The sequence below is a fragment of the Podarcis raffonei genome, chromosome 2 (assembly GCF_027172205.1).
Source record: "Podarcis raffonei isolate rPodRaf1 chromosome 2, rPodRaf1.pri, whole genome shotgun sequence".
Lineage (NCBI taxonomy): Eukaryota > Metazoa > Chordata > Lepidosauria > Squamata > Lacertidae > Podarcis > Podarcis raffonei.
In genome coordinates, this window is record NC_070603.1 from 62,587,278 (window position 1) to 62,704,772 (window position 117,495).

The 117,495-nt window shown below is 43.6% G+C and overlaps 2 protein-coding genes and 1 long non-coding RNA gene across 5 annotated transcripts; 2 read left to right on the forward strand and 1 right to left on the reverse strand.

The window, feature by feature from the left end:
• The first annotated feature begins 4,182 nt into the window (after window positions 1-4,182).
• LTC4S (leukotriene C4 synthase) lies at window positions 4,183-34,245 on the forward strand. 2 transcript variants are annotated; one of them, XM_053377007.1, is made up of 6 exons: window positions 4,183-6,172; window positions 11,699-11,798; window positions 15,533-15,603; window positions 17,054-17,135; window positions 18,098-18,242; window positions 33,646-34,245. In XM_053377007.1, exons 1-5 carry the CDS (start codon window positions 6,115-6,117, stop codon window positions 18,207-18,209), a joined length of 423 nt encoding a protein of 140 aa, XP_053232982.1. In that variant the 5' UTR covers window positions 4,183-6,114; the 3' UTR covers window positions 18,210-18,242; window positions 33,646-34,245. The 2 variants fall into 2 exon arrangements, with proteins under 2 accessions (XP_053232982.1, XP_053232981.1); XM_053377006.1 differs by lacking the exon at window positions 33,646-34,245 and having other exon boundaries at window positions 4,186-6,172; window positions 18,098-18,327.
• On the reverse strand, window positions 19,294-94,583 carry MGAT4B (alpha-1,3-mannosyl-glycoprotein 4-beta-N-acetylglucosaminyltransferase B). Of its 2 annotated transcripts, none has more exons than XM_053376979.1 (15): window positions 94,128-94,583; window positions 50,618-50,797; window positions 49,120-49,260; window positions 46,496-46,629; window positions 43,734-43,780; window positions 40,805-40,918; window positions 39,714-39,789; window positions 38,273-38,387; window positions 36,267-36,397; window positions 31,330-31,437; window positions 29,448-29,641; window positions 27,953-28,031; window positions 27,368-27,455; window positions 21,425-21,537; window positions 19,294-20,363 (listed from the first exon to the last, which is right to left on the reverse strand). In XM_053376979.1, exons 1-15 carry the CDS (start codon window positions 94,222-94,224, stop codon window positions 20,340-20,342), a joined length of 1,641 nt encoding a protein of 546 aa, XP_053232954.1. In that variant the 5' UTR covers window positions 94,225-94,583; the 3' UTR covers window positions 19,294-20,339. The 2 variants fall into 2 exon arrangements, with proteins under 2 accessions (XP_053232954.1, XP_053232953.1); XM_053376978.1 differs by lacking the exon at window positions 94,128-94,583 and adding an exon at window positions 71,049-71,286.
• Window positions 81,359-84,594, forward strand: LOC128407950 (uncharacterized). The gene is made up of 3 exons (XR_008328938.1): window positions 81,359-81,549; window positions 83,101-83,256; window positions 84,343-84,594. It is a non-coding gene; the product is annotated as an uncharacterized LOC128407950 (long non-coding RNA).
• Window positions 94,584-117,495: the final 22,912 nt, after the last annotated feature.

Here is a 117,495-nt window from a genome sequence, read left to right on the forward strand (position 1 = left end):
GCAGAGAGTCTTGTGGTCTGTGGAGAGGCTTTAAGGATCAGATAGGGAGCCTGGATTTTGACCCATAGGCATGAGGTTTCCCATCGCTTCTCTACTGTATCAATCATCTTTTGCATCAGTTTCTCAATTAGGGTCTTGCTAAATGATTTTCCAAACTTTGTTCAGCCATCTGTTGTATATTAAATTAGGAGGCCAGTAGAGATGCAACTTTTAGCTGTGTGTTTCTCTTATGGTTTTAAGCACTGCAGGGCAAGATGCTAAAAAGAGCCGCTTTTTCTGGTGGTGGAAGAGCGGTGCAACATACTGGCCACAAACTGACAGAGCTGGCAAGGATCTTAAGAAAGGTTGGGCTGCGATGCCTTAAGCAACCATCATGAGAATCACACCATGAAGTTGTGGAGTAGTAAGTTGTCCTTTGGCATTCAGAAGAGACTTTATAGCCCCATTTGCCATGGATCCACTTGCTAAAAAGCACACGTGCAGGTTTCTCTAGAGTTCATGGCTGTAGAGTTGGCTGCAGGGTGTTGTGCGGAGAGCCTGACTCTAGTCTGTTCTGCCATCTTAAATTATTGATCTATGAAAAATGGAATAATCCTCATAGGTGTCATGACTTTTAGAATTATTTTGGAATGTGTTTCAACAGAGGTTAAAAAAAATCTAAAGTAGATTTAAAATTCAGGAGGATACTGGGTCAGTTTTTCACACACACATTTTTGAATTCCTTTTGTATTTCCTAGGGAGAAAGCATTATAAACGCCTTGGAAAATCTTACCTTAGTTGCCACAGATTTTTGATAGTATTCTGATATCAGACCTGCACCCTAGATGGCCTAGGTGGTTCAGGGATGAGCAAGGAAGACATAAGTTCTTGTTTCACTTCCATCCCTCAGTGCACAGGGCTTGCAGAAAAATACTGTAGTCATTTGCGCACCTTGCTGAGCTGCATTATTGAATCCTGTGGGATTTCTAAGCAAATGTAATTTGAATACATCTGCAAATTCCATTTTTTATCAGCTCCTTTAGTGGGAAAAAATGAAACTGAGCAGGAGGATTTTAATAGGAAAATATATTTCAAATAAGTCTTGTGTTCTTCACTTGCCTCCAGTTAAACTACACAGTGGGTGACATCCGGTATTAGTCATACTTAGAGCAGACTTATTTAAATCAGTAGGTTTACTCTGATTTTGATATTGCCTCCTATTTCTATGAGATATCTAAAGGTTTGACATTGCTATAAGCTTCAAGAAGTGCTTTAAGAAAGTACATTAGACATTTAAAAAAAGAAAGATTTGTATTCAAGTATAATCTTCAATACAATTTTCTTTACTGCTGCAGATTTGCTATTTGAAAATCTATCCCTGCATCATCAATACCATCTGATGATTTGTTTTTACATTTCCTTCCTCCGCACATGCATGAGAGCACACAAACAAAGACCACTCTTGAAAAAGCCTTTTCAAATAAGAATTGTGATTTGCATTCCCTGGATTTTGTTTTAACGCTTGACTTGTGCTTGGCACTGATTTTGCCAATCTGTGTGCAGTATTTTCTTACTGTGATAATCTATCAAGGCATTCATAATACCTGAAAAATGCATTGTGAACAGCTTGCTTATGACATATTGATGTGTGGCCTGGGACAGCTGGTGGAAGTGAGGGGAAAATCTTGGCTGCTGGAGCTGATACAGAAAATGAGTTACTTGGAAGGATTGAGGGTGATCTGGGGTAGTGCAGAGAATAGCAAGAGTTGCACAAGTTTTATTTTAGAGGTCTAGGCATTTATGCCAGTGTGCAGCTCTTGGAGCCCAGAATCCAGGTAGGAATGTTTATTTTGGGGGAGCAGCAGCAGCAGCAGCAGCAAGGTGGACTCATTTAACCATGTATGCTGCTGTACTGATAGGTCAATGTCTTTAACTATCCAGAATATTTATGCATTGGTCAGTGGAGTCTGTGTGTGTAAGACACAGAATGGGAGAGAGAGAGAGATAGAAAGGAAATGATCCCCCCCCCCGACAGTGTGATAGGAGGCAGGGAGGAACAGCAGGAGGGCATAGCCTGGGATGGCAGGAAAAGGGTAGAGACCTTGTTGGCTGCTTGGACATATGAAAAAGTAAGTTATAGATGGCAGAGAAATGGAGATGTATGAACAGTCTTTATCTTCAGGGATCGACAGTAGTGATGCCCTCTATCCCTGCCCAACTCAGTCACACCATTAAGTTCCAGCATGTTCAATGGGAGTTATCCCAAATTTTCAAAAAGAACCACACATTATTTCCCAGGTAATTGCATCCAGTCCTTTTTGAAGTCATGGGTGGTGACATTTGCACTATGCCTCGGCCACCAAGATGACATGGTCAAGCCCAGCACTGCAGGAATCACAACAGAAGTGTGTTTATACTGAAAATATATCCATTAAACCTTTGGATCATTCATTGTCCTTTTCTGCTGACGCAGTGAAAATCTTAATGAAGCATATAAGGGCATCATTGGAGAAGTGCAGGTGCATTAAGAGTCTCCTCCCCTTCTACACTAGTGGTGTCCTCCTGAATAAGAAGACCACAGCAGCCATACTCCACTGGCATCAAGCACAGCATCTGAACCTGTGCAGTGTTCTGCAATAAAAGGAGGGCTATAAGGGCAGTAGATGAATGGTTGAAGCATTCTAATCAGTCTCCACTAAATTTGAGGTGAGGATCTAGAAGAGCCACTTGATGTGGATGTGGCGTCAGCCATGGTTGAAGTGTCCCTGATTGAGATAATGTCTGCTGCTATTCTACATCCAGTTATATCTAAAACTCAGAAAACAACAGAACAGTATCTTCTACAGCAGAAGAGTTTGGATTTGATATCCCGCTTTATCACTACCCGAAGGAGTCTCAAAGCGGCTAACATTCTCCTTTCCCTTCCTCCCCAACAAACACTCTGTGAGGTGAGTGGGGCTGAGAGACATCAGAGAAGTGTGACTAGCCCAAGGTCACCCAGCAGCTGCATGGGGAGGAGCGGAGATGTGAACCCGGTTCCCCAGATTACGGGTCTACCGCTCTTAACCACTACACCACACTGGCTCCAGCACCTTGTTCTGGAAAACAATTTCCTTCTGAAGCAGCCGCAAACCACCACTGCCACAACTATGAAGGCCACTTCCTTTTCTTCTGGCGATAATAAAGTAATGTCACATCCACCACTTCACATCAAGGTGGCACCTACAGCTGCGGCCACGCTAGATGCTGACAAATTAGGCAGCACAGCAAGCATGGCTGGCAAGTGTCCTCCTTTGTATGAGAGCCCAACTTAAATGACAATGGCAAATACCTTATCAACAGCAAGTACTGCAAAGTGATTGTGTGGCTGGGGAGAGCTGGAGGATGTTCAAAGGTTGCTACTACATTCCATGCAGTATCATCTGTCTGCACTACAGGGGACTGCTGCAAAATAAGAGAAGCAGAACGCATCAGCAGCATCTACACATTCTTTCAGGTTCCCCTCCCCAGGGCCATCTCCATGTCCATTGAGCAGGTGGGAGATGTGCAGTTGAGTTTGCATCAAGGTATTAACAATGGCTTACAAAGCCCTAAATAGCTTGGGACCCAAATACCTGCAGGAGAGTCTCTTCCATTACCAGCTAACTTGCTCCTTAAAATCAGGTGGCAGCAGTTCTTCTTGTAGTCCCCACTTAGAGGGGGGGGGGTTGTATATAGAAAGGCCTCCTTGGTGGGACTCAATCTTTGGAACTATCCTCCTACAAATGTATGCCATTATTATTGACCTAAAGATGTCAACTGAATACATTTCTATTTTTCCATAGTTTTGTAGATTGACGGTGGGACATTTAATCCTCAGCAAGAATATGTGAATTGGTGTTTTAATGAGTTGCTGCTATTTCTTTTTAGTATTGCGTTTTTTTGTTTGATGTACATTGCCCTGAATTCCTTTGGAGGAAGGATGGTTTATAAATATTTTAAATAAACAGAAGAACTGCTAGGAAGCAAACCTGACAGCCCAGTCACCCTACATGGTGGAAACAACATGCTTCACAAGGTGCAGTCCTGGGTGACGTTTGAGGAGTAGTTGAGGAAGGCCATACAGGAGAATGGGTACCTGCTTGTGTAACTACAAAACAGACATTTCGAGGCTGTGGAAGGTACCTGATCACCTGGATGGACCCACAGTTCCACGACACCTCTGGCAACTAGGTGTGGGGAGATGGTCCTCTGGAAATAAAATTGAGAGAGCATGTGACGGCCACCTGTTCTGCAAGAAAAAGGGTAAGAAGAAGCTTCCTCTTGAGTAGCAGCACTTTGTTTGCCTTTCTCCCAGGCGTACAAAGCTGTTTCTTATCATACTGATCTTGGGCTATAGGTTCCAGGAAGCTTACAGCTTTCAGATTTTTCCTCCCTCAAGCAAAGAGATGTGCCACATTTCACAGCCAATGCAATTCTACTGCCTTTACATTTGAGCCTCAGGGCAGATCAGGCTTCACTAGTTAACCCTATGTTCCTCAAATAAACAGACAGGAAAGATGCCCGTTTCTGGATAATTCACAACTCATAAAACAAGATCCATGTAAACAGTCCAGGACAGCAAAGTTCAAAGGAGCACAAGCACCTTTTTGGTGAAACTGTCAACATCAATCTGAATAAGTGCATTGAGGCTCTAGCCAATGAAGCGCTGATTGAAGTACCCCATGTGCAGTAGAAGGCCATATCTCCAATCTGGCTGGTTGGGACCACTGCTCACCGCCTTCCTCCTCCTGTCTAGCCTGGAAATCCACTCCTGCTGCTTCTGCCACCGCCCAAATAAGGATGCAGGAGGAACAGAGCAATGATAAGGAAGATGGCCCAAAGTGGCAGCGAGCAAACCTGCTGATCCACTCTTGTTTCCTCCACAAAGCAGGCAGCACCAACAGGGCTTCTGTTGATTGTAGGTCCTAAGATTGTTGATATTGATGGAGGGGCTTTTTTAAGCACTCTGGTTCCAAGCCAATTAGGACTTGATACACTGATGCTAACACCTTGAAGGGAACCCAGTAGTTCACTGGTGGGCAGAGCAGGCATGCTGGCTAGGGCAAATAGGAGTTGGAGTCCAAGAACATTTGGAGGGCCACAGGATTCTCAGTTGTGGGGCATTTATGATGGTGACTGCCTAATACTGCTCAGAGCAGTAGTTGGGGCACTGTTGCTTCTGCCTGTCATTGCCACCAGAAGGTCCTGCCCAAGCCCCATAAGACGTGAAATGGGCCCAGCAGCCAATGCTGCCTTTCAGACAAAGTGATCAGGAAGGGAAAAGAAACAGGCCCATGATGGCCTGGACCAGGAAATGTTTTCTTGACTTTTTAAGAAAAACCTTGCATACCTAAAAACCTTGCATATACAGGCACAGCCAGTATAATTGGAGAAGGAAGACCTAACCAACTTTGGGATGTGAGTCAATCCGAGATGACTGTCCAGAGGGCAAATTGGATTAAACTGTGTAAATGCACTAGTGCTCACAAGATGTCACTCATTCTCACCTGTTTGCAAGTCACTCATAGGAAGGAAGCAGTGTGACTATATCTGCTTAATCAAATGTGTATATGCTGTGTTTTTACTTTACTCCGAAAGCACACGGTTTCTAATTTTCATTGCTTTAGCTAGCAAGAAAACAAAGGTTGGTCATTGAAGTGGTCATCTGCTGTTACATTGGTTCAGTATTTCACTAGTGAGCAAGTAAATGTCCAAAAAGAAATCTTTGGCCTCAAAACTGAATGACATTTAAAAGAAAAGAAAATATCACTAATTCCTATCATACCATGGCTGAAGTGGTGCATATTGTGCTTATTGTAAAATGCTAGGTATTCAGCCATTGTGAAGTGCCCACATCTTAACAATAGACTATTGAATAGGTAAATGAAGCTCAGAGTGTTTCAATAGTATCACTGTTGACGGGATCCAGTCAAAACCATCCAGCAAGCAGTGAGTTAACTAACCAGCCCTTTGGAAGAGGAAATGGAGGATTGTGCTGTCTGATTATATTGACAGCCACTGTGGGCATATATTAAGGAGCAGAAAAGTCATAGCTTTAAAGTCTGTGTAGCTTTGTAGCTGCCTTGCTTTTGTCTCGCAGTTTCAAGATCCAGCATGCTGCATCAGATAGCCTTGCTGGCCACTGTTACTGTCCTGGGAGTCTTGGAACAAGGTAAGGAACATGCCACTACTATTAGAGACAAGTTTAATATCTCTTTTTAGGCAATATAAGCCAAATAAGATCTCTCAAGTTAAATAGGAAATATGTACCATTGATGTAGCTGTTGGGCGAAAAAGATGAACTTTAAAGTCTAAAAAGATAATTGACTTGCAACTTTTGCCTTATATTTTAGAGCAGCAGGGAATGGAAACTGGATTGTAAAGCCATACTTGCAATGTTGATAATGGTGTAAACAACTTTTTAAAACATTTGTTCATTAGAATGCCAACAATTGCCTGAAGAAACAAAATGGTAAGAAGGGTCAAGATTAACTGAACTAAATCAAAGGGATAATTTGCTAGGGAATTTAGGCTTCTCTCATGGGAAACCTTGAGTAGTAACAAGATGATTTAAATCTCTGTCTCCAGGAGTTAGAGCAAAATACTGCATAAAGTGAGGTACATGGAATGTAAAGTGTCCCTATTGCATCCTAGCAATTTCATATGCAACGGCAGATTAATACATAAAAAGGCACTCAAATCAACTTTATTCTTTTTGCATAATGAGCCGGGGAAAGAATAATGATCAAGGCCGTTCAAATCTGGCAACAATATAAAGAGACTTTAATGCGGACTTGATAGATAGCAGCCTGTTCCAAAAAAACAAAACAAAAAAAAAACCCCAACCCTTTAGTTGTGGTATAAACTGACAGTGAGATTTGTTTTTAATTCCTGAATTTACAGCTTGACCAATTAAAAATGTCAGCTAGAGTGGTGTGTTTATTGTGTGCTGATGTATAATATCTGAAAGTCTGTTCTGGTGATATGCTGGGAACTGTCTTACCCTTTTTTTTAAAAACACCTGTTCATACAAGTGGGGTCTTCATATGAAGGGATAACATGCAGAGCAAACTTGCATGAGTTTATGATTCCCCTTACAACAAAAGTATAACTGTAGGTTGTAGGGTTCCCGCCCCCCCAAAGAGGAGACTGTAATCTCACTGGAGCTGATGAGCCCCACATCATGCAGTTCATGTGAGTAAACTGCCTGTTTTTTGTTATTTTTTGTTTCAGTTGTCCTAGCATATTTTTAGGAACCAGGTCTGAGTATTAAAAATAGAGTTGTAGAAAATAATCGATTTGATGGAAATCTGATGGCAAATCAACAGTGTGTGTCATTTAAGACTGATCCTAATTGTAGCAAGTAGGACTTGTAACCAGGGCTGGCCCAAGATATTTTGGCACCTGAGGCAAACCACAAAGTGGTGCCCCACCTCCCAGCTAGGAAAGAAGGGGTGACTGAGTATGTACATCAGCAATAAGCAACATAGGGATCAGCTGCCCCTGTGGATCCTGCCACTTGAGGTGGTTGCCTCACCTTGCCTCATGGGTGGGCCAGCCCCGACTAACAGAATTTTGCCGTGTGGAGGCCCTGCCATTCCTTGTTCCAGTCCATCAGGCATGTCTCCCCTGTGCTACTCCATTCCCCTGCTCCCCTGGTTTTCCATTCCCCCCCCCAAAAAAAACAGTCGAGTCAGTACCTCACTGGGCTGCTCCTGGTTTTTCCCCCTCAATTTTTTCCCCTTTTGTGATATTTCTGCAAACTTTGGGGTTCCTCCGCATTTGCTGATGCCTCCAATTTATGCATGGCTATGGCTGTTTTGGCATCTTAAGGAACTGTACACATGTCTAAAAGATAAAGGTAAAGGGACCCCTGACCGTTAGGTCTAGTCGCGAACGACTCTGGGGTTGTGGCGCTCATCTCGCTTTATTGGCCGAGGGAGCTGACATTTGTCCGCAGACAGTTTTTCCAGGTCATGTGGCTAGCATGGCTAAGCTGCTTCTGGTGAATCAGAACAGCGCACGGAAACGCCGTTTACCTTCCCGCCAGAGCAGTACCTATTTATCTACTTGCACTTTGTGCTTTTGAACTGCTAGGTGAGCAGGAGCTGGGACTGAACAATGGGAGCGCACCCCGTCACGGGGATTTGAGCCACCGACCTTCTGCCAAGCCCTAGGCTCTGTGGTTTAGACCACAGCGCTCCCTCCCCACAAAAACAAAAATAATTAAGTGCTTGTGCAGGAAGCCAGAGCGATCTTATCTTTACCTTGGAAAGGCAGTGCCCAGGCTAATATGAGTCATATTTTCTATCTTTTGGCTTTCCCGTTAAAGCCTGACATCCTTAGTCAATTAATAAATCTCTCCCTTTCTTTTCTGGAATAAGTCAGTGGGGGTGGAGGCAGAGAAACATGAAAGTCAGCTGAGGGATGCAGGTCTTATAGAGTGCTTTCTGCAGCAGCTGAAGTATTCCTTAAAGGCACTCACAGTTAATAAATGTTGGTTTATTCAGTTCCTGAAACAGCTAGGCTACTTTCCTGGTAAGGTAATGGTCCTCTAAGCATGGGCCATTAAGGTGACAAAGGAAGTCATAGTTAGAAAGACAAAGGCCAGAGTTGAGAGTTGAATTATGTGAGCTAGAAGCTAGATGCTGGCAGGTGGTGCATCTGGGAGACATAGCCATGCCTGATTTCTGTTGGAATCCAAGGCTGTGGCTTTGAGGGAAGCAAGATCCTCTTGGGGTGATAATGCTGTGAACCCCTCCATCGTAGGCTCAGGTTGTATATATGTGTAAATAAGCCTTCTATCATAAAGACACCACAGTCTCCAGAGTCCTTCATTTCAAAGGAAACACAAAGGTAAGCACCTTTAACGCCTGGAATTTCACACCGCTTAGAGATCAGGGCGGCATGCCGCGATATGAATGAGACATGCAAGGTATGTGGAAAAATAAGAGAGCTGAGAGATCGAGGAGTCAAATTGGGAAAGGGGAGCTGAAAGACACAGTGGAGAAAAAGGAGTGAGAGTAGGCACGAAGTGAAGAAGTAATTTGTAAAGGATGTCTAGAGCATGCAGTAAGATAAAAAGACTGGAGCAGGCGCATGAATAAAAGTCACACTAAAAGCCTGAGGAGATGATGATGGAAGAGATGAAAGTGGACAGAGAAATGAGCTAAGCATTACCAAGAGATGTTTTGGAGAGGAAGACTGAATCTGAATATAAGAGGCAGAGTGCTGGAGTCAAAAAAGGACATAAAATTAATATAATCTAGGAGAAATGGATTCAGTGCCCACCCCGCTGTCAAGATGTTGTGCTGCAAGGGCACAGTTCCTAAGCACTTAAAAGAAAGCAGTCAGCACTGAGATGGAGGTCATGGAGAAGGGAGCAAAATCATTGGGGGATTTTGTTTAACAGAGGGGCTTGGTGGTTGTGAGATATAATCATGTGTATTAACTTTTGTATTTGTGATTCTCTGTGTTTTCGTAAGCTGCTTAGAGGTTCTGGTGCAGGCCATACACATACCCAATTAAATATTCAAATAAAAAAAGAAGACCTTCCAATTCAGAGTAGGGTGTGTGTCCGTCCGTCCGTGTCCCCTTTCCCTGGCCAGGGTTGAGCTATCGCATCTCTTTTTTCCAAAAGCGAAGTACCAGGGTGTATAGCAATTGCTGTTAAAGTTTTCACTATTAGATACATTCAGCCCTTTAGCCCCCTAGTTCTCCAGTCATTATATCTTGACTGCCCTCCATGGTTGTCACTTGACAGTGCAATGCGGACTGAGCATTCCCAGAGACCATACAATTCTTTGTCTATGTTGGTAGAGAAATGGAAAATGCAGGGAGTGGGTGGGCAGGAGATGGAATGGGTATCTTGGGAGAGCATGGCTAGTTGTCACTTCACAGTGCAGGACTCAGGTCTTGATTTTATTGGCCTTCTTGTGTTAAGATAAGCCACAATGCTAGGCTAAGGGCAGCTGGGAGCAAATCTCTGCAGTTGTGTTTCTAAGTAGCGATGGCCTCATTGGATTGATTCTCTGCTTAATTCAGTGGTCTTGAGGGGCTGCTGAATTATAATTTCACTCCTTACTAGAAACCAGGCATCCTCAACCTCGGCCCTCCAGATGCTTTTGCCCTACAACATCATGATCCGTAGCTAGCAGGACTAGTGGTCAGGGATGATGGGAATTGTAGTCTCAAAACATCTGGAGGGCTGAGGTTGAGGAAGCCTGCTAGAGACTGTCATTCAATAACTGATCTGATGACGGTGCCAGTTCCATTAATGAAGATATAAAGGGAGAGGGAGATGTTATACAGTCAACCATTTTTCTTAATAATCAAGTTTATATCACAGGTTTTCACCTCTTGATTAGGGTAGATGGAGTGGAATCAAAATGTTAATTTAAATGTTGTCATTTTTCTAGCTTTCACTGCTGGGAAAGAAAATGTACAAGCTGTTTCAATTAAATGTTTAAAAATGTGAAAATGGTTTGGGTATTAGGGACCAAAACAACAGAATTTTGTGGCCCCTTGAAGTCTAACAGATTAATTGTGGCACAAGCTCAGGATGGAGAAGCTGTGGCCCAAGATGTTCTTTCTTGGACTCCAGTTCCCATCATCTTCACTTGGCATGGCCAGTGGTCTGGAATGATGGGCGTTGTAGTTCAGCAGCATCTGGAGGGCCGCAAGTTCCCAATCCCTGGGATAACCCTTTTCTAGCCTAGAATCCACTTTGTCAGGTACATGAAGCATAATCTTCAGTTGGCAGGCTATCTTTTTGCATTTCACTGCCACTGAACTCCAACCTTTACCTGTTTTCCCCTTTTACAACTGCATGCATCTGAAGAAGTGGACCTCCCTGTTCAATAGAAATTTTACTTGTTTCTTTTCCTAGTTTTTTGTGGCACTGGTTAGCCTGTTTTTGAGCCTTGAGTCTGTTTTTGTTTTATAGTTCTGATTTTGTGGTTTTACTTTTGATAATGAGGTTGTTGTTATTTTACTGCTATCTTAATTGTGTCTTGTAATTATACTTTATTTTTTAATGCAACCCCGCTTTGCCATCACTTGTGATAAAAAGTGGTATACAAGTACATTAAAGAAAGGAGTCGTTTTTAGGTGCCACAAGGTGTCTGTCCCTCTTGTTTGTTTGCTGCCACAGGCTATAATGGTTCCTCCTCTGAGTTATGGGTCTTCATGCAGGATCTATACCCATTTCTGTTTTAGCGCCTTTACACTTATTCCCTTGATATCAAGTGTTTCAAAGCAACCCAAAGCAAAACTGTGAACCCAAAATGAAGTATGCACACCAATCAACAATATAAATCTGCTCAGATTGCACAGTTTAAGCCTCTTGCTGAGAATTGTGGGTTTTTGGCTGCACAATTTTAGAATTTTTCAGGCATCTTTATTGCTGTTGAGAGGAAAGCAAGACCAGGATAATGAGACTAAAGGTTAGTTTGCAAATGGATGATTCTGTAATGAATGAGACTTTCATTTATTACTCTTGCAAGTGAAATGTGAATGGTGCTTGCTAGTGCAGATGAGCAAACTATGGGCATACTGCTCATCCTCCATTGTGCAACTAGCTGCTATTGGTTGTTATTTAGTGTAATAAACATAATTTAAAAAACAATAGAGAACCCATTGTGCTTCATTGGGTGAAATAACTGGCTTCTCTTTCCTCCTTGTTTTACTTCCCATCCAGCCTATTTTGCCATGCAGGTGATCTACGTTCGGCGGAAGTGCAAAGTCTCTCCTCCTGTGACTTCAGGTCCACCAGAATTTGAAAGGATCTTCAGAGCTCAGTAAGTTAACCTGCTTCCCCCTTCCCTTCCTTTCCTTTCCATGCCACCCCTCTCTATAATTTAATTTTATCCCAGCTTCCCACCCCTGGAGATATGAATCTAGATTACTCCAAGTAGGCATATCTCCCAACGGCATACTTCCAGTCACGTGGTGACATTGGTTACCATACAGTCATCTACTTAGTTCCTAAACCATACTTAGAACCAACTTCTATTGGCAACAGCAGCTGTAATTCTGCGTACACATTTTATGTGATCAGGGTGTTAACCAACCACATATTTCCTCCGCCCCCATTTCAGTCTCTCCAACGGGCTGCATAGACTGGCAATGCATCATCTCCAAAGGTTGCGTTTGAAAAATTCTTAGAAGAGAGTTGCATCAACAGGAGATGCTGTGGTCTTGTTTGGGGGTTTCCCACAGGCATGTGGTTGGCCAATGTGAGAACAGGCAAAGACATTTTGATGAAACCTTTGACCAGTTTAAGAGACACTGACACAGATGAGGTGCAACCACATACACTTTGCTCTTCAGACTCTTCATATACTACTTCTTGCCGTAGTTGTGTAACAACTGTGTATTATACTCACTGGCTTCATGTCTGTGTGATGTGACTGAGTTTGAACACCAGACCTTCCATACATTGCAACATTTGTGGAACAAATAGTCTTGAGTTTTTGGCAGTTCAGTGAATGTTTAGCATTGAAGTGATTTCGTGGCCCTTGCGATTTTGTCCCTTGGGTAGCATTTTGGCCAGCGTGCAGCTGAATTCTGATGGCAGGGAAGAGCAAGCTGTGACTGAGAGGCTCTGCTTAGCAAAGAATTCCCACTCACCTCTGCACAGCTCACTTGACCACCTACTCTGGTTTCTAACTGACACTTTCAAAGGAGATGCTAAAATTGCTTTTAGAATTCCGGAAAGACATCGTGACAGTCTGCATTCAATGTATGAAAAAAGGGGGTTCCAATTAACACATTCATTTTAAAAGTAGTAAAGCTTGCCATAGACTTAACAGTGATGGTCATATACCCTTGGGTCCACATGGGAAGTCACAAAATATATGTGGGGGGGGACAGGTAAGTTCTATCAGAGAAGATGCTGATGTTTTTACACTGAAATGATAACTGCTTAAGAGCAATCTGTACTTCACACTGACAGCCCCGTATCTTCAAAGTTCAAGGTAGGAGGGAACAATTTGCTTTGAACAAAGGAGAGGGAGAAATGGAGGGCTTCACCTTTCCCTTATTGGATGTTTCCCTTTCCCTCTAAACCCTCCCCCCAGGTTCCAGACCCATTTTTGTGAAGTAAACATGTACCTGGAACACAGTTGTGGGCAAAACCTGCTACCCTCAATTTTCAGAGGAAAAGCAAAGTAGCTTTCACCTCTCCAATGCAAATTTTCTCTCCAGTGGGAGTTTTATGAGAGCAAAGAGGACCGTGGGCCTTTATTGTACACAGCTGCAGTATAATATGTAATTTGCCTATCAGCTGAATGTAGCCGCCTGCAGACTTTGCCATTCTAAAAATAAGCATCAGTCCACCCACATCTGTTCATAAACAGACACACATGTGTGTCATTTAAAATTAAATGGGCTCTACTGTGTCCAGCTGTATCCTATTCAGTCTTTTAATGATTGATGTGTGTACTGGTAATCACCAGATTGGACTACTGTAACATAACTTTACATCGGCCTGTCTTTCTGAAGACTGAATTGAAACTTCAGTCAGTTCAAAGTGTGCTAGTATGTCTCTCTGATGGATACAGTGCAGAGGAAGCAGATACTACCTGGGTCAAGATAAGTTCATTGGCACAATATCTTTTTTCTGGGCAATTTCAAACCTGAAATGACCTAAACTCTAGAATACATTGGGGAAACAAGTGCCCATTCCCACATGCCAACCTTATCCGAGATCTGGCTGACTGAAATAAGGGACAGGGCCTGCAGGGCCTTGTGAGTGGTGGCACCTATACTCTGAGATTTCTGCTCTGTAATGTACCTTAAGAGCACTGTTTAGAGATGGTGGCTAATCAGATTTTGTTTTATTGTCCTGCTGTTTTGAATGGTTTCTAATGGATTTTAATAGCTATTTCATTTTATTATATGTTCTATTTTATATATTTTTTGTTGGGACTGTCTCATATTTCTGCAGTGACTTGTCCCATGGGCTCCGTTGAGCCACAGTGTGAGATTTAAAATGATTAAATAAACCTCGTGTTGTTCTCCCATCGCAGTCCCCTTATTCTTTATTCAGCTCTCCAATGGCAAATATGTCCACCTCTGTTAATGCTGCAGTTCCGTGATACCACTGCTTATATCTCTTCCCTCTTGGCTTCCTGTCTGCTCTTACATCCAGCGTGACCTCTTCATCCCTTCTCTTGAAAACCTTCAAGCAGACCTTGCCCCCGCCTCTTTTCTTTCAGCCCATCACGCTAACCTTTCAGAGTTCCTTGAGAGTGGCAAGTATACAGGCAGAAGTGATCCAGTCAACACAGCATACATAAGACTTTCAAAAAGACTCCCCCATTCAGCTTAGCAGTCACAGAACAATAAGCAAGTTCCTCTTTTGGATCAGTAACTGGTTACAGAACAGAGAGCAGAGAGAGTATGCATCAGTACAAACTTCTGGGAATGGAGGAAGTAGAGCCCCGTCCCCCCCCCCCCAGGCATTGGGACCTATGCTTTTTCTTGGCTGCTCTGAAGTTCTCCGTTCACAACCTCCACTCTTCTTACCTCTGAAGCTCTTCTCCTCTCAAATGACTCTACCCTTTCCCCTTGCTGCCCTGTGTGTGCTTCAAACTGCCTCTTAGAACACTTGTAGGGTGCCAGCTGTTCCTTCAAATTTCACCTCTCCTTTTCCATGAACGCTTTGGCACAACCTCCTTTGACCAAACTGCATCTAAGCCTAAGTATGTGCATCACTGTATAGAGTTGCCTATGTGTCCCTTGTTATCTGTCTCCTTTGCTACCCCCACCCAGTTCCTCCCTTGTCTCCCGTTTGTTGAATTTTTGAATGCGAGCCCACTGATATTTTTTTCCCTTAATCGTAACACAAGGTGCTATGATGGCAGTATATAAGCATAGTGAATTACACAGCACAAAATTTCCCCTGTATTTTCAGTATCTCTCAGCAATAGAAGCAACTTCTTTGTTCCTTTTTAACGAAAATCTTAAGATTCTCTGCATTCAACAGGAGTTCCTTGCTGCCGTTCCTCACCCACCAAGTACCAGAGTAGTATGGCCACAATCAGATAGTACCTGGATTCTTCTCCCTTGTCATGTTCATGGCAGTGATTGAGCATGTCAGAGCCTTGCATTTGCCTCATGAAATGTCAAGGAAGCATTAAGATAAGCCTTTTAGATATTCCAAATGAACTGGTACCAACTTTCACCTTCTAGCTAGAGGTCAGGAGAGAAAGGTTCTATCCCAGCCTTCTCTCTGACACTCTCATCTCAGGGAAGAGTTTTCTTTGCAGGGACATTCAGTCATGTAAAATGTCTTAAAGTGGTACAGCCCAGACACGGGTCCATTCTCTGCAGTGTGAACTAGACCATAGTGTTGCGGGTTGGAGATAAGGATAGTGTGCCTAGTGTGGGGTGCTTCATGATAAATCCAGTCATTAAATAAGCTGGTTAGGTGGGATATTATCCAGGGTCTAAGCCTCTGTGATCGTTGTGTGTCATCTCCCCACCCCCAAACTACAGATGAATTAATTTTCTTCTTTGTTTTGTTTAGAGCAAATTGCACCGAATACTTCCCAATATTTCTTTCACTCTTGTGGGTGGCTGGAGTCTTTTCCCATCAAGGTAAAAAAGCAAACCTTAATTCATAAAACTCTTAATGTGAAAAGCATAAAACGTTTTTGTCAGCTAAGCTGCTGCCGCTGCGCTACTTACGCAGCTGCAAAATGATGTTTGTTGCTACATAAAGGGTGGCACTCAGCTGCCGTGTCATGTCAGTGCAAGAGTTCTGCTTGTGCAATGGGACTTCCCCCCACCCCTCTTCCCTGTCTGGTGTGGGAGTAGGAGAGAGGGAGAACTTTTTCTGGGCAAGTAGAAAACATTGTGCTGGTGGAACTGTTGTATTTCACCCTATGCTAACATTATTGCATATTTTGAGCAAAGGGTTCAAGTCTTCTGGTCTTTTAAATGAGGTGGCTTCATGCTTCAGGTTTGAAGTGGGCAACTTATTTTGCTTCTGAAGATCACATGTGATGGGTGGCCACTCAGGGGCCTCGTTCCACTGGGCTGATGTTGGCCGTTGCCTGCACATAGATGTTTTATGTCTCTTATGTGCACACACATGCGCTCTCTCACTCACTCACATGCACACTCTGTTGCTTGCACACATTCATGGTAAACATGATTGCTGCAAGTGTCTTTCACTGCAAAGTGTGACTAATATAACCTGTAAGTCATGGTCCAATCAGAGATACAGGCACACAGGGGGTTTAAGATGTCAGTATCCTGTCTGTACTTGACTTGCTTGCTGCAGGAAGCAGTGGTGAAACTACAGCAGTTGTTTCTGCCACATGTAATGTGTGAAGCCACTCTAACATGTTTTTACCCTCAGTTTTGCTTGCAAGTTTGTGAAAGGCTGAAAACAAATGCTCATTTGAGCCACTTCTTGAAAACGTTTTGTGTAGCATGTGACATAATGGCCCAATCCACATAGCAAGTCCTTTTCTCCCCAAATTCCCTTAGGTTGTGGTAGCATGGTAATTCCAGAGCCTAGCGGGGAAATGTTTAAAGTTCCAGGAAAGTCACTATGCTGTCAGGGGGAGGGCTAAGTAGAATCCTTCTCCTCTGACCGGGAGGTGCTATGACCTTCCAAGTTGGTGCTGATTGATTTGGAAGACCTCAAAGGCTTATTTTAATGCTTTAGTCACAGCAAAAATAAGAATCCTGTGGCAACTTAAAACATTGACAAATTTAATGTGGTACAATAGCACAGGATGCCTTCAAGTAGTGATGGTGTGGTAAATAGTTGTTTTCACTATTAAGGCAAGGCTAATGCAGGGGCTGCTGTGACCTCAGACTAAAGGCCTCCTGCTTGGCTTTGGTTCCCTTCTCCAAATAACTGAGGGATGTGGACTTCTGCAGAACTTTGTGTGCTTGGATGTATCTTGTGAGTTGCTGTAGCGTAGTGCTTAAGAGCAGGAACTGTAAGTGTAAGCTTTTGATGGGTTTTTTGTTTGAAAATAGGGTCAATCTTCCCGAGTCTTTCCATAAGTACTTTGATTGTCTCCTCCTATAGTTTTGGCTGCATGCTGTGGGGTTCTTTATCTGATTGCTCGCTACCAGTACTTTAGTGGATATGCACGGTGTGCTCAAGGAAGGTGAGTTGTTCTAAGCACAATGCTCTGTGTTTTTCAGTGTGCCAGTCAGCTTCTCTCTCAAATAGGCAAGTGCTGGTCTGCCATCTCTGGATATTAGCTGGCATCTGCAGTCTTGATGGCAGCCTAACCTTATATCCCTTCAGGCTACTGATGGGGGGCGGGCATACAGAGCCGAGTGCTCTTCCATACCAAACACATTCCTTACTTATAGAAAACTAAGTATCGGGGGGCATTACCGTTTTCCTGGCATCTAGATTTCTATGTGTAGGCATGTGTTGTAGTTTCTTGATGCAGAGGTGCATTTAAACCCGTGAGCTCCAACTGCAGCCTGAAATGATACACTCCACAAATAGACTCACCACTTTACTGAGAGCAATACCTTGCTCCAGCAACCACAGGTGGCTCACGTTCTTGATCTCCTTTTTACAAAACCTCTTTGGAAAACCCCCACAATCCTGCTGTTCCACAGGTGTATCATTGCATGTGACCTAGTACTGGCAGCCCTGCTTAAGGATGTCCCATGTCAGGAGATAACTGCCCTGCAATCATTATAGAGGGGTGGGGCTTGGACTTGACTGATGACTTTCTTAGGAAAGAAAACAGGAAGGGGGTCACTGGACAGGAGCTTCATAAGTCCTGTAAGTAACTGTATGATTACATCCCATACAGGTCCTCCTTGGTTCCCAGTTCCAACAGGATCCTGTGTTATATGGAAAACTTTCTATTTGTTGAAATTCTGTTTGGTGTTGTCATCAGAAATGTCCAAATAAATTAGAAAAAGATTTAAAACCAGATTTAACAAATGGTACACACGAGGTTGTGAGAGCTAAAACTTTTCAATACTTTCAATTTATCATATTACTATAGAAATCATTACCCAAGAGAAGCTTTTAATAAGTGTCCCAACTGACTACCCGATCCTAATAGCAACTAACATCTTGTGTTCTTGTTCCTCTCCGCAGACTCGCCCCCTTGTACCTCAGTGCTGGAGTTCTTTGCATTCTTATCGGCTTGTCTGTGACAGGGCTCCTTGTCTATTTTGTGCCACTCCCACGTTTTTTATTCCCGAAGTGAGCTTCTGAGTCAGAGTCTACTGCCCTTCTGCTGGTAAATTATCCTGCTTATGACACCATAGGTTTCAACTTTCCAACATTCATTTCATTTCTTTAAATTAAAATGATTGTACATTTTTCTTTCTTTTTTAAAAAGCAATTTTGTGACGGTACATTTTCTTAGCTGTGTTGTGGTTGCAACAGCTTTTACATTAAAAGTGACATTGGGTCAACTTCAACTGGTAGGAGAGAGTGAGCGAGGGATTTAGAGTAACAATTATTTGTATGAGCCAGCAAGTTTTGGGAGTCATCAGTGAGCTCTGAGGTGGCCAGCCCAGTTTGCCTTTCAGAAACTCTGCTCCAACATGATGGTTTCTAAACAGTAACTGTCATAACCAAGCTGTCAACTCATAGTGAATTCCTGTCTGAAGCAAGCACTTACTATATCTGGTAAGGGTGAGGGCTAGCCTGTGGTCTTTCGGATGTTGTTGAATTTCAGTTTGTTTTGGAGCTTCTCTTTCCCCCCTCCTTAAGGTTTTCTATCAACCTTTTCCTTTGCTTACATGTGGCTGCCTTACACAATACATTTAACTCAGTAATGTCTTCTGTGTGGCTGCAACTCTCCAACATCTCAGGCAAAGGACCTTCCTCCATGCAAAATGGCTGTACTTTGTGCTCCAGTTGGAAACCACAATGCTGCTTTTATTTATGCCTCAGTGGTGAGCTTCAGTGCCTGTGGGAAGGCAGCCTTTGATTTGGTCACAACTATTTTGCACCCTTTCGCTTGCATTTGTGCACAGCGCTATCCGTCAAAGGGAATCTACTACCATTGTGAGTTCACTAATAGATCACATGGAGAATACCTGTGATAAAGGAGGAGAGCATGCAAGTTTGACGACATTAAGGGCCAGTGTGTTAAATAGGTTACTGTGTTAGAGGAAGTATCTGTAGGTTTTAGTTTAAATAGAAATCCTCCCCATTGCAAAATCTGTCTTAGCTGTGTCTGTACAGAAAGCATGTCTTACTTTTAATAGCCTGATAAAATCACGCTTTGCCTTTGACTTTCCTAATTAATGAGCCAGTAAAATAAAACATGCAACTTTAAGTTGAATTAAAATTTTACAGTGCACATTTTAATATATATATTTTATATAGATATACTTAAAAATCAAATGTATCCAATAATAAAAAATACAGCACATTAAAGTAGTATAACGCATTCCAGTGTATAGCTAGAGACATTGGGGTTTTTTTTGTTTTAAATTACTCTAATCCCTACCATTTGAGAACTGGCCTACATGGTTTATTTTTCTCCAAAATTCACACCAACCAGTAAATAACAGATATGGATTTAAAAGGATGGACTTTAGCACTCATTCTCAAGGCATGAAGACACTGGAGACTTCGACAGGAACTCTTATTGTATGAAGGGCACATGTACAACCCTGGCAGGCACAGTGTGGTTTTTCATTTCCCTGCCATTCTGTTCCCTCCATACATCCCTTCCCTCCCACCCCAGACCAGTTACCCCTCATATTTAATCCTCAGCTTTAGTCTGGAGCAACTGCTTTTACTTACACACATGGGGCCGGAGGTGCAGTCTGCTTTGCTCCCAAGATGCATCAGTGCTTCGCTTGACAGTTGAGCTGCCCTCGCAGTTAGCCTTCATAGTCCTTAAACCCGTATTTCTAAATGCACCCTTTAGTGATACATTCAGGAATCAACACCCAAGGGGCCAGGGGTGGGGGTGGGGAGAGGAAGAGGCATGGGAATAGTGTGTGGTCCTTGCTCAAAGGAAGGGGGGAGAACAAATCTTTTACACGGAAAGTTAGTCTCCAAGGTCCTCTTTTTGTAGCTGCAGAAGCAGCTGGATCCAAGATAGGCCAGCACTAGTGCTTCATTTTTTAAATACAGTCCAGCACCTGTGCATGAAAAAATGCTTCTCTTCTCCCAGTAAATGTGGTCCAGAAACCCTTAAGGCCCAAGTTTCACCACCAACATTTTCTTCCTGTTCTGGGAGCAGCAGGTGCCCTTCAGCAGGCACCTTTGACTAGGCTGCTCCTATTCTGCTGTGTCTGCAGTTTCATAGACAAGAGGAAGAAGAGGGGAAGAGCTGACAGCCATGTTGTGCATTATCCCTGGGTCTTGAAGTTCAATCAGCTTTCTTCAGGAATATCTGGAAGTACATGGGATTAGCAAAACAACAGAAAAAGGTCAGAGCTGGGCAAATCTGTTTTTCTCCTCTAGAATATTGCCCTATTAATTAATGCCAAGTGCAAGTGAAAAGAGTTTTGTCTCTTCTGGACAACCATACCTGAAGCAAATCACAGCATGAAATCTCTGTCGGAAATGGGGAGGGATTTCACAGTTAAGACATAAAATCACAGCTGCAGGCGGATGCAACTGCTGTCTAGAGGATCTGACTAAAGGTAAAGGGACCCCTAACCATTAGGTCCAGTCGTGACCGACTCTGGGGTTGCAGCGCTCATCTCGCCATTTACCTTCCCGCCAGAGCGGTACCTATTTATCTACTTGCACTTTGACGTGCTTTCGAACTGCTAGGTGGGCAAGAGCAGGGACCGAGCAATGGGAGCTTACCCCGTCACGGGGATTCAAACCGCCGACCTTCTGATCAGCAAGCCCTAGGTTCTGTGGTTTAACCCACAGCGCCATTCGCGTCTCTAGAGGATCTGACTACCAAGCTTCTATTTCACCAACTCAGTTTGCATCACCTCACAAGCCCCATGCAACAACCAAATAAGCAAACCACTCCTGTTCACCTGAGCACCAAAGTGTGTTTTATCTTCTAAGCAACATACATTCTCCTTTCTGGCTTTGGGAGGTAGGTCTCTTGAGTTGTGGGGGGTGGGGGACAGCTCCTGCGAAGGTGGTTGTCAGGAAGCTATGCCTGTCTCTGTGGAGGACTGTGGTTAATTACTGTGGTTACTTACCGAATGCATGCCTGGGGAAAGACCCAGAGAATCCCCGGCAGGTTGCATTGCCAACTGGCATCTGTGCTCAGCCCCTGGCATTACAAGCCACAATTTTAAAATTCCCCACTGTGCCCCAGATAGAATTGTCTGGGGCATTGCAGGCAATGGCCCTAAACGGCACTGTACCTTTCAAGAACTTTCTGTCCCTGTCCTGCCTAGACAGATCAGTTGGCAGAAAGGTTAAGTGGGAGCTCCTGTAACTACCACCCTTATAAAGGGAGTTTTCCCCAGGAAAACATATTACCTCGCTCAAGATGATCCATACGGGAGAGTCAGTCTGGATGGTTAGCCGTATTGCTTCCAGAGGCCCAAAGGAAGGGTCCACTTCTCCTTCAGCAATGCCCTTTGAAAAAGAGCCTGCACAATGGACGAAGGAAAAAAAATACTTCAGGACAACTCTCAGTTCCTCTTAGTGGCAGAAACACCACTGCACGCTCAGCTCTCCATGGTGAAACGGGGTCATTTCTGCAGGCTGGCTCCAGCATATGCAGTCATGCCTAGAAATGTCATGGCATGCACTGGAGCCTCTGTGCTCAAACAAAGGGGCGCTGCTTGCAATGTGAGATGCAGTCAGTCATGGTAACTGCTGTGGCTCCTAAGCCACCACCTCCCTCTTTCAGAGATGTCAATGGAGCTACCTAAAACGGACTCCTCTTTTCAGTTTACGTGACTGGCTGTAGGGGAGCGTGCTCATGAGGAAACATTTCCTACCCACTGTTCTACAAGCTGACCCGGTTTATAAAAAACCACGCCTTGTGTGAAATCGCATGACTGGATTTTCAAGTGATGAGCATGTCACACAATATTATTGCCCTACTTGCTGTAGGGTTACTCTCTGTCACGGGCCACTTATCACCCAAATATGTACGGCAAGCCTGGCGTGGTCATGTTAACATTAAAATGCCACACGACACACATCTGAATATTTAGTGATGACCAAGTGATGAACCTCCTGCTAGCTCAGTGTAGATGTTTCAAATGCAGGCAGCCTCCTGGGTTTGGCTTCCCCTCCTGCCTAATTTTTACACACTGACCTCTTCCCTTTTTAACAGAGCTAACAAACATGTAGTATTAAGAATGACTTTGTGAATGAGTTATGCCCTGTAGACATACAAAGGTTTTTTTCTGAAAGAAAATATCATATTGCCCAAGAGGAAGGATGTGGCTATTGACATCTGTTTTAAAAAGAGTTCTTGAGAAATCTTATTCTTAATACATTACAAGATGAGAGGGTACAATGTTTGATCTCCATACTAGAAGTCCCCAAATTATAGCTTTCTGGAGGTAGAAGCAACATCCAAACATGACAGTTACAGACCACCAAACAATATCACTACACTAAGTTGTGGTGTGAATGGCTGCAAACGTCAAATCTTCCCTCCCCTGAAGAAACTTAAAAGACTACAGTAGTAGCTCGTTTTGCGACTGGGATCCGTTCCGGAGCCCCGGTCGCTGGCCAGAAAGGATGCTGGACAAAGTGCCGCATCTGCGCACGGAGCGGTTTGCACTTCTTCGCATGTGGCAAACCCGGAAGTAACCTGCTCTGGTACTTCTGGGTTTGCCGCGGACATTCGACGGAACAGGCGCTCGGTGAGGCGGATGCTAGACGAGATACCACTGTATTTAGTTCCATGTTTTTATGCTTTGCAAAGCTGCAGCTGTCCAGTAGGTGGTACTGCTTTATCGTATATTATAATCTCTCAGTCTCTCTCTCACACAAATAGTGAATTCATTCTCTGTGTACTGATCCTTATGTAATGAAAATGGCACTATCCGTAACATAAAGGGGGTGCCCCTACACACACATGCAACATCCCATCTAAGATGGCACATGGAGAGTGCCAGTTGTCAGTGCTATTTTTTCTAGAAAAAGAGGTGCCAGAACTGAGTTCTGGTGAGTTCCTGCTGAAAAAAGCATTGCTTGTTGTTGATGTAAATGGAAATCTGGAGGGAGGAGGAAAGGAAAGGAGTGTCCTCAAAGGCCATTAGGAATCCTAGGAAAATAAGAAGAGCCTGCAGGACCCAGGACCCATCTAGTCCAGCATCCTGTTCTCACAGGGGCCAATCACATACCTGTGTGAAACTTGCAAGCTGGACATGAGAGCAACACCACTCTGCCCGTCTGCATTACCCAGAAAGTGGTAATCAGAGGCACACTGCCTCCAACAGTGAAGGTAGAATATAACCATCATGTCTATTAGCCACTGATAGCCTTGCCCTCCATTAATTTGTCTAATCTTTTAAAGACATCCAAGTTGATGGCCATTACTGCCTCCTATGGCAGTGAGTTCCACAGTTCTCTAGGCACTGTGTGAACAAGGACTTTCTTTCATCTGTCCCAACTCTTCCAACATTCAGCTTCATCAAATGTCCATGAGTTCTGGTGTTAGGAAAGAGGGAGAAACACCTTTCTATATCAACTTTCTCCATGCCATGCATAATTTTACAAACTTCTACCATGTCCCCTTTCACTTGCACTTTCTAACACTTTGTGTTCTTTGTGTATACTCTCTTGCCATAAGCCTGCAAATCAGAGACAGTATTGTGTTATATGGCTGAGGCTGAGAGAAGAGCAGTTTGCCAAAATGACAGGTGGTATTTGATGGAGGGATTTCTCAGTTTGTAGCACAATCTCCTAGTTGCTATGCTTTATTTGCAGGGCTCTAATCCTTATAGTTAAAGCTATGGTTTTCCTTAAAGCTATGGTTTTCCCAGTAGTGATGTATGGAAGTAGTGATGTAAAGAAGGCTGATTGCCGAAGAATTGATGCTTTTGAATTATGGTGCTGGAGGAGACTCTTGAGAGTCCCATGGACTGCAAGAAGATCAAACCTATCCATTCTGAAGGAAATCAGACCTGAGTGCTCACTGGGAGGACAGATCCTGAAGCTGAGGCTCCAGTACTTTGGCCACCTCATGAGAAGAGAAGACTCCCTGGAAAAGACCCTGATGTTGGGAAAGATGGAGGGCACAAGGAGAAGGGGACGACAGAGAACGAGATGGTTGGATAGTGTTTTCGAGGTTACCAGCATGAGTTTGACCAAACTGCGGGAGGCAGTGGAAGACAGGAGTGCCTGGCGTGCTCTGGTCCATGGGGTCACGAAGAGTCGGACACGACTAAATGACTAAACAACAACAAATCCTCATAGACACTGCTACCTGCAGTTCATAATGTAAGAGCCACTTTATTCCTGGCATCTTGTACTTTGGCACAAAAACCAGAAAAAAACATACATGTGAATCTTCTGACACACACACAAAATCACAGGCCTTTTACCTGCTACCTGATCCCTGCTAACTGGTGATGCAAGGACTGAACCTGGTGCCTTTTACATGCAAGGCATAAGCTTGTATATACATACAACACAGTGCTTTGATTTACCCCAATGACAATTGTGAAGGACACAAACTTTCATGCAAACAATTTGTTAGTTTCATCTGAATGTTATTTTATTGCTTCCAGGCATTTTTGTAGTTGCATATGTTCCTGTAACTCTACAAAACTATTAAATAAACAAATTGTTCTTAGCACTGTGCATAGAAGTGGCATCTGGCAGCGGCGGAGCATATGGCTGCACTGCCCAGGGCAGGCGCACTCCTGAGGGGGGCGTGGCACGGAGGGTGCCTCCCCCAGGCGCAGGATAGCCACTCGGGTGCCCTGCAGCCAGTGGTGGAGCAAGCCACCCATGGCAGACATTCAGCGCGCCACCTGCCTGTGACTCCTAAGCCTCCCCCAAGCTGTCAAAATGAAGGGGGAAGGGGGAATGCCTCCAGCAAAGCAGCGCAGCTCCCCCCTTACACCGACGGCTCGGGGTAGAATTGGGAGTCACAGGTGGGTGGCATGCCAAATGTCACCCCCCTCAGTGAGGGCACCCAGGGCGGTCCGTCCTCATCGCCCCCCTCTTCCTACGTCCCTGGCATCTCTGGTAAAGGACTGTTCCCACTTCTGCACATTTGAAGGGGAAACAGCTATTGATCGACAGATTTGCCCTTGCTAACTGAAGATATGTGTGGATATGATGTACTCTTGAAATCTATGCCTGCATTAAATGAGCAGCCATCTTAAAAGCAGCAGGGAATAATCTTCTTGCCACTCTCTTTCTGCTGTCCCAGCCATTACCATGCATTGCCTCTTTTTCCTCTTCAACATCTCCCAAATCAATTATTTTCTCTCTGCTAAAATTATCATTTGCGACCAGTTCCTGTCTCTCCAAGTCTACTGTAACTTCTTGTCCTGATCAATATGCCTGCAGTCTTTCCTTTCTCGTGTCAACTAGAAACACCTTTGGTAAAATTTCTCCACCCACCTGTCACACCCTGTGCAATCCTGTCACCTCTCTCCTCAAGTCAACGCTGGTACCCTGCTGTTTTGCACTTCAAATCCAAGCTTCTAGCTCTGGCATGGAATGCAGACTCTCTTATTTGCCTCTGCTTCTCTCCTTCCTTTCCCTGTTTTGCACAAGGACATTGTGACATCACCCCACTTTGGCTGCCCTCTCCTGCTGCAGCTATCATGGAGTTTCCTAGGCCTAGCACTTCCTGTCTTATCCAGCTAGTCACCTCCTCTGCCTTCAAAAGTCCACCAAATTCTGCAAAGCCTTTCCTGCGCTGCTAGAGTCTCCATTTTTCCTGCCACCACTTAAACTCTTTCCACTCTCAACTTATTTCTCTTAACATTCTCCAAAGGCCACTTCGATGAGACTTTAAATTACAAGTGAGCAGTGGCCAGGAAAGGACTCAAGGGCATTTTAAAGAGACAGACAACTAAATATACATATGGACTTAGTTCACACTGAGCTGTATAGCACATGTATTTTGTGCTCATAAATCATATTCAAATTCCAAAACAGCCTGTTTTCAAGAGGACTGCAAACCCTCTGGGCTGGGCATATGCAGATCACAGCTTCATAAATGGGGTTTGAAGGCACAGCAAAACCAAACAGCTAATGCACTTTGGGTGAAGACATACCTCTGGTGTGCACAGAAATGTGCAAATATGACTTGGAGAAGTGGCAGGGAAGAATGACTTTGCTATATTTTAAGCCACTAATGTGTATGCAGCCTCAGACTTGGTGCTAAATGAGGCTTAAGCCATTCTGGCAACAAGAATGTGCAGATTGCTTACAAGGAGCAGCTAAGATACTTGCTCTATAGCTTGTGCCTCTCAACAATCAAGGAATTCTCTGATTCACACAAAGTAACTGCATAAGCTGAGGACCACTTCTGATGTTACAGCTCCTGCTCCCTTTTGCTTATTCCCTGGAGGTATTGAAACTTCAGATACAAAACATCCCTCTTCCATGTCCTCCTTCCCCCAAACCCAGACACACAGACGCCCAGTGAGATCTGAAAGTTACTGGGGCCAGAAGTACGTAATCTTAAGTCCAACCCCTAGCATGGTTTCCGACTTGTTAAAAAAGCAAAAACAACAGGTAACAAATCAACCATGACACAGCTACTGGCTGGCACATGTGGAAAGTGCTCAGAGTAGGGTTTCAGACCCACAAGATACCATTCCTACAGGCAGGAAGATGTAAACCTGTAACCATTTGCTCCCCTAGTTCCTGCAATTGTTTTCAGAAAGCAAGTAGGCAGAAGAGATGATGCTGGAAGCTGCCCAGAAAGAGCAGCAGGATGAGTAAATGGTTTCTGCCACTGAGTGCCAAAGCTCCAATCATAAAAAGACACCACATGAGAACAGGCTCCACTGATTCCACACATCAATGTGCTTAAGAAGAGAACTAAAGAGAAAACACTTTTCATTTCCTTTCTTTTTTTACTGCCCCAAAGAACAATTTGAGATTAACTGTATAATCAAGCTGTTCTTTCCGTCCTTCAGGTTTATCCGTACTTCTTGACCTCTGCAGTGTTGTCAACATTTGCATTTGCACAGTGTTAGCCGAGAAAATCCACCTCAGCAAAGTCTTTAAAATGAAGACATATGCAAATTCTAACCCTTGGGAAAATGACAAAAATGTCACGTGTGTTCTGAGTGAATGACTTTCACTCTAAATTCCAGGTCAAGGGTGGGGTGGGGGGTGCTAATTAATTCAAGATAAGCTTGTCTCCCACCCCTGAAACCTTCCATGCAATCACTTTCTGCGTAATTGTGTTATCTGAACAGCAACATACCACAGTGCATTATCCACAACCAGCAGGCTGATGTTTGCCTTGAACCAGCAATTTACCTATCTGTATGTAGCCGTCAGATGTCCTGTGGTACTTGAATGCTGTTGCTCTTCCCTCCTGCAGGGCTTCCTTATCTGACTGGAGACTCTGTGCAGGAAAAGAGACAATCTTTGCAAAAAGCCAGCAAGAAGGATTTAGGCAGCCTGCTGCGGGTACAGTTTAAACCACTATGGTCATAAAACATCAGGCAATGTTTACTTTTTCAGAGACACAGAATTACTCTAGCATACCGGGTTGCTGGAAGACCTTCTCTATGCTTTCAAGGACCCCCCTCCCCCCAAAAAAGTCTATTAAAATATACCTTGTAAGGACTACCTTTTTCCTGCCACAGGCAGTGTACTTTAAATAGAGAATGAATAAGCAGCCTTGCTCCTAGGTTTTGGAATAATGCCTCAGGAATTAGAATTTGAATTCAGATTAGGTGGCACAGGCTTCTCAGAAGCTTCCACTGCTAAGCCCATTGACCCCATACATATTCTTCTCATGGTATCCAACCACAAAGTAACAAAAATCTGGATTATAATCTCCTAAACCTTGGTCTCCCCCCCTCACCTGAACTCCTATGGTAAGCTCAGTAAACTTACGTCAAAAGGTAACACTTCCACAGTTGTGTTGAAGAGCTTGTCTTCAGGGTGTTCAATATTGCCACTGCGAAAGAAAAACCTGTGGGCAGGAACCAGCAATGAATGCACAGCTTCATGGGGGATGTAACACAGAAGGACCCCACCAGGCATAAGCTCACCCAAGAGGGGCCTCTCTTTCCACAGAAAGCCGCATTTGAGAGAAAGATGGCTCTAAGTGCACAAACAACTAATTATGGATTGATTGTTTGATTGCGCTTGCAAATTAAGCACTCCATCGCATATGAATGAATATCAGTAAGAAGTGCAATTATCTACTCCTGTGATGAGAACAGTTCACTATTCAGTGATACCAAGCTGGAAAAGTAAGAAGTGACTCCTTGTGCTTCCTGAACGGATTCTGGGAAGGATAAAGCCACACACACAAGACATTCCCATGTTAACAAATCAAGACGGAGAGGCAGAGAGAGAGGGAGAACACCCACCCACCCCGGACACTAAATGCTCAGGGAAATTTAACAGACAAACAAATGGACTTCTACATACCACATTCAATTCCCCCCATAATTCCTGCACATGATTTAAGTTGTAGACCAGGGGCCAGATTCAGTTCATGAGTTCTGCTAGTAGAAGCCAGTGCAAGAATCTTCTGCTAGCACAATAGGACTTTTTGTCCTCACCTCCCACCGCCTTCCTAAATTTGTCTGGAGTGTGTGTGTTAGGGGAACCCCTAGACCAGCACATGGGGGAAGGAGAAGGGAGATCATTCTGTCTGGCAAGCTGACGCAATAAACTCAGCACGACGTTGAATTCCTCCCCTGGAATGGCAACTTGTGGCCCTCCGGAGACTGCTGGACCACAAAAGCCCTGCTTGCTCTATCATTACGCTGTCAGAGGGGCCAGCCCAATGCCTATGGGAAGCTCACAAGCAAGACATGAGTGCAATAGAATTCTCCCACTCATGAGCCTCATATCAATGGCTGGGACTGATGGGATTTGGAGTCTAGTTACATCTGGAGAGCCACAGGTTCCTCATTCCTATTGTAGATGAGTATTTCTTAGTGGTATCAAAATGAGGCAAAACCTCAGTCATAGAGCCACTAAAGGGAGGAAACACACAGAGACAGGCTGAACTTTCGTGAAAGCGCTACACATGATTCACAATGGTATCGGAACCAAAAACTAACAAAACCTAATTAAGCATACCCTGTTAGAAAGCAGGATGGGGTCTAGGTGACTTGGGCACCACTGAGACTTGGGTAGAATTCCCTTTGTAACTGAAAAAGCCAATTAATTTCATCTGTGCTTTAGTTTACTATCTGTAAGGCTGTGCAGGCAGAACTGTAAGCTAAAAGGCCGTATGTGGGAGAAGCAGGGCGATGAGTGGCTGAGATGCAACCTGCCTTTCAGATGAACTCTGTTTCTACCACAGGGGAGAGGGGATGAGTGACTTTTAAATGTCAATCTAATCTTCCCCCACAAATCTCCATATACTCACCGTTCAATGCGTAGGGGCTTAAAGAAGCGAAAGCGTATGAAGTCACCCGCTGTGGGGGTAAATGCCCAAAAGAAATCTTCCCTCAGATACGCTTTCTCTAAGGAGAAGTGCTGGTAGGTTTTCAGACTGGTGCTAACTTCTGCAGGAGGGTTGACGTGTTCTTTTCGAAGCGCTTGCTTTCCAAAATCTTTGTCCTCAACATGCAAGATAAAAGCAAAACTATTTAAACTATATAAAACTGTGTTTCCTACTTCCATTGCACTTTTATGGAAATACTGCTGTTCTGATGGCAGTGGTGGGGCTGCTTTAATTAAGGTATCCCCTGAGCCGATGAACATCATCACCATCCAGGCTGCTGTTTGGGCTTCAAAAAACCTTCGCTTTATCTCTGTTCTCTCCCTCTGCTTTGCTCCCTCTGTATATTCAGTCCAACACCAAAGTCATGTCTCTTCTGCCTGCACATGGTGAAAATACACCCCAGCAAGAAACTCTGGTTCACAATCCAGTCATCTCCTGCTTTTGTATCTTTTCCTTGCTGGGCTTCTGTTGTCACTGCTCAGGCCCCTCATTTCTATCATTCACCTCTCTCATCACTCCAGTCTCTCAGACGATGTGATGCCTCTCTTTAAATATCAGCACTGGCCTCCTGTCCACCCTGGGATCCAGCACAAACCCCTCACTCTTATCTTCAAAAGCACGCCATGGCCTTGGCTCCCCTTTTCTTTCAATGCTTGTATGTCAATGTATCCCTGACTAAGACTGTTTATTATTATTTTTGTTTAGAAAAAATATATAATCCTCTTAATCAAAAATAAATAAATCTTTAAGGGGTATACATAAAGCAATGAGAAACAGACAAATAAGCAAATATTAGTTTGCATAACTGTTGCTCTTCAAACTCCCTCCCTCCCCATCCCAATTTCTGTCTGCCCTTTCTCTCACATTGCCCCACATGCCTGGAAATCCCTTCTAAGAACACATATGCAACACTGCCCTTCTCACTCTGTCTTCAAATCTATCCTCAAAAATCCCTATTTCTGTGATGCCTCTGGCAATACCCCGCTCTCCTGAGTCCTCTCCTTGGGAAAGGGAGGAAAAGAAAGAAAGAGAGAGAGAGAGAGAGAGAGAGAGAGAGAGAGAGAGAGAGAGAAGGAGGGAGAGAAAGGGTGTGGGGGGGAGTTAAGAGAACCAAAATCTGTATGAAGTAAAAGAGAGAGAGAGAAACTTAAGAATCCTAGAACTGGATCTTTAGATCAGTGTTTCCCAACCTTGGGTCTCCAGCTGCTTTTGGACTACAATTCCCATCATCCCTGACCACTGGTCTTGCTAGCTAAGGGTGGTGGGAGTTGTAGTCCAAAAGCAGCTGGAGACCCAAGGTTAGGAAACACTGCTTTAGATTATAGTTTTGGTATAGCTCACTGAAACTAGTACAACTCTCGAATGTGTCGTGATGCCCAAGTTTTACAGTCAAATGTTTGCATGGAGTTCCTGTCCTCTGCCCAGACTCACTTTCCAAAGAACACTGCCGATATGAGGCTTTTAAAGCTGCTGCAACACATAGCTACTGAACGCTGGCTAGCAGCTATTAATCAGAGTTGATACCTGCCATGCTCCAGTTCCCTTGGCTCCTGACCCCAATGCCTCGCCTTTGCTTCCAAGCCATTAACAATTTCTTTCATACTCTGTCAGTGAAGCATCCACTCCTTCTCTGCAGAAGAAGCACAACTGACCTCTCTTCCCTAGGGAAGGCACCTGCATTTGAAAGCACCTGCTTTCCCTGCCTAAACTGCTACACATATTTGAAAACTTATCACATTTTACATATAAATTTGCCCAACGCATAGGAATGCAGTTTCCCAGTGCTATGACGTTACATACTCACTTTCAGCTTCTGTATTTTACCAGCAAGGGAGGAGTGGGTTCCTACGTGCTGGAAGAGTGAGGGCTTGAAGCGTATCCTCAGGTTTGCCTTCTGTCTGTCACAATGTTTCTAAAATAATAATAATAATATATTAAAAAATCAAGATTTGTGCTTCCCGCTTAGGAGGAAGCACGAAGTAGGAAACAGGTTGGTTAACTGCTTTCAGTCAAGTTTGCCATTAGGGACACAATTACTTTTCAACTGTAAGTGTGAAAGAAGTGGCTTCAAAGAAGGCATGTCCAAACCACACTTAAGCTGCTATTACCTTCTTCACCCTAAGGCTGTGTACACACAATGGGTGGGATTCAACTAATGAGTCCCACTTGAGAAGGATAGGCAACCTAAGGCCCGGGGGCCAGATGCGGCCCAATCGCCTTCTAAATTCTGCCTGCGGATGGTCCGGGAATCAGCGTGTTTTTACATGAGTAGAATGTGTCCTTTTATTTAAAATGCATCTCTGGGTTATTTGTGGGGCATAGGAATTCATTCCTTCCCCCCCAAAAAAAAATATAGTCCGGCCCACTACGTGGTCTGAAGGATGGTGGACCGGCCCACGGCTGAAAAAGGTTGCTGACCCCTGCACTAGAAGAAGCCAGCACAAGCGCTCCTGCTAGCACAACAGGGCTTCTCTCCTGTAAACCTCCAGAAATGGGCTCTGGGGCGTGTTGAGACAACCCCAGAAGAGTGGAGCAGAGGAAGAGACAGAGTTTTGTTCCATGTGGCAAGCTGAAATGCTTGCGCTGACTACAAAACTGCCACTGCACTACAGTCGTACCTTGGTTTTCAAACAGCTTAGTTCTCAAATGTTTTGGCTCCTGAACACCACAAACCCGGAAGTGATTGTTCTGGTTTGCAAACTATTTTTGGAAGCCGAACGTCCGGCAGGGCTTCTGTGGCTTCAAATGGTTGCAGGAGCTTCCTGCAGCCAATCAGAAGCCGCAATTTGGTTTCCGAATGTTTTGGAAGTCGAATGGACTTCCGAAACAGATTCTGTTTGACTTCCAAGGTATGACTGTAATTTGAATCCTTCCTATTACATTTAAGGTAAAGGTAAAGGTACCCCTGCCCGTACGGGCCAGTCGTGTCCGACTCTGGGGTTGCGCGCCCAACTCGCTTAAGAGGCCGGGGGCCAGCGCTGTCTGGAGACACTTCTGGGTCACGTGGCCAGCGTGATGAAGCTGCTCTGGCGAGCCAGCACCAGTGCAGCACACGGAAACGCCGTTTACCTTCCCGCTATACAGCGGTACCTATTTATCTACTTGCACTTAAGGGTGCTTTCGAACTGCTAGGTGGGCAGGAGCTGGGACCGAGCGACGGGAGCTCACCCCGCCGCGGAGATTCGAACCGCCAACCATACGATCGGCAAGTCCTAGGCGCTGAGGTTTTACCCACAGCGCCACCCGCGTCCCCACCTATTACATTTAAAGCACATTAAAACACATTCTATCCCTCAAAGAATTCTTGGCCCTGTAGTTTACCCTACACAGAATTACAAATGACCATGCCCAGAATTCTTTGAGAGACAGAATGTGCTTTGAACATGCTTTAAAGGTATAGTGTTCACACAGCCTAAGTGTTGTGAAAGTATTTTGAATACATATTTACTACCCTGAAAACAAATACCTCAGAATGCAGCAAATGTGTGTATAAAATGTTTCTGCCACACTTAAAACAGGTATGCTTTCATCTACATCAAAGTTGGTATGAAGGTTCCAAGTGGACCACTATCTTCCCTTGACTGGTATTGCAACTTCTTAAAAATGTTTAAAAGATGATGGATATGGATTGAGATCAGCTGTCCAGCTCAATTCTGGTGTCACCACTAGTGAGTCAGAATGAAGTACAGCTCAGGAATGTGTTCTTTAATTGGATTTCAACTGAGCCAAGCTGCTAGACTCAACTCTAAGGGAAGTGGATGGGTTAGGATCTCACTAGGAACATAATGATTAGTATAAACATATAAACTTGTGCACACGTTTGCCCTTCATTTTGTTGATACATGCTTGGCTGTTTATATGGAGCCCGAGTAGCAATGTATTGTTGATCTCTAGTAACCTGCTAGAGTCAGGGAATGGGAAGGAGGCAGCCTTGGGCAGCAGGACGCTATGACCTTCTGGTTGGTGTAGTCTCATGAATGTGTCATTACTGTTAAATTAATTAAGTAGCTGTCGGGATAAATCATGGGCCTTCCTCCCAACTTCATATCTTTGTATTCTTTGTTCATAAAATACTATTTTGCTGATGCTCATTGCAACTGTCTCATTTTGTCTCTCACAGCTAAGAGGAAACTGAGCCACCTTCTGTTTCTACCACCAGTTTGTAAAAGAGAAAATTTTGATCAACTCTAGAGTGGTACCAAGCAAATCTGCGGCACTTTTTCTTAAAAACAAAAAAATCCCCTGCCCAACTCTGTCACCTGGGAGAGTTTGAGAATACATTTGTGAATGAAAATATGCTACACGTAGGAGACTTATGAAGAATAGAGACACATAGGCATGAAGGAGAAACTAAGCGCTGAGCAAATAAACTTTTGAAGTTGGCGCATGCGCAGACTATTATTTTACTTATAGTACTGTGAAAAGGAGGTATAATCTGCGCCTAATACCACTTTCACTTCTACCACCACCTTCCTAAAATACAAAACTTGTCTAGATGCAAGTCTGAAGCTGTTTCTCTTCTTGTCTACTCATTATCAACACTTCCTCCTCCGTCACTAGAGGCTTTTTTCTCATTTAAAAGTCTGTAGGTGTATGCCGCTGCACCCTTGCGCCAATTCACCTTGTTAATTTCGCTTGCTAATTTCTCTTAGAATAAGCTAAAGCTGCCTACTTAAGAATACTATTTTATTATCTTTTCCCAAGGTCATTCCCCAAGGTCATCCCCCTTTCATGAGGCAAATGGCAAACGGGTGTATAAAAGGTATGATTGCCTGATGCCAGCATTTATTAAGGGAAACATATTTAAAATCTTAGCCTGCAATTTTATGTGAAGGAAAACAGGCAACCATTAGGAGGACTAGAGCAGCAAAAGACAAAGCAAAATGAAATCTGCCCAAACCACCATGTCACTCTCTGACCTTTTTTTAAGGCATCACCCACCCCTGCCCCATTTTTGTCCCCTACAAAAATTCTGTCTGTCACACGTTTGCATTCCCACCTCGTTTCTTGAGGTGTGACATACTTTATGGCTGGTCCCAAGAAGTGGTGGTCTGGATGTACATTCTTATCAATGTGAGGTGCTAAATTAATCTTTAGCTAGGAAATTATTAAAGAAATATAACAGAAAACAATAACAATAGAACTCACAAATCCCGCTGGGTAGGCCTTTTTAAGACCAAGAACTCGCACATTTTAGGAATGACAGTCACCTGTGGTTCCACTGCCAATATAGCTGTCTACCTAATATGTGTAAGAAGGGGCCCCTTGAGACAGCCCTCTCTCACAGATACAGGTTGCTTCGCAAAACCATTTGTACTACCTGCAACACTTGGCATTGCAGTCATATTCCCTGAAGCCCTGCTCCAAGATAATCCCCTAATCCAGCTCTCATTACTTTAGAAAATTAAAAACCTGGCTCCACTCATGAGAGAATTCCTGAATGCAGCTAGCAAAGGGCTCCTTCCTGCCTGATGTTAAGTGGGACACAGCAGTCAAGAGCGGTTCCACTCTCTGCCTTGTGCCTTCTTATTGTTGTTACCGATGCAGCTAATGAAAGCAGCTACAGCGGGTGAACTCTAGAAGTTGGTTTTCAGACAAAAGGAAGAGATATTCAGATCAGGCAAAGCATTTCACCACTAAACCTCAGGTCAGGCAAACTTTCAATCAAGGAGACAAATCCTACAAGTTACCAATTTGATTCTACACAGCAGGATTTACAAGAGCAAGTCTGGTTTAAAAGACTGTTGTGCAGAGTTAATCAGGCAAGCAGCAGGAGTGGGAGCCAGAAATCTATGCTGGAACTAGGTTACATTTTAAAATAGACAATGATTTAGATGCTCCCAGGATCCCCTGGAAAGCACGCCAGGGGGCGGGAGGGGGGAATTTGGAAGGGGAAGGCAAGCGAAGGTGGATGCACAGTGACATTGAAACTATGTTCTAGTTCAAGGCCTTGAAAACAAGATAAACACCAGCAACACCTCATTATATTGACACAGAGCAAACCACAAGGCAAATCCCAGCCCAGGGAAAATCACTGTCCACCCAGCAAACCAGGTATTAGTCAGCCTCAGCTGCAGCGGAAGCAAAGTGTCTCTTTTGGAAAGTAGATATTTCTTTCTGTGGCAACTGCTGGTCTTCCCTGAGCGTTAAGTGCTATGGGATGAGTGAAAAAGCTTTGTTTGTTCCAGAAAAGGCTACGTGTGGGTGCTAAAGGTAGACTGGAACCAGGCAAGGAGATAGGCAGTAGATGAGTCTTACTCTGGGTGCTAAATGTTGTCTCTTAAGAATAAGCAAGCATTAAGTATGATATCACAAATGATTATCTTCTGACTACCTTGCATCCAGTTGCAAGAATTACTTCATCACCCAACTATTTGATGTGTTTTTGTTGGAGAGCATTTTGCATCAAAGCAATGCAAACCAGCCCATCTCTCTCCAGTGCCAGGAACTCTCTTGTTTTGGGCAGCATCTCACAGCATGCCAGAGGTAGGAGTTCTGTGGCTTGTAATAGCTTTTAGGAACCACAAATTGTATCCCCTCCAGCCAACACCCAGTATTCCTTAACATCTCCGCAAGTGATTCCATCCTTTACCGAATTCAGTTTTTTATTTAAAAGAGACTCAATATACCTTTAAAAAGACCCACTGCAGAATCCCTGCATAATTTCAGTATCATTTCATTAAAAGGCACATCTGCATAAGTTAGAAGGAGACCATTTCAACTAATTTGGGGTTAACTTACTGCATCTTTCTCTGGGTTGCAGACTTTTACCCAGAGGATATGATCCAGGAGCCAGTCTATGGGCTTGTCCTTATAGAACATGAGTATGAATTCCACAATAAGACTGAGATCCAAGGACTTGAACATCTTCCCTGAAAGTGTGGACAAGAGAGAAAAATTAGAAATGCATGTTGGATCAGAGAAACAAACCTTTCCTTGCCCTGGAGTATTCTCTACAGATGTGAACTTCTTTTTAAAAAGGCATTCAGCCTGCTGATGCTGAGCCAATTAGCGGAATCTAATACTGTACTGGCACACTGCTAACCCCTTACATATGGCCGTGCTCTTACACACAACTCTTGACCAAGACTTTAGGCCAACTTCTATGTTCTCAGGGGCCAGTCTATTCTCCAAACAGTGGTTTGCGGGCCAGAAGTACATTTTGCTACATGTTCCGACCTCCTCACAGGAGGTCAGACACTGTAAATAAAGTTAAAGCCTCATATCAGTGAGGGCTTTATAAGAGTGGACTGTATTTGCTCCGGCACAGCCTAAAATCAATATGTGCTATTCTGGGGAGAAATGTAGTATCGAAGCAGTGGTGGCTAACTTGTGGCCCTGCAGATGTTGCTGAACTATGACATCCATCATCCCTGATGACTGGCCACGCTCACTGCCTGGGGCTGGAGATGTAGCTCAGCAACATCTGCAGGGCCAGAGGTCAGTCAGCCAGCCATCCCTGCATTTGAAGAGTGCAGTAGGTCTGCCTCCTACAACTTCTGGAAACAGATTTATTTTTCCTTGCAAATGAACCTAACGAACACACACCTTGTGTTTTAATGGCCTGCCAATGAGATCCTGCTTGGGGTACCATTTGTTGTTTCAAGATAAGCACCCACTCAGAGCAGGGCCTTCTCATTTGCTGCATCAGTATAGTGAAAAGCCCTCTTTCTGGCCCAGGTGATATTGAACAGCGGTACAGAAACACTGCAAATGAATGAATGAGGAGGAAACATCTTAACCCAACCTTGATTAAGTTATAGAGAACCAGTGTGGCGTACCAGTTGGAGTGTTGAACTAGGACCTGGGAGACCAGGTTTCAAATACCTACTCAGCCATGAAGCCTACTGGGTGACCTTGGGCCACTTACTCTCGCAGTCCAACCTACTTCACAGAGTTGTTGTGAGAAAAAAATGGAGAGGACAACTATATAAGCCACCTTGAGCTCATTGAAGGAAAGGTAGACTACTAATGCAATTATTATTGTTGTTGTTGTTGTTGTTGTTGTTGTTGTTGTTTTGTTTGTCCATGAGCCATTTCTGCTCTGCTCCTTAAATGGAATGGAGCTTTGAAGCAACCTTTCCTGTTAGGCTTCATTCAAGGCCACCTCTCCAGTTCCTGATTCAGTTGCATTCAGTGCCCCCATATCCCTTCCAATACTGTTGCCGCCCAAATAGGAGTGGTATGAAAGACTGGTTTTTTTCCACCTGTAATCAGTGAAGGATCTCTGCTGTTTTAACATCATAGTAGTGGTAGTAATAAATTTATATGCCGCCCATCTGACTCGGTTGCCCCAGCCACTCTGGGTGGCTTTCAACAAGTTAAAACACAGTAAGACATCAAACATTAAAAACTTCCCTGTACAGGGCTGCTTAACAAGCATGCACATGAACCAGCTGCTCCTCCCAACTAGTAACTAGAGCCTCTTAAGACGCTTGGCCTGTTTAATAAGCCACATCAATAAAACATTTGTGTCACACAAAAAAGCAAAGTGAAACTAGAGATGGCTGGCTTTGCTGTATGTTCTTTGTGTTCTGCGTTGAGTTTGGAGGAAGCCAGAGTGCAACTGTCACAACTTTTGTGTTCCATTTGTTCCAAAAGAAGCACAACTGAGAACATGGATGGTGCTTTTCTTTCTCCTGCAGGCAGAGTTAGGCACAGCACTGAAGCACATGCCGCTGGGAGAGGTTTCTCCTCTAAGCAAAATGCACCAACAAATGTTGGTGTTATGTTGAAGGGAGCCTTACCAATAAACCCAAGCTGCGAGAACTCCAGGATCATCCATTCCTCTGATGGCTGCTGCAGAGCAAAGTTCTTCATTGTGCTGAGATAGTTTGGCTTGGCTACAATATCATCTTCCAGCTACAAGACAAACAGTGGGAGATGCCAGTACTCGTGACAGATCATGCACTCTGCTGAAGAAAAACTCTACCCTACAACATGTCCAACAAGCAAAAATGGGAGGAAGAAACCTCTAGCCAGGGACAGGATTTTAATAAGGAAGACAAAACCTTCCAGCAGTTTCCTGTTTTTGTTAAACGAACTAAAATAATGAATAATACTCAATCAGTAATGGTCAATTAGCTCCAGGCATGCCAGCATTATACAAGAAAAGACCTATTCCCATAATCAAACACGGATCTTGTTTTTCTAGCCATTGGAAGCAGGCAAACATTAGAAATAGACCCTGCTATCATAAGTCATGTTACATAATAAGGTAAAGGTAAAGGTAAAGGTCCGTATGGGCCAGTCTTGCCAGACTCTAGGGTTGTGCGCTCATCTCACTCTATAGGCCGGGAGCCAGCGCTGTCCGCAGACACTTCCGGGTCACGTGGCCAGCGTGACAAGCTGCATCTGGCGAGCCAGCGCAGCACACAGAACGCCATTTACCTTCCCGCTGGTAAGCGGTCCCTATTTATCTACTTGCACTTTGATGTGCTTTCGAACTGCTAGGTTGGCAGGCGCTGGGACCGAATGACGGGAACGCACCCCGCCGTGGGGATTCGAACCGCCGACCATACGATCGGCAAGTCCTAGGCGCTGAGGTTTTACCCACAGCGCCACCCGTGTCCCTCCACATAATAAGGTACCAGCAGCAATATGCTGATTCCACAGTTAGGCTACCAAGGCAAGACCACATAATGTCAAAGCTGAAATGCTTTTTTAAAAAACAAAACAAAAAAAACAACCCAAAACATCCCATTCTACCACTCCAGCTAACTCAGGATATATATGAAGCTATCTTATACCGAGTCAAACCATTGATCCTTCTGGCTCAGTGCTGTCAACACAGACCGGCAGCCAGGAGCCTGTCCCTGCCAGGAACTGAATCTGGGACCTTCCGCATTCAAAGCAAATGCTTTGGCCCTTAACTATGGCCCTCCCTCAAACCTTGTGAAGGTTAAAGTGATTATTTCCCCATTTAAATCTTAGCAAAATTCATCTGGCCAACTGCTATTAGAACACCAAGGTCTTACCCAAGAAAGAGACAGAATTAAAAGTAACAGTTTTAATGCAACACATAACAGCCAGATCAAAATAATGAACAACATGGTCTACTGTATGTACCCTCCCCCCTTCTAAAACACAGCCTCCCCACACATACTTTTGTGTTTTGATCAAGGACCCAGACAAAATGTTCCTTGCTGGGAGCAACAGAATCTATACTTTAGCCAATGTTTAACTTACCTGGACATAATAGATGCCTTTGGACTGTGCATACATCATTAGAAAGCAATAATCTAGGTTCTGTTTAGTCCTCCACCTATAAAATAGAGAAAGGCTATAATGGCACACAAGGCAGAAAGTTGTTCCATTGCTGGCAGGCAGCAGGTGCTTTCAATGGAGAAAAACACAAGTTCAGCAGGGAATTCAGAATCCGGTACACTCTCATTCTGAGACCATAATGAGTTCCAGATCTACTCTAGCTATCATTCTAGCTTGGACTCTAGGTGATTTTAGGACCAAACGACATCTGTTGTTATTCATGGGATTAGCAACGTGTAGTTTTAAAAATCTAAGTAACAGAACAGTCATGGGAGGCGGTTCAGTCCAGATTGTAACTGCAGCATGAGGAGAGGGGTGGGGAGTAAGACATTTAACCCTTTGTCCTGGCCACAGTCCCTACTTTCGTGGGGAAGGGCCATAGCTCATTGACAGAGCACCTGCTTTACATGCAAAAAGCTCCAGGTTCAATCCCTGGAGCCAGGCAGGGCTGGGAATGTCCTTGGTCTGAATTCCCAGAGAGCTGCTGCCACTCAGTGTAAGCAATATGGACCAACAGCAGTCTTGACTCTGCATAAGGCAGCTTTCTATCCAGCCCCCTTCTGGCTGCTATTTGCATTAAGAATTTTTTTCCCTGTGGGTGCCAGTGGGAGTTTCCTTCCTGATGCAAATTGCCATGGGAGGGGCCAACATCTGGATCAGAACTGCAGTGGGAGCAAAGGGTTGTGTCCCCCCCCCACCCTTTGCTGCAGGGGCCGCTTATGTTAAATTAAAAGAGCTGTCACATGATTAGCAATTGTGTGAATAATGGCACTAGCTCTAAGGCACACATTCCATTGGAGTCACAAGAAAAGAGAAACAGCGCTGTTCACAATCTGAGCAGTTTGCTCAGGCAAATACATTTTGGAAAAGAAATACAGGCCATTCAACAGCCAACAACCTCTACTTGCTCCCTTTAAATGCCTGTTTTCTTCTCTTACAAAGCCATGGTGGTGGGGGCAGGGCAGACAATCACAGAGTGCCGGTAGGTATCCATTCAGCAGGTTCTCTCTTACCTGACCCTTTCCTTGGGGTCGCCAAAGGATTCCCGGAGGCGAGAGAAGTCTGGGTAGAAGTGTGGAGAAGGGGAAATAACTTCTAGAAGGCCAGAATGTATTTCATTGGGGAACCTGAGAGGGAGGGGGGGGGAAAGGTAAGGAAGAAGCTGTCACTTTCTGCAAAGAGGAGAATGCAACCCAACACTAGCGATTAATAGCCTGAAAATCATGGCACACCACAGGGCAGGACGGCATTAAAAGCTCTGGGGAAGAAAACCTCCACAGGAGCTACTGTGCTTTCAGGTCCTATTTTAAAACAGAAGAAACAGCAGCAGGGGGAATTGTTGCCATTTTGAAAAGCTCACCCCCTGCCTTGGATTTCTCAAATACCTCACAGCAGCTTGTGGAAGGTGAAGTTAGATTTTCCTACCACACTTGTGCCCTATTCTTACATGATCATTACTTCTGAATGCTGCTCAGTCTGAGGGCTTGTCTGCCTGCTTGTTCGTTTACTGTGAATTTTTACATATTACATGCTAAATGTCCTGATTGTTACAAAAGGCAGCTGGGTACTAGCTCCTCCCCCTAGTTCATGGGTGTGGGGCCTGTAGCCCTCCTGATGTTGTTGGGACTCCCAACTGCCCTCACCCCTGACCACCAGCCATGTGTGTCTGTATGATGCAGAGTGTTGGAGCAGGACCTGGTTGAGAGTGTTTGTAACTGTTTTTAGAACGTTTTAAAACTGCATTTAGTTTTTATTTCTAATGTGTTGTTATTACTGTGTCTGCTGGCTGGGCTCCTTCAGGAGGAAGGGCAGGGTGTAAATAGGATGTAAATAAAATAAATAATTTGTTAAATGTGTGTCCTTTCCTTTCTCCCAAAGGAGCCCAAGGCAGTTTAAACTAGACAGGTTCCCAATTCATTTTATTTCTGATGTTATCTGTGTTATATATGTTATCTGTGTTATATGAATCTTCATTAAGTCAATATTTAATTATTAAATTTGTTAGTCATTTCCCCAGGCAGGCCAAAGCAACATACAATATTCTGTTACAAAGATTACATCACTGCATTTTGTCTCTCTGTTCTTTAGAAAAGTCAAATACTTTGATGTTTTTCCTGTCATGGCAGAGCCACTGCATTATTATTATTATTACTACTACTACTACTATTCCAAGGGTCAATTAATGACTCGTTCGCTTTTCACTTTGTTTAAATGTCTTTTTATAGGGTTACATCAACATACCAGTACACATTCAAATTCCAAAAAGCATCTGTGTTTTTGGCAGCCCTTAAATAATACATGTTTTGACAGTGTTTGCCTGTAGATAATCAGTCTCAGCATGTGCCCTGTAGTAAGTCTTTTTCTTAATCAAGTGATTGCAAGGCGAAAGGGACCAGCAGTGGGATTGAGGAATAAAAAAGTAGCCTTTCTGTCTACGCACTGCCTCATTGTGGGGTGTGGGGTGTGTGTGTGTGTGGCTATTTCCTGTTGACAACTTTGTGTTCCTTTCAATTAATCATCTTTCTGCAATATTTGAACGGTGGCTTCTAATTGGGAAAGCTGTTCTCTTGATACAGGAGCAATTGCTTTCCCTCTAAGCCATCTAAACTAAAGATGGCATTTGCCACCACTGTATTCCCCCTCCCCACATGATTCTTCCTGTTCAGTTTAAGGGAGCTAAAACAAGCCATTTGTGTGCATGCACACGCGTGCATGCATGTCTGTTCGGAAATCAAATTGCTAAACTGATAAAAGGGAAACATTTGAGGCATCTGATAGAGAACTGCTTTCCAAGACAATGTCCATCCATTTCATCGGGGTCCATTACACAGTCAGCCCTATAATGACTTGATAATTGTGTGGTCTCGTCCAGAGCCTAAAGGAGTTTGCCAGGCTCCACATAAGCCACAGTCTCTTCATCAGCACTGGAAACAAAATGACTCCCACCTTAGCTATTACAAGAGCCTTCTCTCATCACCTGTACAGCTCAGGGAGCAAAACTTTAGCTAGTAGGTCACATCCTTTTTTCCAGGTCTTGATCTTAGCTGCTGTTATTAATAGACAACATGCAGAATGCAGAAGCGGTAATGAAGTCGGGGACTCTTCTATTACCATTATCTTCTAAATCTTCTGTCCTCTGAGCACTGATGCTACTAATTCCTGCCCAGTGTCTTCTACAAGCTCGCTAATCATTAAAAAAACAAAAACCCGCCAGAGCCAGATGGGAATCCAAATCCTTAAAACCCCCAGAAAATGCCCTGAGCAACTTATTGATGAGAGAACCCTGACACTGCAAAAGGAAACCCACATAATGCTTTGAGACGGAAATTAACTATTAGGTTGACATAGAGCTCTGGAGAAATCAGATGCAGACCTGGTAGGAGCAGCAGGGAGACAGAATATAACCCTAATGCAGCAAAGGACATCATGGCAGGATATTGATGTTGGAACTAAGCCTTATTTTGGTTTGAGGTCTGTGTTGCTGGCAAGCTGCCGCTTCTCCTGCTGTGAACAGGCTGTAGAATGAAGATAACAAGAACTGTCTGCCCAGGATCACTGTAACTCTTAAGGCAGCAGTTAACTGACATGGAGCCCACAAGTAACGTAAATACTGGCCAAAGGCAGCATAGCACATGCTGCTGTTCCAAAATAACGACTCTCCTGATAATCTAAGAAACAAAGGGGAAATAAATGGATGGCATGACTGATGCAGACTCACAACTTGTTTTAACAGAGGAGGGGAAATTAAAGGTTAACCAGCATGCAAACTCAATGCATAGGCTTAGTAAAAAAAGAAAGAAAAACCTTCCTCAGGAAGAAAACATAACATGTAAAAAAAACACCCCAAAATACTTTTGTTCTCATTTTTTAATTAAAGGTAAAAATTGGTATTTTTCCTAAGATGAATGCAGTAGTAATAAAGAATGAAAGAATTCTGCTTACAGGCTTTTGATATTTTCTGCCACTCCTGTTGTATACTGTGGATCTGTCTGCAAAGGAAAATTGAAGAGTATAAGTCAGTAAGAACAGGCAGATTTAAGAAGTTGTCAATATGCATATTCTGCACCTCAGAGATCATGCTTACTAGCCCTACTTATGCCAACATGCTTGTCCTGTTGCCAAGTGCTGCTAGTCTTGCCAAGGGCTGCCAGATACACTTTATTTTTAAATTTCCTACTTCAGAAGATGCAGTATGTGTTTACATTCTCAGCGGACTCCTAATAGCAAGATAAGGCAATTTGAAAAGTGAGATCTGGCAGCAAAACAACATAATGAATGAATGAAAGGTCAGGATTTTATGCCCAAAATCAGAACCATCTTGGAAACAATGTTAAGGGAACAATAAAAGTGCATTTGGAGGGGAGGAGGGAAGAATCCAAGGATGCTTTCAGTTTCCCAAACAAGGAGTGGTTTCTGATCTAAGAAAACAGACAGCAAAATGAAGACAAGGTGCTTTATGTTCTTCGTAAATGAATGCAGCACGCATCTGCTCCAATTACTGCCTCAGAACTTGGCACCAGAAAATGAGAAGTACACATGTGCCTTCAGGAAATGCCACCTTGCCTTGCTCTGTAAGGCACTTCCTCATCAGACACCCAGTTTAGAGGAACTTTGCCTGTTCCATTTCAGTTGTGCCTTAAAGCACCCCAACACCACTTTAGCAGCCATAGGTCCCCCCCCCAAAATAATCCTAGATTGTCAAGAATGCTGTGAATGTTAGCTCTGTGAGTGTAGGGTGTGGATGTGACCGTAGTCTCTTGGTGAGCAACAGATCTTCAAATTTCCTCACACATTCAAAAGACATATATAATGATATTCTTCTTTCATTTGTGGAAGTGACTTGGTTTTAGCAGAGCCTCCTGCAGAAAAGGGGGGGGGGAGAGAGAAGAGGTGATGTTCACCAATTTAACCTCCCCCTGGCAGCCCCTAGTGCCACTTTCCATGCTTTTCCAAAGGGTTCTCTTACTGTCCAGAGCAGAACTGGGGGAGAAAAAGGGGGCTGCAGAGGCATGGGGAAGTCAGCAAAAATTGCATCCCCCTCTTATGGCCAAGGGAGCAGTTAGTGGAGTTCCACTCTGGGCAACCTGAAATCCAAGTATTTCAAGTTCACTATCTCCTTAAAATTTTCTCAAGATGCACAAACATTCACTAAAAAGCTAAGATGGAGACATTAAAATGTGTTGTCTGCAGGCAAAGCATGCCAATCAAGCTCCTTAAAATTACTTGACATGCCATTTTTTTCTTTGAATAATTTGTAAAAAAAAACAAAAAACAACATGTATCCAGGCAGTAAGTAAAGGACAGCATGAGTATCTTATCCAAAACAAGAAACAAAGGCACACAGAGGCTTTCCAGTGCATGCATGACATGCAAGAGAGACTCAGACAGCCCTTGATACACTACAGATCAACTTAAGTGTAAAGGAAAAAAAATATGTGAAGCAGGCCCAACTTCCAGTCTTGGGGGAAATTTGGGCAAGATGGTCTCAATGGTCCCCTACTGGTGGCTGTCCTTCCCCCACCGCGGACAACTTAGTAGCTTGAGGGTAGACTGCCTGCCCATGTCTGCAGCAGTCAATGAGTTAAAGCATGCTGCACAGATCTGGCACTCTGTTCAGTGTATTTGCCCCCGCACTGTTCCTGTTGCCACATAGCTGAGCCACATAAGGAATGGTGGCAACAACATCAGCAGTGCCTCCTCCTGGGCTCCAGAGCCTCGCCATTTGCTGGAGTATATTGTGTACTGGGCCTGATGTGAAGCAGCCTGAGTTCTCCTTTCTGCTAAGCAAAGTATCTCCCGTTTTAGGATAAGAAGCCATTTGCTCCTCAAATGCAGCCATTTTCTTCTGCTTAATTGCAAAGTGGGAAGGAATTCCACATACAAAAATACCATCAATAAATGCTGAAAAAAGGAATCAGTAAAGGGGTCATTAAGGGCTGCTGTTCTCTTCGAAATAATTTGCTACTGAAGGCTTTTTTTGCAGAAAGGATTTCTGGAAAGCAAGAAAAACTAATTTGTTTCAAGCTTGAGACAAATAATCCCAATGGGACTGCTACATGAAAAAAATATATACACACACAAACCCTGAGACAAAAAGTGGCCACAGCGGATTAATGTGCAAAGGTCATCCTAACTCTCAAATCCAGAAGCTGGTTATGATGTGAGGCATTTAGTACAGCAAAATGCATAGGCATTTTTTCAGTTAAGGTTCTTTTTGGGATCTCTAGCAGGGGGTGGCAGCAAATGCACAGGATCCTGAAAGAACACCCTGAAGGCAATTTTGTACCAGGCCCCTTTTTTAGAACAGCTGCCTAGCATTCTGCTGGAGCAAAGGTCAACAAGCCGAGTGCAATTTAAATTAAAGGGACATACACAAGTGCCTTCTTGGCAACAGCCATGCAGCCTTCTGCTAACATATTGACCCTCTAAAGCTGAGTGCATCCAAGCATTGTTTCACACTGGAAACAGCCCGCTGGGCCCCATTGGCGGGATGTGCCCGATGATCCTTGTCGGACAGCAGCCTGAGGTTAGACTTATCTCCCTGTGCCAAAGGAGAAGTTGGCCCGCAGCCATGTGGAGAGAGACATCCTGCTGTTTCATGACTACATGCAGGCTTCTGGATCAGCATCAAGTCCCTGTCAGACGGACAATAAAGGGATACGGAGTTATCAAAGCTGGATTTGGAGGTGAGATGATAACTTTACCTCCGCAATCATGACAACAATGACAGAGTCTTCCTTTTCCTGCTGGTTGAGCTCTGAGATCAGAGAGTTTAGGGTATCTGTAAGATAGGAATGCACCTCCCGCTTGACACTAGGGATCCCCATCACTATCGATACTGTAAATGAGCAGAGCAAAAATACAGTTAAAGTTAGCTTGCTAAAAAACCCACACACCTTCTCATGTCATACTTCACATCTCAAAGGAGCACAATTTCCTTTTCTACTTGTTTTTGGCAAAGTTCTCCAATAATATATTCTGGATAATGAAGGTGGCTTGTCAAGCAGGACATCAAGAGCTTCATGGAACGTCGATCACCATTGTTCACATGGGGGGGGAGGGGCAAGACAGCAGGAATGGGCATAGTGCAAATGCACCAGTGGGCCAAATATGGCAATCCTGCCACTACGTTTGCACCAAACCAACCTCCCGGCCACCTTGTCCCTCCCACTCCCGGTAAGCAACAGTGACCCACATTCCAGAAAGCTAGCAAAGCAGTTCTGCACCACCCAGTAGCTGCTTCTGCTGGAGAATGAACTAATACCCTCAAACACAGTGTAGATGGATGTGTAGCAGTGGCCACCATGGCTGTCCTGGGATTGTAAACTGGCAGAGAGTCCTCGTACACCATGTTGCTTTTGACTGAGGAAGCAGAATCTGCCCTACACTGCTAGAACAAGACTTGAGGGAATCAAAAGTAGAGTTGTAACTTAAGTACCGTATTTTTCCCTCTATTACACGCAGATTTTTTCTCCTAAAAAGTAAGGGGAAATGTCTGTGCGTGTTATTGAGCGAATGTGTGGTCCCTGGAGCTGACAAGCGCGAGTGAAGGCAAAAATCAGGCAAATATCAAATCGTCCGGAGAAGGGAGGAAAGCTGCTGCTTTCCTGCATTCTGCCTCAGGGTCTTACTGCCCACCCGCTTCTGTTTCCTTACTGTGTTTGCTCAAACGGAACAAAGAGCAGAGAAAACCCTTCCCCTCCAGGCAAGCAGAGCGTCCTTCCTTCTAATTCGTCTCTGTGCGTCTGGGACTCGAAGGCAACATGCAGGTTGGGGGGGGAGGAGAGAGAGAGCTGGTTGGCTTGTGGGGGGGGGACTTTTGCCTTCCTTTCCTCCCTCCGGTAAAACCCCTCTCCTGCATTCTTAGCCAGCTGCTTCTCTGCACACCCCTCTCCTTGTCGCTTCTATGTTTTTCCTTCCCTCCCTACTTAAAACGTGGTTCCAATCACGGATCCACATGGATCCTCAGGATCTTTGCATTGAGTCACCCCAAATTCACCATCAGATCACATAGCAATGATCTGATGCAAAAACAGGGCTGCAATGGTGCAAAAACGTGGTTACAAAGCACGGATCCACATGGATCCTCAGGATCTTTGCATTGGGTCACCCCAAATTCACCATCAGATCACATAGCATGTCCATGGCTACAGCCTGCACCAAAAAAATCACGCACCCACTGTTGCCTGGGGCTGCAATGGTGCAAAAACGTGGTTACAAAGCATGGATCCACATGGATCCTCAGGATCTTTGCATTGGGCTACCCCAAACTCACCGTCAAATCACATGTCTGTGGCCGCAGCATGAAGCACAAAAATGATACATCCACTGTTTCATTCAGAATTTTTTTTTCTTGTTTTCCTCCTCTAAAAACTATGTGCGTGTTATGGTCAGGTGCGTGTTATCGAGCGAAAAATACGGTACTTTACCTTCTGGAGGTTTGGGTTTGTTCTAACAAAGTCTTAGCCAGATCCTCAAAAGACACTCTATACCAGGGACCCCACAATCTTTTTAGGCCAGTGGACACACTTGCAAATCTAAGAAATTGTTGTGGGTACCGTAAAATATTTCACAGAAGAAAACCTGGTGATGCACATACCTAATGTCAAAACAACAACAACATAAAGGCAGGCAACACCCTCCTTCCAAAAGAAAGGTAACTCCTGATCAAACAACCTCATCCTAAAATAAAACAACTAAATTAAAAACATTTTGAAAATTGAGGGGGCTTTTCAGACACCAGCAGCAGTACCTGAAGGTCCCTCCTTTATGCAGTAAAGCATTGTCTCTTAAAATAATATAGCACAGGCAATATACCCCTAAGACAGTTTCTGAATGGAAGGTACACAGCACTTGTGCTCAGCCTGGGCAGGTCATCTTGCCCATCTGTGCCACAAAGTGGTGTATAATGAGATAAGCACAGAAGGAACAGTTCACATAACTGAAAAGAGAGACTCTAGCAAAGCAAACTGCCTGCCAGACCATTTCTAGGAGCTTCCTTCAGTCTCTGCTGGCTTGTGCACACAAACAGAATGAGAAGGATGGGAAGTTCATGTGCATACATGCCCTTGGCAGGTAAAGGGAAGCTGTTTTCCATGGAAGCACCATCTCAACCGTATCAGAAGCTGGCCACACAACCAGCTGGCTTCTCAAAAATGGCCACCACAGGAAGTGGCCTAGGTATGGCAGCAGCCGTAACATATAAATCTTATGCATCCTTAGCTTGTCATTTGATAATTCCGTTAGGTCTGGGACAGGGTAGGCATGGGGGAAGAGTTGGAAGGGAAGTGGCCTAAAGAGCAACAAGAAACCCACGGCATCCACTTACCTCCGGTGCGTCCCTGTCCAACATGCACAGCCGGCTGCAGGCTGTTCTCCTTGGACAGCAAATGAGGCAAATGATGGAAGATGGTGGGGAGATGCAACACATTCTTGTTAGTGATATTCCAGAGTTTCAGTTTTGTTTCATCTGTTTGAGAAAAGAAAAGATGAACATTCTGACATTTCCCCCAATGTTATAATGAGGAAGGAGGGAGACTGTTAAGCTTGAGGGCATGCCCACTTCATAGCACCATCTGGCCAGCTGAGATGATCACTTAACTTGGGTTAATCAGTCCAATCTTTTTCACTTGTACCCTATAATCCCATTAAGTTTAGCAGGAATTATTTAAGGCTCAAGATAGATAAGCACACACCCAAGTCATTTGAGAGAAGAATAAAACTTAAACCAAACCTTTGGCAAAAAGGCCTAAATTTGCACCTGGTATTATTGTGCTTTTACCAAATCTCAAGGACCTAATTTTGCCCCATTACTATGTACTAAATCTGTGCTATTTGTGGAGACTGAACACACTAGCGATCAGAAGTTCCAACAAGTCATTAAAAAATCACTTTGTTCAGGGTAGTAAAGTGCTGTTTAAAAGCAACTGTACTGAAACTTTTATTTTAAAAATTGTATTTATATTATACATCCATCCTGATTAAATTCATGAATTTTTATAAATAATGAAAGGGGGGGGGTATTTCACATTCAGCCCCTCTGAAGTGCTTATTCAATCACCACTAGGGAGCACTGAAGGTCATCTTCTGCAGGCTGCCTTTGCTACCAGTGTAGCCTATGAAGGCAAGAATGGGCTTTCACTGCAGAAGGAAGCAACATTTATTTACAAGGCTGTCCAAAGCAGGAATGATGAACCTTTGGCTCTCCAGATGTTGTCAGGCTTCAGCTCCAGCTACCATAGCCAATGGTCAGGGAAGGTGGGAACTGTAATTCAACATACTTGGAGAGTCTCAGGTTCCCCATCCTTGGCCTATGGGAAGCTAGGATAATTGCAAAAGAAAGAAGCAGGCAGTCAGGCCATTTGAAAACACAAGTGTACAAGTGAGTGCGAGGAATGATATTTGCGGCAATTCATAAGGGACCAGACTCATAAGCAGGCGGAGACAAGTAACTCGGTTGCCAAAGTTTAAGTGCATAGAAGTATAACTTTCACAGAGATTTCACATACCATGAGACAGTAGATGGCAAGTTGAAGATTACTATGTTTTCACTGGATTTCCAACCTTTTTTTCATCCTATTCACATCACATACATAGTGAGGGTGTGATATAGGTGAAGGGAAATGTCTTAATGCCACTCACACCCGCCCTGCCAATAATATTTTCAGTCTTTATATGCTCAACAAAACATCCAAATGACCTGCTCCCTGTGGAAAGGCATGCCTGTCTATCTGATGATCTGTGTGAATGCGCACACTTCTGTGGAGAAGCTTCTTCTCTGCAGCCTCAGTGTATCATGAGCTCATCCTTGTTAAAGCCAGATTTACCAGATAAGCTGCTCCACGTCCGGTTTATATCCCTCAGGGCGTGCTTCTCAGAGATGGCTCGCTTTATCTCATCCAGGACTAGGTTCAGCTCCTTCGATCGCTTGAGGCTCTCCTGTTCTGCAGCATGCAAGCGGTCTCTTAACGCTAGGAACTCTCGCTGATAGATATCCACAACATCACCTGCACAAAAGAGAAAATGCTGATTGTTATTATTTTGCTGAAAAAGGAAGGATTTCTATAGTGCAGACAAATTGGTTCCATGTGGAGAGGGGGAGGCAGGGAAGAGGGAGCACCCTCCTCCTCTTACTGGTTTGGAAGGGGGGGCACACTTTTGATTCAACTAAAAGTATATTACTCAGTTCAATATCTCATTTGGGTCCTACACACCTCTAAACATTCGCACCTGCATTCATGGTTAATGCCTTTGGGCAGGAGTACAGATAAATTTAGAAGTAGCCGAGAGCAAAGTCACTGTTAAATGGTTTATATATAAACTGGATTCCTTCGAAAGTCACCTTGAGCTGGAAGCTTGCTATGCAATACATAGAATTGCCCATTTTGTTAGAATACCTACTAAGGAAAACAGAGGGAAGCAGTGACTGGTTTCTTCTGCTTCACTGTGATCATATATGTAGAACAGCTAAGGGAGTAATTTGTTTGAAGTAGTATGTCAGAAATTGGCTCATACACACATTGTAAGGTGGGAGGGGGAGGTTAGCCTACTGGCATGTCCACTGAGGATTTGCAAGTGAAAACAACAGGATGAGCATGTCATTTTTTACCATTCCAAGTAAGTGGATAAATACCACAGAGATCTATATCCCCCTCCCCATCCTCTGAGTTTTGTTTGCTTATGAGTTTTCATGTGTGGGCTAATCCACTGAACTTGGAGTAAGGTTACATTAGTGGATCTGTGCCCTGCCAAGCACATCCAGGCATTTTGAATAAGACTTCAAAAAACATTTCAGAAAATAACCAATGCTAACTAATTTGATATTCCTAATTTCCCAGGTGTTAAGTTCATGTTTTAACTATCCTGAGGAAGTGAACGCCATTTTAAAACATGCCATTTAAGGAAACAGGGAGAACCTACTGTGTCATGGAAATACTGTTCTGGCTTGCCCTTTCAGACCCAGCAATTACAGGAAACGTCACTTTGAAAAACCAAAGGGGGGGGGTTGTGGGGGTGTGTGTGCACGCCTCAGGACTATATTTGAAACCAGGAATGATAAACCAATCTTAAATTTAACCTCATCTCAAACATTCAAATGGGTATTTCACAATGCTAAGTGATGTTATTATTAATATTACTATAGCAACCAGTGTTCCCGAGACCAGCCACCAGAAAGACACAAAAATAGCCTCTCCACACATACACAAAACATGAAAAAAAAACCTCTCTGAATTGTTTCCCACACTCCTGATGCATTGTGTACAAACTGGAATTCCAGCAGCGACCAATTTAAAGAGAATGGAAAAGTAATAAAAGGGCTAAATTAAAATTCCAGGCCAAAGGCTCTGTAATGAAAAAAAATGCATGAAGACTACAGAACCAGGATTCTTGCCACCATCACCTCATGGCCAGGTCAGGAGAGGCTCAAAAGTCAGATCTGCAAGGCACCTTTCTCCAGCTGCATCCGAACTGCCAGCTGCTTCCGAACAGACCTGCATGAATAATTAAGGGAAGGATACAGGACCTCAGACTGCCCCCTTAGACAGATGGCACAAGGCAGCTCTTGGGAAAACAAAATCAATGGATGGAGCGAGTATTTAATTAGCAGGCTGTTAGGCAATTCCCTGAGTGTCCTATATGTAAACCATGCTTCTGATTAGCTAGAAGTACACTGCAGGCAAAGTCAAATTCATATTATTTTCAGCAGGACATACCCAGAAGGCAGTGATGGACAAGCAGCTGCTCCCCCAGCCCTGACTTTTATCTACCAAAGGCTTCTGGTTCAGTCCCTCCCTCCCTGTCTTAAAATCAGCGATGAGTGAAGACTGCAAGATGACCCTGCTCAGATCCTGCTGGCACAGATATCAGAGATATTGCTCCTCCACAGAATTTACACTGATGGAGCACAAGAAGGCACTTGGGCAGAAATAAAGCTGTAGCAAAGGTTGCGATTTTTCACGGCAGATGTATGCTTGGCTTGCCCATTGCCGACTCACAAACTCACCAACAGAGTCATATTTCCAAGGTATTTGTTACCTGAGTGCAACAGTACAGCTACAGAACCATCAAATGGCATTTTATATTCTGCAGAAAATCTCTTAAAGCACCATTCTTGTGCTGTCTAAAGGGCAGCTTTTACATGATCCAACAATCTCTCTGTAAAGCCAAGCCCTTTCCTCCTTTGGACCCCACAAGCTGCAACAGGTAACAACTGTTCAGAAGTGTCACGGGCAAGGCTTCAGGGAGCAGGCCTTTCCAGGAGCAAGATGTGAAACTGAACTCCACACTAGTTGTAAGAATGAACATAGATTCAACCTGTTCAGAGAACCAGAGTACTTTCAAGCCGACTACCAAAATAAAGGCCAAAGACACAATATGATGCAGAGACCCAGAACACAAAGTAGGGGGCAGGAACCTACACCTAGACACACGAGTAGGATTCAACAGAGTGCAACAAGAAATGGTTCCTTGAATGCTTATGTTATTGATGGCTCTCCTGTCCCATCCCAGAGGATGTGCTCAGCTCAGAGCAAGGGAGGAAAAATGTGGCAAGTCCAGCCTTTAAGCACTGTCTAAACATACCCATGTTATAATTCTGGATCAGCCCAGTGCAGTTAAGGAAAGCAAGGTGCAACTTAACTTTTGCTTCAAAAATATTTTACATAAAACCTGGAAGATGAATAGAATTCTCTATTCAGTAGTTTAAAAAGAAGCCAATTCCCCCATCACAGGTACAGTAGGAAGAGAAATGTCACTGATTATTGGTCATTAATGATCTGCCTGTTTCATCAGAGAGTGGCACTGCTCATTAACCTGGAAAGATGAGGCAACATCAGAGAGATTTCCTTTCATTAGCTGGAAATTTCAAATGTGAAACTGTATCTGGTTTTAATGCTTCTGATTTGTAAGGCTCAGAGCTACTTTGCTCCCAATTTCCTGTCTCTGTCTCTCCCCAAACCCCAAACAATTTTAGCCTGTAAAGACAGAACAGGCAATTTATAAGTAGTCCCCTAATTGTGAAAGATGATGATGATCATTATATTTATGCATACCCCACCTTTTTCCCTGATGGCACTCAAGGTCGCTTACAGATAAAATCAAGAATCGCTTAAAACATAGAGAAAGTCATCATTAAAAACAATTAAACATTAATAGAATTAAAACCAGATATATAAATAAAACCTGTTAAATAATGAAACAGCACAGCACCAGCCCTTTCATTAAACGCAATCAGTTCTCAAAGGCTGGAAAAATCAGTTTTACAAAGGCTGTAAAAATATGATTCAGACAATGTCTCCCCCACCTACAAAAGTCAGAAAGAAACAAAGAAATGGCTAAAATCATCATTCTAAAAGTCAGAGGCAGGCCTTATGAAATACTCTTAGTTTCCCCTAATCTGATTTTGAAATGTGGACCAATCCTTAGCCTTCCTTAGGTCTCTCCCTATGAGGATATTAAAAGCATGCAAGTACTTCGGTGAAGGGCCATAGCTCAGTGGAAGGGCCCCAAATTCACTCTCTGGCATCTCCAGGTTGGGAGATGAAAGAAGTACCAACACCCTATGCTGTACACATGAGGAAGCAGACTATAGAGACACATTAAGAGGTCAAGACTGAATCATTTGGGGTTCAGTTGTTTGCTACATATACCACTTATAGCAGTGATAGATGCATGAAAGACAGTCTCCCACATTAACAACACACTCACCATATTGATGCCTGTCTGTTTAGTTAATACATACAAATATTTATCTTTTGTTTGTTTAAGGTAAGATGACAATACTAACCAAATATATGGGGCAGGAAGCATGTTTCCTAGGAAACATAATGTAAATAACAGAAAATCAGTCTCAGTGCAACTCAGAATAGGATTGTTCTGAGGCCAAATGTGAAGAAAGTTTGAGGAAATGTGTTGTTGAGCAGGATTTCAGGAATAGTTTCCAACCTGATGCTGTAAATGATATGCCAGAATACAATGCTACAACCACAAAATAAACTAGTTTGAGAAATAGTTCATACATGCCAGCTCTATGCTGGAACACATCAGGCAAAGTATTTTGCCAGCTAATGAACAAACTGTACTGACTTGAAAACCTACACTTGGGGGTCTGTGCCAAGTTTTGCAACCTGGCACATTTGCTACTTAGCTTTTACTGCCTTGAATTTCAAAGCAAACACTGACCAAAATATCTACAGCCACAGCACCACTTGGCAAATGTATTACTGCACTGAACCATTTACAAAACAATCCGGCAGAGCCTAGATGGATAGCACTTCAGTGGGACCAAGGAGAGAACCTGCCAAAGATGACAGAAATGCCCTTGAAATAAGTGCTTTAGGGTTCTGAAATCCAATAAATGTGCCTTTCCACTTCATGTAACAACCTGAAGATATCCCAATAATTAGCTAGTTCAGGTGCAGCTTAATGGCTACCATCAAGAAATGGCTCCTGTGAAAATACTAAGAATTTCAGCTAATTATTAAAAACTTTCTAGATTAGTATAAATATATTGAAAACTTGAAATGAAATAGGAATACATATCTGGGAAACATTTAATAAGAGACAAAAGCAGTGACTTACAAGGGATGATCATATTTACCAAACCCACTGCATGGTGCTATTATTTTTTACAGAAAGAGGCCAAGGGTTACCACATGTGTTTAAGATATCAGGAGCTGACTATAACAGCAGGCACCCCTTCATTTTTTTCCTTTTCTCCCCTGGACTCTCCCCTTCTTGGTGCAATTTTTTTGCACTCTTCTCCAGCCAGCTAAAAAAAAAAAAAAGCTCCCTTACAATTAGGATTTGAAAATAAGATTTGACCTTGGATAATATTTAAATGTGCATAGGGACTGCAGCCACTATAACTATATAGATTTACTCACACGGCATCTAAATAATATTTATATTCTCTATGAATTGGTATCATCATTATTGTCATGGTATGTATCATTTGAGAAAGGGACCCGAGGCTGACAGTACCTCGCCAAAGTCCACTCAGTAGGTTCACACCTTAAGGTAGCAGTGACTAGTGAGGTGAGATGGAAAGCAATAAGCAGTTGCTGAGCAACAAATGAGAGTTACCAGCAAGTGTCTGTTGGACGCAGCTGAGTCAGGAGGCTGCTCACACTGCACTGGGCAACCATGCTGCTGGCTGAATAGCTAGTTCTCTTGGACATGTTATATTTAGAATCATAGAATTGTAGAAAGGAACCTGAGCATCATCTAGTCCAGGGGTAGGCAACCTAAGGCCCGGGGGCTGGATGCGGCCCAATCGGGAATCAGTGTGTTTTTACATGAGTAGAATGTGTCCTTTTATTTAAAATGCATCTCTGGGTTATTTGTGGGGCATAGGAAATTGTTCATTCCCCCCCTTCAAAATATAGTCCAGCCCCCCACATGGTCTGGGGGACGGTGGACCGGCCCACAGTTGAAAAATGTTGCTGACCCCTGATCTAGTCCAATCCCCTGCAATGCAGGAATCTCAGCTAGCTCAGGCGGCCATCCAATCTCTGCTTAAAAACCTCCAAGGAAGGAGAGTCCGCCACCCCTCGAGGGAGTCTGTTCTGCTTTCGAACTCCTCACTGCCAGAAAGATCTTAGTAGGAATCTCATTTCTTGCAACTTGAACACACGATGATTTACCTGAATCATCTGCAACCTGAATTATGATGACATAATCCTTCTGAACTTAGAAAAAATGCATGTGGCTCAGCATGTACCTTTAAAAGTTCTCATATACATCTAAATTCAAGCTTAGCCATGAGACACCCCTCCCCATTACACACCATGTTCACCCAAAGCTCACAGTTAAAAAGTAAATGCTGCACATCAGATTTTTTTAAAAATTGAGAAAACGTAATAATAATAATAATAATAATAATAATAATTTTGCACATGATCATTCAGAGACCAGCTGATCCACATAGCTCAGTCTCTTGAAATGCTCATAAGACCAACACTAAAGCACCATACCATATGGTAAGGGAGGAACAGGAATCTTCCTGCAGTGAAACATCCTGTGTCTGGGGCCCAAGGCAGTTGCCAGGAGGAAGAGGCTTGCTGGAGCGCACAGCTGACAGATGCAACATTGTGATGGATAATAATCTGTGCCATCTCTGACCTGCTGTTTACAGAAATAAGGGGGTGATCATATCACAAGTGCCTTCCAGTTTCCAGACAAGGGGATGGGGGGGGGGAGAAAGCCCTTACGTAGCAAGATGAATGTGACTTCTTCTCTGAGAGTATGTTGTTTCCACGCTGCCTTTTTGTGAAGCAAGCCTTCACAAGGCAGTTTATTTTTTACTTTTTAAGAGTAAATGCAAAAGAGTGGAGTATGCCTGAGCTAATGTCAGAGTATGTCTGAGGCCTTTACAGCTGGTTCTGATATTATGGTTAAGTCCAGTCAAAGACAACAATTGGGTTGCGGTGCTCATCTCTCTTTTAGGCCAAGGGAGCCAGCGTTTGTCCACAGACAGCTTTCCAGGTCGTGTGGCCAGCATGACTAAACCGCTTCTGGCACAACAGGACACCGTGACAGAAACCAGAGTGCATGGAAACGCTGTTTACCTTCCCACTACAGTGGTACCTGTTTATCTACTTGCACTGGTGTGCTTTCAAAGTGCTAGGTTGGCAGGAGCTGGGACAGAGCAACAGGAGCTCACCCCGTTGCGGGGATTCGAACCGCCAACCTTCCGATCAGCAAGCCCAAGACGCTCAGTGGTTTAGACCAGTGTCCCGGTTCTGATGTGGACGTCTCCTACCCCAAAGACTGCAAGCTGACATTTTATTGCTTCTGCACTCATGTAAAATAATCCATTGTACCCATGTTAGAATAGCAGAATGGACCTGCCACCCCCCCAATCAGTATTTAAACTGATTACGGCTTACATTCAAAGAAGTTCAGTACAGATGTGATGCCAGCTGACTGCTTAACCCCCGGGAGGTGATCCACAGAACCACACCAGTTTATGAGCTGTTCCCCACTCCTTTTCAGTCTTGGAGCTAATGATGGCTAGCATCGTGTCTGCACAAGTGTTTTTGTAGCATCCTACTTCTAACCTGGGTTGCAAACTGTCATTTGGTGCTAACTATGATTAGTGAAACGATAGTGCAGTTGTAATATCAACCACAGTGTACTCCAAAACTGGAAGGGTGGGGGAAATGACGATGCAAGGGGACGGGGAGAGACGGCAAAGAGTCGGTGCAAGCTCAGGGGTGCCTATCCAGCTTTTCCCAAGCTAGTGTCACCCAGATGTTTTGGGTGATTAGTTTATATATTTTCATAAACCGCTAAGGGTTTTTCTTGCAATCAAGTGGTATAAAATTTTTGTGAATTAAATAAAATAAATACTCCCACCATCCCTGACCATTGGCTATGCTTGCTGGAGCTGATGGGAGTTGTAATCCAACAACACCAGGCTGGAGAAGGCAAACCTAAGCCAGGGGTTCCCAAATTGTGGTCCATGAGCTTCATACAGGTGGTCCACAGCATGTATGGGAAAAGCAATGAAAAATCCTACAGCATCTAGCACAGCGCACTACAATTGCTACAACAGTCAGGAAAACCATTACCTGCTCCACCAAGACCCTTAGCAATTTCAAGTCATTTGTGGGGTTGGGGGAAGTTTGGCAACCACCAGCCTAAGCAATTGTCTGACAGCTTTAGGCCTTCACTAGGCCAATATTAGGAAAGCAGATCCACACAGTTTAAGGCTCTCCTCCCTTTTACTGTGGATTTTTGCTCTAAGCCCCCACCCACACCCACCGGCACAGCTACTTCATTAACAGACTAATTATTCAAGGCGTGCAGCACAAATAAAAGCTTTCTAAGCATTTTCTCTGTTCTGTACAAAACAGGAGTTTTGTTTTTGTTTCTGTGTTCTCATTTGATTGGGGAATAAAACATGCTGGGAATAAACAACAGAACATATTATGGGGGAAGGGGGGCAGATAATCAACATCTAAAAATAACGTAATAGAAAGGATGGATTCCTAAGTTAATGAATGCCTGTTGGTTACCAAAAAGGAGAACATAAGCAATTCTGCATGGTGCAATGGTAATAGTCCTATTTTAAACAGTAAGTGTTCAGCATGACTCACTGCAATTGCTAAAAGAGTGGAGTTGTGAATCTGATGAGGACCCAGTGCTACTTCGGGCTGGAGGTGAAGGAAGGTGTGTAGGATCTAATTAAGCATTCCAGAGATATTTAAGAGATGGTTAAACCCAATGAATTATAGTTAACCAACACCATAGGAAAAGTCTTTTTAATAAAGACATATAAGAAAAGGCAAGGTTTAAATCCCACTTTCTACACAAATTTCAAATTAGAGCAAAGTTTTAAAATGAGGAGCTGACACTTGTGACTTGTTTAAAAGTCTCACTTCTCAGCTGCTTCTTAACTAATGTAAAATTAACATTCTTGCTAATCTTCTATTTAAAAGCTACTGTACAGATCAGAAAGCATTTTTATTTTTGCAAACTACTGCACACCACTTTGCATGCTGCAGACTAATGAATTCACCAGACAACCATTAAAAATAGAAGGAAGGTTTTCAAAGAAGCAAAAATTCTTCCCTTTGCAACTTATCTATAATTGCGATTTCCCATGAGCAAAAATACATTTTTTAAAAGTGCAATTCAATCATTTCAAAAAATCTCTTAATCAACATACACTAGAAAGTATTAAACAGATATAATTCCTCCTCACACAAAAAATTTTTCAGTACTTGTATATACTCTCAGATTAATAATTCAGTGCCATCTGAATTCTTGGTAATGCAGAGGTAAATTTAAAAGTTCAGTAATTATACTGATCCTACCAATCAGTTACAGCATCTAAGATACTTGAGTCTTCCGAGCAGATTCAAATTAGCCAGAAAGAGAAAACATAAAGATTTGAAATTAGCATTCTTTGGCATACAAGTACAATCATAACCGACAAAATTCATAGACAAGTTTCCAAGTTTATATTTTCTCTTAGTTCCATAGCCATTCCAAGCTTGATGGGCAGTAAATTATGCCTTATTCTGAGTTTATAAGTGATGCTAGAAGCAACTTGCACACAACTTGTATGGAAATGCTTCTGTAGCAAAACACCATAATTATTCCACAACAAAGCAAAGTTGGCCAGTGTCAGACAGAGGCAGAGCTAGCTGCTCTGGCACCCAGAGCAGAGCACATGCAGTGCACCCAGGAACAGGGCTAGCCATCTGCTGGGGTGGGGCGAGCATCCCAGGGGGCGGCCTGGCGATGTCACCCCCCCTCAGGGATGACACCCAGGGTGCACCACACCCACCACACACCCCTTCCTCCACCAGTGGTGTCAGGATATCAGATCCCATATATCTGTACATTGACCACTAATAACAAAACATATATTGTAGATATTTTTCCATATTTATTATGCTATTTTTTTAATTAAGGATTTTCTTAGGTTACAAAAGTGTGTGCGTTGTCTCTATTTTCAGGTTGTAGCATCTTTTCTACAGATCAGTTTTATTCGATGTGAAACATAAATGTTGCATGCAGCATAAGGTTGGGGTAGAAGACTGGTGTGAAGAGGGAGGGGTGGTAAACTTGCATTCTTTTATTTAGGGCATGTGTGAGGTTTTTTGTGTCAGTGTCACTTGGGTAGGTTCTATTTCTATTCATTTATTAGTTTTCATGGGCAGTGAGAGAATGTTGAGCGGGGAGCTCAGGGCATGCTTGGTTGCCTTTAGTTGACTGCAGTGAGATGTGTTTTTGTGTGTGAGGAGGGGGAGGGGTTGTTGGGCCAAGCTAGCCATATTGATTCGTATGCTGTCAATGGATTCTTGTTGTTGTCTTGTCCGGCTTCGTGTGTAAGAAAGGGGAGCCACACCAGGGTGAAGGCTTCCTCCTTTATTTGTCTCTGTGTCAGTTTCAGTCTGTTGGTTAGCTTTTCTAGTAATGCTGTTTCACGTACAATTTGGTACCAGTGGTCCAGGTTCACTCCTGACAGGTCTCTCCAGTGTCTAGCTACAGTGCTTCTGGTTGCTGAGAGTAGGCGGGTTATAAGCTCTTTATAGTGTGAATGAGTGACTTGGAAAATATTCACTAGGGCCAGTTCTGGGGTGCCTGGTTATTTTGAATATTTCTTGTAGGACTGCTGTCCAAAAGGGTTGGATTTGGGGGCAATCCCACCACATGTGGAGCTACATGCCTGTGGACGTACAGCCTCTCCAGGATTTTGGTGAGGTTCCTCCTCACCAAAAACAACAATTTCCATGTTGTTAGGTGCTATCTATAAGTAAGATTCAAAGAGAGTTCTCTACATTTGGCTGAGATGGATTTAAGGGAGGTTTAGACCACATTTTAGTCCATTGGGTAGGATTTATTTCATAGCCATTTAGTCCATTGGGTAGGATTTATTTCATGCTCCCATTGTTTTTTTGAATGTGTTGAGGGGGGTTGTGGGATTGTGAAGCAGCATTTTGTATATTGTGGATACCATCCCCTTGCTGTGTCCCTCTGCTGCCAGGAGAAGGTTTTCAAAGGTGGTCAAGAGCCTAGTGGCTGCTGTTTTTACTGCTGGGTTGTTTAGGAAGACATGTAGTTGGTGGTGTGTTAGCTAGGGTATTTGGGTGTCCCCTAGTTTGTATTGTATGTCTTGTGTTGATATGGGTTTGTTATTTTCATAGAAGTGTGTTAGGCCGTACAGGCCTTTGGCTTGCCAAGTTTTTATTTGGAAGTTTTGGGCTGTGTGATGGGATAGTGGGTGATGAGCCAGGGGGGTCAGTGGGGATGGGGTTGGGGACAGTTTGCCTACTTTCTTCTTCCATGCTTTAAGCATGGACTGTGCAAACCTGCTTAGTATAAACTGCTCTTGAAGCCAGCTGGAAGACTACAGTTGGTGCATGATCAAGAAATGATATTTGGGATACAAAACAGAGTTTAAATTTTTACATTTTACAGTACCCAAAAATGTTAAAATTTGCTAGCACAGAAAAATATTTGGCCCAAACAGTCGACCCAGTACCATCATAAAAGGTAAAGGTAAAGGTACCCCTGCCCATATGGGCCAGTCGTGTCCGACTCTAGGGTTGTGCGCCCATCTCACTTAAGAGGCCGGGGGCCAGCGCTATCCGGAGACACTTCCGGGTCACGTGGCCAGCGTAACAAAGCTGCTCTGGTGAGCCAGCACCAGCGCAGCACATGGAAACGCTGTTTACCTTCCCGCTATAAAGCGGTACCTATTTATCTACTTGCAAATAGGGGTGCTTTCGAACTGCTAGGTGGGCAGGAGCTGGGACCGAAAGATGGGAGCTCACCCCGCCGCGGGGATTCGAACCGCCGACCATATGATCAGCAAGCCCTAGGCACTGAGGTTTTACCCACAGCGCCACCCGCGCCCCTTATAAGAAGGTGCTAAAATCCCTAAAGGGCTTGAGATAGAAAAGAACCGTGTTTTCTATGCTTCACTGAGATTTGGCCAATCCACTAGGTGCAGCTACTTTCCCCCCAGCTTCAGATGGTCTTTGTGGGCAACTATGCACTGCATGCATAATTGACTGGTAGCTTTTAGTTTTCAGCTGGCAAGCATCTGTTAGTTATGTTACCATCACCAGCACGTAATTGCATTTCCCCCTTTGTTCCTCTATGAACAGTATCCTGTACTTTGTGTTCTGTTTTGTTAAGCCCATAAATCCTGCTTTCACTGTATTTTGTCGTCTGTGACAATCATGCAAAAAAGTCCTCTTTTCATGTCCCAGTATAAGATGGTGAACTATTAGAAACTTGTCTCAAAGCAAGTCCTCATATTGCCCTGCTTCACTGAAGAATGGCTACAAGAGGAGCTTTCCTTGCTTACACAAATCCTGTTTAAACTCCGGTGAACTTGCAACATGAGTCAACATGAGTATAGTGCCCATATCAGTGGAAGTAATAGTACCTGGAGTTCTGTGGCCAGCTCTGGGCACCACAATTTAAAAAGAATACTGACAAGCTGGAACATGCTCAGAGGAGGGTGACCAAGATGGTGAAGGGTGTGGAAACCAAGCCATATGAGGAACTGTTGAGGGAGTTGGATATCTGGAGAAGAAAAAGACTGGGAGGTGGCATGATAGCCACCTTCAAATATCTGAAGGGCTGTCATGTGAAAAATGAAGCAAGCTTTTCTACTGCTCCAGAGACTAGGAACTGAACCCATGGATCCAAATTACAGGAAAATGAGATTCTGACGAAACATTAGGAAGAACTTTCTGACAGTAAGACCAGTTTGACAGTGGAATAGACTACCTCAGAAGGTGATAATTCTGTAAAAATAAATAAATAACTGCAATATATAAAGGTCAGCAATATTGACAAATAATCCCATCTATACAAATACAAATTATTTTACAATTTCAGGTTTTAAGCTAGCAAGCTAGCTAGCTTTTATCATGTACAAATGTGCGACTGAAGCACAGAAAATGAATGAAACTCACCAATATAATTTTTCACCAATAAGATCAGTAGATGCCACAGCCAACTTTAAAAGATTGTTTTGCCAGAATCTGAATATATCCAAGGAGGAAAGAAACCACAGAGCCTTGATATAACCAAGTTTCTTGTACAACTATGGATTTATTCTATGGGAACATCTGTCTCACCAGACACATAAGCCTCTGGCTAGAATTCAGTAGCGCAAGTAACTGCAGAGCCACCATCTCAGGGCCATTTCGCACAAGGCAGAAGTTGTTATACTTTCTGATTGGTGAAGACACTTCTATTCTGGAAGGCTTTTGCCAGCTAAATGCCTGGTGTTTTATTCAGAGGTTGTGTTTTATCGGCAGTCCCTGCCTTTGTTGTATTTTTATTGTATTTTTTATCTAAATGTATCTTTTAAACATGATATTGTGATTTTTAATTGTTGATAGCCCCCTCAGTAGTACATAGGCAGTAGAAGGGCAAGAGATAATATTGTGTGTATGTGTGTGTGTGTGTGTGTGTGTGTGTGTGTGTACACAAACACACACACATATATGCATGCTGATATTGCTTTTGTGTCGGAAGTTATACATTCCCTGTCACATACAATTAGCACACAAAGGGTTTTCTGCTGTTTGCACTGAAGTGAGAGAGACGTGTGCTCATTATACTGACAGCATGCACATAAATTTCCTATATAACAGCAAAAGTCATGTAGGAAATCAGACAGTCTCATTAGGTGAAGCACTCCTTCATCTGAACAAAGAGCACTCCTAACTGATTACAATAGTCTTTTCAAAACTTGCATCAATATTGACTGCAGCTGTGTGTGTTTATAAAACACATTTTTAAAAAAACTAGACTTTTAAATAACATTTCTCATATCATTTGTGCTTTCAGATTCCAGGTTAAAAATGAAATAAACTTTCATATGGAAGTAGAATTAAGTTAACACTGAGGGTAGAATTAAGGTAACACTTTTCTTTTTCTTAAATATTTGGCACTTTCTGCTCCCCAAAAAGAACTCACTAAAGTTATGCAATGTTAAGGTTTCAATAAATGAGTCATTTTTTAGTCCTTGGGCATTTGGAGAAGCATTTGAAAAAGCTTCTTCAAAAGCTCAATATCAAGATTAGAGGAATCCAAGTTCAAATGCTCTGAAAGTCAAACTTGAGGGGTTTGGGGGGATGGAGGGTACTGCACAACAGCAAGGGTTGACCCTGCTCTTCCTTTACCCCACTTTACATATTTCATCAGGACAAATAACTGAAGTTATATAGCAAAACAAAAAAAACTGATCAAGCTGATAGGTGCCAACACCTTTTAAGCTGTAGCTGTCTGAGCCAACCAAATCTGTTAAATGGTTTGCAAGAGTAACTTTATGTTACAGAATAAGAAAAAACCCCCCACACATAATCTAGAGAACGACAAAATTAGCTACACATGCCCATGTGGCTTTGAATCTGTATTTCTTAAAATCAGAAAAAACAGGACTTTTATCTCGATTCCTTAAAAAGCAGCTCTGTTAGTGTAGCAAGCTGCTTTTGAAACTCAGGAAAGCCTTAAAAGCACATGAATGTTTGCTGTCCAAATAAAACAGAATAAAAAACCCCTCTAGTTGTACACAAGGACACACCTAAAAGAAGCAGCTCCCTGGAACGTGGCCAAGATAATAAAAGTCTTAGCAATTTGGAGTGATTAACTTTTCTGCACCAATAAGTCCAGGGACATAATGTCTCTGTGGTGCTTAGAGTTTGCAAATCAATAAATGAGCTCCATTATGATTTCTGATTTTTCCTTTGTTCAGGATATTTTATTGGCAAGAGTAAGAAATATAGCCATTTGCGTTAATTCTGAGTCTAAATATGTACCAAGTGGGCATGCAAATTCTCACCCACATCATCAGCATTAAGAGCTTCTGCAAATCTGTGTAATACCCAGTAGCATTATGGAAATGGATTTTACAAGGGGTGGGGGAAGACAAGAGAGAAGAACAGTTGGAAGGGATTATAAACAAGCATGAAAGCAGGCCTTCTAATAAAAACGAACTCTATGGAAATTAACAAGAGCAAGAGGAAATAATGGCATGGGTGCAGTAAATGCGGGCTCTTATTACCAATCAAACCTAGAGGAGCTGAATGCATTTCTGCCTCTTCTTCACTTTGCTTTCTTTAATAGGTCAACTCAAATAGGCCAACTCACAGAATTTCTGTGAACATTTTCTATTAGTTTCATGAGAGGGAAACTTTCCACTTTACAGATTAACCATAGATAGGAAAATGTGTTGAAGTCATTGTGCAATAAGATTCCTTTGCAGTAAAGGAAAGCTTCTTGGCAGCACTACAGTGGGGTAACTACTGTAACCCACATGCTATAATAAGGATTTCCAATAAATATAGAAGGCTGCAAGGAGCCTTGGGGGTATGTTAACAGGTAGTGTCGGAGGCAGTGCAGCAAGAGATTGTTTGGAAGGGAACAACTACCTAAGCAAAACCAGCAGGAAAGTTCCAAAAGCAGTCTGAAGCTGCAAGGATTGTTTCATCTCCCCACTTTCAAGAGAACACCTGTTTCCTCATGGGAGTAAATCACTGAAAACTTGCAGGACTTATATGCACTAAATAAATAGGTTGCACTAGCACCAAAGCAGTGTCAGCCCCCCCCCCATTGCTTCTTGCCCGCCTGCTGTGAACACTAACTTCCAAAATGCAAACCTGCTTCACAAACCAAAAACCTCAGCTGGTATTTCAGCCTCCAGCCAAACAAGAACATGATGTCTCAAAACACGGTCTTTAAAACAAAACACCGCCATCAGAGTTTTAATAGCCACTGCCTCCACCCCAACCTCAAATCAGACCACAAAACCTAAGGGAGGAGGCATTAAATGGAAGAGCCAGTGTGTCAGCAATTAAGGTTTTTAAGTAGAGAGAACTATTTTAAATTCTTTGGCCTAAGTGTTGTATGTTTAGAAACCAAAGACAGCATGAAAGTGTTTCTGGGTGGAGTGGGGCATTAATGTGGCATTCATTTTGGGAACTAAGGAAGCTTCTGCAGCACATCTGATGCTCACACTCCATGCACTTAAGCCTTCCCTTCTTTCCTGTCCATCCACTTGGCAAATCGGAATGGCTGAGGAATTTGGAGACCAAAGGCATTCCAGGATTGGAGGAGAAGAGATGAAAAGGCAGCTTCCTAAACTTGCAATTATGAGCTTCAATGCCCAAATCAGAGTGCAGACAGCTGTAGACAGATGCTAACAGCTCAGGTAACATATGTATGATATTGCTCCCATTTAGTCATGGATTTGCATTTCTGTGCCATCCAAAATACTGAGACACTGTGCTACCTTTCCATAGCCTAGGATGGCAGTATGTGCTCATTTCAGCATTGTGATCAGCTCAGCTATGTGAACCCCAACCCTGTCCTCTTCCTTACAATTTGCTACTTGCAAGTCAGAGACTTTAGAGCAAAGACATCAAAGGGATGGACATCTTTGTGTGTCTCTCACAATGAACCTGATGCTGGAGTGAGACTTGTTTCCCTCATAAAGGAGAGTCAACAGATGAAAGGATGGTGTTTCCTTACTTTTCCTTACCCACCAATGCTTTCCTGCAAATGCGCCCTGGGTTTCTGTACTGATCAATAGCTAGGCTCCAAGACCAGAATTAAGTCCAGCTGGGGAAATGTCTAATGGGTGGATTTACAATAGATAATTGACAGGAATAGAAGAAGTTAAGAACCACTATCTCTGCTAACCCTCCGGTGCAAATGAGTCCCTACATTTCAGCAAATGCAGATTGGGGAAATTGTGTTTCGTCAGGATGGAGCCCAACACTGAGTCAAGCTAAATGTGCATCAGCAGAAAATAAATATAATTTATTCATATTGGGTTTTTTTTAAGTTGAAGACTGCAGAAAGTGCTGTTCTGGTGAAGTTCTTTAAGCCTTTCATCCCATAGCAATACTTTTCTGATCTTCAAAACAGCCCAGGAAGCTAGTAATTAGCAAAAACAAGCAAAATCATACAAAATATTAATCACAGATGTCCAGTCTCTTTTAGACTTCTTCAGACATGTTATAAGATTTGGGAGCTGGGGTGGATTATGCCTGTGAGTCCCCAACAAATCTGTGTTATTGTATCTGGAAGACTGTCATCTGTAGTAGAAGGAACCGCGGAACTTGTCAAATCAGGCCTGGCCATGTCTCTTAGGCATTATGTCTAAAGAGTTGGTGAAGAACAGATGTGTTGCCACAGAGGCAACTGGCTGGTGATGCTCTTTCAGAAATGGGTAAACCTCCTCTAAACCTGGCAGGATATGCATCATCCTAGGGGTGGAAGAACCAGTTGTATCTTTGTTTTAAATCAAGTGGAAAACAGTGGTACTTCCCTACAAGCTTGGCTCTCTACATTGATTACATGCAGATTCAATATAGTATGCTGCTAGTGGATTATATGCTGCTGTGCCACAATGTTTGCCCATCACCTAGAATAAAACCCAAGTCAATATCGGGGAAGGTAGTTCACTAGTATAAAGGTACTATAATTTGCAGTCAAGGTTACAGAAAGCAGCACGACAAGTCAAATAATTATGCACAAGCAGCTTCTGTCATCGATGCTTTAGATGCATTGCAGGGGGTTGGACTAGATGAACCTGGGGTCCCTTCCAACCCTAAGATTCTATGATTCTAGAAGAACAAATAGTCTTCTTTACTTTTAACAATAACAACTCCTGTATAGAGGTTTTTGCCCTGCAACTTTTAGCTCCCACCCCCTTGTTATTATAAAAACTAAATCTAGGCAAAACTAGTTATTTGTGTTCCCAATTAGTTTCCCCTGCAAATCTGACAGCACTGCCTGGAATGAATCTGTTTTACTCTTTTGAATTAATAGTTTCTGTAGGCCTTCTGCATACACATACAGAAAAGCAACCAAAAACAATGTCATTAAGAAAAGGGGAGTGGCAGACAAAAAAATGCTGTTAGAATTACAGAGATGGGAAGAGCCCTCATTGAGCATGAAGCCGATAGTGTTGTCTTCCAAGTATCAGATGCATGGTGCCAGTTCACTGGTAAGTCCCTACAAGAGGTGTCCATTCACAGTGCCAGGCCACAAACATCTGCAAGGTTGTACTTGTGAGTAGCGCAAAGGCAAGGTTGTAAATAGAAACAACAAATAAATCCTGCAAAACACCTGAAATTCACATGCTGTACCTCTGCCAACTGAAGGTTTTTCTGCAACCTATAACTATCTCTTTATGTACCTTAATCCCTCTATGTTTTACAAAGCCACAATAATAAGCTTGTTTACCATAACCTTGGAGTGAACTGAAAGTTAACAGAGGCTTTCAAGTAACAGCTGTCCAACAGGACAGCTACCACAATGCGGGCTGCATCTAAAATCAATAGCCCTGTTGCAGGAGATCTAGTTAGCTATAAAGAGTCCTTGCTGTCAAAGTGCCTCAGCAAAACCTTGCCACAACCAGACGCTAATGCCTCCCTCTAGGGAGTCCTATAAGCTTTTATCATTCCTCTGAGGATAGCCCCCCATTTGCTTTCCCCAGAGGCCTTGTGTTGTTTCTGCTGACCATGATATTCAGCACACAGCTTCTTCTAATCCAGTAAATGTCATCTCTATTTCAGATACAGAATGAATCCTAACCACACAGCACACTAAAAATATGTCTAAAAGGCACAGACATCTGGGTGCTGCAACTGACCAGCCTATGCAGGTGTTGTGGTGATTTCAGGGTACCACAATTAGGTGCATTTCCCCATCCCTGCTTTCAGTAAATACAAGAAAAGCAAGCAAGCAAGCAAGCAAGCAAACAAACCAACCAACCAACCACCCTGATGCTGCCAAATTGCATAAGAGAATCAAAACAATGCATTAGAAAGAGGGTTTCTATTAAAAGTTGCCTAAAATGGAAGATGGATTCTGGGTCTCAAAACAGGTGGCAAGTTTAGCACAATAGGCTGTTTCCAATTAAGTTCAACAAAGTAAAGCCATTAAAATTAACGGACCTAAATTAATCATATCCATCCATTTCAATGAGTCTGCTCTGAGTAGGGTTATCACTGGATACAACCCCAGCTCCTTTATAAGGGTCACATCTATTTGGATAAGATACATTAAAAGGTTTTGCTCTGTTCTGCAGATAAAGTGAGAGAGCAAGGCCAAACCTATGACAGACCTAGAAGCAAAAGCAACAACAGGAACAATAACCCACCCATCTCCCAGCTCATAGCCATGCAATCTATTCCCTTTGAATCTTGAGTATCTTAAGACTTCATCCAATTATGAAGTCCTACAGGAATTCACGTGATTTCATGCATGCGATTCCAACCGCCTGACTAGAAAAGAAACTGATACTTCCCATTCTCACATGGAAGTGGTCAGGCCAAATGTTTCTTTGCCACAGATTAGGAAGCACTTTTATAGAACACTAAAATTAGCACTTTCAGACTATGATACATATCCCCAAATGCCTCAAACTGTATATCCAGATTAGCTGCATCTAAGAGATGTTATATAATAAGATGTTTAAAATGTTTAAGCTCAGCACTATTAAAAAAAAGGGTGAACAGGTAGAATGTATAGATGCTGGTACTCTTGTTTCTATGCTTTGTTCAGTGAACAGCATTTTGCTTGTGTTTTGTGCAGCTTTATGACAACCCTTATGAGAATTTCCCTATAGCTTGAAAAATCTCCCCAACATTTCTAAAATCCTACTTTTATTAGTCTGAAAAATAGCATGCAAAATATGAGCAGTTTCTAGTAAAAAAAAAAAAGCTCAAGATAAGTGTTTCATACAACCAAGTGTGTAAGAAAGCTCAGCATTTATTTAAAACAAGTATTCCAGTCCAATTATAAACTCTTGTGTTCTATTGTTTTCTATTAGAATGACAAAAGTCCTGCAGCATCTTAAAGATTAACAATCCACTGCATCCCACCATGAATGAATATAAAATGGCCAATTTAGAATTTCACTTTGTATGTCTGATAAAGGGGGCTCTGGTCTACAAATGCTAATGCCATGATAGACTCATTACATTTGTAAGATGACACAAGATGGGTTTTTTTGTCCTTGTTGCGACTGACTAAAACGGCTACTTCTCTGGAAATGGAACCATGGATGCATAAATGAGCTCAGGAATATAGCCAAGGAAACCAATGAAGCTAGGCCTGAAATAAAATTACATGTTGATTTTGACAAGCCACTCCAGGTAAATGACATCGCTACCATTTCTATATCTATCCCACTAATACCAAATTCTAGGTACCTTGTCTTTTTATCCCTGCTAGTATGTCTACTAATATATTTCTGAGATTTACCGAGTACAAATAGGATCTCTGCTGGAAGCTGTCTTGTACGAATTCACAATCATAATTCTGCCAGCCTTTTTATTCATCCCATCTGGATGTATTTTATATTGCTTTCTCTGGTTTTATACAAGAGCTCATTCAGATTAATTGTTAAGCAGAAATATTTTGGACATTGGCACAGTCCTCCAGTATGTTTGTGCCATGCTCTCACTTTTTGATAAATAGGTTTTGTTAGGGAAATATTTGTTCATTCTTTGCTCATGTAAGGAGGATGCAGAGATTGACCCTCAGGTCAAAATCATGTGTTGGTTGCAGCAAAAGAGAAACAAAGCAATTAGATTCATAAATCCAGTACGTGGGGGTGGGGATGGGTTGGAAGAGGGAAGAGCAGTGATGCTGTTAGCCCTGGGCTTTGTGGCAGAGGTCTAGGGCCATGCCAGCCCAAGCATCACCCAAATGAGTAGGAAAGGCAGGTGGCAACATCCAATTTAAAAATGTGAGAGAAATTACTTTGTTGCAGGAAGCCAGGGCAAAGATGCCACAACCGTCTGTGTTTGCCCAAGGTGCCTCTGGACTCCCATCTGGGGCCCACCAATGCTCTGGAAAATGAAGATGGGAGTGAGAACTCATGACTGGAGCTGGCTCTCAGCTGCTCTGCTCCCAGTAATACTTCTCGACTTACCTTTTCCAAGAGATCAGAGGAACAAAACAGAGTCCCTGCTCTTCCCAACATCACCAGGTTGGGTGGGTCGGTGGGGAGAGAACGGAGTAAGCTCAGCATCTGCCCACTGTTCTCTCCTCCACACTCACCAAGCAGTGTCAGGAAAGGGTTTATTACTCTTCCTTGTAAGTAACATGGCAGCAATGTACTGCATGGAAAAACAACACAAACAATAAAAAGGAAACCCTTCCCAACACCATTTGGTAAGCTTGGGGCAGAACAGGGAGCAGAGCAACCAGAGTGGCAGGGGAGAGAGAGGAAGGTGTCAGCTTCATGGGTGAACACAGGATCTGAACTCTGACGTTATTTCCATTATATCATACTGGTGGGTTGAAACGATTCCTTGCCTCTGTGTTATATTCTGTAATGATCTCACTGCCAGTAATGTGTGGTTCTGGGTAGAAATTCTGCCTCCACGTAGAAAAACCACCTCCCCCAAACCCACCAGCATGAATAGGGAAGCAGAGCCACATGGAAGGAGGCCAGACTTCTGTTTCCCTTACAACCATGAGTCACTTCTGGCTATACATGCCCAGCATAACTCAGCTGTAACTTTGCTTCCCATTGCAAAGTGGGACAAGATACAGATTTTGCCTATTAAAACGACTCCCTTTGATGCATCCACAATCATTTGTTCTTTTCTGAATGCTAGGTCTCCAAACCTAAAGGACAGTTGTAGATTAAGTCACATTCATAAAGGTTTATGACAGTTCTGCTGCATGCAGTTCTAATGCAGCATTTGTATTTAGATCTCTCCCAGGTTGCATTTTAATTAGAGATGCCCAATATGGGTTTCTGCACCCAAAGTTATCTACAAAAAGGGTTTTTAAGAGTAAATGTGCACGGATTGATTGCGGGATGCTGAGTCTCTAGAGAAGCCAGAAATGACACATTATTAGACAGATTCTCAGCAGTTGTGAATTCCAGTCACCATGCAGCCTATTCTATGCACGTATTCTCCAAAGGGACTTATTCTCATGTACCTTTTCAAAGGACTGCAATCTTAAATTGCTAAAGGCTGTAAATCAGCTTTTGTCTGCATAGTCAAATGATTTGTGGGTCACATTGGCCTGGCTCATATCACACGGTAAACCAAACTACAACTTACTCCTGGACTGCACATACTCCTGGAGAGAAGTGTGCAACCCTGGTCCTTTTGCTCCTACACTGCCATGCGCTGAGCCAAGGTTTGGCTTAGTGTGCTATGCACACCAGGACTTGCGGCTAAGCTCTCTCTTCAGTAACTATGAGCTGTAGCCAAAAACAAACCTTCATGTCTCAGCACAGGATGGCAGCAGAAAGGAGAAGGGAGGAGCAAAGTGGCCAGCAGCTCCTCTCTGAGAGCCATACATTCACAAAATCCCACTAAGTTATAGTTTGGTTTACTATGCCGTGCAAACTAGGCCATTATCAGCTTCTCTCTTTGTGTATCCCAATACCAGAGCACTTGAACCTTAGGTGAAAAGCAGGAAACTATAATCTTAGCTAGCAAGTCTATGATTAGATGCATGACAATTCCCTTAGTACACAGTTTTAAAGATATTATTATTATTATTGATTTTTATACTAACCTTTCCCTAAAGGGTGGCATGGATGGTGTACTCCTTGTATGGTGTACAGCCTAGCTTGTGAGGTAGGTTAGGCTAAAAGATTGGAGTAGACCAAGTTCATGTTAACTGAACTGAGCTGATTGTTGAGTGGGAGGTTTGAACCCATATATTTAGTAAACTTGAATCTGCCACTCTTTAGAAAATACCATGCAGTTCCTACTACCTACTCTTCTACCCTTCCTTACAAACTGAGACATAACTAGTAAGATAGCTCAGTTGGTTAGAGCGTGCTGCTGATAATGCCAAGATTGCAGGTTAAATCCCAGTAAGGGACAGTTGCACATTCCTGCATTGCATGGGGTTGGACTATATGTGCCTCAGCGTCCCTTCCAAGTCTATGGTCTATGATTCTATAAGAGAGAAAGGGCGCAAACACCATAAGCACACAGAAGTAGAAAACCCCCCTGCAAATAAATGGTTAACACTGCAGCAGCAGACAGGGTGGCTTGTAGGTGACAGCAGCAGAGGGGCCAGATAGTCGTGGAGGCTTCTGAATATGCAAAAGAGAAATACAATTCCTGAAATACCATTCCATGATTCAAAAAAGAGATAACCAGTTACATTTTGAAAGTATCTAGGCAGGTTTAGCACTCCAGACTGTGGAAACTGTGTCAAAAGCAAGAGTAACCTACTGAAAGGATGGATAGTTAATGCAGCTGAGATAATTATCTGGATCCTTCTTTATTCCATTAGTAGTTTTCATCCATGTCTGGGAATACCATAAGCGGATTGCGCAAGCATTATTTGTCCTTGTAGCTTCAATCCCGATTGGAATTATCTCTATACTGTTGTATCAAATGAAGATTACACACTTTCTAGGGCTAGACTGTAATGCCTTCTGCTCAAAAGCTTCCCTATCACATGACAGAGAAAAGCGCTGTATTTATTTATTATCAATAAATAAGAAAAGGACTCTACAGCTGAATTTAGAAAAGGCAGATAAAACAGTGGCCAGTTTATGGCCTTCAATGTATACCCATGATTAAAATGGGCCTAACAAATGCTCCCTAATATTTACAAGCATCATCATATACAAGAGGGAGGAGAAAAAATGGTGAAACTTAAAGGCAAGGACTACAGTATAAATCTGGGATGGCCAACCTCTGAATTATTTTTCCAGACAACGGTTTGGGGTCAGAAATACATTTTGCGATACCATCTGACCCTCTCACAGGTGTTCTACAGTCATGTTTGCAATGTTTGGCTCATTTTAATTCAAATCCCAATTAAAGCCCCTTAAGCGGGAAAGTGGGGCTAGAGTAAGAGAACGCCTCTCTTTTCCCATCTAGGAATTTTATCAGAAGCTTATCCCTCTGCACTTTCCTGTTACATGGAACGTGTAACATGATCTATTAATTAACTGCAAAACAAATCTCATTTTATTTGCTTAATCCTGCAAACCTATCAAATATGTAGCAACTGACAAGGAAAGCAGCCCACCAGATACGCTGCCATACAACCTCTGCTCACGTAAGTGGGGCTTGGACAGGAACACTGCCAAAGAGTGTGGGCAAATGGAGAATATACTTGGTTGAGCCTCTCAAGCAAGGAGAGAAGTTATATACTTAAGGACCAAGTTATATGTTACACACAGATGCTGGTGATGAAACCCCAAAAGGTTTTTGTTTTTTTAAAATGAAAAGCAGATACAGTAAAAGGTTTTGAGTGGAAGACTGGTAAGGATGTTTGTTTGCTTTCTCCTACTAATCCTTTTAATCCTAAATGTACCTTTATGTCCCCCCCCTCCCACGGGATTCCAGAATTCTGGGATTCTTATAAACATGCTTTTGGAACTTCTTCATAAGGAAAACACAGGGGTGATTTTTGTTGTTGTTGTTGTTGTTGTTGTTGCTGCTGCTGCTGCTGCTGTTTTGGAAGTGGGGAGGTTTTGGCTGCAACTTTGCCATTTATCTAGGATTATCCACAAACACAATAGGACTTTTACCACCACTTTTCCACCCATCACCACAACCTTCCAAGGGTACTTTCCATTACAAAAAAACACCACACACATTTGTTTTTCATGTATATTGTGCATCTAAGATATCTCACATTAATATGTGCAAGCCATTTAACAAGTATACATTACAACACTGTAATTGTAGCCGTGGGAGAGTGGGAGAGTTGTCTTACATAGCGGGATTTACGCTAGCCTATAAAGAAAGGAGAGAGTGAGAGTGATAACAGGTGCCAATTATCCTTAAATCCTCCAGTAGGGGTTCCTTTCACCTTTCACTAAAGAAAGCTGCAATATTACTTGTAAAACTGTTAGCACAGCTTTTCCTCCCCCCTCCCACACAAGCAGTGAATGTTTCTTTAGACACTCCTGAAATAAGCACTAAAATTCCTATGGACACCATGTAAGCAGTCCTCCCATAGATTTCTCTACAACAGCCCACAAGTCAATTTGAAATCAATATAACCTTCAAGGTGTGTTAGTAATTCAACAGGCACTTAAATTTTTCACTATATTGAAAGGTATAGAACCTAGATATCCCTATTAACAAAACTGTCAGCAAATGCCCTGGGTTTCATTTTAACTGCAGGGCTTTGTGGAGGGGAACCTGGTGATGACACAATTTAGTATTTAATTATAGGAAGCACATCCCTCAGAGGTCTTATTTAAGTGGCACAAAAAATATCTTATACAGAAGTTATTCACCTACTAAACTGGCTTCATTTTCCTCATTCAACAAACCTCAATCTTTTTGCTAAAATTGGCTTTGCTATCACTATTTTCTTTTCTTTTTTTAGTCAAGTGACCTGCATTCAGATGATGCCAGACAAAAAACAAAAAGTGGGTGGTCTAAGAAGTAGGTACATAACAGAATGGCACATAACAAGGCAGGCTTTATCAATCTGCAGATACCAACCCTGGTTTTAAAGACATTAATATCTTTAATTAATTTCTGTTACAACAACTGTTTTAATAGCACATAAGATTGCAGTAGATTACAGAGTTACGCATTATTTTAAAAGCAGGCTTATGTAAGGCAGAAGATCGGGAAATAGGCTTACTGCTGTCAAATAAGAGGGAAGGGGGAGAACCAGCATAGTAGTTACAGTGTCAGACTGAGAACAGGGAAACTCGGGTTCAAATTTCTTCTTCACTATTAAGCTCAGCCACTGGCTGATCTTGAGACACTCACGATCTCTTGGCCTATCCTCACAGGATTGCTGTGCAAATAAAATGGATGGGTGAAACTGTATGAATACCTCCCTGAGATACTTAAAAGCAGGGCAGAACAAAAAAAATCTAATAAATAAATAAATAATAAACACCATAGATAAAACTGGCGGAGAGAGTGTTATCATAATGTGTGGCCAAGACACAGGATCCAGCAGGGATCACAGATAAAGTCTCAGCTCACAACTCCACCACACATTTCAAGCAGTCAAAGAATACTGCTTTGGAAGATAAAAATGGTATATAAATGTATAAATCAATCTTTATTGCGGTCAAAGACCAGAGAGCAAAGTTGCCAAGAAAGGTAAGCAATTTGCAAATAAGCAAATTGTTAAGGGTGCTAAGAGTTGTTAGGAGACCTGTCACAGAATTACAGTTCCTAACAAGCTCACTGGGTGACCTTGGGCCACTCACCATCTCTTAGCCTAACCTAGCCACAGAGTTGTTGTGAGGATAAAATGGGGAGGAGAATCATGCACACTGCACCTTGAGATCCTTGAAAGATAAAAATGGTATATAAATGTATCAACCAATCTTTATTGCGGTCAAAGACCAGAGAGCAAAGTTGCCAAGAAAGGTAAGCAATTTGCCTCCTTGGGGGGGCATCGGAGGAAGCAAAAGATCTAATCTCCGAAAGGATTAAGAAACAAGATTCAGGCTCCACTTTTAAATATGGAGGTCTGGCTGGAAGAAACATGGACCTTATTGGGCTAGAGCTTCTCCAAGATTTGGTGTTTAATACCAAGGACTACAAAAAAAACCGGCAGAGAGGAATTGAGAGAGAATTAAGAGCCTTGGACGTGAGATCTCCAGGCTGATAGAAGATGGACTGATAGACGTTTGTTGGGGATTGAAACCGGGAAAGGGGGGGTGGAGTTTGGGAATCCAAAGGGTGTATAATTTAACCTGTTCTGTTTTTATTTTGTTTGGATATTTGTATGAAAATTGGGGAAATCGTGGAAGGGAATTTAGGCCGACTTTAGAAAAAGGTTTAAAGAATAAGCAATGATGTATAAATATGAAGTCTATAAGGCAAAATTGGCTTCTTTTTTTAAAAAAGAACTAAATATAAAAAGGTTTAAAAATAGGGATAAGAACTTGTTGAACCAACAATCTGAACTGGAATACAAGAGGGAGAGGTGTGGGGAAGTCAGGGAAATATGTTATAGAAAATAAGGATTGTGAACTTTATGTGTTTTTAAACTTTTTTTGTTTTTTCTCTTTTTTGATTTTTTATTGTATTATGGTGGAAAATCTTAATAAATATAATTTAAAACAAAAACAAAAGATCTAATCTCCAACACAGAACATGCTATACCACACACACAAAGTATATTAACTGCAAGGTTATGAAACGGCTGCATTGTATGAAAGAAATAGGGAATATGAAGGAACTTACACAGTTTAATGTCCTTCCATAAAATTCACTCAGATACGACAAGACTGTGGCTTTGCAATTTAAATACACTCTGAAATACCCAATAATTTGTCTTACATGCAATAAATTTATATAATTCATAGTGATGAAATTAAATGTATTTTACTCTAGTGCCTTCAATACACATGGCACTTTACCAAGTAGCATAAGAAAGAGAGACAGGCCCTGTCCCATGGAGCTTACATTTTCCTTTTTGTTGTGGGTCTTTTGGTTGCAAATTCACATTTTTCCCCCTTCAAGAAAAAAAAAGTGCTGCAGGAATCTAATCTCTGACCAGTGCAGTTTCTATTACATTGCAACGCTGCTTGTGGGGATTCTTTAATCAGTTTCTTCCTGTGAAGGGAGAGAAGAGGTGAGACTGCAGGACCTTTCCTTTAGCAGAGTGGGGTGGGGAGCACATCTGAACAAGTGAGAATAGCTACAGGCTATGACTTCATTGTCAGGCTGTGTTGCATAGGGAGGACATTTTGGAAGTTTATACCCATAATGCATCCCATTCCAATAGCCTGCTGAAAATTAGATGCTTTCCAGCATCTCGATTCATGCAGACTGGCGTCGATGGGAGATGTATGACTGCATTAAAGTGTAGAGATCTACTCTGTAAGAGAAATAATCTACAGGAAAACACAGAATCTGCCTGGGAATTCTGGATAGTAAAGAAGAGAGCATGTGAAAAGAATAATAAATTCAAACTAGGAAAAAAACACACCTGCAGATATATGTTAATAGGCTATCAGGTGATCAAGTAAGATGCCACAAAGGGGACAGGCTTATCTGACTTAGCAAATGGGAGCCTGAGACGACCTCTGCCTGAGAGCAACATTCCCTTGAACTATATGCTAACTACAGTAATAGAGATTACAGCAAAATAAGGAACAAGCGATTAGAAAACACAGGAAATGTTCCAGAGGGTGGTACCCAAGTAGTAAGGTAAAAGGTTAGTATGTCCCATCAGCACAAAGATCTCCACTTGTATAACTGGACTCCCCCCCACACACACATATGCCCTGTACCCTCTGCTTATCTGCTCTGAAGAGTTGGAGAAACCCCCTAGAACAGATTTAGGGGGCATGCTGGGGTAGGAGAGTGGGGGGGATGGAAATATTCTTCTGGTCAGTGGAGAGAGCAGCATACAGGAAAGAGTGAATGCCTCTTCAGCAGACATAGTGTCAGATGACCAAACAAAAAGAAGAAGAGGAGTATTTCCCCCTGTCTGGCAGGAAGAGACAGGAAACTCCCTCCAGTCACCAGACTTGGCCTCTTCAATAGCAGTAAGAACTTGTCCAGAGGAATATCTATACAGTATCTACTTAACTGAAAAAAACCCATGCCTATTTGCAATGAGGAAATTGATAAATCCTAAGCAACAGAATAGAACGTAAGGGAAAAAATGAGAAAAGACTACAGAAAGTAGTGGAAAGTCCTGACTGTATTACTGGAGTAAACCACACAAATTCAATACACCCTATGTGCAGAATAAAAAGCTACCCCAGGGCAGGTTCAACTTGAAGGGTGGGCAAATGGGGATGTAGAGGTAGGTCTCTGTCAGATCTACGGATTATATTCTGTGAAAGAGATTGTGGATGGATAAGCCTTGGTTTGGGACGCGGGTGGCGCTCTGGGACGCGGGTGGCGCTGTTGGTAAAAGCCTCAGCCCCTAGGGCTTGCTGATCGAAAGGTCGGCGGTTCGAATCCCCGCAGCAGGGTGCGCTCCCATTGTTCAGTCCCAGCACCTGCCAACCTAGCAGTTCGAAAGCACTCCCGGGTGCAAGTAGATAAATAGGGACCGCTTACCAGCGGGAAGGTAAACGGCGTTTCCGTGTGCGGCTCTGGCTCGCCAGAGCAGCGATGTCACGCTGGCCACGTGACCCGGAAGTGTCTCCGGACAGCGCTGGCCCCCGGCCTCTTGAGTGAGATGGGCGCACAACCCTAGAGTCTGTCAAGACTGGCCCGTACGGGCAGGGGTACCTTTACCTTAAGCCTTGGTTTGCTGGTCTGTGTCCCAATGCTTTGTGTATTGGGGGAGGGTCCAGGCAGGAACCCAATGATCCCCAGTTGAAACCAATGGAACATTCAGGCTGCTTTTCAAGCAGTAGGAGCAACAGGAAGCTGAAAACAGAGGCACAACACCTGGGAGACCCAAGAGAGTCCCAGCTACCTCAGCTGTTGTGTACAACCTATTGCAGTATGTGAGGGAAAGCGAGTTTCCCCCACCTAATTCTAACTAAGAGCTGATGGAAGGGGGTCTGTGGCTTCCCTGAGGGAGAAAATAGGAAAAAATAACTATGCTTCGCAAAAGAGAAGAGTCCCTGTACCCAATAATGAAGAGTACAGGAGCAGGAACTCAACTGCAGGAAGATTCTCTCCTCTTCCACCTAGAAACTGAGGGGGGGGGAATCCTTTTCTTATCATATGACCCTGCCTTCTGAAAAGGAGTTAACCCCTTCCTGTATGCTCCACTGTGCATACCTCACTGTACAAGAAGAAATCCTTGCAGTGATTGCACTGATCCTTTGGACGCAGCCCAAAATAATATCATTGGAATGGCAGGATACAACAGATGATGAGTTATTCTTCTTTCTCAATTGCTGTCTGAGTGTCAAGAAGAAATCTATAAGAATACTGTAGGAAGAAGTGAATATTGCTTATCACTGTTTCTCCTCCTCTTTTCTATCAATTTGCTGCACTGATAATGTCACACAGAATATTGGAGCAAGAATTCTCCATTTTGCCGAGTTCCTTTTACACAGGAATTGTATGTCGGCCAGGAACATCAATCTGGTATTGTATTCATGCTTATGCTATAGAACCAGCTCCTCTGTAAATAAGAATTAATAATGTCAAGTATTCAACATCACCTAAAGAATTCTGGGCTTGGCACAATGGATAGATATATAATGTACCATTGCAGCATATTGAAAGGCCCAAAATAAAAGGAATTGGGCATGGCGCCCCACAGCTCCTTTTGGGGGTGAGGGTAAACAGTGCAATGTCATGCCAAGCATGTTTCCATGGGAATTTGGAGAAAAGGCCATTTGTCTGACTTTTGCAGTTGGTATGCATTGAGAACAAAGTGGAATTAATTCATCTAAAGGGTTCAATACATCATGCTCATTGTACATTTTTGCAGCTTGTCCAAAGGACTGTGGTTACAAATTCATTTTTCCGCTCTGCCTCTTTACACTTGTTCCACTTGGTACTCAATGCATGGTGGCTACAAAGCTCAGTATTCTGGGAGAACACATTCATCTGTGCATTAATTAACAGCCACCCAAATTTCAAAACTTGTAGACAATGACCTACAATTTAGAAAATACCAAAAGCTGCTTCCCTTCAAAGCTGACCTTCAGAGTTGTTGTTTTTCCTTTCACATATACATATGTGCTCACTGTGCATCACTTTGGCCACACATATTACTGCTCATGGAGAAGAGCCATAGCTCAGTGAAAGAGCATCTGCTTTGCATGCAGAAAGTCCCTTGTTCAATACCTAGTATCTCCAAGTAGGTCTGGAAATGTTGTCTGCCTAAAACTCTAGAGAGCTGTGGCCAGTCAGCGTGGACAATACTAATACAGACAGACCAACCGGAAGCTGTCTTATTTTGAATCAGACTATGTTTTTGCACTGTTCTTTCCTTAGGCGCACTTATCACATACTAGCACTTTTCACAAAGCAAAAGCCCTATTTGGAGATTGGGGGTGGGGACGGAATAAAGCATGCAGTGAGCATAAATGGCCTCCACCCCCAACATCCCTGCGTGTACCTGCCCTGCCAGCTCCACTGGACCTTCCCACGCTGAGCGGGAAGGTCTGAAAGGGTATTCTAAGCACATTTGGTGTAATGCTATTAGAAGCCTTCCTGCAATCAGGAACATTGCATGGTTAGAGTTCTGAAGTGCAAGGATTCTAAGTGCATTCAGCTGAGCACACAAAGAATCCTGTTTCAGTTCTTCCACCCAATGAGCAGGAAGGTCTGATTCTTTAGCCGGAGGGGATAGGGATGTTGGCGGCAGGGCTAGTGCTTGCTGCTCTGCTCCTCCCTCAACACATTTTCAGGTGAATGCTTTAATAGGGCTAAAATCACAGGCTGTTATTTATATTATAAATGACCCTGCATAAATAATAAGCTCCCTTCCTCATGGGCACAGAAATCAATGGTCTCTTCTACTGGACATTAAACATTTCACCATGAAAGTCATACCATTATTCCAAAAGGAGATAATACATATACTCAGCTTTTTCTTTGTCTCCTTTGTAAACACCATGAGGTTTATTATTATTATTATTCAGGGCAACCGTTTGGCTACATCTTTTGTAATCCTGTATGTAGTTGCTGTTGGTTCAAAAAGCTATACAAATAATACCAAATACCAAAGTACAACTGCCAAACAGGTTGAGCAAACAACATTAGTTGCTCCCCACCCCTGTTTCTGAAAGGGATAGTTCCATCTGAGATGTGGGAAAATGAGTTATAAAAGGGCTGATTTTAAGCCGGGATTAGTGAAACATGACTCTAAGACAATCTGGCACATGTCGTAAGTCAACATTCACATGCAGGTTTTGGTAAGCCAACACCATGGTGAAAATGTTTGCCGCAAGTCTTCATACCAAACAGTTAAGCTACACACCCGGCAAAATAAGTAATTCTAGGACTAAACTGATGCAGTCGAGAGACAACAATTTTTAAGCTTACCCATGTGAAACAACAACAATCAAACCACCCACTCAGCACAAACTAGCACATTAAGGAGAAAGCTAATGTTTATTTTACATGGAGGAATGTTCAAAATGTGACACAAACACATGCACCCCATTTAAAACTGCAAAATTGCACAGTCCCAAAAAGACTTTCCAACCTAATTTTGGTGGATGTTTGTAGATTAATCCTTGGTCAATGTCATATTTTTGGAAAGCCTAGCTTTTCAGATACCATGCTGTCCAGTTAACTTGGAAGATGTAGCAACCAAAGAATAGATGGGTACAGATGACCACTTTTGCCATATCAAAATTGATTCACAGCCAATTAAGGAGCAAGAGGCTCCAAGATTGGCCTGAAATTCATGCTTCAGACATACCGTATTTTTTGCTCTATAAGACGCACCCAACCATAAGACGCACCTAGTTCTAGAAGAGGAGAACAAGAAAAAAAAGTTCTCTCCATTTCTGCGCAGTGCCCCTTCAGCAAAGCGGCAGGAGAAGCGGAGCCCCTTCCATTTCTCCTCCCGCTTTGCTGAAGGGGTGCTGCGCAGCTCTCTCTCTCTGTGAAAGCAATGCGAAGCCTCCTGAGCACAGCGGGAGCGCACCAATCCCTCTTGCTCTCCTGGCTTCAGCGAAAGCTGCGCAGCCTGCATTAGCTTCATAAGACGCACACACATTTCCCCTTACTTTTTAGGAGGGGGGAAGTGCGTCTTTTAGAGCGAAAAATACGGTAATTAATCCAGGTCTCCACTGGTGGTTCTGATTCAGCCAGTCATGCTGCTGTCAACAATAAGAGCAGTAGGTCCTCGTGCTTGATCACTGGGTTTGTGTCAATTTCCAGCACTAATAGGGCTATGGATTGGTTGGGCTTTAATTCCAAGCTTATTATGCAAACAAATCTTTTCCCAGAGTTTTACACTGTGTTGCAGGCCCACCATGCGTGCAAAAAGAACCATAATTCCAACAGCCTCTGCAACATAATGGGGGCAAAGTCTTACTTATATTAGACAGTTGCACTGGGAACCAATGGCAGCAGAGAAGGACCTTAAGGCATGCCTCTTGAAGGTGGGTAGAGATTGTCTTTAATGTGTACAGGGGACTTAAGCTTGTCAGGTTTGTGTTTTTTTGTGCGGCTGCCTGTGCTTGCAAGAGACACAGAACATACTCACTTATTAAGTTGGCACTTCAAAGCACACATCGAGGTTTGGTTGAGAAAACATCACCTCTGAACCTTCCAAGTCTACAAGTTCCTTAGAAAGCTGTAGTTGGACAAGTTGCAATGTTTGTGATACTGGCAAACGCTGAGCCAAAGTGTAACAAATATCAAAAGGTATCTGGTTAACTGCTAGCCCCAGGAGAACCATTTCACTTTAAACTCTCCAGACAAGGCTCTACAGTAACTAGAAAAGAAAGGGTGCCACAATTGTTCCTGGATAGTCAAGATGAAGAACAGAACACCTATGTTGCAACAGAGGACCTTGAAATGCTTATTATAAGGAAATGTCCTGTGATCTTTAATTAAAAACAGAATCACAAGAAGAGATGCCTGTTGCTACAAGGGGAAAATGTTCCTTTCTCCTTAGGTACTACGTCTTACACTTGCTTATTTTTCAAGCCAGGATACAATCTCCCACACCTTATTTTGGTTAGATGAGCACCACTAGTCAACAGCATTTGCTGAGATCTCATAACTAACATTTATCTTCTATTAGAAAAACAGCATGTCAATGAAATATGTGTGGGCAGGATAAAATTAACTACATATAAGAAATGCCACCTTGAAGTAGTTTCAATAATTTTTTCATTACTGCTTTTGTTCTGTTCTTTCAGTTCCCCTGACCTTCTTAATAGTTTTGTAACAGTTAAGAGGGAATCAAAGCAAAAATTTCACAGGGAAAAGAGAGATTTGATAAATTTTTATATTATTATTATTAGAAAACCAGAAGTTTTCAAACTTTACTTTTTAAAAGGAACAAGTGACTTCCGCATAATCTCTCTTAAAACCCCAAAAGGCTGATTACTCAAGGCTTAGCTAACCTAAAGATGGAAGAAAAAGAAGCAAATATTTTTATTCTTAGCGAAAAAAGAAAAGGGGGGTGTTAATGCAATATGGAAACAGTAAGACACTTTTTTAAAAAAATCATTCAACAGGTATTCCCTGCAGTGATGATGGACCACAGGAAATCTCAAGTTTTATGCATACAGCAACTCTAATTTTACTGCAGAAGAATAGGCAACACCTCTGTCACCCAATCTGCCACTCCAAAAGTACAGGGAACCAAATAGCAGACACACACCTTTGAAATGATGCTGAATTAAAATCTTAAAACAAAGCAAGCCTTCTTCATATTTTTGGTATATGAGGTAAGAAATAAAAGGAGAAATGCAGGGCAGATACTGCCATCATTACATTATCCTAATTTCCCATGGGTTTAAATTAAAGTGTGTTTTCAAGTTTTGTAGTTGCTTAACATACCAAGAAAGCACAAAACTAGCTGGCCAACACCAATTCTTAGAATCACAGAATTGAGGGGGTATCTATTCTGGCCTCCGCTTCCCCAACAGATGGCTGTTCAGCTTCTGACTGAATGGTTCCAGCAAAAGATCTTACCACCCAACTAGGTAATTGGTTGATCTGCTCTTGCCATGGAGACATTTATCCCATTGTTCAACCAAAATCTATCTTTCCATAATTTCAGCCAATTAAGTCTTTCCCTTTTAGGCATCAGAGAAAAAGTATTTACCTTATTCTAACCAACTGCCTCTCAGATATTTGGAGAGCGCTATCCTGTCTTCCCCCTCAGTCTTCTTTTCTCCACGTTGAATATACCTAGTTCCTTCAACCATCTCACAGGATTGTTTTTACTATTGATCACCTTTGTTGCTCATCTCTGAACCCATTCCAATTTGTCTATATCCTTCTTAGTGTGAAAACTAAGGTTCTACTAATGCAGCCTAAAATCACATTAATTGTTTTTGTAGCTGCATCACACTGCTGGCTCATGGTCACTTTGTCATCTGCTACAATCCTGAGATCATATACTACTGCAAAGTCACGTATACCCCAACCTATGCGGGTTAATTTGCCTAGATGCAGAACTTGTTAGTTGCAGCCCAGCCTTCCCTTCTATCAAGATCATTGTATTACTTTCTTCTGAGGCGTTAGCTATCCATCCCAGTTCTGTGTCATCTGTAAATCTGATGAGGATTCCTACCTGCCTTCTAACCTATTGGTAAAAGGATTAAAGATTACTAGACCCAACCTCCCTCCTGTTTGATGAGGAACCATTGATGAGCACTCTTCAATATGGTTTTCCAGCCAGCTGTGAATCTACCTGATGGTACTATCACGTGGCCCACATGCAGTCGGTTTGCAAACCAAAGGGGGCTTTGTCAAATGCCATGTTGAAATCAAGTTAAATTACAATCATGGCATTCCTACAATCTACATGATAAAAAGAGATTAGTCTGGCAGACTTTATTCTTGAGAAAGTCATGCTGGCAAGAAGAAGAAGAGGAGGAGGAGGGAGGAGGGAGGGAAGGAAGGAAGGAAGGAAGGAAGGAAGGAAGGAAGGAAGGAAGGAAGGAAGGAAAAGTTATGCTGGCTCCTACTAATCACTAAAGTTGCTTATATATTTCTTACAAATTGACTCCTCTATAATCTGTTCTATTACCTTTTTAGATATCGAAGTCAGGCTGACCTGGCAGATTTTTGAAAGTTGGGACACTTGCCCATGGGACCTGTTCTCCAGAATTTCTTTAAAGATTATAAAAAGAGACCCTGATAATACACCAGCAAGTTCCTTAAAATGCAAGTCATCTGGCTTTAAAGATATGCACTCATTTAAAGAAGCTAGGCACTGCCTGGCCAGCTCCTTATCAATCTTAAAATGAAGTCCTACCCCCATACCAGTTATATTACTTATGTAAGGTTGCACCCCTTTTTGGAAATAAAACAGGGGCAAAATAGGAATTTTTGCCTTCTCTTCATCATTTGTTAACATTTCACCATCCTTACTGAACAACTTCACATTAAATTTTGTGTGTAATTGTGTCAATCCTTCTTTTACTGGATACTGGGGGAGGAGGGTAATCTCATGTTATCCTGTATAACAGGTAGCCTAAGCAAAAAGCAGATACAGCCACAGACATCCGTATAAGTTATCACCAGCTGGTAATAAGCCTGCATTGGGTAAGTGGATCACATCCTGTTTGAACTTGGTGCTAATTCAGATAAATAATTTGCTGAAAAAAATTCAGAATGTGTGACAAGGAATCACTCCTTTGTGGAATGCAGCTGCCACATTGGAACATAATGGTTCAAGGGTTTAATTGCTACTTGGCCACCAGAGCATTTCCCCACCTCCAGATCATCAGTCAAACCCGTCACTACAATCAGCAGGAAGAAGTCAAGGCTACCTGGTAGCCTATTAAATAAATGGCTTCCGTCAACTTCCTAATGAGCAGGTTTCAGCTGAAAAAACCCACAACTCTGCTTCCTTCACAGATTCAGTTTGCAGAGAGGGAGAGAGAGTGATAGAGAGAGAGAGCTTCCAGGGGTGAAGGCAAACCTTAGTAGCACTACATTAGTAGCACTACATTAGCAACATAAGCCTGGGCAGTGTGTATGGAGGTCCTGGGCTGCCCAGACAACAAGGCCCCCTTTCTCAGGCTTGCTGATGTGGTCCAAAGGAAAGCAGAGCAATATGTTTGGCAGCAGCTTGGCTGCAGGAGTTGCTGGAAGGAAGCGTACAAGGTGCCATCCAATCGTCTTAGGGGCTCTACTCCGGATTTGTGTAGGGTTTACTCCTTAGCCTTTTCTTCTCCCGAAAATATCCTGCAAGGCAGTGAAGGTTTAGGGTAAGTTTTCCTTCTCTTAGATGGGCTATCTTCCCAGGTTGATGAGTCCCATCTGCCCTTAAGCAGACAGAAAAGGATGCTAAAAAAATAATTTGAGGAACACATTGCTAAAAACATTGAGACATAAGATGTAAAGACAAGGAGCTCTTTATATTGTTATATGGCTCAGGAGTTGGTTAAGTTGCACAAAACAAAGAGTAGGGATGAATGGACAGTTCTTTGAATGGAAAGTAGAAGTGGACTTCCCCAAGGTTCAGTATTTGAAACTGTGCATTTTAACTTCTCCTCCTTCATCATCATCATCATCATCATCATCATCATATTTATATCCTGTCCATCAGGATGGGCTTCCCCACCCAATCAAGAGTTAGGAGTGAGAAATGAGGTGGCCTAGTTTGCTGATGATATTAAATTCTTCAGTCATTAATACAAAAATAGTGAATAGCTCCAAAAGGACGTCTTCAAACCAAGTGAATGGTTAAATGGCAAATGCAGTTCAATGTAAACAAGTGTAAAGTGAGGCATGTTGGGGCAAAATATATTAATTTCACATATGTGCTAATGGGGTCTGAACTGGCGGTGACAGACTAGGGACAAGACCTTGGGGTCATAGCAGATGATAGCTCAATGAAGATGTCAACCCAGTGTGTGGTGGCTGAGAAAGAGGAAATTCCATGCTAGGGATCATTAGGAAAGGGTTTTAAAATAAAACTGCCAATATCATCATGCTGTTATACAAATCTATGGCAAGGCAGTATTTGGAATACTGTACAGTGGTACCTCAGGTTACATACGCTTCAGGTTACAGACTCCGCTAACCCAGAAATAGTACCTCGGGTTAAGAACTTTGCTTCAGGATGAGAGCAGAAATCATGTTCCGGTGGCGTAGCAGCAGTGGGAGGCCCCATTAGCTAAAGTGGTGCTTCAGGTTAAGAACAGTTTCAGGTTAAGTACAGACCTCCGGAACGAATTAAGTTCTTAACCTGAGGTACCACTGTACACATTTCTGGTCACCTCGCCTCAAAAAGGATATTATATAGTTGGAAAAGGCAACCAAAACAGTCAAGGGGATGGAGCAACTCCTGCCTGTGAAGAAAGGTTGCAGCATTTGGGTCTTTTTAGCCTAGAGAAAAGGCAAGAGGTGACATGATAGAATTTTATAAAATTATGCATAGCATGGAGAAAAGTGACAAGAGAAAAGTTTTTCTCACTCTCTCATAATGCTAGAACTCATAGCATCCAATGAAGCTAAAGGCTGGAAGATTCAAGCACAAAGACAGTACTCCACAGCACATAGATAAACTATGGAATGCAACCGAGATAGTGTTTAAATTCATGGAGCAGAGGGCTAATAATGGCTACTAGTTGCAGGTGGCAAGGTTTCTGAATACCAGTTGCTTGAAACCACAGGAGAGGAGAGTGCTCTTTTACTCAAATCCTGCTTGTGGGTTTCCCACAGTAATCTGGTTGGCCACTGTGAGAACAGGATGCTGGACGAGATGGGCCATTGGCTTGATCCAGCAGGCACTTCCTACGTTCTTCTATAAAGTCAAGGCTTCCTTCTTCCCGCATCCCCTAAATCTGCTCCAGAGTCCCCCAACTCTCCATAGCATATTTTGAGGGTGCTTAGGGGAGAAGAGAGGAAAGTGAAGTCTCTGTTGTGAGGGTGGAAATCCATTCTGCTCACGAACAGGCAGCATTAGACACAACCCTATATAAGACACTGCTTGTTATTTGCAAATAGTCAATATGAGCATAGTCCATAGACACATATTTTGAAGAAAGAAAAACTTGGAAGATTAACGCCCTTAGATAATGAGGCAGGGAGAAAATGCTGTTATTTTGATACATGAAGTTAAGAGGAGATGATTAATAGTGTGAACAACAAAAATAAACCGCAGAAAAGACTCTCCCTTTAATCTGGAGGATCATCTCAGTACAGTAAGTATGCTTACCTATGTGCCATTTCTTTTTTAAATAGAAAATCACATTCCTTTATCTTTTGTAGTCATCATACACACAGTCACATGACCATGTTTTCAAGTGTCCAAAAGAGCTGAGTGCCAAAACAGATCATATGTAATATTTTCAAGAAAAAGATCCAAATAGCAATAGCTGCCATAAAGAATTTCTTCACTGATATCAGTCCCCAAATCTCTTTAACTGAAGCTCTGTAGGGAAATGGTTTTAATGAGATTTAAACCACAGCTGAAAGAACCTTTTAGCTGATGAGTAATGCAAAGGAAGCAAGTAACAGAAGCATCACAAAGCCAAAACCCATTATACAGCAGTAACAAAGACGCATTGTTTAAATGGGTAAGGGGAAGTAAAGTAGCCTTGAGACAGATGGATGATGTGGCCCTAATGACTTTTAAAGTGCAGAAACTAGCAGCAAAAGTAGAGACACTAAGTTAATAAAGAGGCTAAGCAGTGTGCAACGCACAATATCCATTAGCTTTGCCAGACTAACACCAAGAGCCATGAATGGCTATTCCTTTAAGCGGTTGCTTTCAAGTGCAGTTTGACAGAAGCCAGGCTTAGCAAAGCTGCCCCCATCCTTTACCCTCAAAGCAGCACTAACAGCCCATGCCTGTAACTGTCCATTAACAGTATGCACCTTTTATTTTGGGGCATTGTGAAAACAGAGTACTCCATAAGGAGGCAAAGCTAAAGAAAATCATTATGCACAGTGTCCTTCCCTCACCTTTTCCAGTCTACCCCTGTCACAAAGATAACATGATGTCGACCGCATGATGGATTCGCTCTGCCTCGTAATCAGCGGCTCCCATTATTGTTGGCAACGATTTTGCAGATGCCCTTTCCTTACATGTATTCCCAGTGCAAATGTGATCAATGCAGAAAGGGAATAACATAGTATTTTACTGGCACTTGTACTCTGCTGTGTACATCAATCACCCTGGTTAAGAAGAGGAGCAACAAGTTTCACCAGGTTAAAATGTTAAGCATATACCACCACCAGTGATGCCATTAGGCAGGCCCTGGGGCAAAATTCCACAGCACTCTTCAGCAGAATGAGTAGAAGCACCCATTACCATCAAAAAACAGTCCCCATAAGAACATAATCTAAAATTACCTAACTGCACTACTGTATCCTCTGCACATCTAGATCCACTTTTAAACACATATGTTCCTCTTCCTAGTTATGCTTCATTCTATTAAAAAGGAAAACATGAGTGATGTGATGGGAACTGATCCTCTTATGCTGTTATAAGATGTAAGGTGCAACATGATAGCCAAATCTAATCCTCAGTAGGCCAGTATGATGATGATGATGATGATGATGATGATGATGATGATGATAATAATGTTAACCATATTATGAACAATTCATGAAAACAAAATACTTTGGGCACTCAGCTTACTGAGAGATGAAGAGCTGAGAAACCAGCTAATAGAAGTTGTATAAACAGCTGGGTAAAGTGGCAAAGAGAAAGAAACCCTGTGTCCAGGTAAGATGATTGAAGATGGTGAGGTTTGGCAGAGCTCTACAAAACACATTCCACACAACTAGGGAAGAGCTATAGCTCAGTGGAAGAGCTTTTGCCTTGCACGCCGAAGGTTCCAGGTTCAATTCCAGGCATGTCCAGATAGGGCTGTCAATGTTCCCTGCCTTAAACCCTGGAGAGCCACTGCCAATCAATGTGGACAACTCTTGAGCTAAATGGTCTACCTCCATAAAAGGCAGTTGCCTACATTCCTAACAGTAAAAAACAAAACAGCACTAAGTTTACTAGACAGAGGCAACAGTTGCCTCTTATTCAGTTAAGCAGCATCTAAAGGAAAAACCTTTCTATTCCAAGCACTGATCAATCCATATATACAATGGATTCTTTACGACCAAAACTACTTCAGGACTGTAGCTGTGAGTTATTGACAAGTAAAGAGATCCAGTGGCAATCCTCTCTTTTTCATGAGGTGCCCCCCCTTTTAATGTATCATGGCCCTCTTTGTTTGACACTGGTTTATGCATTCCATGCATGTATTAATTTCAGGGTGTGTTTTTTTACCTCTCTGTTAATATTCTGTACCATCATAACAATTATTAGATGAAGGAAGAAGACAAAACTCTCTCAATTTTTCTCAAATAGATAAAAATGTACTAGTCTTGAGAGAGCCTACTTTAGAAATTATTGCTTTCACAATGCAAACTTGTCCTACAACCATTGACAGGGTTTTGCTGCTCTTCCAGCATAACTGATGGGAGCTAGGTGTATATATTAGCTTGTGGGTGGTGGTGCTAACAAGACTAAGGGAGTGAACTGCACAACCAGCATGATATTCCCTCTGTAACTTGATAGGAAAGTTGATTTGATTTATGCTACACTTAAATAGTTTTCTGTGGTGAAGAAAATAAGACAAGTTGCAAAATTATAACTGTGTGATCACTAGAAGAAAGGGAATACTTGTGACCATCAATAGAATATTCCTTAGGCCTTTTGACAAGTAGATAACTAGATATTTCTACAAAAACAAAAGTGAGGTATCTGATAATGCTGTAGCCCAATCCTAAAATCCAAAGCTCCTTTTGGAACAGACCTCTTTAAACATGTTGTTCTGTTATTCCAATAGCATAAGTAGTTAATAATGGGATCAGGATGCAGGTATAACTCAGTAACTAAACTTTCATCTTGACAGACAACTGATGCTCCTCAGTCATTAAACTTACATCTCAGCAGTCAAGTGTCTACTCATCTGAACTACTGTGTCAGCAATGTGGTGCATAAAACTGAGGACAAGGATTGTTGTGCAACTGTAATATTGCAGAGCTGTGGCACTGCAACTCTGATGAGGATTGGGACTGGGTTTATAACAGTATAGCAACCCCGATTCTTAATGCTGTTACACTGGAAATAACCACTACTGCCAGATGTGGTGTAATATAAGGTCATAAAGTGAAATAGAAAAGAACATGAGAAGATGTGCCAGAATGAACTGTGCCTGAAATGGTCACATCTCAGACACCAACATAAAGTGCATTTTTACTACGCCAGAAAAAAAATTGCTAGCACTACCTTTATTATTTTTGTTCACCGTTGCGATTCTTAACTCCCTGTTATCAAGGACCCCAGCAATAGTCCTTGATAAGAATCGTAGCTATAAATTCTTGCCCAAGTTCTTCATGTAATTATCCATGCAAGTCATCCTTAACACTGCCACTACCATACATACATCAAAGTGCCCAGAAAGAAGGTTTGGGAGGGACAAGTATAAGCTTTATTATATTTATTCACATATTGCCCCAACAATGCACAACATTTCCAAGATAGATTTTGTTCCTATTGTGCATAAGGAGCAAGTGTTAGATTGTTCCACTGAGATTATAGGGGAAGACTTTTATTTGCAATACACAATAACTGTGACCAATTAAATTCCTTTACAGGGGTATAACTGACTGGCCAGCCACTGTCCTTCATATTTTACAAAACACTTTTTCTTAATATAGAAAAGATCTTTTCCAATACAGAGATCCAATTTCTGTTTATGAAAAAGTAATGTATGAAGTGGCCTCAAGAAAAGTAAACAAGTGAGTGGTGATGCAAATATTTTTCATCCTCCCACATTATGAAGTTAGCTGCCAGATAGTCTATCACCTTTCCAGCATATGCATTTTAGAGTGAAAAAACAACACTAGAGCCACCATTCAACACATTATTGTGTTCTTTCCAACATGAAGCTACAAGTCTTAAAAAGTAGCATGTGAAGCAGTTCTCGAAGACCTAATAACATACCTCCAACATGGTCTCTTGCTCTACCTCCATCAAATGTGGTCCCTCGTTAATGTGCCATTGCCATCACTTTACCAAAACATAAAGGTAAAGGTAAAGGGACCCCTGACCATTAGGTCCAGTCATGACCAACTCTGGGGTTGCGGCGCTCATCTCGCTTTAGTGGCCAATGGAGCCGGTGTACAGCTTCCAGGTCATAAGAGGTAAATTGCTTTTAGGGAGGTTCACGATTACAACTGTATTTCTTTTATTTAAAACACCAACAGAGGAAGATATGGGGGAAATGCTTAATATTCAGATAAAATGCAGGATGTGGAGAGAGGGATGCAAAGAGGCACTAAATGCGTAAAAAAAAGGAAAGAAAACTAGCGGCATACGAACAAACTGCTTTATTTGATAACTGCTTGGCTGCCCTTAAATAAATACAACAATCACTGACAGCAGTGATGCAATGTCAAGCTAACCCACTCGCCTTCCCTCAACAGGCAAGCTTACAGATATCACACAAAAAGTCTTCAAGAACACAGGTCAAGACTGGAGAACTCAATTTCCTCCCCTTCAGTTCACTTTGAGCAGTATAAAGTTCAGGGCCATTTTGAACACAAGGGTTGCATGCCCTGCCTGGCCACTTTGGCTACAGCCCAGAGTTAAACCTGCACACATAAAAACATCCTGTGTAAATAGGCAATGCTGGGAGTCTTAGATGTTCTATCAAAGAGCAGCCTAAACAAAACAAGGGTAAGAAAACAAAGGGAGTTAGGGTGAGAGACAACTACCTGTTCCAAAGAGGCAACCATAGAACAGATTTTGTCACACTCTCTGTGAGGGCACAGAGAAAAATGGTGGTGGGTAGGTGGGAATCCTTAACCACCACTTTCTCAGAAAAAGGGAGCTTCTTTGCGTCAGAAGCAGGAAAAGAGGAATTGAGGAAAAAACAAATGACCATACAGCAATCTGGGATGTGGGAAAGACCTGAAGAGGAGGCAGTGCTAGGTGTCAAGGAATCTGGGAGGTTTTCTGGGGACGCCTCGCCTCTCCAAATCCAACAAAACTCGAAATGCGGTTCAGTTGCCAGAGGCACCCAGAAAAACATTTAAGTTGCATGTCAGGGTCTCCTGGCCTCATCCAGCACTAGGAGGAGACCTTCTCAGCAGGTGGCGGCGGCGGCGGCCTTTTGGGGTCCCCTGGGGCGGCGGGAGATGCTGCCTCTCCCCCTCGGGTTCTGCCTGGGGTGGGGGCTCCCTCTCCTCCCGGGCCAGGCGCAGTGCGTAAGGCGGGAACCCTCCCTCGCTCCCTCCCCGCCCGGCTCCGAGTGAGTCCCGTCCTTACCTTTGTGCCCGCCGAAGGCCCCGTACCAGGAGAGCGAGAAGAGCGCGCAGAGGCAGCCGAGCAGCAGCGTGAGGAAGGTGCCATTGCGGAGCCTCATGTCCCCCGTCTCCTCGGCGATGGCTGCGGCTGGAGAGGCCGCATGTCCCGGGCGCTACGCGGCGGCCTCAGCCTCCCGGGCCCGGCAAGGAGAGGCGGCGGCGGCGGCGGCAGGGGCTGCCAGTGCCCGGGCGGGCAGGCGGGCGGGACTCGCCGCCCCCGCCTCCTCCTCCCCCTCCTCCTTCTTCTTCGGCGCCTCCGCCCGCTGCCCTCATGCACTGGCCGCGCCCCACCGGGCCGCCGGCTCCAGCAGGCAGCAGGAGCTGCTCTCGCCGCCGTTTGCCTTTCCCCGGGCCTGGAGGAGAGAGGGGGGCTGCCGTGCCGCCGAGGGAAGAGAAGGGGCGGAGATGATGGCAGCACCGTGTTAAAGGAGCCGTGCGCGCGCCGCCGGCGGCAGCAGTCCGCAAGCGGGCAAGGGGGTGCCTAGCGACAGACACGTGCAGGCAGGCGGGCGCGTGTAGAAAACCGGGGTCGACGAGGGTGTGAGGAAGAGCGGCTGCCGAAAGCCGCTGGACTGTAGGGCGACCTGTAGAGCAGGACACGCTCCCACGCCCTCGTGTTCGAGCTTATAGTTGGGTTAGTGGGCAAGACCCCACCCCAGTCGAAAGGAGAGGGGACTGCCTTATAATGGAGAGGAGGAAACCTTGTCCTACCTCCGGAAAGCCTAGTGACACCAGTTACACGGTCCTCGAACACGACGGAGAAACCTGCAGCAAACTCAGTCCACCATTACAGGCACAGTCGGGTTCACAGGTGCATTTTATGACGCTTTGTAATCACAGGTTCAACACCACTGCTTTCCCATCCTCTCAAAATACTTTTTTTTTATTTAGAGGAGCCAGTGCATCCATTAAGTTTCTAGTCATCAAATGCAGATCCATGTGTGAATGGGTGCTCAGTAAATGGTCCACCAAGTAGTCTTTTTCTGCAACAATAAAGAGGAGGCATTTGTCATTCAAGCTCATTAGTGGGTTCAGTTCCAAGGAAGACTGAAGACAGGTTCAATTCTTCTGCTTCTTTTTCCTTAGCCTGCCCAATATATATTTATGTGGAGGTTGTTGGCACTGGCATAGAGATGTTCCACATGACAGCACGAGCCTTGTAGTGAATTATTTACAAATGTTAGCTAACACATGGGAACATCACTGCAGGGACCATAATCTTTGAACCGACTATGGACTTTCATATCACACACAGTGGGGAGTCTCTCCAAAGTTATGGCTGTAGATGCATATCCTTCAGTAACATTTGTCTGGTCATTTAATGGCTTCCTGCAGAACACGTGAGCTGGCTCTATGAGGCTGAATTCACACATACAGTTCATTGCTTAATTACTGATACAGCCTAAAGCTCAATACTCTTCAGCAGAGGCAGTTCTCATATTTAGCTTGAGTCATGCAGCATTGAGTAATCAAGTGATGAGTGTCAGAAGCTGCTGGGAGCTTCAGCAGGGAGCATCTAGGGTGAGCCCCATATGGCAGCATCTGATTGAGCATCTTGGCATCCCAGGTCTGCCACTGGACCCTCATGGACAGGAAGGTCTATGTGAGGGTTTCCTGTTCCTGTGCAACAAACTCTTTGTGATGAATTCTGGTGTGTTTGTGGATTGTTTGGTTCTGATTCCTATCTTGTCCCTCATTCCTGATTCATGGCTTGCTCCTAGTTTGTCTTTCAGTCCTGACTTCCTCTGTCGGTCCTTTCTACTGGCATTGTCCCACAGCTTCTGACTCACCTCAAAAACCACTGCCCATGGCCCAGCCTGACAAATGAGGCAAACATTAAGGCTGCAAGCCTCAGTTGAGTGGATATGTATATGACTGCAGTACAAGGGTGCATATATGTGTGAACTACCCTAATGCATGCATTCTGTCCCTCTTAACTCCAAAGGGACATTGTGAGAGAAAGTCTTAATTCCATTCTAAAATACTAAACGGCTTTACAGGACTCAAGAGGAAGACATAGGTTTCCCTACAGTATCTCCCAACACAGAAAGTGTGTAAGGAAATGCATGAAACCACATACAGTACTTCTAAACATCAATGGCATACGAGGAGGAGGAGTATAGGGGAATCGAAGTGTTATTTGGAATTGCCTTCTATCTCAAGAAACTGCATTAAACCTTCGGACTATGTCTTGAGGTTATGGAGCATTCTACATGCAATGCCTACTCCTGTATGCTTATTATGAAATATGGAGCCAGTAAAAAGAAGAATACAGGATGCTGAGAAAATGTAAGGGAGGTAGGCTTTATTTCACATGGGTCAAAGACCCAATTTGACACACACACAGGCTGGGAGCTTCAGTGGAACCCCTCTGGAGGTTTCACCCAGGGCAAAAAAACCTCACTGCTAGCCTTCCTGCAGCTATGGCGCTGTTAGTTGGTGGCAGCTGGAGAAGGGGGAAGCTGAAGAGTGGAAGAAAAAGAAGACAACAGAGCCAGTGTGGAATAGTGAGTGGTTAGTGTCAGACCAGGACCTTTGAGAGAAAGGTTAATCTCCCCACTAGGTGACCTTGAGCCAGTCACTGTCTCAGCCTGACTCTCATAGGCTTCTTGTGAGGATAAAATGATAGGACCATGTACACCATATGAAACTCCTTGGAGGAAAGGTGGAATATAAATGGCATAATAAACAAACAAACAAAAGATAAACAGGACTTTAGAAAGAAGACAGGGTGCGCAAGAAGGAATGGAACTAATAAATTGAAAATAACTTTCTGTAACAGACACTACTAGCCAATTAGTTACAGATAATATCATGCACCATTGTCACTACCATTTGGGGATTTGATTGCGCAATTAGGCAATTGTCAATCAGCTTTTACTCCTTTGTAACTGAGCACTGTGTGCATTACATGTAACCAAGGCTGCAATCCTTTGCATGCTTACAAGGGAGGAAGCCAAAACAATAATTTTGTAAACCATTGCTATGGATTGAAACAAACACTGCCAATACCAGAAAGGATGGATTTGTGTAGGTGTTCGTCTTGCATAATACTCTTTTCTTCAACTTCAATCACAAATACATTTATAGAAACCACTGAAGCAAAAAATAACTGTCTTGCACATCTACCTTTCCTTATATGAGAATTGATGGGCACAGTTCTTAATTGTGTTTCACTTATTTTTATTCTGATGCCTTTTGATTTTATTCTGTATCTGATCTATTTGAATAAAAATATTGTGTGTGGTTTTCATTTTTATTTTAAAAGCGAAAGAAACCTGAATCTTGAAGCAAGTGCAAAGACTATTTATGCATTTGTGTCTTGCAGAGAGTAAATCAGTTTTAACGATGGGTTGGGTTTATGAGTGATGTCATGGATTGGTTGGATGCAGAGGAATGGTGGGAGTAACCAGCTGGGGAACCCACAAGAGAGAAAGGCTCAGAGCCAAGAGACTGGTGGTGGGATGATGATGAGTGGTCAGAGGGAGAAGACTGGGAGGAAGTGATGGAAGCTGAAGAGGTAACAGGGCTTAGTGAGCAGGAGGCTTAGTGGGGCAGAGAGAGGTCCATACTCAGAGGCATACTCTCCATCTATCCTCTTTCCTACCCTCTCACACTAAATCAACAAGTTTTGCTAGGTCCTACCACTTTATTAACTATCGTTATCAGATATGGCCTATGTGCCAATTGTTGTTTTTTGTTATTTCAAAACTATGTTTTACACAAAGCTCCCTCGTCTTCTTGCCCCCAGTGAGTAGCACAGCTATCTGGATAATTAAACGAGTTTAGGTCATAATGCTGCACGCATTTGCTTGTACACAGGGTCATACATGTCATGTGCAGATTTTTAAAAATGATGTTTTGCAAAGGAGAAGACAATTAGAAATAACCCCCTAATGTGGCCAGTGTTATGGTGGTGGTAGACCAGGAGAGCCCAGAATAAAAAGGGGCTTTGGATAATTGCAGGCAGTACCACACAGCAGCAGCACATATATATCAAGAGTGAAAAATAAAGTGTGGATAAAACACATGGTGCCAAAAATAGGCATAAACTCAGTCTAGTTCTAAAACCTGAAACATTTGCAGTGAAGTTTTCTGAGAATTTGGCAAGGTGTTGGGGGGTGGGAATCCCTTTTCTGTCAAGAGTCTTAAACTAAAGGATCAGCACTGGAACATGCTCAAGGTTGAATCAGTATGCAAGCAAGGTTGAAAACAGATTTTTCTCCTTTTATAGTTGAGCACTGGCTATAGCTGGTTTCAGACTGCACCACTGTGCAAAAATTCTAATGCTTATTCACAAACCCTCACAAGTATGCACATGATCCCAACTCTCTAGTAGTCCCAACAGTACCAAAACACAGATATTTATTACAAGCTCCAGCTAGGATTAATTGCCCCCCTCAACTGCAGTAGCATACGAACTAGCCTTAATCCCTCCATGTCTCTCTTCCAACTGTTCCTCTCTATCTACTCCTACAGCTGTCAGTCAATCATTGCAGCAATCCCTAGTCTTAAATATCCCAACTGGAAGAAGCAGTGAACAGCTGCCACACAGCCAGTGCAACCCTCCCAATACGGCCTATTGTGGGGAGGGGAGGGGACACAGAGATGCCTGTAGAACTTTTTGAGCAAAGGGAGGCTATTGCAAACTATGATGAGTTTTCCCTACAAATTGCTCAAGTATCCCCAAGGAGGACATTTAATAGCAAAGCTCAGAAAACACTGAAATACAGTATTCCTAGCAAGATATATCGTTACAGTGGCAGAAGATAACTGTATCTTTTTATAGGCTTCAGGCGGATACAAATGCTAGAAGCTAGTCAGAAAAACCCAGGTTTTGTGATGATGCAAAACAAAAAGAAGCTAGGAAGGGCTCCTCTCTGTCCTTTCTTGTTTGTACTCTGTGGGCGCAGAATACAAGAGAAAATACTCACGCCTGTCATATGTGAACTCCAGCTAAGCCAGCAGCACCACCTGCTGTTCTTACTGCAAATTTCGCAAAGGAGAGATTGAGACCGCCTACGTCTTTGGGTTTATCCACTCCGTCCTAACCTCTCAGACATTTATTCCACCAAGCACTAATAGAGAGAACAGGGATTGGGGATCCTCCAGACATCGCTGGACTCCAACTCCCATCAGCGCTTACCACTAGTGGAATAGACTACCATGGAAGGTGGTGGACTTCCCTTCATTGGAGGTTGGATAGTCATCTGTCAAGGATCCTTTAGTTACAATTCTTGCACTGCAGGGAGTTGGATAAGACAACCCTTCAAGTCCCTTCCAGCTCTACAGCTCTATGATCCTTTTAGTCTATGACAAATGGTCAGGGATGATGGGAGTTGTAATCTTAACACCAGCTAAAGAGCCAGAGGTTCCCCATCTCTGCAGCAGCAGAGGAATAGTAGTAATATCTCCGACTCCACATCATGAAAAGAGACAGGGGGCTGGTCTGACTGCTATGAGGCCAAACCAGACTTGCTGCTGTAGCAGGGATGGAGGAAAGTGGAAGTAGCATCTCCACCCCTGTCCTTCAGCCTAGACACTTGAGATATAGCTCCAAGGGCCTTCTGGCTGTTCCCCCACTGCAAGAAGCGAAGTTGCAGGGAGAGGGTAGGCAGAGGGCCTTATCTGTAATGGCGCCCACCCTGTGGAATACCCTTCCATCATATGTCAAGGAGACAAATAGCTATATAACCTTTAGAAGACATTTGAAGGCAGCCCTGTATACGAAAGTTTTTAATGTTTTTTTATTATTTTTTATAAGCAGGAAGCTACCCAGAGTGGATGAGGCAACCCAGTCAGATAGGTAAGGTAAAGGGGCCCCTGACCATTAGGTCCAGTCATGGACGACTCTGGGGTTGCGGTGCTCATCTCGCTTTACTGGCCAAGGGAGCCGGCGTACAGCTTCCGCATCATGTGGCCAGCATGACTAAGTTGCTTCTGGCAAACCAGAGCAGCACACGGAAATGCCGTTTACCTTCCCGCCAGAGCGGTACCTATTTATATACTTACACTTTGACATGCTTTCGAACTGCTAGGTTGGCAGGAGCAGGGACCAAGCAACGGGAGCTCACCCCGTCGTGGGGATTCGAACCGCCGACCTTCTGATCGGCAAGCCCTAGGCTCTGTGGTTTAACCCACAACGCCTCCCGCGTCAGATAGGGTACAAATAATAATAATAATAACAACAATTTCTACTACTACATGTGTGGTCATAAACGCCACATTGGAGACCCCTACTCCAAACCTTCTAAAGTGATTAAGACCTGTATGTAATTCTAGCGCTGAACCATACCCTCCAAAGTATACACACACACAAGCAATGGGGTATTATGTTTCTCTCGGCTGTGAAGTATGAGTGCCGCCTTTCAGTTTTGCTGCCTCTGTTGTGTTCTCTGTTACTCAGAACTAAGCCCTGCGCACAGGAGCGCAGGCTGTGCCATTGCACAATTCATCACTCCTTCTGTGAATACAATACATCACCCTTATCACCCAGAGCACATTTCTTAGGGCTTTCTCTAACCCTCTTAATAGTTCATTGCTCCTGGCATCAAATTGGAAATAAACTGCAGTGGTGCACAACAGAACAGGCTGTTGCTGGCAAAGGCTTTGTGTAACCACAAACGCAGTTTATAGCACAAAGAGTGACAAAATATTTCAAGGAAACATGCTTACGAACAAACAAAAATAATTGTTTGATAGGAAGGGAGGGGAGTAGAATGGCACTGCTGCTTAATTTGTCAGTGAAGCACGATAGGCACTTGCTAGGTGCTCAGTGTTCTGCAGCAAACGTTGGAATTCTAATTGGAGCCGGCACTCAGTCTCAGAGGCAGCAATTGCTCCAAAGGGACCCAACAATCAGCTTGGATCCAAGTATGTTTACTCAGAAATAAAATACCACTGATTTTAAACGGGCTTAATCCTAGTACCATGTGTATAAATTTGCAGCCTTCAGGTAACACAAACCTTTCATGTTTCAACCTACAGGGGGAAACTACAGCTTCTGGGAGGTGGGGTAATTTTAATCAGGAAAGCTGTATGGAAGGAAAGGGTTAATCTCTACCTCCCCAGCACCCTGACCTCAATGCAAATAGCTATGCCTGATGCTTACTTTGGCCCCTGAAATAGCAGTCTTTTCCTAACACCAGCGGTGGAATTGCTTAGTGGTACTGTTGGGTAGTTTAAGACTCTGGACTTAATTGTCTTACCGGGGTGCTCTTCTTTAAATGACAATGTGCATCACTTCACTTGCTTCAAAATGTGGTAAACTAGCCTTGCTGTGTTTGGAGGACTTCCTGTTCATTCTCTCTCTCTCTCTCTCTCTCTCTCTCTCTCTCTCTCTCTCTTGTGTGTGCGCGCGCACATGCGTTCATGTGTGCATGTGGTGTCCCGGTCCTGCTTCCTTGTTTTGTCCTGATGGAACCACTAGGGCAGCTAGCTTTGAATATTGATCAAGAATTTGTGACTATATTTCCCGTTCCACTGTCACTAACTACATAATTAAAAAAATATATTTCTTGAACCATTGTGCATTATATATAAAGATATTTTTAAAATATTAAGCGGTTTAGAAATGCTTTTGAATAAAATAAATAAAAATATAATCACATGATATACCAATATATTTCTTGAACCATTGTGCATTATATATAAAGATATTTTTAAAATATTAAGCTGTTTAGAAATGCTTTTGAATAAAATAAATAAAAATATAATCACATGATATACCAATATATTCAGCTTTAAGTCATCAAATATTGAATAATCAAGCATGTATATGAACATGAGTGTGTGGACAACGCCCAGCGGGAGATGGGAAGACACAACTGAGGTGTACAAAGAGGTATATGTTGTGGAAGGAATGAAAAATATAGTATATTTCATGATACTCAGGGTCAAAATCTGATTAAATTTATCAACAGTCAGTTCAGGACAAGCAACAGGAAGACATTCTTCAAATAATGCATAAATAACTTAGCTGCTACCTTAGGTGCTTGAAAAGATTAGACTAACTCATGACAGGTGGCTCTGTCTGCTACAGTGAAATACAATCTCTGCAGTGTTCGAAACTCCCATTGTTCTAGGCGCATTTTGCAACAGGGAATTTCATTAATGTGAGCAGTTTATGAGCTCTGGGAGCAGTACTGCACCTAGGATTTCAGATTAAAACTGCAGAGTAGAAGGAAAGGAGGATCTTTCTCTGCCTCCCCACTTCCAGCTACTCTCTGAAGACTGGAGAAGAGACCCTCTTAAGAATATTAAGGGGGTGGGCAGGGGAAGGACTAGACCATGTGAAAAATGAACATAATATTTTAGCTGCAGTTCACTCAATTTCAGTGCGCCTGGACATTCCGTTACCCTAGGTTTGCCCATAACCTAGGTTTAAGGTGCCATTTAGCTCCTAGCTTTCATATCTCTGTTTCTAACACTGATTCTCTGATACACAACATTACAGCAGGTAATACTGGGGATAGAGTTTAGCTGTCTGTTGCTCCAGAGAGTGGGACTGGAAATGGTGAACATTTCTGAGAGGCAGATTTCAGCTTAACATGGAGGGGTGGGTACATCCCAATGGCAAGAATTGCTCAGCAATGGCAGAAACTGCCTGGAGAGGTGAGGGACTCTCCTTTGCTATAGTTCTGTGCATCACCTGGTGATTGTTACACTGGTTTGTCTACAATGCGGGTATGCCTGAAGTGATCAGTATGGGAAATGTAACAGAATAGACACCTGATCTGGAGTAGTTCAACATTCTGAACCAGCATTCTGGTTTTGAAGTGCCCTATAGGTTATTGGGGTTTTTTAAGTACCCCTGGAAATGTATGCATTTATTTTCTTTAAAGCATTTGTACCCCCCCTCTCCAGCTGAAAAGGGCTCCCAGGGTGACTTGCATAGATCAAGAGTAACACAATCCCTGTCCTCAAGCTTACAACTGAAAAGACATCTGCAAGCACCCTCAGAGAAAGTATTCTTATGGCTTCCCTGAGAGCCAGCGAATAACATCAGATCATACAGAATAAGCAGAGAGGCTGATAGTAGAAGAGCATTAAAAAAACAACAACTTGTAATTACAGCATTCTGCTGTCTGGCATGATGCGATGCAACCAAGTCAAATAATTTGATTGTATTTATTTATTTGAGGGAGCCCATCCCTTTACTCAAGTGTCCCAGGACATCAATACCATTAAAAAAGAATCACAACTAACAATAATAATAAAAAAACCAAAATAAATCAGCATCATACTATTTATAACCACCACCAAATAAAACAGGCAGCAGAAGTGAAAACAAAACACTATGCCAGAGGTCAGCAACCTTTTTCAGCAGGGGGCCGGTCCACTGTCCCTCAGACCTTGTTGGGGGCCGGACAGTATTTTTTTTGGGGGGGGGGAATGAACGAATTCCTATGCCCCACAAATAACCCAGAGATACATTTTAAATAAAAACACACATTCTACTGATGTAAAAACACCAGGCAGGCCCCACAAATAAACCAGAGATGCATTCTACTCATGTAAAAACACGCTGATTCCCAGATCGTCCCTGGACCGGATTTAGAAGGCGACTGGGCCGGATCTGACCCCCGGGCCTTAGTTTGCCTACCCATACACTACGCACTTCTTTATCCAGGTGTTTGAGGAGGGATGAAGGGGATATTTTACCTGCCATCTACACCTCATAAGGTAGACTATTTCCAAGCTGCAGGGCCATAATAAATAAAGTACACCTCTAGGCCCCTACAATGTGAACCTCACTCCATGGAGGAACCATCAAGAGGGCTTCCCCTGCAGGTCTTAAACAAGCAAGCTGGTACTGGAGGAGGCATTCTTTCACATATTTGGAAGCTTTAGGACTTCATGTCATAATAACCACTTTAAATCAGGCCTGAAACGTCACTGGCAACCTGCGACCAGAGGTTCCCATTAGCACCCTTGTCATCACATTCTGCACCAGTTGTAACCTCTGGACTGTTTTCAAGCGCAGCCCCAAGCAGAGTGCATTCCAACAGCTTAACATGGAGGTTATCAGAGGATGGAGGACTCATGGTTAATTAAAAATAGCTGGCAGGGCATAAATGCATTGTTATGCATTGATGGGGGTGGTGCCCACTATTTTGAAAGAGGCGGTGGTGTGTCCATTCCTAAAAAATAATGTCCACCCTGGATCCCCTAGTCAGTGATAGCTATCAACTGGTTGTTAAAAGGTAAAGGTAAAGGTACCCCTGACCGTTAGGGGTAGTCACAGATGACTCTGGGGTTGTGCGCTCATCTCGCTCTATAGGCCGAGGGAGCCAGCGTTTGTCCGCAGGCAGCTTCTGGGTCATGTGGCCAGCATTACTAAGCCACTTCTGCCGAACCAGAGTAGCACATGGAAATGCCATTTACCTTCCCATTGGAGGGTATTCATCTACTTGCACTTTGACGTGCTTTCGAACTGCTAGGTTGGCAGGAGCTGGGACTGAACAAAGGGAGCTCACCCTGTCGCGGGGATTCAAACCGCCGACCTTCTGATTGGCAAGCCCTAGGCTCTGTGGTTTAGACCACATCAGCTGGTTGTTAATATACCATTTATTTGGCTTAACCTGGAAGCTGCAGCTGGTGCAAAATGCAACAGCTGGGTTGTTGTCTGGGTTCAAGGTTTTGCTTTCAGTATTTAAAATCCCAAACATCTTAAATTGTTTAAGGGGCTGCCTCTCCCACTACATTCCTCTCCAGCAATTGTATTCTTCAGATAGGGCACTTCTGACAGTACCATCTGCACTAACAGTGTGCTTAGCCTGTACTAGAAATCAGGTAGTGCTACAACTCCACCTCTCTGGAATCAGTTAGCAGCCCAAATCAGACAGGTGCCTAGTGTCATGATGCTTAAGCACCTACTTTAAGACATTTTGGGGGGGGGGTAAGCAGGCTTTTCCTGAGGTGTTAATTCAGTCATTTATGGACTATTTTATATCTGATGGAATTGTTTTGCTGTTTTCAGAGTTTGTAGGGATGGTTTTTATTGTTTATACATTTGGTTGAATTGCTTTTATTGTTGTTGGTGTTTGTGCTTTCTTATTCTTCTTATAATCATGTATAGTGCTTCAACAGCTTTATGAAGTGCGTTGGTCTATAAATCTGTTCGACAACAACCATTCAATCTAAGAAAGGCCGTAAACTGGCAAAGCAGCCAGAGCTGGGCATAAGCCTCCAAGGCTACCTGGATTATCGATGGAACATAGGAAATAGCCTTCTATCGAGCTGGACCACTGGTCTATCTAGCTCAGCACTGCCCACACTGACTGGCAGTGGCGCTTCATGGAAATTCTTGTGGAAATTAGAAGCATCATTCCAAACCAAGGCATTTCTAATTGTAACACTATAGCTCAACTTAGCCACTATGCTGGCAAATTAATGTTTAGAAGGTAGCGTAACGTTGCTGCGGTTTGAAAGGTGATCCAAGATGGGATACAGATTTCTGCTGCATCTAAAGCTATCCTGATCATTATGGCCAGGCAGTTAGCATTTGTTGTCATGTCAACTCTGTTTATAGCATTCCTTCCTTCCTTCTTCCTTCTCCTTCTTTGGCGATCACTCATAGCCAAGTAAGATTATCTTCCATGAAAATGGTCTTAACAGTAAGTGACTGTGGAAGCCAATTCTGGATCCACACATCCTTCCACAGTGGGGACATAGGTTTCCATGTGGGAGTTGTGCACGGTGAGAGTTTGCCAAGCGTGCCTTCCTCTTAGCATGTTTCTCCCTTACATCCTGAGTGTGTCTTCAAAGACACCTTTGGTAAAGGCTGTGCTCCAACTGGAGCACTCGCAGGCCAGTGTTTCCCAATTGTCGATGTTCATACTACATTTTTTTTAAGATTTGCCTTGAGAGAGTCTTTATACCTCTTTTGTTGACCACCAGCATTACGCTTTCCATTTTTAAGTTTGGAATAGAGTAGCTGCTTTGGAAGACAATAATCAGGCATCCGAACAACATGACCAGTCCAAAGAAGCTGATGTTGAAGAATCATTGCTTCAACACTGGTGATTTTTGCTTCTTCCAGTAAACTGGCATTAGTTCGCCTGTCTTCCCAAATGATATGCAAAAATTCTCAGAGACACTGTTGATGGAATCTTTCAAGGAGTTAGAGATGGCGTTTATAAGTGGTCCATGTTTCACAAGCATACAGTAAGGTTGGTAGTACAGTAACTTTGTAAACAAACATTTTGGTTTCCCTGTGAATGTCCCAGTCCTCAAACACTCTGCACTTTAGGTGGGAGAAAGCTGCACTCACAAAGCTCATGCGATGCTGGATTTGCATTTCTAGACATTAGCAAACATCCCCCCCCAAATGTCTGCAGTGCAAAACTAGGAAATGTAAGAGGAAGTACCTCGTAGAAGAAGACTCTGCAATCACACGACTTTAGTATGACTAGCGTTGCTAAGGGAAGCAGGATTTCAGTCCCGGAGCAATGCTGCAGGGATAGAAACAGTTGTCATAATCAGATGTCACACAGCTGCACCACAGAATTGCTACACAAAGTAGGACTAGAGTTTGATTTATTTTAATATTATTAAATGTTATTCTAATCCGCTTGCACTAGTGGCCCATTGTGCTAGTGGGAGTCCTTGTTTTGGCTTCCACTACCACACTGAGTTAGTTGAATCTGGCCCTGTAGTTTGTTAAGCGTGATTAGAATTGTTAGGAGACCAATTTTCTCCCAAACAGCTACAATTCCCAGAGTGCCCCGGGAAGAGGGGCTGATTGTTAAATCACTTCTGGAAGTTGTAGCTCTGTGTGAGGGGAATAGGGGTTTCCTGACAATTCTAATCATGCTTAACAAACTATACTCCCCAGCATTCTTTGAGAAAACCTTGGTAATAACGATTCAGGTGGTGCAATTTATTCTGCCAGTCCTGGCTGCAATCCTATACCCATTTACCTGAGAGCAAACCCTATTGTACTCAATCAGATTTATTTCAGAGAATTATAGGAAGGTGATGTAAGCAGAGCAGGTAGTGGCAGAAGACAGGTAATGAGAGGGCTAATGAATAGATTTAAGACCTTCTGGCAAAACTGCTCCCACCACACCACCAATCCATTTGAAATGTCAAGATCACCAGTGGCATCCTAACTGCAGCTAAGGTTCCAATCTGAGTATAGTTATGTGCATTCAGATACATTTATTTATATACTCTGCCATTCAACGTATTCAAAAAGGCAGCCTTCCAAAAGGGCATAACTGCAGGCCATAACTGCAAGCCAATTTTTACACTAAATGTCCATGAGAGCTGGTATAATGAAGTAGCTAAAAGAGTAAACTCCAAATCAGGAAGTCCCCAGTTCAAATCTTGCCTTTGCCATGAGTTCACTACTTAGTTATTCAGTATTGATGTTTCGCTGTACACCTATATGCTTTGCAGGAAAGCAGGATACGAAGACACTCATTCATAAATAAATAAATAAATAAATAAATAAATAAATAAATAAATAAAATATTTGCATGCAGCCCCATTGTCAGGGAACTGCCATCTGAGACGCAGGAGGTGAAAGGGCTCACGGAGGGTGAGAGAGACCATTCAGCTGAGGAGGGGACCAGCAGGGGGAGAAGTGGAGTTCCAAGGGAAAGTGAGTCGGAGGGAGGGCTCAGAGACACTTCAAGCGAGAACAGTGGGGAGGTTTCAGGACCTCCTGTAGGGACACCCACTCCTCGCCGGAAACTGTCACGCCGAGAGTCCAGAAGACGCGTTTCCGTTAAGGAGCTTTTATGCTGGAAGAAGTTCCGTAAACGCCCACTGTCCGATTCAACGAGCGACTGATGGAGCCATGCTTAAGGAGCTCCGTCACAGACAGAGGTTTGTGGACTTAGCCAAACTCTGAGGGACTAGGATTTTACGCACAAGCAGCTCACCATCCCATCACAGCAATCGGACAGTCCCTGAAAGCAGCTTGTGCAGAGAGGCATCATGAGCAACCCAGCCGGAGCCGGGGGAGCAGGAGGAGCTGGAGAGGGTCCAAGCCTGGAAGAAAGGTACAGGGTGTTGGAAGTCCAGCTAGCACTGCAAACGGCGAGGCTAGAAGAAAGGAGGGCGCAGGATGCAGAAAAGGCAAAAGGCGCTACACTAGCAAGAAAGATGCCAGGATTGGTGCAGAAGTTTGGGGGGGACCCCAGGAACTACCAAGCCTTTAGGACAGAGATGCAGTATGCTCTCGAACTGCAGTTTAACGACTTTCCCGACGAGGCATCGCGAGTGGCGTTTGTGATTGGCCATCTCGAAGGGGGGGCGAGAGACTGGGTTAGACCCCTGATGGCAGGGAATAGTGAAATGCTGAAGGACACGAGGAAGTTTTTTCGCGCCATGGATTTGATGTTTTCCAGCGAGATTGAACAGGGACTGGTGCGCAGACAATTGATGGCTTGCAAACAGGGGAGCCGATCGGTTCGTGAGTACTGGACTGAGTTTACAATGTTGATACATAAATTGGGATGGGACCTATCGGCGGAACCCATTCAAATGCTCTTTGAAGAGGGGCTTTCTTCGGCGGTGAAAGACGAACTTTCCCGGGCGCCCAGGGCGGAGTCTATGGACTAGCTGACCAAATCAGCGCTGACCATTGGAGCGCGCCAGGAGGCAAGAGCCTTGGAGAAGCGGGAGGGGAAAGGAGAGCGTTGGAGGGATTTCCGCATTCCAGAGATTCCAGAGCCAAGTTTCCCGCCAGGAGAGCCGATGGAAGTTGGAACAGCGCGCGCGCGCGCAGTTTCAAATCCCAGTGAAGGGAGGAAGAAGGAGGGAAAGAGCGCCAAGAAATGTTATCTCTGCCAGCAGCCAGGTCACTTTGCCAGAGTCTGCCCGCAAAGAAAGGAATGGCAAGGGATGGCGGGAGCTGTTGGGGGGGAGGAGGAGGGAGTCCAGGAGCCAGTAAAAGCCAACGCCTGGCTGCCACCGTCAGGGCACTGCAGCCAGGCCAAGGAGCAGTAAAAGTGCCCACTCCGGAACCTCCAAGACCAGCCCTAGTAATAGAGGTGTTGCTAGAGCTGGCAAACGGATACCCACTAAAGACAAAGGCGCTGTTGGACTCAGGCAGCTCCTGTAATTTTATGAGTAAGGAGTTTGCAGCTGAACACCAGATACAGACACTCCCTTTAAGCAACCCCCTGCAGGTGACCACGATCGATGGGAGGGAGCTGTTGGGAGGAGAAGTTAGCCTACAGACCGTCCCAATGGTTATGAGGGTGGCCAGGCACACCGAAAGGATAGCGTTCAATGTGGCCACCCTGGGAGGGGCTCCCGTCATTTTGGGAATGAGCTGGCTAGCGTTGCATGACCCGCTAGTGGGCTGGCATCAGAGAGTGGTCTCCTTTGGGTCAGCACATTGCCTGGAACACTGCAGAGAGGGAAAGGTGCCAGAAGGGGCAAAAGCCTTTCTAGCAGGGACGGAAGTGGCGGACAAAGGGAAGGTGCCCAAACAATACGCTGACCTGAGCAAGGTCTTCAGCGAAAGGGAAGCAGATAAACTACCACCGCATAGAGACTTTGACTGCCAAATTAACCTGGTCCCTGGGGCCCAGCTCCCCGTGGGCAAGCTGTACGCCATGTCAGACAGGGAAATGCAGGAGTTAAGGGAGTTTATTGATAAAAACCTGAAGAGGGGCTTCATCAGAGAGTCCAGAGCGGTGGGGGGGAGCCCAGTGTTTTTTGTGGACAAAAAAAACACGGATAAACCCAGGCTTGTAGTGGACTACCGGCGGCTAAATGCCGTGTCAGAACCAGTGACTTTCCCCATGCCCAGGATTGATGACATTTTGACCAGGGTGAGGAAGGGAAAGATATTCACGAAACTGGACCTGAGAGGGGCATACAACCTGATACGAATAAAGAAAGGGGATGAATGGAAAACCACCATGTTCACCCCTTTGGGGGCTTTTGAATATTTAGTTATGCCATTCGGATTGCAATCAGGCTCCGCCTGTTTTCAATCGCTCATGAACCATGTCCTGGGACCTTTGCTCTACAAGAATTGCGTGGCCTTCCTCGATGACGTGCTGATATATTCAGAGAATGAGGAGCAGCATGTAAAGGATGTCAGGGAAGTGCTGAGCCAGCTGCAAGCAAACCAGCTGTGGGTGAAATTGGAGAAGTGTCAGTTTCACACCAAGGAGGTGGAATTCCTGGGGTACCGCTTATCAGACAAGGGATTAGCCATGGATCCAGGCAAGGTCCAGGCGGTGCTGGAATGGAAGACACCGAAAACGAAAAAGGATGTGCAAAGGTTCTTAGGGTTTGGGAACTTTTACCGTAAATTCATCAAGAACTTTGCCCACTTAACGGCTCCCATCATGGACTGTCTAAGCAGCAAGAAGAAATTCATTTGGACGGCGGAGGCGGAGCAAGCATTTGAGGAATTGAAAAGGGCATTCGCTTCGGAAGAACAGCTCCTGCATGTGGATTTACAAAAACCCATGAGAGTGGAAACTGATGCCTCAGACCGGGCGGTGGGGGCGGTGCTGCTTCAGCCAGGGAGCAATAAGTCGGAATGGAGACCGTGTGCCTTCTTTTCGCGTAAGCTGAACAAATCCGAGAGGAACTACACCGTATATGACCGAGAACTACTCGCCATTCACGAAGCGTTCCGGAGATGGAGACACTTACTAATTGGCGCACAGCATAAGGTGCAAGTGTGTACGGACCACAAGAATTTGGAGTATTGGAGAACGGCACGAGTGCTCAACCAACGACAAGTGAGATGGGCCCAGGAGTTCTCCAAATTCCATTTTGAAATCTGCTATGTGCCAGGTCCAGAAAACATCAGAGCGGACGCTCTCTCTCGCAAACCTGAATATTTGGAGGGGGAGGGAGCGCCTGAAGAGAGACATATTATCCCAGAGGACCACTGGGTGTGTGGGGCGGCCTGGGTGGGGCAAAGAGAACTGGTAGAGGGAACGGTAAATGATGAATACGCCCAGGATAAGCTCAGGAGAAGGAGAGAGGGAGAAGACCCCGGAGGTTTTGAAGAAAGAAACGGGGCATTGTATTACAAAGGGGCACTATATATACCCGAAGGGGAATTGAGGGGGAGAGTACTCAAACAGCTGCACGACAATCCCACAGCGGGGCATTTTGGGCAACACAAGACCATGTGGTTGGTGACCAGGGAGTTTTGGTGGCCCAAGGTGAGGGAGGATGTACGGGAGTATGTGAGAAGGTGTGACCAATGCCAGAGAGCCAAAGGAGAAAGGCGGGCACCAGCGGGGTTATTAGAACCGTTACCCACACCAGAACGACCGTGGGAGGCGGTATCGATAGATTTTATGACTGATCTGCCTAAATCCCAGGGGAAAACCGCCATACTAGTCGTAGTAGACCTGTTAACTAAGATGGGTCACTTTGTAGCTTGCTCACATGCAGTCACGGCGGAAGAGACAGCGAAATTGTTTGTAGAACATATTTTTAGGCTGCATGGCGCCCCCTTGAGGGTGGTCTCCGACAGAGGGAAACAGTTCACGTCCAGATTCTGGAGGAAACTTATGAGCTTGTTGCACGTAGAGGTCAACTTTTCGACTGCCAGGCACCCTGAGACCAATGGGCAGGCTGAGAGGGCAAACGGTATCCTCCAACAATACCTGAGGTGTTATGTCAATGACAGAGAGAACGATTGGGTCGAAAAGTTGGCGCTAGCGGAATTTGCTTACAATAATGCAGAGAATGTGTCCACCGGGATGAGCCCCTTTTTGGCTAATTATGGGTGCCACCCCAGGGCGTTTCCAGGGGGAGGAGGGGAGAGATGGAGTGTCCCGGCCGCTGAACATTTTGTAGAAGAAATGGAAGCGATCCATCGTCAACTCCAACTCAACTTAGAAAGGGCCAAAGAAGAATATAAGAGGCAGGCAGACAAGAGCAGAAGGGAAGGTGAAACCATTAGGGTGGGGAGTCAGGTCTGGCTATCAACCCAAGGGTTGCCGTTCAAGGGGGGTTGCAAGAAATTGAGACCCAAAAGATTGGGACCATTTGAGGTCATCCAACAGGTCAACCCAGTGGCTTTCAGACTCCGGTTACCGAACCACATGAAACTGCACCCAGTATTCCACAGGTCATTACTGTCACCATATAGGGGGGAAGGTGAAGGGGTATCCACACGGGGGCCAGCCATAGAAGAAAGGGAAAGCAGCAACCATGTGGCGGAAATCATCGACTCCAGGTGGAAGGGTAATCAGGTGGAGTATTTGGTCGCGTGGGAAGGGGAACCGGAGTCGGAAAACACCTGGGTGACGGCAGAGGAGGTCCGTGACGAGATCTTGATCGAAACGTTCCACCAAAGGTTCCCCAGGAAACCTCAGCCAGTAGCGAGGTTCCGGAGGGAGTACTTTGGCACCACCGACGATGAGGAGGAACTGGAAGGATTCAGGGAATCGGAGTTGGAAGGAGGAACAGACTCCGATGAGGAGGAGTACTTGGAAACCGGAAACAGCAAGAGGTGGAGGGAAGTGTTCGAAACTTCGGAAGATGAGGGAGGTTCCTTCAGGGGTTTTGCTCCCTCGCCTCCCGCAGAGGAGGGGAGGGAAGGGGGTGAAGGGGGCCCTGGAGGGGAGGTGGATGTCAGGGAACTGCCATCTGAGACGCAGGAGGTGAAAGGGCTCACGGAGGGTGAGAGAGACCATTCAGCTGAGGAGGGGACCAGCAGGGGGAGAAGTGGAGTTCCAAGGGAAAGTGAGTCGGAGGGAGGGCTCAGAGACACTTCAAGTGAGAACAGTGGGGAGGTTTCAGGACCTCCTGTAGGGACACCCACTCCTCGCCGGAAACTGTCACGCCGAGAGTCCAGAAGACGCGTTTCCGTTAAGGAGCTTTTATGCTGGAAGAAGTTCCGTAAACGCCCACTGTCCGATTCAACGAGCGACTGATGGAGCCATGCTTAAGGAGCTCCGTCACAGACAGAGGTTTGTGGACTTAGCCAAACTCTGAGGGACTAGGATTTTACGCACAAGCAGCTCACCATCCCATCACACCCATATAACAAAGTTTTCTGGGTGGCTTACAGTAAAATATAAAAGCAATTTAAATACAAAATAAACCATGATGCAGTAAAATAGGAAGCAACATGTATACAGTAGGAAGACAAAACTTACCACAACCACAAAGTTGAAACACCAATTTTAAAACTTAAAGGACCAGACCACACATGCTTTTTAACCAAGTACTATGTACATGCTGCAGTTGTACCCAAGGCATTAGGTTCTCTGAGGAAGGGGCAGAGGAGCATCAGTGGATGCTGAGGGCAAAGGGAGACTGACGTTTTAGAGTATGGTTTTATTCTGTATATTTGTTATGTTTGTTTTGAAACTCAGTAAAAAAAAAGTAAAGGAAGTTATTTTAAAGGTAAACAAGACCCACAAGAATGGTGCCAAGTGAGTTTCTCTGGGAAAGCAGTTCTTATAACTAGGGTGCCTTAGGCAAGCAAGCTACTGTCTGTCTGTCAGCTGAGCCCCACCACTAGCAATACAGATACCTTCCCACACTCCCACTACATAAGCTTATAAAAGCCTTTAGCTGCACATCTTGTCTGGCACATTTGTGAGCTTCTTTTGTGGATGTGTGATATTCTCAATGGTCTAAGATATTTTTATCAAGGCTTTTCTGAATTGAGCTGATGTTCCATAAAGACTACTCTTCACCCTCCTCATTTAATTCTCAGTCCATTTTCTCCACAGCCTTTTAAAATTGTGTAGGGACTATCTCACATCTTGCCAAAGGAGCATTTCATAAAGCTTTGAAACTAATCTATTTTCACTGCCTTCTACCTCCATTAGTATTTTACTTAAAATATGTGAAAGCTCTGCTTCCTTGCTCTCTGATATTGTTGTCTAATAAATGCCCCAACTGGCTACCACAGGAAGTATCTTTTAAGCTGACTTCCCTGCAGCTCTTACACAGTCATTGTAAGCAGGATAATGCATCGTAAAAAGATACTGCACCTGAAGTGTGCTAACACTCGAAAATAAAGCTATACAAATTATTGTGTCAACAATTTGATAGAACTAGTCCAGCAGGTGGCCTCAGAACAACTGATGATGTAGAACTGCTGCAGCTAAGCACAAATAGACCTGGGCAGTCCTGTGGATGAGAGGCAAGGATTATGATAGAATAGAAACACAACACAATTCCATCAGACCCAGCTAGCAAAGCCAATGGTCAGCGGTGCTGAGTCTTGTGATACAAAACATCTGTAGGGCACTGGGTTGGGGGAAAGCTGGTGTAAACACCCCAGATAATTTGCCTCTGACACACCCCATATGAAGCAGCCTTATACTTCCAGGTCCATCTAGCCCAGTATCACTTCCTCTAGTTATCTCCCGCTTGGATTACTGCAATGAGCTCTACATGGGGCTACCTTTGAAGGTGACCCGGAAACTACAACTAATCCAGAATGCGGCAGCTAGACTGGTGACTGGGGGCAGCCGCCGAGACCACATAACACCGGTCCTGAAAGACCTACATTGGCTCCCAGTATGTTTCTGAGCACAATTCAAAGTGTTGGTGTTGACCTTTAAAGCCCTAAACGGCCTCGGCCCAGTGTACCTGAAGGAGCGTCTCCACCCCCATCATTCTGCCTGGACGCTGAGGTCCAGCGCTGAGGACCTTCTGGCGGTTCCCTCATTGCGAGAAGCAAAGCTACAGGAAACCAGGCAGAGGGCCTTCTCGGTAGTGGCGCCAGCCCTGTGGAACGCCCTCCCATCGGATATCAAGGAGATAAACAACTACCTGACATTCAGAAGACATCTTAAGGCGGCCCTGTTCAGGGAAGTTTTTAATGTATGACATATTAGTATATTTTTGGTCTTTGTGGAAGCCGCCCAGAGTGGCTGGGGAGTCCCAGCCAGATGGGCAGGGTACAAATAATAAATTATTATATTATTATTATTCCTCTGGCTTGGCAGTTCTCGAGGGTGTCATGCAGAGTAATGCCTTTTTTCAGCCCTATAACCCAAGATCCTACTAACCGGAGATGCCAGGAAGTGAATTGTCCAACCATATGTCCTCTGGAACCCTGCTGATTATAGCTGATATCAAGCTGGAGGGCTGAGTTTGCAAGCAGGGTAGGGTGGGGCAGGCTGTCTCTTCACGCCTGCACTGATGGTAACACATCTTGGCAACAGAACTCATGCCCAGCCCTGACTCTCTCTGCTTCCAATCTAGCCAGCTCTCCTTCCCCTATTGGGATGGCCATTAGCCCCTAAGCAGGACCCTCATCCGTATTACTGCTGGAGCTGTCTCTGCTCCCTACCCCTATCTCAGGGTTCTCCTCCTTCTCTGTCAAAGCTTGCCATTCCTGCCCCATGCTGCCTAGCGACATAGGGCCCATGACAGATATTTTATATGAAAGTGTAAATTTAAAATATTTAAATAAAATAAACAAATCTGAGACCTCCTGCATGTAACATCTGTGCTGAGATATTATCTGTCTCCATAGCTCCTTCAGCACTGGGAATTATTTGTCTCAAGGTATAATTGCGCAGAGGAATCTTTTTCTATGAAAATGATTGATGCAAACAGAGGCAGTCTAGCAGCACAGAAAATGACATTCCTTGTGTCATAACAATGAAGCAAAGCAGTATCAACAGGACAAAATACGTGACAGAGCATTCTAATAATGGAAGGAGAATTCAGAGGCACATTATAATCCTCTTTCAGACTTCTCTCTAGGTTGCAATCATTTTCTGAAATAGCGATGGGATGTGGTGTTTAGTACCAAATTGATTAAATACTGAGCACTGCAGCAGCTTCAAGATTTTAATACCTATATACATAAATAACATGTTAATACCTATACAAATAAACAGCAATGTGGCCTGCAAGTTTCCTTCTTTTATTCCCAAATTCTAAACTAGAGATTGTGTGGCCTACACCGATGCAGATTTGTCTTCTGAATAAACAAAGCCATCCTGTTTATATTTATAGTAATAGGCCTAGCATCTCCTTCTATTATCTTCCTTCAGCTTACACTTTCAGTCATGACTACAACTCAGTTCAACATCCTAATTCTATGCACGTTGTTTTATCCTCCTCCTACCTGGTCTTTTTACATTCACTTTCTCCTATTTATAATAGCCCTTTTTCTTATGTGCATAGGAGGCTTTAAAGAGGTGGGATGTAGGAATTGGCAAGCAAAGCAAGCATAGGCACCACTCCCTAGTATTCCTGTATGTTGTTGCCAGGGTGCTCTAAGATACTATCTTCCCACTAGGATACTTTTCAGATACACCTGGAGGAAGTACTCTAGTGTCACTTTTGGAAATAAAAATTCAACACATTTTGTTTTAAAAACCAGTTTGGGGCTCTCTCTCTCTCCTTGCTATTTTACAAGAGAATTATAATAATATTTCAGCCTGAGAGAGATTTTTTTCTTGATACAGAGATGCTTTCTCTGTATAAGAAGACTGACTAGTTGAAAACATTCTGACTGAGAATAGGTGGGGGATTGAAATCCTGTGTTGTGGGCCAGACTAACATAAAAGAAACATCTTGCAAACCTGTAATCTGTGCTTTTCTTTCCTCCAACTATCCATATAATTCTTCAGGAGAATAGCAACATCATAAGGAATAGGCAAAGCATAATGTTTTCCCCCCTTTAAAATATCAGCATAAAATGGAAACATTCCAGTAGATTCTGGAATGCCCTTGACTGCCTCAGCAGGGCTTGAATCACTATGACAGAGCATGCATATACTGTAGATCCAAGGAAACACAGCTTAGAGCTCCCTCTTTAGGATTTGGGGGGAAGAAAACGATCATGAGACTCAGCTGAGTCATAGTCATCATAGCAATCTGAGGTAAGTTCCTTCAAGTAGCCCCAAAGGGCCCAGCAAAAGGGTTTCCAGAGGGCCAACAGTTTGTTGTGAATCTTTTGGTCTGCGAACAAAACGGTCAGTCAAGAAACTAAAAGTACACCCAGTGGCGTAGCGTGGGTTGTCAGCACCCGGGGCAAGGCAAGTAATTTGCGTCCCCTAACCCGTGGATTTTAGCACTCGAGTGCGAGCGCGCCCCCCAGATGTTGCGGCCCCCCCCTGCACCCCCATGCTACGCCACTGGGGCTGGGGGTGAGCGAAGGAGCCAAAGACCCCCCCCAAAAGGCTCAGCAGGAATTTATTAAATTTATTATTTGCGGAGCCCCCGCAGGCCGAGGCAGCCGAAGCCCCCTTCCCTCGGGCGCCTCCCCGCCCCCTCCTCTCCGTGGGCTGTAGGTGGAGCCCACGCTCCGAGGCGCTCCAGATCCGGGCTTGGCAAGCGCCTCTCCTCCTCCCGGCCAGGTCCGGGGGCTTCCAGCTGCACTCCGTCCTCGACCGCCCCCCCCCCCC

Bases quoted from the DNA above. Each gene is read 5' to 3' on its own strand.
- MGAT4B (XM_053376978.1), bottom strand. From the start codon at position 71,271: ATGTTGGGAAGAGCAGGGACTCTGTTTTGTTCCTCTGATCTCTTGGAA. The intron at 50,798-71,048 runs GTAATTTCTCTC...TCTTTTGTGCAG, and splicing joins CCCTGGCTTCCTGCAACAAA to GTGATGTTGTGGATATCTAT. The intron at 31,438-36,266 runs GTAAGTTAACCC...TTATTATTTTAG, and splicing joins GCAACCCAGAGAAAGATGCA to AAACATTGTGACAGACAGAA.
- LTC4S (XM_053377007.1), top strand. From the start codon at position 6,115: ATGCTGCATCAGATAGCCTTGCTGGCCACTGTTACTGTCCTGGGAGTC. The intron at 6,173-11,698 runs GTAAGGAACATG...CTTCCCATCCAG, and splicing joins CCTGGGAGTCTTGGAACAAG to CCTATTTTGCCATGCAGGTG. The intron at 15,604-17,053 runs GTAAAAAAGCAA...CTCCTCCTATAG, and splicing joins TGGAGTCTTTTCCCATCAAG to TTTTGGCTGCATGCTGTGGG.